Below are 137,594 nucleotides of genomic sequence, written 5' to 3'. Positions count from 1 at the left end.
AAGCTCACTCCTGTAACAGTGACGCAGCTTTACACTTCCTCCAAGGAAGAGAGGAACACTTCACTCAATAAAGGACAGTGAGTTACAGCTGTGCTGAGCTGACACCAAGAACACCTACCTGGAATGGAGTCCCGCACGTGGTGTACAAGCTCTAAATATGCTTCTCTTGTGTATCTGCAATGAAAAACATATGGATTTGCTAATCAGAAAACCATAGCACCAGTGAGGAGAAACCAGCATCCTAAATCAGAGGGCAGGGCACAGGACACCCCGTGGCGGTTGCTCACCCTCGTCGCATGGCCTCCAGGACTCTTGTGCTTCCACTCTGAGCTGGGAGGTGAAGCTGTTTGCAGATGTTGGGTCGCTCCTGGATAAGTTGCAGGACCTGTGATGAGCAATTAGGAGAGCAACATCACAGACAGCTCAACCCTACCAGGATGCCAAATGGAAGAGTCTTCCTCAGGTAAAAGCCAGCTAATTACAAACCTGCCAGATTTAGGACAAACACTCCCCCTCCCAGGAGCTACTGTCCCTATTCTGGGATTCCATGTTCCCTTTGGGAAGGAAGCACAGCTCACACCTAGCAGTTCAGAGCTGCCTGCAAGGAGAGGTCCAGGTGTTGATTTTACACTTGCCTCATCAGGAAAATCCTTGGGGTGTGGAGAGGTGAAACGGATCCTCATTTCTGGATCAATTCTAGAAACCTGGTCTAGAAGATGTGCAAAGCGCAAGCCTCCTGGTTTAGCTTTGTAGATTGTGCTAAAGCCACGACTGAGGACTGGGGCAGCAGCTGACTGAAACTGCACCACAGACATGTCTCGAAAGCTGTTGACGTTCTGACCCAAAAGGGTCACTTCTTTCACTCCCTACAAAAATAAACAGAGAGGAAAAAAAAAAATATAACCCAATCAGGATGGCTAAGCTGCAAGGGCAGCCACAGTTTTACTCTTACTTCAAGGAGTCTCCAAGGGAAGCTCTCCCTTCCCTGTCTGTCTCAGAGTATTACAAGGGGAATCAAAAAGCCACTGTGGTAACCTCATCTCCACAGACAAAGGTGGTGTCATTAGTTAAAGGTATGACTGAAAACACTGTCACTGAGAACAATCGGGCCTCTCATGGTTTGGGACTGGTGGGAAGGAGGCTCTGCCTCACCTGATCTGAGAGCATCCTCACTTCCTGCAGGATGGACGCGATGGGGCGGCTCCTTTCACGGCCACGGGTGAAGGGCACAATGCAATAGCTGCACATGTTGTCACAGCCCCGCATGATAGATCTGCCAACAGGTAAAGCGCAGGTCATGCTGCAATCGCTCCTGAAGAATCATCCATGTTGCACCCTGTCCTGATTTGACCTGGCCCAGCACTGCTGCCTTCAGCCAACCCCCTCGGCCTGCGGCACACACAGCATCAGCTCTGAATGCAGCTCTGCAGCCTCCCTGTATGCACCATGCCAGCCAGAGCTGGCTTCTGCTTGCCCCTAGCTAACTCCTCCTAATTCTTCATGCACGTTTCCAAGAAACTTGGAAAGCAACTAATGAAGCATGGACTTGCACTGCAGTCTGGCAGTGATGAAAGATCCTTCTGCATCCTGTTCCCACAGAAGGTGATACTGTCCTTCTGTACCCTACAGCCACACTGAGCAGACTTCCGATTTCATGTTTGGGAATCTTATTATCAAAGCTAAACAAATGGAAACAAAACCAACAGAAGTTACAACGCATGGGAGCATTAAAAGAATTAAATATGGTAACCTGGGGCAGGACACAGCAGAAGGCAGAGGATGAGAGAGGCAGACTTTAGAAAGGCACAGATGTCAGTGGGACAGAAATCACTTGGTGCAGCATCAGGCTCAGACAATCAAGATTCTCAAAGGAGCGTAAGAGAAGCCCGCAGACAGCCAGAGCATGGGGCAGTCTCTCCAGGGCTCAGTCAGGCAGCAAAGCAGCAGTAAACACACAGTCTGGTAGGCTCATGCCTCTGGGCTGCCAGAAACAAGTGCAACCAGGCATTGCATCTCTTGGGTAGCTACTGTCACTGGCATGTCTGCTCTGCACAGCAGTATTTCCAAACCAGAACCACAGAAACATGCACAGAAAAAAATGGTACTTACACAAATGCTGTCGTGCCACCTGCGCTAGTCTGGACAGGCAGAATATCTGCATAAGTCTCATCTAGCGATAGCAGAACATTAGCAGCTTGCTGGCCAGACTCTGCCACAGCCAGCAGCCGGGGAAGGTCACGATACGCATCAGGGCCTGCCACAATATCGACTAGCTTCTCCCTGTGCAGAATCTCCTCCTTAAGCCTCTCAGCCATGCATCCTGCCGCCAAAGGAGAAGGGTCCTTGTAAAGAAGTGCCCACCCTCATTACACCTCTGCACCCCTTCACTAGCTGCTTTTATCCTGCAGAAAAGGCTTGGTGCTGTCAGAGGGCAAGAGGAAACACAACAGGATGACACGTGGCACAACAGTGTGTGCTAACCCCTGCTGCGCATCCCACCAGGTACCTAGAATCCCGATGCGGAGAGGTAAGCGAGCCCGCTGCCGTTGGGCTTTCAGCGCCTTGAGATGCTGCAGGCGATTCCAGATAGCCTGCTCTGCCTTCTCCCTGGGAAGCCAGGAGAACAGAGATTATTCTGACTGCTGTGCTTTCACAGTCCCCCAACCTGAAGCGGCCCAAGTCCTTTGAGAGAAGAATTCAACTAAAGACACGGAATCGTCCACCTGATGGCACACGGAAGTGATTCACGGGGTGTAGGTTATGTCTTGACTCTATCTTATCTACTATCCTTTTGCTCACTTGGGAGCATCTGCACTGGGGAAACAACTCGGGGACTAAGCTCTTGTGGAGAAAAAGTCTGCCTTAGCCAGCCAATGTGAGGTACTTTGCAAGTGATAATGAGCATTCAGAATCTTCTGCACACAGAAAAAAACAAGTGAAGTTCCCTATATATTTATATCCCAAATTGCCCCTAAACGTATTTCCCAAATCTCTGAAGTACAGACCCTGACCTAGATGGACAGTCACATCAAGAGAAGACAAAAGAATATTTAAAAAAAACAAAACAAAAACAAAAACACGAAAAACCATAACAAAAATCATTCAAGCATAAATCTGTGATCTTTAACTGCCCATGGCTTATACACAGAGCTTACACTACCAAAGAACTTCTTCCTGCTATACAGAAAGGCAATTCACAGCACAATTTGTGTTACACATTGTAGCAGCCATTAGCTCTACTCTCCACTAAACAGGCAGTTTCACATCTGCATGCTCTTTTCCTCATACACTTACTGCCTTGGTTTTCGAAGGGCAATTCCTTAAAAACTGTTCAAGCCCAGCAATGACAAAAGTTTCCTTACCTCACAGAACAGGTGACAAGGAGAATCACATCTGCCTGAATTGAAAACAACAAAAAAGGAGGAATTTGTAAAAGCCAAACAGTAAGTCCTCATGCCCTGCACAGATAACCTGAAAAGGCAGACTATAAAACTCACTTAACTCAGTGAAAAAGATTTGCCCAAGTATGCAGTGGATTTCAACAAACAAAGATGCAAGAAAATAATACAGGACAAGCACAGTCTCCTGCTAAATGGCAGAACTAAACTCAAAGATGAGTCAGGAGCATCCTGCTGTGTCCAATCCCTCTCCCACTGAGAGCGATCCCAGCAGTTTAAAGAAAAAAAGGACAACCCACAGCTTTCTAGCACACTTGTTAAGTAGTTTCCCTTACTCCACAGAACTTAAGACTGCAAAAATCAGTGTCCTGCAGGACTGTGCTCGAGACAAAAGCTGGGACTCACAGGCATGGCAGCAGTGTGATGCCCTCGCAGGCAGCACCAGAGCGCTGCCAAGGTGCCTCACCTCATCCAGCTCCTTTGTCCTCGTGTAGCCATTCTTCTGCAGGATGGCCCAGGCGACCTCCGTGTCATTGACATTCATCTGGCAGCCATACGTCTCCAGGTACACTGCAACAAAGGCGTTTTGACAGGCGGTGTGACGCAGAAGCCTGCTTCGGCTCTCATCTACAACCCGTTTCTATGACCTTTCCCACAGGAAGGAAAACTGTCCGACCACTGGAGAGCACAGGGCCAGCAGCACAGAGACTACCCTCACTCCGGCCCGCACAGAGAGGACACACCAAAAAGGGACCCTGGGAGGCCCGAGCGCCTCGCTGCAACCCTCATCACTGCGACCCATGTCACTGCGACCGCCAGGTCTGGGCTGGGGCTCGCAGGGAAGCAGGGGCTGTGTTATTGCTGAGACGTGGCGGTTACCGCCGTGACCCCCCAGCACCGCAGCCCCAGGCCCTGGCGTAGCCCCAGGCCCTGGCACAGCCCCGGCCCCGGCCCTGCCAAGGGGTGCCCGGGCACCCGGCTCCGGCGCGGGGACAGGCCGCTGAGCCTGTGGCCTCCGGGCTGCCCTTCCCCCAGCCTCAGACCCCCCTCGGGGCCCCCACAGCACCGACCCACCCGCTACCCCCCTGCCCCGGCCCTCGCAGCGGGGCACGGCTGGCCCCCAGCCCCCGGCCGGCCCAGCCCCGCCGAGGGGGGAGGCACCACACACCCACAGACCTTTCCCGGTCCCGGGGAAAGAGCCCGGCTGCGACTCGGGCTGCGGCCCGGGCCCGGGCACCGCCGCGGCGGCCCCTCGCAGGAAGCGCGGCAGGTCCGGCCCGCAGGGCGCTCGGCGGGGGGCGGCCGAGCGGAGCAGCCCGGCCGCCCGCAGCGCTGGCCCCCACGGCAGCATGGCGCGGCCTCGGCGGCGCGGCCGGGCCGGGGGCGGCTCCAACGGGGAGGGGGCGGCTCCGCCGTGCGCCGCCGAAGCGGTCCCGGCCGCCGGCCCGGCCCTGAGAGCAAGGTTCCGCGCTGCCGCCGTTCCGGTAGCGGGCGGAGCTCGGGGCCGGCGGGCGGGCGGCCGGGCCCGGCCCCGCCGCAGGGAGGTGCCATGGCGATAACGCAGCCGGTGCTCGGTGCTGCTACGCCGCCTCCGTAACGAGCCGCACACACGGGCGGTCCCGGACGCCTGCACCTCGCGGGGCGGGGGGGCCCGGCAGCCCCGGCGCAGGCCCCGGGCCGAGGGAAGGAGGCGCAGCCTCGACACAGACAACCCCGACACAGACAGCACCGCCATGGCAGCGACCCCAGCGCCTTTATTGCCGCCAGCTGCCCCGGCACACGGGGGAGGCGGGAGGGGAGGGGGGTAGGGTAGGGTTGGGTTGGGTTGGGTTGGGGGCCCAGGGTGGGGGCCCAGGGACCCCCATCTCTCAGCAGGCCCGGTGGGGGCCATGGGGCTTGGACGAGGCAGGCGGTAAGGGCCGCAGCGGCAGGGCTTCAGCTCCGGGTGTTTGGCTCCAGCGGTGGGGCCGGGGGCAGAAGGAGCAGGAAGGGGCATTTTTGATGCTCGTGGCCCCTCTCTTGCCTTATCACCGTCCCCGGGGCTGGTAGTGGACGTCTGCTCCGAGCAGCAGGAAGTTCTGGGAGAAGGAAAGCTGGCGTGAGGCTGCAGCCGGCCCTGGCGGCACCCGCCGTGCCTCCCCGTCACTGGCCGCGTGCGGTTCCACCGTCCGCCGCCCTAACGCCAGCCCCGGAAGGGCTCTGAGGGCACCTCTGAGGGCACCTCACAGCCGCCCCTCGCAGTAACCCTGCAGCATGGCACGGTGTGGTGGCACCCTCCAGGGCTTCCCAGGGCCTCCCACACTGTGTGGGGCAGCGGTGGCACCGGGCAGGCACTGCCACCCGGGGAGGGCTGGGGCTGGTGCTGCTGCGGAGCTGCATGCGCTTAAAAAAGCGTCGTGGGCAATTCAAGCCCCAGGTGTGAGAACTGGAGAAGGACACAGTGCTGCCCTAGAGGAGCGGAGCCCAGGCCCCAGCACCGCGCAGGCGGGCGAAGCGAGGCTCTGGTTTGCAGCTGTGCTGCGGAGATCCCGGACGAAGGCACCCTCCTGCCTGCTGCCCTCCAGCACGGGCTGGGGAAGGGGCTCTGCACGCCATGCTGGCAGGCGGGGGGCACAGGGGTGGCAGATCGGGCTCCGGCCAGGGCCAGGTGCTCCCCCTCACTCACCTGGTGAAACCTCACGAGGATATTGGAGAGCGTTATTCTGTCCGGCAGTGGCAGAGGGAAACCCTGTTCTAGCCTGGCTGGAAAAGACAACACATGTGGCCACATTGGGTTGGGAACGGGAGCAAAAGAGGGAGCACGGGCCATGCAAAGCAGGTGGCCACCTCCTCCTTCCAGCACTTTCTTTGCCCCTGCTGCTCCCGGGGTAGGTAGAGGGAATTCCTCCTCAGCTCCACAGAAGGGCTGGGGGCTGCGTGTGCTTTGCCACCCCTCCCCCGGTCCCTGGCAGCCACCAGCCCTGCTCTGGCCCAAATTGGTGGGGAGTCACGAGAAGCCCTGAGCAGGGGAGAGACTGGAAAGCATTAGGATATGCGTCGTGCTCATTTTTTCCATTGTGTTCACTGCTGGATGCATGTCACAGCACCAAAAGGCTCCCGCACGCTGCTGCCTGCGGCCTGCCTCCACCAGATGCTTTTACTGCCTTCTCCTGCAGGCTTTACCCACCGATCAAGCTTGGGAACAGGGATTTAATTAGCAAGCTGGGCCTGCTTGGACCGAGCAACCTGGCCAGCAATGGCTCCAGCACCCCCATTCCCCCCAGCAGCTTCTCACCATTAAGACGTGGGAGCAGGATACTGGAAGTGAAGATGTTCATTATGGACTGCAGCATTCGCACCTGGGGAGTGGAGAGAGGGGGAAGGAAAAGGGCTTTAGCCTGCAGGAGAGCAGGTGACTAGGCACTGGAGGACAATTAGAAGAAGCAAAAGAGACAAGGAGTTAGGATAGGCACATGCTTCACCAGAGACCAGCGGCTTTGTCTGGTCACAATGGCAGCCTAGGAAGTGTAGGGCTGAGAGGCAATGGCATCTGGCTCTGCATCCTCTCCTAGTCTTGCAGGCTGAGGCAGGAGGTGTCTATGGGGACCTGAGTACACCCCCAGGTCCCATGTTGGAATGAGCCTTCTCCCTGCCCCCCCAGCAGGCTCTTTCCTTCATGCTCTGATCATGGTCCAGGATCACTCACCTGGAAAGTGCCAACATCTGAATTCTTCACAGAGAGCTTCATCCTGCACAGACAGAAGCGGTGCTGTCAAGGCCGTCCCAATGGAAGGAGCAGTTCCCACCACAGTGCCACCCATCGATGGCCACACAGATCCTGCTCCCTCCAGCCCCAGCTCATCCCCTCCATGCCAGATCCACATCCCTGGGACCCCCCCACCTCACCTCTGCCCCCAGGAGCCCACCCAGCCCCCTCACCCAGCAGCAGCTGCGCCTGGGGCACCGGGCGAGCCAAGCCCTGCGCGGCGCCCTCACCGTACCTGCCCACCTTCAAGCTCCCAACTATGTGGCCAGATTTCACGTCGACCACAGCAGACACGTTGCTTGTCTGGGGAAAGAGTGCAAGAGAGGTGAGTGCTCACCCCACCTCACCCCAAACCAGATGCCCAGGGGAATGGCTTTGATCCTCTGAAATGCAGCAGGACCACTGCCCATGTTTGCACGCAGCATTAAACCCAGCATTTGTCAGCTCAGGTGTTTTTCTGTTGGGGACACCCCCACCGCACCAGGACTGGGCTGGTTTCAGGCAGCATGCAGCAACCTCCCCTGCCAGGAGCTTGGCAGCAGTGGCTCAGCTTTGCTGAATGCAGGAGGAGGATGGTGCACAGCTCATACTCCCATCTTTGCCCAGGTGAGATGCAGGGGAGAGCTCACCGACACACCATGTCAGCTGGAGCTGTGGCTGCACCCAGAGCTGCCCAGCCAGGAGCGCAGACATCGCTGCAGGCTGAGCACAAACTCACCAGGCTGAGGAGGAAGAGAGGAACCAGGCTGGTGTTGGGAAGGATGGCGTAAGCCTGGATATCCACAACAGGCTTGAGCGAGAGCCCCTCTGGTCCAATGTTCAGGAATGGGGCAGAGGGGGTGGACAGCCTGAGCTTCATCGGCATGTCTGGGTACATCTTCTCGAGCTGCAGAGGAGCAGGGTGAGTGTAGGGGCAGTGGCACAGACCCCCATTCCTGGGGGAGACCACCTTGCCCTGAGCAAAGGCTGTGCATGGCAGGAGCCCTGGGGAGGCAGAGCTGGACCACTCACCTGGGGAATAAAGGCTGAGAAGGTGGTGGTGTTCAAGTGGAGGTCAACGCCCTTCGGGATCTGTGGGAGGAGAACAGTCATGCCAGGGCAACGCAGCATGGCTGAGCCCCCGGCGAGATCAGCCCCAGCGCAGTGCCCGGGCTGACAGTGCTTTTCCCATCCCACAGGCCCTGGGCAGCTCGCTGGGGGAGTCCTCTGAGCCCACAGACTGTCACCAGGGCTCCTCTGCAAATGGACCCGCTGCCCAGGGGCACAGGGACAGCCCCTGTCCCACCTGCGCTGCTCACCGTGGAGTCCGTGATTTCGAAGACCAGTGCCCCGGCGGCATGGTAGGTGAAGCTGGCTGTGTTGAAAAAGTAGCTGGAGGCCCCAAAGTAAACCATGCGGTCGTGATCCGGGGGGAAGGCCAGCGGCAGCGGAGGGAAGGGGACAGCAGAGCGGTGGGCCAGGGAGAAGAATTCACCCTGGGAGAAGGGAGAGAGGTGAAGCAGGAGAGCAGAGGGTGGTGGGACTCCGACGCGGGCTGGCAAACAGTTGCAGGAGGTACCTAAACCTGGTTCCCCACCCACCTGTGGCAATGGCATCAGTCAAATCAAGCCTTCCCAGGGCAACCTCTCACCTTCAAGTCCGCATCCAGGGACTGCGCGGTAGCAGTTGGGGGTGCCACCAAGGAGTAATCGATCCCAGCCATGGCATCTATTCTGGCTGTGACTGTAAAACACGAGACAGACAGATGAGCGAGAGGGAGGTGGCACAGGAGAGCCGGGAGTGACTGCCTCTGCCAACAGCCAGGCAGTGCTGTGCCCGGGCTTCCTGGTGCAACAGCTCAGAACCAGCTTCATGTGTGCTTGCTTCTGTCACATTTCCCTCCTGACTGTGTCTCAGCCGTACAGACTAACTCCTGGACCCAAGGAACAGTCTGGATCCCCTGGCTAAGGCAGCCCGTGTCCCTGCCGGCACTGGGGCGCAGCTTGATGGAGGCCATGCAGATGAGTGGTCTCTGTGGCTGGACAGGGTGCACAGTGGCAAGTCTCTGCTGATGCTGTGTTCCCCAGCTCCCAACTTGAGTGCAGAAATACAAGGAAATGGGGAGCGGGTACAAAGTACCCCCCTGTCCTCATGGCTGGGAAATGCTGGGAAGAACTACTCCTAAAATCCCGGGCAATCCTTCTGGTACCTGGCAGGGTCTGGACGTAAGGGTGGAGATTGTTGCGCACAGACGTGGCCACCATCTCACAGACCTGCGGGAAAGAAAGGCAGTGAAGCTGAGCCAGGGCAGCTCTGCCAGGGGCAGCTGGTTCACATCCCCTGGGTCAAAGCCTCAGCCACGCTCTCTGCTTTGCTGCCTGGTGCCGTTTTTATTCCTTGCAAAAGCCTGCTTAAATAAAAGAGCACACGATGTTGGTCTCTATTCATCAGGCAGCACATTCATGAAGTGGCCAAGATACAAGTGCGGTTTATACCTGCAAACATCTGCTTGCAGCAAGCTCCCCATGCACAGTTCAGCTCCATGAGGCCCTTGGAAGGAATCTGTGTGTGCCCTCCGTCTTTTCCTATGACCCATGCTGGAACGAATTGTGCTGAGCTGCCAAAACTTAGTCAAAGCAGAGCAATTAAAAGAGAACCCACAGGGGCAGGAGCACTAACTGGACCCACAAAGCAGAGCCATCCTGAATGCCTACAGCTCTGTGCTGCCAGGACAGAAGAGCAAATCCCTCTGCCACTGTCATCTACTGGTGAAGCCTCAGCATTAGTGGGGGATTTCATTGCAGGCTAAACACTAGCCCAGGAAATTTACTGCAGGATGCAGTCCTGCAGACAACTGAGATAATCTGCACAAGCTCTCTTCCAGTGCTTTCCCCATAATGGCAGGGAAACCATCAGGCAGGATCAGGCCATCACCTGTCTGACCGGGCATCCCGCCTGCAGCAGCTGATGGCAAGGTGCAGAGCTCTGGAGGAACAGCAACCACGCTGACAGCAGTGCAGGCGTGCAGCACCAGGAGGGAAGAGCAGGGACAGAGCCTTGAGCATGGCCTTATCAACACAGGGCTGCTGCTCTTCCCTGTGCCCAGCCGATAGTCCTCTGTCTGTGCTGGAAACACCCCATCGCTGCCTGGGAGGGTGAAGCTGCAGATGTGCAAACATAGCCCCAGTCCCCATGGCTGGAATCTCCCCATGACTGGGATGAGAACTGCTCAAGCATGTGCAGCGAGAGCAGGAGGCAGACACGGGATGCCAGCGCTGGGTTGGGACCAGGCTGTGCCCCAGGTCCCTGGTGCAGTGCACCCCCAGCCCCTGCCCCCTCCTGCCCATCGCCCCTCGCACCATTTCATACATGGAGAAAGTCACTAAGGAAACATGTGTGGGGCAAAGGGGGCTCGAAGGAGGCACAGAGGGCAGCAGAAGTCCCCTCAGAGTCCCAGAGCTGCTCTCCTTCCAGGAGGCAAACCAGCAGAAAAGGCCTTTGAGCCCCAGCTTCACTCCTGCTGCCAGACCATCTGCTGCCACAGCTCCCAGGAAAGCCATTACATGGCATCGGGAATAGCGCCCGGGCAGGATGGGATATGCCACGGGAGTGGGATTTGCCTGTTCTCCAACTGCCTCCTTCCTGAGCAAGGTTCACATCCAGGGAGGTTGTAACTCGTGCCAGTTAGCCTTGTAGTAATTATTGCTAACAGCTTGTTTCCATGTCTTGTTGCAGGTCTCCTGCATGTAGGCTTTTGTACCGGGTGGCCAGGACCAGGGCCTCCCTGATGTGCCCTGCTAGAACAAGGCAGCACGTGTCTGAAATCCAGAAATGTGAATTTCTCCCCCAGTGCTCCCCGAAGTGCACAGGATTGCAGCCATTTAAAGGACAGCTCTGATCAGGTTTCCTCTGTTAGAGTGAGTTTGGCCAAGGAATAAGATCTAATTAACTGGCCACATGGAAAGAAAAGTCTTTGTTAATTAGGAACCAATTACACTGGACTTTGGCAAAGGCTGCAGGTTTCAAATTCAGCCTGAGCCACACGACGCTATGGAGACTGCAAGTTAGCGATGCCCATTCCTCTGGTTTTCACCACATTGGCAACACACCTGTAAGATCTGGATCTAGTTAAATCCCTACATGTGCTCCAATCCTTCCAGCACAACAGCTACAAGTGACAGCTAAAGACCACTGGAAAAACCCGGAGCTCTGCCCTCCTTCACTCACATACCTTGCTCTCCAAGATCTTCCGGAATCTGGACTCAATAGCGCTGTGGAAGAGGTTGTAAAGCCATCTGCAGAGAAAATCGGAGAGGAGGCCTCTTTCTCTTGCTCAGAGGCTGCTGCAGAAGTGTTTGCCCAGGAAAGGGAGATACTAGAGATGCGGGACCCTGAGGAACATCATTCCTATACCAATTTGGCTTTGCCTCAGGATTTACATTTGCAAGCAGACCTGCTTGCAACCATGTGCACGCAAGTCTAGTGACTGCCTTAAATCTCCCTTAAATGTGCAGCCACAGCAGGATAAATTCAGGCCAGATTTAAGTTCATTCAGTTGCATTTCGGGATGAGAGGTACATCACAAGGGTCCAGAGCCAGCTGACCAGTGGTGTGCCAGTGCAGGCAGCCTGTGGGCAGAACGGGCAGCCTCCAAGGGACAGGAGATCTGCCACCAACAACTTGCTCCTTGCACCAGGGCCTGGAAGCCACGTTCCTGTGGCAAGTGGGCTAACACACAGCATTTCTAGGCCTCAGAGTGAAGTTACATACTCAAACTTGCCCGAGAAGTGTACCCGGACTTTGGAGATGCGGGTACTGCAGTCAGAGGTGTCAACGGTGGGTTTCCCAGCAGCGTCGCTACCCAGCTTCAGGCTGATCTTGATATAGACATTCTCCACCTTCAGGTCAAATGAGCCATGGTCCCGGCTGCAGGGAGAGGAGGGCGAGAAAGGGACATTTCTCAGTGCTGAGTCCTGGTGAAGGGATCCCAAATCAGCTTCAGGATGGATCTCTCTTGCTCAGACTCCACCCTGTACTGAGCATCCAGAGGAGACTGGGAAAGTTTTCAAACTCAGGGAAACCAAATTTCTCTGGAACATAAACTAGGAGAGGTAACCTTTAAATAGAGAGGATCAAGAACAAGTAGGGGAGATGGAAGAGGGACGGGAGAGTTCACGCACAGCTCCTCCATCATCCACCTTTTCTTGCCTCCCACCTTGTTCTATCCACGTCAGTGGCTGTACGAGTGGCAGCGACACCTGCCCACCCCCTGTCCTGGCTCAGGTCTGTCCCTGTGGGTTCTCAGGAAGGTGCCCCCCATGCAAGCAGGTAGGAGTGGCTGTCCCTCGCCCCCACGTGCCACAAGAAGGGGTATGGCTTTCATGTTGTCTCCCCAACCACTGGCAAGCAGGATAAACGCTGCCTGGCCAGCTCTGAGGGCTCCTGGCATGGAGGGGGCCTAGCTGGGCTCCCCCAGGGTGCGGGGCTCCCAGGCATGCATCAAAAGACAAATCAGCACATCTGGAGAGAGCAAAGCATCAGCTGCCCAAAACATGAGGGAGAGGGAGAGGAGAAAAAAACAGTTCAGACCCAGAGAGGGAGATGCAGAGCAAAGCGCCTGAGCAGGGAGAGGGGAGCGGGGCACACACATGAAGTATAACTTGATCCGCCAGTTTCCATCCAGCTCAGCGAAGGCGTTGGAGATGGAGACCTGCAGACCCACGTTGGGGACCAGGGAAATGCGTGAGTATGGCAAGTTGAAACTGCGAAGGTCCAGCCTAAAAATAAATAAACAAACAAACGAACAAACAAACAAACAAACAAACAAACAAACAAACAAACAAACAAACAAACAAACAAACAAACAAATAAATAAATAAAAAGAGAAAAGTCACATTCCAGGGGTGCCTCGCCCCTGAGCACATTGCTGGGGAGGAAGGGAGCAGGGCCACCACACCAGCAGCATCCCCAACTCCCATCCTGCCGCGGCAAAGTGATGCCTGGCAGGGATGCACAGAGCAAAGCGGTGCCTTCGGAAGCACAGTCCCTGCAGCCTGTGGGCAGAAGCATCTCTGCCTGCACCGAGGGCAAGGCCAACATCTCAGGGAGCTGTGGACAGGACAGGACAGCCCTTGCTGCTCCGGGGTATCCTCATCCTCCTCCACTCGTGCTCCTCGTGTGGGCTGGGGGTGCAGTGAGCTGTGCTGGGACACTGGCAGGGCTCACCTGGAGATCTCATAGTACACCTTTCCCACGTGCCGGATGCGAAAGTCACCCGAGATGTCCGGCAGCTTCAACTGGGCCAGCTCCTTCTCCAGGACCGTGATCCCATGCTGATGGGCTGCAGGGGCAGAGGGAGAGTATCACTTCCACGTGCTTCCCACAAGAGCTGGGAGCATGCACCAGGCACACAGCCAGAGGATTAAAGGAAACATGCAGGAGATACCCTGGCTGCTTTCCACCTCAAAGGCTATCTTTAAAGCTAATCTAGGTGCACAGAGCCCTGTGAGCACACAGGCAATGCTGCCTGATGCCTGCATGCTTGCAAGCTGCAGGGGAAGGTGGTGGCCAGCCATGGAAAGCAGGGAGAGGTCCCAGTCCTCGCTCTCTGGGCTGGGCATTGTATGAGGTGTGCAGGAGGTCCCCAGCACCACCCCATTCCATGCCCAGCAGCGGTGAGCAAAGCTGGATGGAGCACATATCCCAGGGAACAGCACGGCGTGAGTGGGTGCTGCATCCCTGCATCCATCTGGGAAGGGGAGTCACGTCCTCCTCTCCCACACGGCTGGCAGAGCTGTCGGGTAAATGAGCTGTTTCTCACACAGTGTATTTCAATCCATAACAGCGCTCCGCTGGAGCCGGGGCTCTGCCTGCTTCAATGAAACCAGCGCGGGGCCCATCCATCTCTGTCACTGCCCCCCTGCAGCTCCCCACCTCCTCTCTCCTCCACAGCTCACCCCTCCAGGGCTTACGGCTCAGCTGCCTGGACACGTGCCATAAGAGCAGGACCCTCCTGCCCTGCCAGCCCTGCACAGCCCCCCGAGACCCCACAGACCTTGGCCCACCTGCAGGGGCTCCATGAAGGTGTGGGGGGGTGGGGGTGGGGGCAGACAGGTGCATCAGTGGGAAGCCCCAGGTGATGGTGCATTCGGTACCTGTGGCCAAGGTTACCCCTCATCCTGCCCCAGGACCCTGCGCTCTCTGAGTGGGCAGCTGGCTCCATGCCACAGCCACCAGCACGTCTGCAAGGAGAGAAATCAGAAGCCAAACCCACCATAGTCCAAGCCTGCCTGAGTGATCCTCACCACGAAGCCAGGGTTGGTGGCCCTGGTGAGTGCCAGGCACAAAGCCAGGACCCCGCAAGCCACCAACAGGCTCTGTGCTCCCATCCTGGCTGCTCTGCAGTGCCACGCTGCTGCTGGGTTCTCCCTGCCCACACTGCCTTTATATCCCTGACAAAACAGGAACCGCGGGCCAGGGAGGCGTGCAGAGCCACTGCCGCAGCCCACGCGGGGCGTCCCCGGGAGCCCCAAGGCTTCCTGCTTGGCCACCACCCCACTCCCCTGCAGCAGGGGCACCCGCACCTGTGGCATGGCACGGCACACCTGCACCCAGCAGCACACCAGGCCTCTCCTCGCAGACAAGGAAGGGGGAGCAAAAACTGGAGGCAGTGTCCAGCTGTCCATCGGGTGGGAATGGTCCCTGCCTGCAGCAGCAGCAGGTGCTCGGTGAAGCACACCTGCTGTGGGCACGGGTTTGGCTCTGCCAGCTGTGTCCGATGGGGCTCTGCCTGCTCTGCCTTTGCTGAGCAAAGGCTGGGAACAGCCCGGGCTGCCCCTGAGCCATCTACCAGCCCCGATGCCCCCCACCCCTGTCCCACAGGGCTCTGGGTTGCTCTGTGCTCCTGGGTGTTAGCTGCTGCTGTCACAACACAGACCAGCCAAAGGCACTGGTTGTAACCAGAGCAGCCTTGGGGCACAAGGGCTAAAGAAAGCAAGTTATGGTTTCTCACCCCATGCAAGCAGACCCCAGAGTCCCCCCCAAACCTGCCCCAGGATGGCTGGCGACGGGGCACCTGCCTGAGCTGGGCAGCTGCAGCGGGGCACTGGGGGCAACTAAATCAGCAGGGTGCCCTGTGCCTCCAGCCCAGCTTGCTTGGCACCGGGCTCCATCACAGAGCAGCCGTGTATGGGAGCAGATGTCCAGCACACTGGGATCAAGCTCCAAAAGCAAAATTTCTGGGGCTCTGATGTGTCACAGTTCTTGGGCTCATGATGGCTGGAGCTGGGTGCAGCCAGGCAGGGGCAAGGGGGGAGCACCCCACGGCCCCCCAACAGGGACACCTGAGCCAGCTGGACCCTCTCCGCAAGCTGCAGGATGGAGGTAAGGGAAAAAGAAATTATTTAAGCTACTTTCATTTCCCATTGGGGAAGTGGCAGGACCAGGCACAGGAAACCCACTGGAGCTGATGCAGGCAGATCTCACGCTGCATCCAGGGAAGTCTTGGTTGCCAGAGGCAACATCCCTGAACCAAGCGCTTGTGAAATGCAGTTATTGCTCAAGCACAGCCACCAGGACGGCCATGCCCCGCAGCACTGCAGCCCCAGGAGGCCCTGAGGGACAGGGCGAGCAGAGAGCCTGGAGCCTGGTGCCTGTGCTGGAGGAACCTGGCACATGAAGGATTGGGGCCAGAGAGACCAGGGCTCTCAGTTCCACTTTTCCTTTCTTCCACCAAGTTTCAGACAGAGGCACTTGCAGGCTGCCTGGCAGGTGCACAGCAAACACCCATCAGACTTGCATGCATGGCTATGGCTTTGGAGAGCAGCACTGCAGTCATCATCAGCTCTCGGACCTAGAACAGGAAAACGAGGACACAGCAGCCCAGCAAAATCCCACTTGCAGCCTCTGCAGTGCCATGACCTTGCTGGCCTTTCATCAGTGCTTGCTGAGTCTTGCTTGGTACAGAGGAGAAGGTCCCAAAACCCTCCTATCCATGAAACCGCATCTCAGCAGAGCTGTTTCAAAACAATACTTAAGACACTCAGGACAAGCATTGAGGAACCAGAACCTCTTCCATGGGGAGAAACGAAATTTTATAGGGAGCAGCACAGAGAGGAAGCAAAACCAGAAAGTCATCCTTCTGGGTCTGAGTAAATTTTAAAGTTGAACTGTAAAACCCCTTCAAACAGCACAAACCTTGACCAAACACTCACGTGTTTGGCAAGCAACCGCTGAAACCACATCTAATGCTTGATACGTGGGCTGGTCCTGGTTGTGCTTGATGCAAGGGATGATAGCAGGGAACTGAGCGCGAAATCCTGCCCTGCCCAGCCCAACCCTTCAGATGGGAAAAGGCTTCACCTGATGGGACAGGCTGCTCTGCCAGTCCTGGGAGTGCAGGGGCTGCTGTGCTGGGGAGGAACTGGGCTCCCTGGGGATGTCAGAGCTGGGCTGGGGTTTGCTGGGCTGTATGTGCAGGAAAGGGTCATTGTCAGATGAGAGACAAGAGTCTAGGAGGGCAGGGAGTTGCAGGAGGTCCCTCTCCTGTGCTGCTGGCTGTCCCCTGCCCAGGGCTGCCGCTCCCTGCTGTCCCCAGGCCACCCCCTGCTCCCCAGCTCAGGGCTTCCTCTACCCTCACACACTCCTCAGCACGTGCAGGCAGTTCCCGATACTGCCCACAGCTCTTTCCGCATCTCTTGCGTGATACAATGGCCCAAGCCATGCTGCAATCGCATGCTCAGGCTCCCTGGGGGGACTGCAGGAGCTGGGCTGTGGCTCTGCTCCATCCCCAGCAGCCACCGGCTCGGGTCTACTGGGCTCACCATCACACCCAGACCCTTCCCAGCTGAGCACCTGCAGGGGGCCCAGGACAGCCTTTGGCAGATGCAGGGCAGGCAGGCATTATTGCTCTTTGGGCCATGAGCAAGGACAGCCATATGCATTCATCTTCTGCAAGGAAATCCGGCCACATCGATTTCCCGCAGTGCCACAACCGCCTCGGGAATTCCCCAGGGCCCAGGCAGCGCTTGCTGGTGCCAGAGGCATTGCTGCTGCCACGCGTTAGGCTTTCACTTGCATCTGTGGGGCAGAGCTGTGGGCTGGCAAACACCGCTGGGGAAAAGCAGGGGAAAACCCGGGCACTTGGCATGAAAAGCAAGAGCAGCCTGGCTGGTTTGGGGCAGAACTTGGAAAAAGAGAAGTCCATAGCCAGAAATAAAACCTCCCACTATCCATTTCCAGCCAGGACAAGTTCACTGCCACCAATAGAAGCAGGCTCTGACCAGGACCTGTGGCCACCACAGTTGTCCCCAGACCAACAGGGACTTCACCAGAGCTCTGTGAAATGCTGTCAGCGTCAAAGATGTGAGGGAGCTGTGGCTCCTGCCCTCTCCCGTGTGTGTGGGATTGCTGCCCACCGTCACCTGCAAGTCCCTGACGTTTGATCCAGCAGCATCTAAAAATACAGTTGGGGGACACACAGGGGGCTCCTCCAGTGTTGTTTTCCCAGCTGCAGGATCAACGTGACCCGGCCCCGGCTGTTCCTTGAGCCAGGAGGGCTCTCTGCCAGCACAGGGTCGCTGCTGACGCCAGCCCTGACCGCTGCATCAAACCCAGGCAGCTGGGAACACCCGGGGACCCGAGAGGTAATAAAGCAGGAGCCCTGCGGGGCACGGCGAGCAGCTGCACCCAGTGACAAGGACCCTGAGTGCAGGGGCATGGCCACAAGCAATGAAGCACCCAGCAGGAGCCCAGCCCCAGAGACCATCCCCGATGCTGGGCTCACCACCCTCGCCCTGCCTCCACCCCAACATCCCGGTGACACCCCGGGGGTCCCCCTGGGACCAGTGCTGCAGTCAGTGTGTCTTCTCCGCCCGCCAAGGGCTGCCATCGCCCCCAGACAGGCGGGCTCCTCTCACAGCACGCCAGCTGTGACACAAGGTCTGGGAGCCTGTGGGAGAAAAAAAGAGGATGCAGAGAGCCGAGGGGGATGATTTTGCAGAGAAGTAAAAATAAAAATGCAGGAATGGTGACCTCCGGGCAGAGCCTGGGGGGATCTGAATGGTGGCTCTGTGCCGGCTGAGGGGCAGGGCAGGAGGCCACATGCAGCCTGTCCCAGCAGCTGCTTGGGACAAAGAGAACATGGAGAAATGGAGCAGAAAAGGAGGGTGAGCTCATGAGGTCAGGGGCCGCTGGGCACCCAGCAGGCCCCCAGGAGCTCTGTTTTTTGCTGGGCACGCTTGGCCCCCAGCACCCTCACTCCCACCTCCATGCCTTGCTGTCTCAGGGTGGCAGGAGGGCACAGGCAGCTGCTTTGGGGTGCTGCAGGGATGCAGGGTTGGATCCAGCTATGCTGGGTGCATTTGCAGGGTGGCCCAGTTGAGCACAGCTGATAAGGCATGGCAGGGAGCTGGTGGTGGGGTCCCTCTGGGCTCAGCTTCACATCCGTCCCCTCCTGCTTACCAGTGCCACTGCCACGGAGGGATCCAACCGGCCGGTGCTGGGACCCAGACAGTCACACTGCCTTCCTCCCTGCCCGCAGTCTCCTCACCTGGCGCCAGTGCCTGCCAGAAGGCGCATGAGCCAAAGCAAGTTCTTGGGCTCATTTCAGAGGTAACCACACCATTAAAGAAGGTCAGAGCATGATCTCATACTCCCCTCACACTCAGGGAAACTATAAAAAGGCTGAAGCAGAGTAAGAGAACTGACACAATTAAAGGAGCAACCAACCGCTCGTGGGGAAGGGAGAAGCTGGCCCAGTGGGCCCCAATTTGTGTCAGGGATCCCGGGCAGGCCGCTTGGACTGGGTTTGAGCCGAGGGGAGTCCTGCAGGGAGCTGCGGCAGTGCCTGCGTGTCCAGAGCTGCACGGTGGGCTCCAGCTGGGGGCTCCAGCCCTGCTCCCCCCAGCCAAGCCTCTGCCCACCCGGCACGCCTGCCAGTGCCTGAGCCCTTGCAGCACTTGCGATCTTTACAGGCAGCGACAGGGCTCTCGCTAGCTCCCAAGGAAATGGGAAGCAAACGCAAAGCGCCTGGCGCCGTCCTCGCTCCAAACAAGCCAGCAACCCAGCTGTACCTCCTCCCATCTCAGCTTGTTTTCACAGTGTGTCCTTTGGCCGCTCGCTAATCCCTGGACAATGTTCGTTATCGAGACTGCCCCGGCAGCCAGCGGCCCACGCTGCGGCCATCCTACCCATCCTGGTCCCGGCCCCCACCCCAGCCCCGGTCCCATCCTTGAGCCTGCGCCAGGACCACGGCAGTGGACATGACTGCAGCCCGAGCATGGAGCAAAGGGTCCGAGAGCGCCGGGTGCGGGGGAGGAAGAGCTGTGCCAAGCAGCAGTTTGCATTAGGATAGACCCAATCTGTGGCTTTGGCTTTTATGCTAATTGTTTTTGTATGACTTCTGGTTGCTAAATCACACAATTCTGCCTTCAGTTAGGTACTTTACATCCCTGAAACAGCCCAAAGACCCATCAGAGACACTTTTTTTCTGCTGTGCTTTTAGGCCGATTCAGAAAGAAGAGCCCTGAGCTGCGCAAAGTGCTCTGTTTTCAGTACAGACCCGTGCGGATGGTTTGTATCAACGCTGGCCTGCGTTTATTTAAAAAGGGGGAAGCTGCCACAAATACTGCATGCCTGCATGCATGCACATACATGCAGACTGGATGCCTGCACATGTACATGCACACATACATGTACATGCAGCTCTGTACTTCTCCCGGTGCTGTGAAGGATCCCGCAGCACCGAGCAGTACTGGCCCGGAGCTGCCCGGGGGGGCGGCGGGGGCCGGGGCAGGACCCTCCGGGGGCAGCCACCCCCCGTGGGGCTTTTTTTCTTCCGGGGGTCTCGCACCTCCCCCAGCCCACCCGGAGGGCAGGAGCCGGCACCGCCTCCAGTGCTGCCCGCCCGCCCGCCGCCGCCTGGGGGCATCGGCCGGGGGGGCACAGGGGGGTCCCCGGGAGGAGCCACCACCGCGTGGGGGGCCGGGAGGGGGTCCCCGGGAGGAGCCATCGCCCCGGGGACACCCGGTGGCGCGGCCCTCCGGCCCGGCCGCGTTCCCAGCCCCGGGAGCGGAGCCGGGCGCTCCCCGAGCCGCCCCCGCCAGCCCCCTCCCCCGGCCCGCCCCGCGCGCTCGCTCCTTCTTCGCCTTTTCTTTCTTTTCCCTTCTTTCTTTTTTTTGGGGGGGGATTTTTTGTTTTTGTTTTTTCCCCCAGAAGAGGCGCTGCGGGCGGAGGGAGCCGGGCCGGGGCCGAGGGGGCCGGGGCTGCCCGCCCCCAGCCCGGGGAGGCGGCGGCCGGGAAGAGCCGCCCGCGGAGCCGGAGCCGGAGCGCCGGGCGGTGGGACAGCGCTCGGCCCCGGGGCGAGAGGGAAGGGCGAGCTGTGCCGCGGGCCCCCGGCCCCCCTGCCACTTCCCAGTAAACATGGTAATTCCTTCTGCTTTCCTATCCTTTCTGCTGGCCTGCCCCGCTTGCCACCGGCCCCCGCGACCACCTATGGGCCCCGCACCCCCAGCTCTGCTGAGCACAGGGTGGGCGCTGGGGCGACGGCGAAGGTCGGGGGCGAAGGCGAAGGTCGGGGACGAAGGAGAAGGTCAGGTGCGAAGGCGGCGGCTATGGTCGTTGGCCACTCGGGCAGGCGCGTGTGGGGCTGCAGCCCGCGATGTCTGAAACTTCCCCGTGAAGTTTGGCAAGATGATGGGGCGCAGCAGAACGGGTGCTGCTGTGTGAACCGTGCCTGGCATGCAGGTACGGGACGCTCGGTGGCTCATCCCTGGGCTGGCCGGCTCGTTTGTCGCCAGAGCTGGCATGTGCAATTGCCCCGGGCTCCCGGGCGATGCTGTGCTGAGCCCTGGCCTCCCGCGCCGCCAGGCTGGGGCAGCTTGTCAGTTCGCATCCTGCCCTGCCAAAGTTGCTGACAGTGAGAGCTGCAGGAGAGGGAGAGGAATTGCTATTCAGGGCTGGTCCCGGCACTCAAACCTTGCTCCTTCCTGAGCAGGAGGGAGAAAGGAGATGGAGCTGAGTCATCCTGTGGCTTTGGATACGAGTTAAACAACTTTACAGCACCAAAACACCAAAGCCCAACTCATCTTGTTGGTGTAAACCACTTTAAAAAATATGAGTATTTGGGGAGAAATATCAATCTCTATTTAACAGCACTTTGGCTTATTAAAATGGAAATAGCTTTGCAAATGTAAATCTCCTTATGCTCTCTAATGCCTTTTGTTTCGGGTTCTGCGCTCCCTCGCAGCTGGTGGAGAGACATGGGCTAATTGGTTGCTTTTGGATTTCTAACGGCTCCCTGGCTGCCCTGGCCTCAGCTTCTCCCACGAATGCGGAGCCGTGGCACCTTGGTTACCCTGAAAACCTCCCCTAGTAATGAAGTGCTTTGTGACACTCAGTGAAAACAGTTTTAGTCATTCCAGGCCAAAATACTCCCCAGCACAACCCAGGCTGTGTCTGGTGCCTCCATCAGTCAGTAGTTCACTCCCGATGTTGGCTCACACGGTCCCCAATGCTGGATGAAATCCTGGGCGTTTTTATTCCATTGACAGGAATGCGGCTTTGTTTAATTCAGTTGATCCATCCTCTGGCGCATTCCTTTGCTGTGGGGTTTTGGTGGTGGTTCGGAAGATTTTCCTTTTTCCCCTGCAGTGGGGCTGTCCTCCATCCCAGACAGCCCAAATTTATCCCAGACAATTTACCCCAGCTCCGGGCATTCCAGTTCCTCCCCAGTCACTGAGGCATGGGACCGGGAAGGCTGGGGAGCCTGGCTGCATGTGCTACAGCTGCCCCAGGGTTTGGGGGGACGGTGTCATGAGAGACGGTAGGTGTGGGATGGGGCTGCTGGAAGTGTGTGCCTTCACCCCGTTGGAGCGTGGTCTGCACCCCCTGCCCTGCAGAGCCCTCCCCAGCGGCGCAGCCAAGCTGGGAATGGCTGGGTTTGGGGCTGCCCCTTGCCCCGCGATGCAGCCTGCCCGGAGTCTGCCGGCAGCCCCAGTCTCAGGGGACCCGGCTTCTCTTTCTGTTTTCCTTTGCTTTTTTGTCAGTGCTGCACGAGCTCAGCCAGTTGAGGGCAGTTTGGTTTCCAGCGAGCTGGGTTTGGGATGTGCCAGGGCTGTGCAAGGGGGACTCTGGGCAGCGGGCTCTGGCGAAGGCAGGCGCAGGCAGGTCCGGCAGTGCTGGCTTACCTCTCGAGGCAGCATTAGGAGCTGGACAAATCCCCCTTTGCTGTTGCAGATGGCAGCTCCTCACCTCCGTGCTGGAACAGGGAAGGAGCTGAGCTCGGTGGTGCCAGGCAGGGAAGTGGCGGGCACAAGGTTCCCGCAAGGCAAAGCAGGGAGCTGGGCTTTACTCTGCAGTGGGGCTTTTCCAGAGCAAGGTCTCCAGTCCCTCCTAGGGACTGTGTGAAGACCAAGCATAAGAAGACAGGTGGTTCAACGGCAGAAAGCCTGGCAGGGGAACGCATTTGCAGACAGGGCACTAAGAAGGGACTGGCTCTCCTTGTGTTCTGCCCAGGCCCCACGGCTCTTCTTGCCAGGACAAAAGGCAGGAGATTCCTGTGTGGAGACACAGAGAAAAAGTCAAGAATTAACCAAAGCATGACTGCAAAATGCTTTAGCTAAAGCGCCTTAAAGCTAATTAAGCTGAATTAACCAAGGCCACTTTGTCTGTCTATAGGCTCCCAGACCATGGATTAGCTGTCTGAAACTAATGCTCACCTTCAGCTAATCACACCTTCACATAATCCCACCTTCAGATAAGCCCACTTGACTTCCCAGGTGCCCACACAGGAGCATGGGGACGATGGCGAGCCACAGCTGCCCAAGGCGCAGGACCCGGCTGCTGCCCCGGCTGCTGGGAGGATGCTTATCCCTGTGGCAGCTCCCACTGGCTGCCTGCAGCTCTGGGGTTCCCTTAAATCTGGAGCTCAGCCCCAGCTGACTGGCTTGGCTTTGCTGTGGGCTGCAGCCGGAGGCAGAGCTTGGGGTTCCCTGGTACGCGGCGGCTGGCAGAGGTAGCACACGCCATGCTCTGCGGGAGGAGGAGGAGAGCCACCCCGCTGCAGAGCGGCAGACCCCCAGCTGGCCAGGCTGGGCCTGACCCTGCACCACACTGAAACCTGCATCTCTCCTGCAGCAGCACCATTTCCAGTAGAAAGGGTGCCGTTTGGCCACCTGCCCCCAGACACCAGCCGCAGCCTCATTTATTGCTCGGCAGAGCCTCTGCCACAGAATTACACACACACACACACCCCGCCAAGGAGCTGGAGGTCTCTGTCTTTCCCGCTTGCCGATGGGCTCCTTTTGGCAGCCATGGCTGTAGTCAACCCCACGCTGTCTGTAACGCAGCTGGGACTCAGCGGGAGCCGCCTGAAGGCTTCCCTCCATGTACCTGGTGCACCAGTTGGGTCTGCACAGCTGATGTCTCCGGCAAAGCTGGGAGAACAAACTCAGAACCACCAGTTTACACACGACACAAAACTGGCGTCCTTGCACTGGTCTGGAAGTGATGCAGGGGAGGGGGCTGTAACCCGGCAAAGTGCTTCCCAGAAAATGCTTGGAGTACTAATTTTGAGTTTGGCATATTCAGTGATGGGTCTGAACCAAAACACCCTATCTATCTTAAGATGTTTGTCCTTCCTCCCATCTGCTGCATTCCTAAAGCGAGCTGCTGAGCCCAGCACATCCCCACGCTCCTCGCCTGGCTCAGCTTAACCCCTTGGCTGCTGCAGCCCCTCCGCCTCCGCATGGCCAGCGTTCCCAAGAAGGGCAGCAGGCTGCGCGCAGGGCTTGTCTCGGGCTCCTTAAACTGCAGCCCAATGCTGGGAACCAGACCCAGCTGTGCTCATGCTTCCCAGCTGCACGGAGCTTGGTGTGCTCTACACCCAGTTCCTCTTCAGTTTCCAGCCCAGGAAGGTTTGGAGCCTCCCGAGCTCATCAGCATTGCCAGTGTGGGCATACCAGGGACTCGGTAGAGGCACGGTGCAGCGTGGGATGTTGGGCACAGGCTCCGTGGGGGGTTATGGCATCCCATTGTGGGGCCACTCTCCCCACCAGTGACGCTTTCCTCCCGCAGGACGATGGCTCGCTGGACACGGCTGTGCAGAGTGCCCTCCAGGCCCTCTACCCGCCCTTCGAAGCCACGGCCCCCACGGTCCTGGGCCAGGTGTTTCGGCTGCTGGAGACCAGCTACCGGGGAGACGGGCTCTGCTGTCTGCTCCAGTTCCTCATCCCAGCCAAGCGCCTCTTCGAGCACGTGCGGCAGGCAGCCTGCGTAAGCCCGCATGGCCCCGGTGCCGTGGACCCTTGCACCCCACTCCTGGCCATGGGGCGGTTGCCCTGATGTGGGATGACAGCACAGCCATGCCCTGTGCTGGGCTGCAGGCTCTCTCTCTGCATGTCCCTGTCTCTGTCCCCATGCCCTCCCTGCAGAGGGGACCATGGTGCAGCCAGCTCCCTGGGATGGCTCTGGCACAGAGCCTGACACGTATGGTCCCCGTGAAAAGGACAAGGGGACTCCAGAGTCACCCTGTGTTGCCTCTGGGGAGTCTCCAGTGAGGCTTTCCCCTCTGTTAGCACATGGGGAGCACACAGCACCCCAGGAGCGGCCATGGGCTTGGGGTGGGCTTGCAGGGCCCTTGTGTGGCTTGGTTCAGGGATATCCCATCAGGTCACCGGGTCTTCAGTCCCTATGGTGGGAGGTGCAGAGCAGGGCAGTGAGAGCACATGGGCTGGCTGGGAGGGTACGGAGCTGGCAGGGGCTCTTGCTTACATGCTGTGTTCTTCCTCCCTCCCAGGCTCCCTACTTTAACTGCATCTTTCTCCATGAAGGCTGGCCCTTGTGTCTTCATGAGAAAGTGGTCGTCCACCTTGCACCACTCAACCCCCTTCTGCTGCGCCCTGGGGACTTCTACCTGCAAGCGGAGCCCTGCGAGGAGCACTCAGCACGCATCACCGTCAAGCACCTCTCCCAGGACCTGCACACAGTGGAGGAGACACCGGTGCCTGAGGCTGCCTATGCGCTGCTCTTCACCAACGAGTGGCTGGAGGAGATCAACAGCAACCAGGCCAGAGCCCCCCTGCACACCTGCCTGGTGGCCACTGAGAACGGCATCACCCCGCTGCCATGGAGTAAGATTGCCACGCCGGAATTCATCGACAAGCCAAAGGCTGGGGCTGATGGCACGCCTGCAAGCACCCAGCATGGCCCCACTCCTGAAACTGCAGCCGAGCCGGCAGCACCCAGCGTGCTTGTGCCCCATGGCACAACAGACATCCCGGAGCCCTATGGCAATGTTGTCGGCACCGTTCCGGGCTGCAAGGTCACCTCTTGGAAGTCAGGCCAGGGAAGATACCCGGGACTGATCAAGGTGGACCAGGCTGGGCTGCGGAAGAAGCCAGCCACGCTGGCTGTGCCCAGCCTCTGCGAGATTGTCAGCCAGAACTTGGAAGGGGAGTACGTGGACCTGCTGGAGCTCTCCCAGGAGCAGCTGGACCGCCTGGCCAGGTCCCTGCCACCCGCCTGCCCAGAGGGGCAGATGGGGACCAGGGCCAAGGTGACGCTCCCCTGGGCAAATGGGGGGCTGGGGGCAGATACTTGGCACTGCGGGGAGGTGCTGAGCTCGGAGGAGGGTCCCTGCACCCCGTGCATGGGGACGAAGCTGAACCGGGAGCCGGGGCCACATGGCCCACGGTGCCGTCAGCGCGATTCCTACCTTGCCGCGCTGCAGAACCCAGTGAGCTTTGGCCCCAGGCTGATGGCAGCCATCCTGGAGGAGCCGGATGGCCACAGCCCCCAGCCTCCCCGCCCCACGCCCCGTAAGACCCCTGCACAGCACGGGAGGGGGGCTGGCAGCCCCACACTCCTCACCCGCCGTCCCCGCCGAGAGAGTCCTGGGATGCAGGCGGAGGCACTGGTGCAGCAGGGCAGCTCCCGACTTCCCCCAGGATCCAGCCACAAGTTCTCCTTCTTGAAGGGCCCATGGCTCGGGATGGCCCCCGGGGACGAAAGAGCCACCAACCAGCACGAAGGGGCCTGGAAGAAGATGTCTGCCATCTACTCGCCCAGGATGGGCAGAGCCAAACCAGCTGGGAAAGGTACCATCCGAGCAGGGCTGCAGCACCTGCCTGGGCTCTGCAGGGGCTTTTGCATTTCTCTGCCTCGTTGCGCCTTGCCAGCTCCTCTCTCCTCTGTCCCCATGGGCAGGTACAGATGTGGCAGCCGCTGCCCCCACAGAGGAACGGTCCCTGGAAGGTACCAGCTGCAAGAACAGTCCCTCTGTGTCTGGCGCTGGCACCCCTGGCCGGGAGCCGCCGGCCTGGCAGGACCTGCACGCCGGGCTGCTGTGCTCGGGCATCGTGTGCCTGCCAGGTACCGCTGGTGCTATGAGATCCTCAGGGGGATGTCAGGAGAGGCCTCGGAGGGAAAATGCCATGCTGCTGGAGAGGGTTTTCTGGAGGAAGGTTTCAGGGTTTTGCTGGAGGCCAGAAAGCCCTCAAGCAGAAAATTTCCTCTGAGCTGGGCAAAAATATTAAAAACATAAAAACAAGCAGTCTGCTGTGAGCAGCTGCCCTGTTCCCAGCTGCATCCGAGCCCTCCCACACCATTCCTCACCAATGAAGCCGTTCAGCTTTTAGCTGCCAAACACTAAACATTTGGCTTCTTCCTTTTCCCAAGAGCCGAAAAACAGTGACAAAAACCATCTTTTTTTCAGCAAAAACGTCCCCAGCAGCTCTGCCCTGGCATTTGCAGGGCTGGCGTTTGTGCTGAGAGCCCTCATGGTCTGGCACTGCCCCACCAGAGGGGCCAGGGGAGGCTGCACTGGGGTGGCCGCTGCATCACTACAGCTGCACGGTGTTAACCCAGGCTGAGCCCCCCAGCCAGGGCAGAGCCCACTCCCGCACCCCTCGGCAGTCGTTTGTGCTTGGCGAGCAGCAGAGCGAGGCCCATGGGAGCCCCAGGCCCACAGGTGGTTGCTCAGGGCTGGCGTTTGCGGCTGGTGGGTGGCTGCTGTAGGGGTCACTCACCCCTTTCCCCACAGGGAGCTCGGACAGGCTGGGCAGGGCCCTCCTCCAGGTGACCACCAGCGGCAACGCCTGGGGGGCCACATGGTGCTCAGCTGCCGAGCTGGCAAGGCTCATCCTCTACCTCTGCTCCCTCCCCAGGTAAGGGCCAGGAGGACCTGCCAGGGACCCCCTGGCTGCTGCCCGGCTTGGAGGTCCCGGGCAGCCCCTGGGCAGTGCTGGGATGGATGCCCAGCATCCTGCACATGCTGGTTTGGGCACATCCCACATGTCCCCCCCACCCCGTGTCAGCAGTCTTGCCTGCAGCTACACCTGAGGACCCTGTGCCGTGCCTCTGCCAAAGGCACATGTTTCTGAAGGTCTGGCACTGTCTTTGGCTGGGGCATCCCCCAGGGACGGGGCTGCTGCCTGCAGCTGCCGGTTCCTGCCTGGGAGCACAGGACTGCGGGAGGGGGCTTTGAGTGGGTCCTGCCCATGGGGAGGGATCCCCCACTTCATGTGCCACTTTTAACCAGTGCAGTCTGCCTCCTACTTTATTCCCCTTGCTAGGCAAGAAGCAAAGGATGGCGGGCTCACTGTCGTCGTGGATGCCAGGAAGCAGCCTCCTGCTCCCGTCCTCTTCTCAGCTCTCCGCTCTGTCCAGGTACACTGCAGTCCTTGTGCCTGTGCCATGGATGTGCCAGGAGGGGTCCCTGCCTGGGGGCAAGTGCTGCTGCCCTTTGGGGGTCCTTCAGAGCCTGCCGTGTGCCCACTGTGCCATGTGATCCCCCAGCTGGCAGCAGCTTCTCCGGCAGCCCCTGGTGCTGTTGTGCCTGGGGCCCCAGTTTTTATCTCGCTCATGGATTTTACCCATAAACTTCACGGTGTAGATTTACCAAGGCATCTCTCAGCTGCCTGTGGCTGCACCACAATGCACTGATCTACAAAGCCCACATCTCTCTTGCTGCTTCCTCCCCAGCAGCCAGTTCTGGCCCCCTGTAGGTCTGGCAGCACTTAAACAACTGCCACTCTGTTCCCAAAGTTGCTGATAAATCTAATTTCTGAGCACGTCTGCAGTGGTGCAGACCGTCCCCCATGGCACAAAGACCCTGTTTCCCCAGCCCCGAAATGAGCTCACACCTGGCACTTGCATCTCTCCAGCTCCTCGAGTGCCAGCTGTGAGGTGCTGGCTGTTTGGGACCAAAGGTCCCTTCCCAGCCCCGCAGGATCTGTCCTTGGCCTCAGCCCCACTGTCGCCTGGCACCGCAGTGTGACCCAAACCCCTTCAGCATCCCGCTAGCTGAGCTCACCTGGAAATCAGCTCTGCAGCGACAGTCAATTGTCCTGGCAGGGTTTCTGTGCCAGTGCTGAGGCAGTGCTGTGGGAGTGCTCTGTGCTGTCCTGGGGGCCATGGGGTCTTCCCTGCCACGGCACCCTTTGCCTCCGCATGCCCAGGGCTTCAGGACTTGGTTGCAGTCTGATAAGTCCTGTGCTGGCCCTGATGCTCTCCATGTGGAGAAGCATTACTGGTATGAGGAAAGGGATTTGCTTACAAGGCTCTTTCCGTGAGTTCGTTCTGCCAGGGAGCTGGTGCTTGGGACAGGGTTATGGCCTGAGCAACCCATTTCCATTGCCCATGCCAGCGAGCTTGGGAGCCTTTTTCTTCGTAATGAGCTCACCAGCCTCAGCTGACTTGGGAAACTGCCGCATTACCGTGGGGAACTTGGGGGCTGCACCATGGGGTTTGCCATGGTCACTCTTCCCTGTCTCCCACAGAGCGTCTCACCAGGCTGCATCCACACCATGCTGCTGCTAGCCGAGAAGGAGCTGGTCACCCACCGTGAGAAGCTGCCTGGGGTTCAGGTGAGCCTGTCCCTTCCTTGTGTCCCCGTGTTGTCTCCCGCGGGAAGAGCCCAGCTAGGGTGAAAGGAGCCTCCCGCCTTGGGGGACCCTCTGTCCTGTCACCTGGAGACCCCAGTTCCCCTGCTTGGGGACCCTGGGCAGAGCAGCACATTGCTGGGGCAGGTCACCCCTGCACCGGGTGCAGCGTGAAGCCACACTGGGACAGGCAGTTGCTGCCCTTGGGCTTGCGGGGCTGCACAGGTGGACGAAAGCTGCCCCAGGGCATCCAGCACTTTCCCAATTACTTGCAGTGGCCGGATACAGGCACTGGGATAATAAATCTAAACTTGAAAGAGTTTATTGCTCTTCTAGTGCTGCTCAGTTTAATTAATACAATGTGAAATATTAATGAACTTGATTAGCTGGCTTGGCTGTCATGGCAGATTATTGCAGTGCCAGCAATCTCCCGTGCATTTAAGCACTGCGGAGCCACTGGGTGATGCTCCACGTTGGAGCTGCCACATGGTGTGCTCAGCCCTGCCGGCAGGCAGCACCATTAATGGGGCAGGGTGCTTAGGGCAGGAGGGGGTTATGGCCCCTGCTCCAGGTTGCCCCTGGGGATGTTTCTAGGGAGGGACCTGGCATGGTCTGGCAGCACTCATAAGCCCCATGCCCCACAGGTGGAGACCCTGACATCGTTGAAGGCTCTGGGCCGCTATGTTGACAGCTCCCAGCTGACACAGGAGCTGGACGGTGCCTTCCCCTACTGCCACGGCGAGTGGGTTCAATTCTTCCAGGTGTCTGTTATCACGCCATTAGCCATCACCTCACCTCCCCACAGTGCCCCTCCATCCCCACCACAGCTTCTATGTCTTGCAGACATCCCTGGAAAAGTGACAGGAAAGCCCAGGAGAGGGGAAGGAAAAGGAAAGCTCTGGGCACAGGAGGGCAACCCCCTGCTGCCTGCTGCTGACTGCTCCTACCTGCTTCTGACTGCTCCTGCCTGTAACTGCCCAGCCACCTCCACCTCCCCTTCCTCCTCATCTTTTACCTTGTGCCTCATGGTATTCCCTGCTCAGGCCTGGCACTGCTCCTCCTCCTTTTCCTCCTCCTCCTCACAGGCAGGCTGCCCTCGTGCCCCGCTGCTTGCCCAGCCACCCTGGCCCCACTGACCCTCTGTGTGTCCCACCTGCAGAAACTGCATCCCTTCACAGCCAGCCTCAGGCAGGCATCAGAGCTGCTGCAGAACTGCATCCAGGAGCTGCGAAGCGCCGATGCACTGGCAGGGATGCAGGTAACGGGGGCTGCGGCACCGTAAGTTGTAGACATTTCCAAAGAGCCTGTCCGCTCTTTGTTTAGCACACATTAACATTTCAGCCTGGTTGCCCAAAACTTGGTGCAGCCACTCCCAGACTGACCACTCCTGGCTGCAGGACTGTCCCCTGTCCCTTCACTTGTCCCTTGGGGCGCAGCCCCAGGTGCTTGGCCTGTGCTGGCCTGGGAACCACCCCGTGAGGCCCCAGGTGAGACACATGTCCGACCCTCCCTCCGCAGGATGCAGCTGTGTGCATCGGGAAGCACCAGGAGCTGATGCAGAGGGTGCTGAGCGACCCGCAGCTGGTGCATGTGCAGCGCGAGGGGGGGGGCCGTGCTGGCCAGGCTGCGCAGGGAGGCGGCCCGGCTCGGCACCTCTGCTGATGTCAGGTAGGAGGGGGCAGCTTTGCTGGTAGAGGGGTCCCAGCACTGGGGACTCCTGGCCTGTGCTGGCCAACATGGCCTCCTCCCTGGGGACAGCCCCATCCCCCAGAGCATCAGCATGCCCGGAGCTGGTGCCTTGCTTCCTCCTGACCTGCCAACCCTCCGACCCTGGAGCTGGTGTCACAGACAGCCCTTTGCAGGGTTTCTTGTCACCCCAGCTGGGGAGAGTGCATGGGTCCCTGGGACAGTCCTCTGCCCGACACCAGGCTCCAGGGCTGCTCAGTGCAGCCCGCAGCGAGGCCCCCAGCAAGGCCTGCAGTGAGGCCCCCAGCGTGGCTCGCAGCGAGGCCCCCAGCGAGGCCTGCAGTGAGGCCCCCAGCGTGGCCCGCAGCGAGGCCCCCAGCGAGGCCTGCAGTGAGGCCCCCAGCGAGGCCTGCAGTGAGGCCCCCAGCGAGGCCTGCAGCGAGGCCCCCAGCGTGGCCCGCAGTGAGGCCTGCAGCGCGGCCTGTAGTGAGGCCTGCAGTGAGGCCTCCAGGCTGGTCTCAGGCAAAGCCACTAGATGGGGCCAAGCCCTGGCAATTCCGTGCTCGTCCAGCAATGCCACACTTGTCCGGCAGTGCCGCATGCATCCAGTGATGCCGTGCTTGTCCGGCAATGCTGCGCTTGTCCAGCAGTGCTGTGCTTGTCTGGTGATGCTGTGCTCGTCCAGCAGTCCGTGCATGCAGGTAGCATTAATCCCACTGCTCCCGTCTCTCAGCTGGGCTGCACCGACAGCCAATGCTTTCCCATCCCTTATTTGCCGGCATCCATCTTGCTCCATGGGACGGAGAGATGTAAGGGCACATGCGGGGCTCCCCTGCAGCATGCCTGGCATGCAGGGCCTGGAGCCCACTGCCCAGCACACCCCAGGGAGTGCCCTTGTGGCCCAAGGTGGGCTCTGAGGATGCACAGGGTGGGTGGGGAGGAGGTCTCTTGGTGGGCTCCTGACCTGGCCACCTACTGGGCTCTCGCCAGCCACCCATGCGGGGTCATTGCCCATCCTCTCCCTTGGCTCCTGGCTGCCTGCATGGCCACATGCCAGCACCTGCTTCCATGGAGCTGCCCCATCCAGAGGCTTCTTGCCACTGGAGAGCTGCCTTGGCCAGCATCTTCAGGAGGAGCTTGACCAGCAGCATCTGGCACTGATGGCCCCTCTCTCTCCTCCCCAACCACCACAACCAGCATGGAGTCAGCTGAGGGGCTGTACAGCCAGCTGGAGGAATTGCTTCACGACCTGGTGTCCCAGTCCAACAGCTGCCTGGAGCACCTGGAGTTCCTCCGAAAGGTCCAGGAGCTCAAGACTGAGTTCGGCAAAGTAAGTTGGGTGTCCCTGGGGTGCTGCTCCGGGTGCGGCAAGTTGAAGTTGTCCTCTGCGGTGTTCCCATGGCTGATCACCTTGGGTACATTTCCTTGGGTTTTGATAATGAAGGAAGCCCAGAGAATAACAGGATTGCCTGAGCTTTGAATTTCATTAAGGGGTGACTGTGCATAACCGCAGCTGGGACGGGATGCCCTGGTCAGGGAAGGAAGGGGAGGTGCTGCGGAAGAGCTGCTGCCAGCAGCCAGTCGCACCTGACCCTTGACCCTGCTCTCTTTTGCAGCTGGGGTGCTGGCTGGACGGGGAGGCGGCGGCACAGCTGTGGGAGATGGGCACCGAGGAGTGGAGCTCCGACAGCTTCCAGGGCTCTGACAAGCAGTTTAATGAGTTCCTCGTCCAGGCAACAGTATGTTTGGAGGAGGCTTTTCTGTAACATGCATCCTTAGGGTATGGCTGCCAGCAGTGCTATTAGGTGACTCCGTCCCCTGCCTGGCACTTAGCAGAAACTGAAAATGCCAAATTAGAAACATCTGAACATTGTTAACAAAGTTTGATACAATCAGCCCAAATCCCCCAGGTTTGGAATCAGGCTTCTGGGCAAAACTGTGTCCCCAGGCTGTCTGCATCAAGCTGCAGTTGCCAAGCCCAGGTTTGCAGGTGTCTTTGGGCAGCCTTGTGCCAGCAAGGGAGCAGTTGCACAGCTCCTTGGTGCACTTTGTGCTGGGGCTCCTGCTCCCAGCCTGCCTTGTGCTCTGTCCTTCGCAGCCCTCCTCCCACAGGGCTAGGCTGCAGAGCCTGGATGTCCATCAGACTGTTGTCTGTGGTGACAAGGATGGGTTCCTGCCATACCTCTGCATACAGAGGCCCTTTAGTTACATGCACTGCAGGGAGGATGAAGCAAGATGACTCCACTTGGGACAGGACAATACGTTTGCTGCATTTTTAGCCAAGCCAGGACAGAGCAGAGATATGGAGAATCCCCATTCTCTTTGTTTCTTCTCATTTGCCCAGAAGTAGTCCCTGTATAGCTCTGATAGAGCCTCACCCTGCACACACGTCCCAGTGCAGCAGGTCAGCACCATTCCCTGAGCGTGGAGCTTGTTCCTTCCTGCTGTCCCTGCAGGCTCAGTACCAGCATGGCCTGGCCCTGTGTCAGGAGGCGGCTGAGGTCCAAGATGCAGCTTTCCCCGAGGCAGACCCCTTCCAGGTGGCTGCAGCCCTTTTCCGGACAAAGCTGGTGAGCTTCTACAGGCAGGTGGAGCGGCGGCAGACTGAGCGGGAACTGCTGCAGGAGCTTGACCGGTTCTCCAGCAAGGTGGGTGCATGGGCTCTTCTCCTGCAGGACCTGGTGCCAGCTGGGCAGCCATGGAAACAGCTGCTCTTGCCTTCTCTAGATCACAGGGCTGAAGCTGGACTGCAGGCAGTGCTCAGCCCGGGGGAAGTGTGGGGAGGGCCAGGCGCTGCAGTGCCTGCAGACCTCCTTCCAGAAGCTGTCAGTGGAGTTCGCCCTGGAGAAGCTGCAGGACATGAAGGCTCAGGTGCGCATGATGCAGAGCAGCCGAGGGCTGGCAGCCTGGACGGAGGCTCGGCACAGGTACCAGGAGACCCGGCAGATCCTGGAGGAGATGCTGGCAGAGCTGCAGGAGGCCTGGGGAGCGCAAGCCGACAGGCAGGGAGACTCCTTCATCCCTCCCAGCTCAGGGTCTGCAGCTCCTTTCAAGGAAGCCCCAGTCTGCAAAGCAGCCACCAGCCCCAAGCCAGTGGTGTCAGGGGGCCAGGGGCCAGTGGAGCAGCCAGAGCCCAGTGCCGGGGCGCCAGGGCAGCCCTGGGCCAGCAGCGTTCCTGAGCCTGCACAGCCCCGCTGCCAGCAGGGGCCAGAGGGTGACCGTGCCTTTCACCACCACGAGTCTGCTAACTCCTCCCTCCCAAAACCTGAGAGCAGAGCCTGCTTGGGAGCTGCAGGACACCTTGCCCAGGAGCGCAGCCATCCACTTCAGAGGAATCCCTCAACCCTGCCTCCACGAGTGCGTTTTCCAGGTGCTGACCCATTGTATCCCACCACTGTGCCCCAGGGGACTGTCTCAGCCTCTAGCACACACCATCCACCTGCAGATAAGCAGGCAGAAGCCACCCAGTACTTCCAGGTTTCCAGCCAGAGCAGTTTCTCCTCAGAAGACTCAGACTCACAGAACTCCACTGAAGAAGTCCCAGCAGCACGCCTGGCTTTGCCCCGGGACCTCCAGAGTCCCAGACCACCTTACCCCTCTGAAAAGCCCCCCCCGATTGTTTACCTGGAGAACCACCACACCGAGAGTCCCGCTAAAGCAAATGCCAAGTAAAACCAGTCCTTTCCAGCTGGGGCTGTTTCTGTCCAGTTGTGGAAGTCTAGGTCACTGACTGGATGGAATGTCCCATGCTCGGAGGTGGGACACTGGGACCTGTTGCCTAACCCTCGGTCCCAGAATCCTTCAGTTCCCTGTACTTAGCACTTGCCCTGCTGTGGAATGGCAGTAACCCCATCACCAGCCTCATGAGGTTCATTAATAATCTACTAGGTGTGTAGCAATCCTTGTATAAAGTGCATTTATCCCTACAAGCGCCAGGTTTATCTCAGAACATCAGTGAGGGTTGCCTGCCGTCAGCAGCCATGCTTGGAGTGTCCCAGGGCAGCACAAACCTGTGATGAGGTGTTTCTGCCTGCTGGCCCCACCACGTTCCCTGCTCTGCTGAGTGGTTCTACTGACCAAGCGACAGCGACAGGAATTTTGTTCATGTGCGCTCATTAACATGGGACTAACATTATTAATGTTAATAAACGTGAAGAGAAGCTCCCAGTGTGGTCCTCATGGAGCAGAATGAAAAGCCATGTCCTACCAAGAGCCAGGCACTGGGCTGCTTGCCAGGGCTCCCTGCTGCTGCCCCAGCCCAGCACCAACAGGCAGCCAGCACCACCATGAAAGCCTCCTATGCCCCCTGCACGGGCTGTGGCTGCAGCCTGGCTTTCCTGCCCACTGCCAGCATCTTGTTGCTGGTAGGGTGGTCCTGCTCAAACTGCTGCTGGCTTGTCCCTGCTGTGCCCTGCCCTGCTGCCGGGCTGCAGCCATTTGCAGAATGAGTCCCTCCCCCTTTTGTAAGGGTTAAATGCCTCTGTCTCTGGTTCTCACTCCCATCCGACCTCCTCCCCAGTACATGGGCAATGATGGTGTCATCCTGCCCAGCCTCCCCACTCGCTGGGAACATGCTGTCCCAAAGTCTTGGGGATCTGACTGAGCTGGGCACGACCTTGCTGATCGCCATCCGAAACAGCCTGGGGTCCCCAGAGACCCCATCCCTGCAGGTGCATCCTGCCAAGCTACACCGCCTGTTTGGGCACCTGGGAGCAAGCAAAGCCAGGTGGGGAATGGGCTGTCTGGGCCAGGGCGCTGTGCTGCCCACCACCCCAGGCAGCCACATCATGAGCTAATTAAGAGACATCATAGAAAAAGCAGCATCTCACGTAGAGGTTGTTCCAGAAAAGCACTTTCCTCCTCCCAGCCACAGTGCAGTCATGGCTCGCAGCCCTGTGTGATGCTGTGCCTAGGCAAAGGACACTTGCCCATCCGAGTGTTTGTGAGCATCACTCACACCCCCCTCAGCCTTGTTTTTGCCAAATCCCCAAGCCAAGCCCCACTGAGCTCCTCTTTGGAGCCTGCGGTCCCAGCTACCCTGCGTGGCACTGTGCTCCTCCTGCCCAGGTCATTAATGGAGTGTTAATGAAGACCAATCCCAGCCTGCTCCCCAGGCACTGCCCTGGGGCCTCCTGCCCGTTTCTTCTCCTGGTCCCACCCATTGTCTTTTAAACAGTTCTTTTAAATTCCATCTTCTCCAGCTCAGACGCTAACTTCCCTAGTAGCACTTCTAGCACTGCTTCACTGAAATCCCAGCAGCTGAGTCTACCCCACTCCTTTTGGCTTAAAAGTAATTATCACAGAGAGACAGCGGGGGAGGTCTGCACAATCCACCCTGAGCGAACCCAGCCAGCTTCTCCAATTAACGCCACGTCCTGAATGTCACTGAGGTCACCCCAGTCAGGACACTCTACAATACTTGTGGCCAAGTGTCTGGCCCTGCACCAAGTTAAAGGGCTCCAGAAATCCGCTGGCTGTGGAGCTGATATAGCACATAAATCCAGAGAAAGAGCAGACGGACGTGCCTCCCCCTACCTCAATATCCCTGTGAGCTGCCCAGCACTGGCTCCCCTTGCGCCAGCGGGCTGAGCATGCCCACTCCCCATCCCCACAGCAGCCAGCTGAGCATGCCCACTCCCCATGCCCACACCGGCCAGCCGGGCATGCCTGCCCCCCATTCCCACAGCTGCACATACCCGCTTCCCAGTCCCATGCCGGCCAGCTGAGTGTGCCTGCTGCCTATGCCTACACATGCAGTTGGTGAAAGCTGTGCCCGCCTGGATGGCACCCAGCTCATCATGAGAGCCAAAAATCTTTTCTACTTCCAAAAACATTTCAAGCCTGGCTTGACAGTTCCCTCAGTTGATTTTCTGCTCTACCAACAGCTGATTTGTTGTATCATCCCCTTACACACTCGCCTCTGCAGTGCACTGAAGAAGCATCACACCTTCCAAATTCCTCTTCGGATACCAATTTTTGCCTGCCATTTCACAGAAACCCATGGCTTCAGAAGACCTTGTTATCAGCATGTGGCCACCTGCAGCTGAGCTAAGCCTCCTGTGACCGGCACAGCACACACAGTCCCACCCTGGGCTTGTGCCGGTGCCTTGGCAGGCTGGACACGCCGTCCACATTACTCATCTCCCTTGGGAAAGGCAGACCGCACGCGGGTGATGAGCCCTGCACACCCTGTCGCCATCGCAGGCACGCCAGCTCCTGCGCAGGGAGGCCTCTGCAGGGACCTGTGCTACAGCACGGCAGCTCCCGGCGCGGCGAGGGCTGGCGGGGATGGCTGGGACCAGCTGGCATCTGCCGGGGCCGAGCTGCCCAAAACCTGGGCAGCTGCCTGCATCGGCCCCCCCAGCATTGGCGGGGCAGGGGGGTCCCAGCATCAGTGGGGGCAGAGGGTCCCCTCCCCGCCACTTCTGCTCTCTTACCATGTCCAGGAAAGTAGTAAATAGACAGGAATTAAAAATGAACAGCTGTGTAAATGAACGAGAGCAAGGAAGAGGGATGAGATTATTATTACTGAAATCATATTGTGTGGAAGCGTTTGGGTGATGCCATTGTTGCATATAAACCGCTCGCTGCTCCGCTGTCATGCGGTGTCACTGGATAAGCATCTCCCATCCACAGCTGAGGCTGCTTTTTATTGCTCTGCAATGCTCCCAGAGTCACAGCACTTCCAGGCTGTGAAGAAACAAAAATGCTAATCAATACTTTTGTCATTTTTGGGATTGATTATTCTAATTAATTCTGGGAGCCGTTCAGCCAGGCTGTGAACAGATAGCTGCTGGCACACAGGGTGGCAGGCGGATTGGGATCTCGTTTATCCCATCATATAATTCAGGAGATGAAATCTCTCTAGTGGCAATGAGTAAAACTTCTTATTGATTCTGAAGTGCTTTGCTTGTTTATAGGAATAACACCTCCCATGCTCCACAAGATGTTTTATGCTTTGCTGTTCTCATGCACCATTTCCAGTGGTGACACAAGGTCAGAGGCTGAAATGGCCCAAATCTGCCAAGGATAGAAGTGGCCAGGACCAAACCTTGGCTTGATGGCCCTGTGTTGGGAAGTTGCCTCTTTGCTTAACTGGGGCAAGCAAAGCCTATTTTAGCTTCCAGATTGAAATGAAAGAGGAGCTTACCATTTTTCTTTTATTTTACTTGTGTTTAACTAGCCAGTTTCCTAGGAGCCCTTTCAAAAGGTGCTCAGATCCATGCTGCTGTTCTCTATCACCATCACGCACAGAGCAATGTCAGTTTGAGTCTCAGCATCCCCAAACCTCACCTGGAAAGATTCTGGCACCTGGTCCCAGGCTGTGCAGGAGAGCACCCCCTTACCCCATCCCACAGGCTCTGGGGACTCCGACCCTGCCCTGCCCACGACAGCCAGGTCTCAGCTCCGGGACAGGCTGGGAGGGGATGGGCTGCCCAAAGGTTGTGAGGAGCCAGAGGTAAATCTCAGAAGAACTGGATGTGGCATTTAAGAAAGAAACTCAGGCAAAGCAAACACCCAGAGGCTGGGAAGAAAAGAGACTAGTCAAGACAAGACTGAAAGTCACCAATGCCACAGCAGAATGGACGCCCGGGGCCATACCGAGCCCCTCTTCTGCTGCACACCGAGACAGGGGTCTGATGGCATCGAACTGGAGCAAAACCAGTGAGCTGGGGGCATTTTCTAATTTGCCATTTTTGAGCAGCAGCAGTGTGGCAGCAGTAACAGGGATGTCTGCGGTGTGGTTTTGAGATGCCTCGTATTAACATTCTATTCCTCAATAAAATGCTGGGGAGAATCAGGGAAGAAATAATTACTAACATGAATAATAAATGCTTCACATCTGCAACACCATTCCCTGCCCGCGCTGGGTGCTTGGCCAGAAGCGCTGGTGGATCTCTGGGGCTGGGGCCAGGGGAGTCCCTGGGCTGTCAGGGACCTCTGAACTGGGCCAGTGCTCGCCAGCGTTTGCCTTTACTCAAGCCCACGTGGTGTGGGAGCACCCAAGGTGGTGGGATGCCTGAACCAGCCAGAGTCCCTGGGGTGGAAAGTTGCTGCCATCAGTCTCTCCCCCCTGCCCTGCTGGGAAGAGCCTTTTTCTCCATCCTCCACTGCCTTCCTTGGCTAGGAAAATGTTGGGACTTCTTAAATTTTAGGTTTTAGTTTGGAGGGAATAGCATTTCTCATGGAGAAACAGAATCAGCTTCCAAAACAGACGGAATTGAGACTCTTCTGAATAAAGCAAACAATGGCTTTGCTGTTTTTTTTCTTCTTCCAAAAGAAAGAAAAAAAAAAGAGTATTTTGCAAATCCTGAGATTAACTGATAACAGAAGAGAGAATTTCCGGCCCCTAGCTGGAGGGTGAATCGTTTCCTTGGAGGAGCTGCACTCTCAGCTGCCCTCAGCCCCCACAGCTGGATGGGCACAGCTGGGTGCCTCCTACCAAAAAGTGTTTTGCAACATTCTGCAAAAATTTTCTTATCTCTACTGATCCTTCATTTCATGATTTATGACTCCAACTCTGACCAATTAAGCTATAACCTTTCCAGAAAGGCAAGCACAGGAGTTAATCAATGTCTTTTTTCTACCCATGAAATGGCAAAATCATTTGTCATGGGCTGGCGGGGGGTGTCCGGCAGGGCCGGGCTGGCAGGGGTCTGGCTGTGCTGGGGCGCAGGGCACAGCAGCAGCCCAGCTCGTGGAGGGGAGCTCTCGCAAGGCTCCAGGGAAATACATTTTTTTTTGAAGGAAAAAAAGTAGTAAGTATTAGCCTGGAGATGGAGATGGCCCATGTGTCAGGCAAAGATGCCAGCCCCAGGGGCACTGCCCTCCCTTCCCCACGGCCGCTCTCGGGGGCGGCTGGCCCCCCCGTGGCTTCTTGCCTCCTGCTCCGGTGTGATAGCTGGTACCCAGGTGGGCACTGAGCAGGGAGCTCTGGCCGAGGTTGGCGCTGCACTCTTCCTCCTCCTCACTGCCACGCTCCCGTCAAGCCCTGTCCTGCAGACCATGGGGCAGGAGGGACACTGAGGGACCAACCATAGCAAGATGGAGAGAAGAGGAAGGAAGAAACAAACAGGGCAAGAGGCACCAGGGCTGCAATGCTCCTGGCCAGAGCTGCATCCATGCCCTTGCCCTGGGCCAGGAGGAAATTATGTGCAGCAAGGCAAAGGCACAGGGACAACTGCAAGCGGGGCAACACAGACCCCTGGAGGGACCCCCAGCAGTGCTGGTGCCAGCAGAGCTGCCACGGGCCCATTCCCCTCACAGCAGCTCCCATGCCAGGGCTCAGCCACCAGCAGCTGCGGATGTTTTGAAGCACAGGATGGGGACTTGGCCTGTGCGGCAGCCAAAATGCAGTCGTGCCTGGATTTGTCCTCCTGGGGGGCAACCAAGACACCCGGTCTGGCTTCAGCAGGTAAACACAGAGGGAGCCTTTAATCCAAAAGGAAGCTGATACACAAAAAACCCAATGCAGCACCATCCTTGGCTTCACAAGGGCTTTGAAAGGGGCTGCGAGCAGAGATGTCCCGAAGCAGCTTCATTATCTCCAAGCTCCTGCTCTAACAGAGCAAACTTGTGTCTCGCCTGTCATCAGGCTGAGGTGCCTGCTGCTCCTGGGGCAGAGTGGCCATGAAAAAAAAGACAAACCAAAGAAACAAGTAATACCAAAGGAAAGCAGGAAGGGTGAAAGGTAACGCCAAAGGGTCGAACTCTGACAGCTGAACGTAAACTCCTTTGGTCTGAGCTGGCTGGGGCAGGGCCAGCCCAGATGTTTTACAAAATCCCAGCTGTGCCCTGTCCTGCTGGAAAACACAAGTGTGCCAGTGCTCACCTGGGGGCCTGGTGGACGCCCACCCCTGGGAAGCTGCTGACGGGACTGACAGGCGCAGGTGACCCACTGCATGGGGAAGCACATCACTCGCGTTCGAGTCCTGGGGCAATCATGCACCCTCGGCATTTAAATGTGGACACGTGCACTCACAGAGGAACACAAGGATGCTACACACACCAAAGCTGTGGCCGGAGAGTGCAGACCTCTCTTGGTTTTCTTCCACAAACCCCGTCGGAGCCTGCCTGCAATGAGGGAGGAGGATTACTGGGGAGAGGCGCCTCGGAGGAACAGGCAACCTGGGGGCTGGAGGGCTTGGGGGATTTCCAGCAAACTGCTGGGAAATGACACTGGGAGACTGGAATTCAGCTTACACCAGGTTCAACAAGTTTAGTTTACAAAACACTGTATCTCTGCTGACAGCTCCCCTGGCAGCACACATGAGTCCATCCTGTGCAGCACCACAGCCCACCCTCCTGCGCTGCAGAACTGCGCCGGCAGCGGGACCGGCCTCGTGTCCATCCTGGGGCCACCAGCACGGAACAGAGAGACAGCTGGAGAATCCACCTCCCCTGCACACATCGCTGCTGCCTGCCCGCAGCTGCCATTGCCCTGGGGTAGTGGGACTGGGGTGCCCCATCCCAGGGGAGCCCTTCCCGAGCGAGCGGCGGCACAGCAGGCAGCAGGGAAACCCTGCCCCAGCCCTCCTGCCCCACGATTGAGCTCCGAGACCAAATAAAACAAGAGACATGCCAGAGGTTTGTGTTTCTTCTTTCTTTTAAATAACAACATGGACTCGGCCTAAGAACAAACATGGTGACATAACAAATTCCTCCTCAATCCCCCCTTTAGGAGCCAGTTGGAGTGACTTGCCCCAAGGCTTTCCAGAGAAGCTGGTTATCAGCTGGCCAGCTCGGCACTCCAGGAGATGCTGGTTTGGCGCTCTGCACTTCTTGGTAACAGCCTCTGGCTCGGTGTGTGCTGAGAGCCATGAGCCAAAGCCCAGGACTGCGTCTGATGACGACAGCACATCCCTCCTCCTGTCTTGTGAGCAGAGAACACTCTGACCCTGCGAGGCCATGTCTACTGCACACCCCCTCCGTGGCTGGGGCACCAGAGCATGCCATTTTCCCTGGGCCTGGCTGCAGGGCCAGGTGGAAAAACAATCTGCTTTTCCTTGGAAAAGCCAATTCTCCTCCCAAAGGAAAGGCCACCCGTTTGCTGCGCTGCGCTGCCTGGCCTGGCAGGCAGCTGCCCTCTCCTGCCCCACCGGCACTGCCCGCTGCACACGCCAGGAACAAGAGCCCCTTTGTGCCTGCTCCCGAGGCCACCACGGAGCCCCGGTGCAGTGCCCAGCTTGTCTTGCTCAACCACTCACCCAGCACCACAGCTGCCTGCAGCAACCAAAAGCCCTGAAGCAGGATTGGTGCCTGTACAGAGCCAGCTGCTGGCCCAGCCCTGAACAGTGGCATTTGCCCGTGCTGCAGTCACCGACCCCAGCTTCTCCCATCTGCTGCCCGGTCCTCCCTCTGCCCAGGCTACGGTGCCTTACAGACCCTGTCTGCCAGCACTGCCCAGCCCTCCGCTCGGTTCCTACCGGGCACAGAGCAGCTACAGGTTCCCCTCCCTTTTTGAAGTATTTTTCCATGCTCCTCTGCGGCCCCAGCATACAAGGAGTAACTGCTGTGTCCTACGTGCCAGGATCCCTACAGTCAGCCATGAACACTCCCCGCCGGCTCCGTCATCATAAGCAAAAACCACTTTCTCACCCTTTAACCTTTTCCCAAAGTCACATCCCAGCCCTGCTTCCTCCTTTCCAGACCCACCACCCCAGCACGGCTGGGGCAGGGACTGGATGATGCTGGGCTCCCCGCCGACAGGCTCTGGCTGCTGGGGTCCCTGTGCAAGGCAAGGAGCGGACCAGTCCCCGGCTGCGGCTGCGGGAGGCACCGGCTCATGGCTCTGCCAGGGCTCACGCTTTGGGGAACACCCAGGGCAGGAGGCAAATGGGCAGATCTGTTAAAAGTCAGTTCACAACTTCAGGGCGACTCAGAGGAAGACACTGTCCCTTTTTACGGCTTGTTTATCTGCCTGCACAAGAGACTGAGTCAGGATGTGTGGGTGCAGCTGGGGGCTGCCAGCCTCCCCGGCACACACCCAGCAGAGCAAACAGAGGCTTTGCCTGCGCAGGACCAGGGAAGGTGCTTTGAAGCAGCGCCAGGACTGGGGTGGGTGGGAGGGAAGTCACAGTCCTCTGCTGAACACCTTGAGCAAAGAGGAGTTATTTTGGGCATTCAGCAGCACAAACACCCTCTTAATGCAACCTTGTCTTGCTAAGGAGAGTAAAAATAATGCCATCAGTGTGGTTGGCCTTCCATGTGCAGCATTTTCCAGTGCCTGGGCAGACAGATGCCTCTGCAAGACGTGGTGGTGAGCAAAGTGGGCACTACAGGCAGAAACAAGGGAGGTTTCCTCTTGCTGAGATGGTGGGACCAAGGCTGGGGTTTCCTGGGCAGTCCCATGGGTCTCAGCTCCTGCCACTTCTGACAGAGGTGCCAGCGCAGCAGGGATAGACGCTGTCAGTCATTCCTGCTCTGTGCTTGGCCAGAAAACCAGACAGAAATTAGTCCCTGCAGCCTGACCAGCACCAGGCACCCCAAACACACCAAGAGCCCTCACAGCAACAAACTGCTCCTGCCTCTTGAGCTGAGCAAGTGGAGTCTGTTCTGCTTGCTCTGCGGCTGACAGTGCCATTATGGGCTATCTGTCACATGTTACGAGGAGCAAATTAAACACATCCCGAGCACGGGACCTCAGGCTGCTGGGTGCATCCAGAGTTTGCGTGGGGTACAGGCTTGTACAGGCAGAGTAGGACCCTGCACCCTGCAGCAAGAGCACAAACACTGCACTGTCACTGCCGATGGTGAAGGCTCCTGTGCCCAGGAAGCAGCGCTGGGAGCGGGGCCAGCTCGGGGCAGGTGAAAACAGCTGCCAGTGGGGTTTTGGGTTCCCCCCGCCGCCAGCCTTTCCTCAGCCCTGCCACTGCAGTGGCTTGGCAGAGGAGGGGGATTCCTGCACCCCTAATGCTTGGAGAGCTGGGCAGCCCCCTGGCCCCACACCCACAGTGAGCCTTTCATGCATCCATGAGAATGGCTTGACCCAGCTCTGCCCACGCTGCTGGCACTGAGGGGTCTGGGAGGAGGAAGAGGGTGAGAGCTCTGGGAGGAGGAAGAGGATGACATTTTCAGAGGCTACTCCTGACTCTGAGCAAGGAGAGCGGGACCCCATGGCAGTAATGGCACAGATACAGGCAGTACCTGCACAGTTCATCCCACGATGAGGTGAGCACAGCTCTGGGTTAGCAGCTGCAGGGGTGAGAAGGGCTGTGCCAGCACTGGTGGTCCCCCCCAGCACTGCCACTGCACACCCCCAGCCTGTGCACACACGTGGTGGAGCAGTGCATGGACAGCTTTCACTAAAACCACCTGCCCTGAGATGTCCCTCAGCAAGGATTTGCTGCACTTGCTCCAGCCTTCCTCCCAACCTTCCTGGCAGATGGTAATGAAGGATGGGGCTCCCCCAGCCATGGCTGCAGTGCTGGTACCAGCTCAGCTCCTTCACCGGGACGCTGCCTTTCCAGCCCCTCTGCCTACTACCTTGCTGGGTAACACTGCTGCAAAATCGGCCGTGTGCCCACCACAGCGGGGCCGGGGCCCAGCCACACCAGCAGTCCCCAGCTCGCGGGGCTTCTCCTGGGTCTCTGCTCTTGGCATGCTCAGACCTTACCGTGACACTGTCTGCACCAAAAAGGCCCTTGTGGAGCTGGAGGAATTGCACATCTCACTGCAAACCCTCCCGGCGCAGTGCTCCAGCATGCCCGAGCAGGAAGCATCGCTGGTGGCCGGGGGCCCCTCGCAGGGACCACCCTGAGCGCGGGGGGAGCAGATCCAGCTGCAGGACTGGGACAGGGCACACCAGGACACGGGACAGCCCAGGACAGCAGGCCTTTACCTGGGCACAGCCCCGTGCATGGGCCCTGTGGGACAACCCTGAGCACACCAAGCAATGGACCCCAGCCGCTTTCAGACGTTGCCATCCACAAGAAGGTTCTTGTTACCCGCAGCAGCCCTGGAGTGATGCACCATCCACCAGAGCTCCTGGGCGCTGGGAAGGGAGTGGGTTGAGGGGTCTGGGGGGACAGGGGGGGACCTGCTGCGCTGAGAAGGGTTCCCAGTATGCAGCTACCTCTGGCACAGGGGCTGCAGCGTCCTGCACCCGGCCAAGGGCCACACAAAGAGGGTTGGTATGGGGCTGCACCAGGGACAAACCCGTCCTTGGTCCCAGCCCTGGTCAGCTGAAATCCCATGAAGAAAAAGCAGTAACTGAACAAAGTCTGCTCCAGAGGTGAAACTTCTCAAGACCTTACTCATGACAAGCCAGGCCTTTGCTCAGGTACCGAGGGCACCCCAAGACCCCAAGGCCCCATGGAGGTGTGGGGTCTCTGCCCTCTGCCCCTGCAAGGTGGTCCCAGGTGTGTTGCGTCATGCTTGGGGTGCACAGGGAGGGACAGCCCAGGCCAGGCAGCCCCAGGGGGTACCGCTGGCGGTGCCGCGGGGCCAGAGATCCCAGGCCAGGAGCAGGACAGCCAGTGTGTGGGGTGAGGGCTGCCAGGGAAAGCGGTGGTCCCTGCTCCCCATGGCACCGTGTCCCGGAGAGGTTTCCAGCATGTTCCCTCTGGTCACAACGCCCCCCAGGGCCGCCTTTACGGGAAGGGAGACTGGCAGTGCCGAGCAGCCAGAGATGTCCGGGTATGGAGATAAGGCACGGGGGAAGAAAACTTTATAAGGAGAAAACATTCCCCAAGTTACTGGCACCTCGGTGTGAACTGCACAGCCCCTCTCCTCCCCCTATTTTTTTTTTGTCCCCTCCCCTGAGCTGGCAGCGCTCCCAGCCCCAGCTGGAGGGGGGGGTGGGGGGGCCGAGGGGCTGCGCAGGGCGGGCAGGGGGAGCCGAGCCCCCGGAGGCTTGGGTTTGTTTTTTTGTTGGGGAGGTGGTTTTTTAAATAGGTGGGACCGAAACCACGCCGTTTCTTGGAAACTTGTTTTCCCTTTTTTCCCTCGCCATCCCGGCCGCGGGGGTGTGCACGGCGGCAGCGGGCGCCTATAAACGGGGCGGGCGGCGGGGCAGAGTGGCGGGCGCTGAGGGGCAGCTCCCGGCACCGGGACCCGCACCGGGACCAGCACCGGGACCCCAGCGCAGGGCACCATGGCCGAAGGTAAGACCACAGGGTGATCCCCTCCCGCAGCGCCCGGGGTTTCCGGCCCACGGGAGCCCCCCACCCCCGGGCGCCCTCCCCCCGCCCCCCCCGCCGCCGCCCCGGCACCTGCCCGGCAGCGCAGCGCTCCCGCAGCCGGGGCTCGGCCGCACCGGCAGCCGCTGGCCGCTCGCCCACTGCCCGGCAAAAGAGCCGCTCGCCGCCCTGCCGGCTCTCGCCAAGGGCCATAGGGAACGGGACAGACCGAAACAGCGGACGGCGACGACCAGAAAGGCGCGGTGCTGTGCGGGGTCCACACCTTCCCTCCCGCTGCAGCTACAGGGCTCTGCGGCCGGAGCGGTGCCACTATTTGCAGCACGAAGTTCGGTGCTATTTAAAGCTTTCACTGCTCTTGGAGAAGAGCGTTGACAGCCGGACTAGGGGCATGCACCTACGTTCCACCCTAGTTTAAGGAGGATTTCTGGAGGCTCCGTTATGTAATGCTTCTGGCCTTCAGAAATCACTCCACGCGGGTGGCTTTTCAGAGCTTGTGTGAGGGGGCAAGGACAACCCCCTGCCTCCCACAGAGCCATCTCCAACATCCCAGGGAACGGGACTGTGCCATACCGACGGGCACGCCAGGTGAGACGGCATCACTGCTCCAGTGCTGCAGGCTGTCCTGGCTCCGTGGGCTCCCGGCACCACAGCAGCGGTGCCAGCGTGGGTCCTTCTGGTCAGGTACTGACACAGGCACCACTGGTGCCTGGCACAGAGCTGAGCAGCTACACACCAGGCAGCTCTTGTTCCTGTGTGCTGGTGCCTGGGACGCCACTGCCACCTGCACACCCTGGCAGCACTGGAGCCCCCTCCCCGCCCATCTCTTGGCACCGATCAGTTCGGGAAGAGGCACCTGTGCTTTGAAAAATCTGCTTTTTGCTAAATCCACTGAGGATGATAAGCCTGGGTGACTGGGACAAGGAGGAGCCCCGGTGCTGCTCTGTTAATATGCTTATTTGCAACAAGTTTGGCTCCGTGGCAGTGAGGTTTGCACTCATGCAGTTCACATGCTGTAGCATGGAACCATGTTTCTGCTTACAAAGGGGGATGTGGCAAAGAAAAGGACCTTTCTGTGCTCTGTCCCTGCTCCAGGGACTTTGCTCTTACTTATGGACAGTCCCAGCTCTCAGTAGTGTGGTGGGAACCAGTGATGAGCCAGACGCACGCTGTGGGGTCCCCATGCACAGAGAGCTAGGAGCAGGGTTTCCATTTAGCTCGGGGAACAGTGAGCTCAGGGCCAGCTGTTTCCATCGGGCCTTGGTCTCTGGAGGGCTTGGTGACAACCACGTGCTGGCACCGGGAAGGGGACAGCCAGGGAGAGCTGTGGCACAGGGGCAACGAACAGAGCATAGCCCCTCCAAGCCGTCCTGGTCCCTGGCTGGTGCTGAGCTCGCTGTATGCTCTCCTGCACTCAACGCTTTTGCTTATTCTGGCAACTAACGCATCTGCTGGCGGAGCATTCGGGGGTCACTGGCCTTGAGCGATGATGAACAATATCGCATGCTCCAGCGCAGCGCCTGGGGCGGCGGGGATGCAGCCGTTGTCTGCTCGGGGCTGGGCTGGGAGGCAGAGCAGGGCAGAGCGCCTGAGGCTGGGTAATCAGACACCCTCTTTGTCATGGACTTTACAGTCAGTCACACCAATTTGTCAGCAGTCACAGAACAGTAAAGCTGGTGGAGAGCTGCCCTCAGCCTGGCTGAGGCACAGAGCCATCCCTAACATTCCCTGGGCTCAGCGGCTCTCATTTGGGGTGGGGGCACGCATACAGCAATCCCCAGCCGACGGGCCCCAAGCTTCCCAGAAAGCGGAGGTGGGCACTGGGCTTTGCTCCAGTGCTGGCTGCTGTGAGCCATGTACCTGGTACAGCTCTGGCAGCACATGGTGCTCCTCCTCTGTGGTGATACTGCGGAGAGCAGCACCACAGCACAAGAAATATGGCACAGAGCTTGGTTGCCAGCTGGCTGCAGGACCTCTGTCCCTGCCCTGGCAAGGTCGCAGCATACGATGTGAGCCCAGCCTGCAGAGCCCTCCAGGAGGGATGCTTAGAGCCCAGCATGGCCGTGGTGCCCAGGGCTATGCCGGACGTACCAGGGGCAGACAGGGCAGCTTGGGCAGAGGAGGCTGCTAAACCCTGTCACCAAGGTCCACAAATGCAGGGCTGACAGCAACCCCTTCTGCCCAGGTGCAGGGGCTGCGTGTGCAGGGCACAGCTGAGCCCTGGGGCCAGCAGCATGGCAGAGGGGATGGCTGTACACACTCTGCCTTTGCAGATCTGGTGCTGGAGACATGGGACCTGCAGTGCGAGCGCAACGGCCGGGAGCACCGGACAGCAGAGATGGGCTGCCAGCAGCTGGTGGTGCGGCGGGGACAGCCCTTCATCATCACCCTGCACTTCTCAGGCAGGGGCTACGAGGAGGGGGTGGATAAACTCGCCTTCAACGTCGAGACAGGTGAGTGCCACCATGCCCTACGTCGTGAGTGAGCATCTGCTGCAGGGCAAGCTGCCCTCTGCCCCAGGTTTGCCCTGCGCTCATGTGGGTGCTGTGCCAAGGCCCCCGACCCATCTCACACAGTCCCAGTCCCCTCCCGACAGAAGCTGGTGCCATGCACAGCTTTTATACTGAGAGAGAAAAGGTGGAAACTTGGCTCCTTAACAAGAGCCAAAGGGAAGCAATAAAGAAATAAAACAAAAAACCTGCCACTTCCTCCTCCTCCTCCCACGGCTGAGCCAGACTTGGGGCCATGCCAGAGCTGATGGCTCACTGGGAAGTGCCTTGGCTGAGGCCGGGGAACCCACCCAAGTCTCTTGCCCTTCTGAGAAACACCAGCAAAAGCCAAACTTTTCAGCCAGAGGGTTTCTCAGCACTTCTGCTGATGGTCCTTTTACCCAGCCACCCCGTCACTCAGGCATCCCCAGAGTGGGGTTTGCTCAGGAAACACAAACCCTGGAGGAAAGGAAACATTCCCACTGAGCCTCCCCGAGCAGTACCGGAGATGGTACGTGGGAACAGCATCCAGCAGGTCCCTGGGGTTCCACGCTGGGGGCTTCTTCTGTGGCTGCTGCTGCAGCCCTGGCCAGAGCCTGCTGAGGGTGGCAGGGACACGGCGCAGCCACCGGGCAGGGGCTTGGCCCCTGCCAGCTCGGAGCAAAGGGAGAGGAAACTTTCTTGGGCAAGAATTATTTTGGAGCAACAGTGTTCTGCTGCATCAACCAGGCCAGAATTCAAAGTGAAACTGCATCCGGGTTTCCTTGCAGTGCAAACACTCTACTTCTTTCCCCAAAAAAGCTCCAGTCCTGCCATGGGGTCACAAACATGAACCCAGCACCACCCAGCTTCAACCTAAACCAGCAGCTCCCCTGTTGCTTCCCAGTCCCAAGGCAGCTGTGGCAGGGGTCTGTCCACCCACCGGCTCTTTATGATGCCATGTCGCATCCCGGGCAATCCCCAGCTGGTTTTGCAAGCGAGGAGGAGCCCCCGCGGCGCAGCCTCCTAGGGTGAAGGCAGAGGCTGACGGCAGCTGCCATGGGGCTGGAGTGCAGCCCGGACGCTTGCAGAAAAAGGGCAAAGGTGCTCTGGGTCTTACAAAGGCATGTGGTGACGCTGCATCCCCAGAGGTGGCCCCGGCACGTCCATCACTGCATCGGGACCCGCAGCCCTGGTGGGGCAGGGGCTGCCACACGTGAACCCCACCTCACCCTGGGACAGCAGAGCTGAGGACATGTGCCATGGCAGGAAGGAGGGGAATGGCTCCGTGCACAGTTAGAGCCTGTATTTCTAAAGCAGCCGTGTTTGAAGAGCCCTGCTCAGGTGCCTGCGGGGATGCTGTGGGCTTTGCAGGCAGGGAGGAGGAAGAAGAAGAGGAGGAGGCAGGCTCCTGTGGCTGCTCATCCCCACAGCAGCGCCAGGCTGACCCTTGCCAAAAGGACACGGTTACCTCAATCCGGCCTCCCCGAAAGGACAGAGAGGAGAAACTGTGTCACTCTCATGAGTTCATGAGTATTTTTGGTGACTCGCCTAGTGTCCTGCCCATGCCGTGGGTGAAGGCTGGCAGGGCACCCAGGGCTGCACGCCTGGCACGGGGGAGTGGACAGTGGTGGCACCACCAACCTGGCTGCCGGCCAGCCCTGCACAGGCACTGGCATTGCCACCACACCGTGCTCGGCTGGGCTGGCTGTCACCGGTCCCCAGTGGAGCAGTGCTGGGAGCCAGCCCAATGCAGGTGGCGTGGGTGCAGCTGCTGCTCAGAGGGGCCAGCCAGGATCACGCTGTCCTCGGCTCCAGCGCTGCAGCCACTGATGTAATCGCTAATCATGGGATGTTTGCAGCAACGCCTGAGGCTGCGCACATGTAGTGGGGCTCCTGCCAGGAGCACCCCGGTGGTGATGGGGGCGCTGGGGTTCGCAGCCGGGACTCCCACACGTGGGGCTGCAGCAGGACCGGGCTGCAGTGGGACTTGGCGGCCCCGGTGCAGCCTCGGGAAGGAGGCATGGCTCTGTGGGAAGGGGGGGCACCCCCTCTGCTCTCTTGGCCCTGGGGCACATGTGGGGCGAGTCCCCCTCCCTGCTGCCCCTTCCCAGACAGCAAGGGATGTGCCTGAGCTTCCTGCGGCTGGGCTGCCCTGTGGCCCCAGCACCCAACAAACCAGTGACCATTCCTGTATTGCGAGAGCCAAGGTCTGGGCAGCCACCACAGGGCAGGGGGCACAGGAGCACCACGGGGCAGGTCCCCTTGGCACAAGCACTGGGAGAGCTGTTGTGCTGCTTCTTGGCAGGGCCCTGCCCCATCGAGACGTCGGGAACCAAATCCCACTTTGCTGTGACCGACTTCCCAGAAGAATCGGGCTGGAGCGCCGTGGTCCAGCAGCAGGATGGGGACTCGCTCTCCATCTCACTCTGCTCCCCTGCCAGCGCCTGCATCGGCCGCTACAGCCTGACGCTGGAGACCTCCACCGGCTACCAGGGCACCAGCTGCCACATAGGCCACTTCGTTCTGCTCTTTAATGCCTGGCACCCAGGTGAGGCTCTCACCTTCCTGAGACCTGGGGCTCCCAGGTAAGGAGAGCACAAGCCACCCCCCAGCTCTGCTGGGGCAGCGCATCCCCATGGGTCTCACACCACTGCAGACCCCAAGTGCCCCAAGCCCTGCCCTGAGCTTATGTCTAAGCAGAAATCCCTACTTTGCTTCCACCTCCACATGGTCCCCACAGCAGGTCAGGGCCATGAGCACAGTCCCCTACCCCAGGACACACACAGCCCCTTTGCCAGCCCCCCAAACACCCTACCCGAGCTGCCCCATCGGAGCTCACCACTGCAGTGCTGGTGTGAAGCCCTGAACAGCTCCCAGCTGGGCACTGGGCAGAAGAAAAGCCCCTAATTGCCCCCGATTGCCCCCACCTGGCCCTGCCTGCCTGCCTCACCCCCAGCCCCAGGACCAGCACCCCACTGTGGGCTCGGGGACCAGCCCTGGGTGTTCCTGTCCCGGTGAAACTCAGGCAGCCTGACACAGAAGGGAGGCTCCGTGCTGCAGGGTGGAATGACCCTGTGCAAACAACAGCCGGGATTTTCATCTATCCACGTCCTTCCTCTGCCCCGAGGAGCAGCCCCCTGCCCCGCTCTCGGCTCCCCCGGCAGACCTGGCTGACACGGCGTTTCCTGAATCCCCAATGCTCCGTGTCGGCTCTGCCGAGATAAGGAGCTTTAGGAAGCTTCGCTCACCCAGCACTGTGCCAAGCATTGGTGCTGGGGATGTTATGTGTTGGGTTTTTTTCTGAAAATATTTCCAGTAAATAGTGATTTTTCCAGCAGTAACTGCTGTGCAAGCAAAATGGCTTCAGCAGTGATCTCAGCCAGTGCTCCCAGTTCCCACTGCTTGCTTCTCCCACCAGGGAGGTCTCCCCTCCTGGGAAAAGACCCAACTCCATAAAATAAAAGGGAGGAAGGAGAAATGAGGAAGAATGGAGAAGGAATCACAAGCCTGCTGACAATTTCCCATCAGCTCAAATCAAGCTGCGTTGAAATCCTCCAGCAGCTTTTTCAGACGGGAGCAGTTCCAGCCCTGTTGCCTCATTTCCCACCAGACACATCCCCTGTTACTGCCGGGCATGTCCCCGGGGAGGGGGGAGCCCTGAGGCGGGGGGGGACAGAGCCTGCTCCCCATCTCTTGCTCTCCCCGCAGAGGACACGGTTTTCCTCCGAGACGAGGATGAGCGCTGTGAGTACGTGCTGTCCCAGCAGGGTCTCATCTACCAGGGCACCTGTGACTACATCACCTCTGTCCCCTGGAACTTTGGCCAGGTGAGTGGGGCATGGCCCCCGGGAGCCCCGGGACCCCCGGCCAAGCCCAGCTCCGTGCAGCCCTGGCACTGCAGGGCAGAGGGGCTGGTGCCACATGTGTGCCCCGAACATGGCCAGCACCTTGGGGATGATCTGGCCCCGCCATGCAGCCGTGGGACAAACAAGCCAAGCTCTCATTTCCAAGAAGGGAACGTGCTGACTTCAAAGCGTGGCAGGGTGAGGGGAGCGTTCCTGCATGGCTCCTGGGGGCCCTGGGGCCACACGCTCCTAATCGGGGTGGCCACGCTGCACCGGGAGCCAGCACCCGATAACACGCTCCCTGGTGCCATGCTGGCCATGCCGATAAGGCAGCAGCCGTGCCCCAAGATGCAGCCCCCCCCCCCCCACTGGGCCCCAGCACAGGGGACCCCCAGCCGCCCCCCCAAGCCCGGGGCTCTCCCAGAGGGTCTGCGGGGCTGGCAGGAGCAGGACAAGCACTCGGTTCAGGGCAGGGCTGTGAGTCACCCGGTGATGGGAAATCGGTGGTTTTCCCCAAGGTCAGCTCCGTGCCTGACGCTGGTGCAGGGGTGGCTGCAGGGAGCAGGATCTGGCCCCAGCGCGAGGGCAGGAGCTCGCCCTTGGGCTTCACAGCCTGAGCCCCACCAGCTGCAGCGCCAACCCCTTGTCACGGTGGCACAAATGGGGGATGTCACTTAGCAGGCACTGGCTCGGGGAGAGGACCCTGGAGATGCGTGACCCCTGTGTGCCAGGCAGCTCTGCTTGCAGGGGCATCGTGGTGAGCCAGGGCATGAGGCGGGAGAGCCTCCGTGTGCCAGGGGGGCCTCACACACCTTGTCTCCCCTCTCTGCACCAGTTTGAGGATGACGTCTTGTCCATCTGCCTCAAGCTGCTAGACACAAACCCCAAATTCCTGAGGGACCAGAACCAGGACTGCTCCCACCGCAATGACCCCGTGTACATCGGCAGGGTGATGAGTGCCATGGTGAGTCCTGTAGAGCTCTGGCCACCAGCGCACCCAGAGGGGTGGCCCCATGTCCCCTGGGGCGCAAACCTCCCTCTTGCTGTCCCCCCAGCTACAGCCTGCAACTACAACTGTGACAGAGGTGGCATTTGCCATTCCCCACTCTGGTCACACCATTTTCCCTCCCTGGGGTGTTTCACATCCCCTTTCCAACCTTTCCTGCTATTGCTCTTATATCACATACACGTGTAAGAGCTTTCTAAGAGAAGAGAGATAGCAGAGGTGGGCACACACCACCCCAGGAGCAGCCTTTGCTCCTTGCTGGCTGCTGCAGGTGATAATCACACCCAAACTCCCAGGCAGGAGGACATGCTTCTCAAATCCATCCCCAGTTAGCACATCCCCACTCTCCCACCCTGTGCCTCCCCAGCAACTCGGGATGTAGGCGGAGGCAGTGGCGGTGTAAGACCACGCTGGGATGCACACAGATGCTCTTGCACCACATCGCCTGCATCCCGGTGAGCTCTTGCACAGCTCCAGGTTGGCGAGGTGGTGACGGCATGTGTGAGCTGGGGGAAGGCACTTTCCCTCCCTCACCAGCCTGCTCCTGCCCCATCCATCGCAGCCCCTCTTGTCGTGCCACAGATAAATTGTAATGATGAGGACCTGGGGGTGCTGGCGGGGCGGTGGGACAACCATTACGAAGATGGGACGAGCCCGATGGCCTGGATCGGGAGCGTGGATATTCTCAAGAGGTGGAAGAAGTTTGGGTGCCAGCCCGTCAAATATGGCCAGTGCTGGGTCTTCGCTGCTGTGGCGTGTACTGGTGAGATCAGCCATCTCCTGTCTCCCCTTCCCTGCAGGTTGGGGTCACCCATGTCCCCCCTGTCTCCCTGCCCTCCACCTGCTCCCTGTGCTGCAGCAGGAGGGAACTGCTAGGGCTGATTACAATTAGCCTGCAATGATTGCTTAGCAATTAAGCTCTCTGTTATTCTAAGTTCTCAGGAAACGGAGGGAAAAAAATTATAGAAAAGAGCTCTGGCTTTTCAATTAGCAGAGAGGGAGGAGCTGGATGTACTGCACAGAAGAAAAGCAGCTTTAAGGTCAAGTTTACAATAGTCATGAATCCACTGAAATAAAAATAATTTCACTGCCATCAGGGCAGTCGGGCTGGGGCAAAAGAGAAGAAAAATTCCAGGCTCGCTTCTGTTGTGAAATGCATGCACACACTTGTGCAATTTTGCCCCGAGAAAAGCGCTGTACTTGCAGGGATGCATGAGCGCGTGTGTGCATTTATGTATCACAGATATACGAGATCCTTTTTAGAGGAGAGAAATAGCGAAAAACTAAAGTGGATCTTCTGCAACTCACAGAAGTTTATAGCTTTCCTTTGAAGCATTGTAACTACCTCCTGTTCCCCAGGGAGGTCCGCTCGCAGTAAAAGGCAGCTGTGAGATTAAACAAGAGGTTGCCGTGCGCTGCTGCCCGTGCACTCCCTCAAAAGCGCTCACAGCCGCTTTTTTGCCTTTTTTCTACTGCAATATCAAAACCCAGCAGACTGTCGGTGCCGCGTGCCACCCATCTTGCCCACGGCACACCGAGCCCCATGATGACTGCAGGAACTGGCTCGTCCTGGGGATCAGTCCCCAGGCACCTCTCCAAGGGGGAAAGGGAAGGGCAGGAGCTGCGCAGACCCAGGGCTCCTTGGGGCAGGAGCTGTGCAAACCTGGGGCTCTATGGGATGGGAGCCGTGCAAACCCAGGGCTGCCCAGGACAGGAGCTGTGCAAGCCATGGGCTGTGCAAACGTGGAGCTCCATGGGGTGGGAGCTGTGCAAATCCAAGGCTGTGCAAACCCGGGACCCCACCTCACCCTGCCCTGCCTCCCTGCAGTCATGCGGTGCCTGGGGATCCCCAGCCGGGTGGTGACCAACTACAGCTCAGCCCACGACACCAATGGCAACCTGGTCATTGACCGCTACCTCAACGAGTCAGGGGACTTGCAGCAGTCCAAGGAGAAGATTTGGTGAGTAGCATGGTGGGACCCCAGCTTTCCCACCCCCAGGGCAGTGTTGACTCTTCCCCAGTACTTCCCCAGAGCCCGGCGGGTGCTGGGGGAGGCTGAGGCCCCTTTGTCCTGGCTTCCCTTGCAGGAACTTCCACTGCTGGATAGAGTCCTGGATGGCCCGTCCAGACCTGGCACCCGGCTACGATGGGTGGCAGGTGCTGGACCCAACACCCCAGGAGAAGAGCGAAGGTACGGCACACCCCACGCTGGCACTGCATCCCGCCCCACACCTCTGACATGGCGGGGTCTCCCCCCACCGCAGCCATGTCCCACCACGCTGGTGGCCAAACCCTGGGCGGTCGGTGATGGCGGCTCCGCTCCCTACAGGGGTTTTCTGCTGCGGGCCGGCCCCGGTCCGAGCCATCAAGGAGGGCGACCTGCAGCTGAAGTACGACATTCCCTTCGTCTTCGCGGAGGTGAACGCTGACCTGGTGTACTGGGTGGTGAAGCACGATGGGTCGCAGAAGAAAAGCACCCAGTCCTCGCTCGTGGGGAAGAACATCAGCACCAAGAGTGTAGGCAGGGACAGCAGAGAGGACATCACCCACAACTACAAGTACCCAGAGGGTACGGGGCAGCAGTGGGGGCAGAGACGGGTGGGGGTGGCTGCTGGGACACAGCGGGGAAACAATTAATTAATGCAACTGCACCAGGAGAGCAGAAGCAGCCTGGACCATGCTCCCCCGGACCCCCCTGGGAATGATGTGTTTTCTCATGCACGACAGGGTCTGAAAAGGAAAGAGAAGTGTTTGCGAAGGCAGAGCATGAGAGGAGCTCTCTCGGGGAGGACGACGAGGGGCTGCACGTCAGGATCAAGCTGTCGGAGGGTGCAAACAACGGCTGCGACTTCAATGTCTTCGCTGCCATCAGCAACAACACAGACACAGAGCGAGTCTGCAGGCTCATGCTGTGCGCCCGGACTGCCAGCTACAACGGCACTGTTGGGCCCCAGTGTGGCATGAAGGACCTGCTGAACGTCACCCTTGCGCCCCGGGCAGGTAAGAGATCTGCTGGCAGTGAGGACAGGAGGCTTCGGTGAGGGCTGGGTCAGGTCAGCAATTTTTCCATGTTCAGCTCCCAGGGTCTGCAGTGAAGCTGTGGTTCTGGGGTGGGGGCCGGGGCCGGGTCCCCCCAGCAAAGCAGCGCTGCCACTGGGTTTGGGCTCTGCGCCGACAGCTTTCCAGAGAGGAAACCTGGTCACAGCCGCCCACTCCGTGCACACGACAGCTGAGCGACAATAAGCGCTGGGTACGTCCCGTTGGTGTGGGGAGCCACAAGCAGCAGGACAGGCTTCAGGCTCGCACAGAGTCCCCCAGCCCCGCTCAGGACCTGAGGGCCAGCACCAGCTCCCCAAAAACATGGTGTGAGCCAAGGGCAGGTTTTGCTGGCAGCCTTCTCCATCCTTGTTTCTCCAGCCTGGCATGAGAACTGCCGGTGCCACAGGGGCGATGGTACCCCCTCCCTCTGCCTGTATCCCCTTGTTTGTACCACCACCACCGGTTCGACAGGTCGGCATGCTCTAGGCTGGCACAGGGCAGCGACTGGAAGAGTTTGTTTAATCCCATGGAAAAACAGCAGCATTAAAGCATGGGCAGGGGCTGGGCAGCACGGACAGCCAGCACCCAGAGATGGTGCTGGGGCACTTCTCCATCTGACAGCCCCATGCCATGTCACCCCCATTTGCCAGCGACTGCCTCGGCAGGCAAAGCCCCAGGCTGGTGGGGGCTTGTGCAAGCTGCAGCTCCAGCACAAGGCTGCTCAGTGAACGATGCCTCCTTCGGGGTCTTCCTCCTTATTTATCTACTACTGTGGATTTTTAATCTTTGATGAAAGAATACGGAACATTGCTCAGGCAGGGCGCAGGAAAGGCATTTAGAGCAGGACTAAAGTCACTGCCATTACATCCATCATGCCCAGGGAGCAAGCTGCATGCATCCCAAGGCTGCTGTCCCAGAGAGCTCTGTTGCACTTGTCTGCATCCCTCTCTTGCTCTTCCATACACCTCTGCTTTGCAAGCTGGAGCCGGGCCAGGCTGGTCTCTGAACAGGATTTTCCCACAAGGCAGGGAGAGCGGGACTGACCTCAGGTCAGCTCCAAGAGCACGGTCCCAGGCTGGGGGGAAGCAGAGGGTGCTGGGTTTTGACAGCCACAGCAGCACTGGAGCTCTCGGCATCTCCTCCTTGTGTGGGCGCAACGTTTCAGTCCTGGTGCAGGCCAGCTGAACTTTCCTTTGACTTTGTTACAAATTACCATTACCGCCTGGTAATTAAACCAGAGTTTTGATTTATGTCAAGTTTTCCACAGACCCTTCAGGGTTTAGAAACGTAATACATCTGCTGTCCTGGAACAGCCTAATTTTTAATCTACGCCAAAATCTGCTCTCCTAACCAGGCCCGTAACAAATGTAGCGCTCGGCTCTCTGCTATTTATTGAGATCCATTAAGGGAATAACAAATGTGCCTGCTTTTGCTGCTTCGGAGCAGGATGCTGCCTTTGCTCCTGCTGGCAAAGCCCTCCCCGTGGCGTCGGCGCTGGCAGGTACCAGCACCTGTAGAGCTGCTCCAGAACCTTCTGCTGGGCTGGATGGGGACAGCAGGGGCCACATGGTGCCCAGCCCACCAGAGGGGCCCTGCTGGCCTTTAGAGTCTTTAATGTTCCCATCCACAAGTTAATCTAACATCATTTTCTCCAAAGCTTTAACTATGAGCTCCTGAAGCTTCTTCCCCCAGCATGTGCTTGGGAACGCAGACCCCAGGACTCCCAGACCACAGCCTTTCGGGAGCCCCTCCGCTCCATGCTGGCACGGGGAGCCCAGCTGGAGCGGTGCTGGGCCCGTCCCTCTCCCCGCAGCCTCAGCCCTTTATGTCCTGCCCCGGGAACACCAAGCTTCACTTCCAGTGGTCACGGCCTCCCCAGGGTCCTTCCCCAAGACAGCTCCGCAGCTGGCTGCCATCAGCCTCCCCTGCTCAGCACAAGACCACCCAGTCCCCAAAGGGCTTTGGGATAAACAGGGCTCTGAGCTGAGCAAGGGCAGCTGCCAGGGAGCTGGGCTGTCTCCCACCACCGGCTGTGAGGGCTGGCAAAGCCCCTCCAGGGCCCTGGCGCAGGCGCATCCCTGCGTGGGTGGCAGCAGCACCAGCACCCCAGGGACCCAGCTGCGCACTTGACTGGCTGCAAGTGTCAATGGCTCATTTGGGAAACGTCAGTGATCTGGGGCTTGATGACAGCTAGCTAAATATAACCTATTTTCTTTTGGAAATGATAAGGATTGACATCCCCCAGCACAGGCTTGTTTGTGGGCTCATGGTGCTGTGCTCACCTCATGATGCCCCTTCCCCACATAGGGACCCAAGTGCTGCGGGGACCCCAGATCCCCCATCCTTGCAAGGCACCTGGAGAAGCTCCTGGGGAGCCCAGAGCATCCCAGCAGCAGCTGGGTGCCAGTGCAGGGCCGTGGGTGCTGGGCTGGGAAGGGGGTGAGCCCTGACCCCACTCTGCTTCCCCTTCCAGAGAAGACCGTGCCCCTGTGCATCCTGTACGAGAAGTACAGGGAGAGCCTGACCCAGGACAATCTCATCAAGGTGGTGGCTCTCCTAACAGAGTACCAGACTGGCAACATTGCCGTGGCCATGAGGGATGTCTACATCCAGAATCCAGAGATCAAGATCAGGGTAAGGGCCCCAGACCCTGTCCCAGGTAGGTCTGGGGGGAACACTTCCCCTTGACGGGGGTTGCTGCGATCACCATGGGGGGTTGCTCTCAGTGACCCAAGCCCTAGGGCAACCCCACAGTGGTGGGGCTTCAGCAGCATCCCCGGGGACCTGCCTCAGCCCCACCAGGCTCGGGGTGGCAGGGGGAGCACCATGGCCCCCAGGCATGGCAGTGCTGGGGGTCCAACCCCTCCTGCTTGCAGGTTTTAGGGGAGCCGATGCAGAAGCGGAAGCTGGTGGCAGAGATCAGCCTGGTGAACCCCCTCACAGACCCCCTGAACAACTGCGTGTTCGTGGTGGAGGGTAGCGGCCTCACCGACGGGCAGCGGATCAAGGAGCTGTAAGAGCTTTTCCCGTTGGGAATGGGGTGGAATTTTGTGCCTGGAGCCCTCCAGGGAGGGCAGCCCTGGGGCCTGGCTCCGCTATGGGCACAGTGGGAGCTGGGGCTACGCTGGTTGCTGCAGGGCACAGGGGCTTTGAGCATCTGTGCGTCACTGGGGAGGGGGGCTTGGCCACACCACAGGGGGGTCCCTGCTTCCCAGGGTCCCAGCTCCCTTCGGCAGCATGGTGGGCACAGGGAGGGTGATGGATTGTGGGGAGGGAGAGGGGCCACCCTGCTGACCCCTGCCCTCCTGCAGTGAGGAGCCCGTGCAGCCGCAGGCTGAGGTCAAGTTCAGGCTGGATTTCGTGCCATACCAGGCGGGGCTGCGCAAGCTGATGGTGGACTTCGAGAGTGACAAGCTGATGGGGGTGAAGGGCTACCGCAATGTCATCATTGCGCCCCAGCCCAAGTGAGCGGCCACCTCCGCCCCTGCTGCCCCAGAGACCCTGCCTCTCCTCCTGCTCAGGGGCTCACCAGCTCCCCGCTCGCTTTAGCCCAAGATGGTCCCAGAGACGCATGGAAGGATGACTGCCAAAGCCTAGCGCGACCCCAGCGCAGTGGCTGCGGTGCCATGCTCTTCCCCAGGGCACTGGGTGCTGCAGGGAGAGAAGCAATGGGGCCTTCGGGGGCTCCCTGAGGCAGCTGCTCGATTCATCACCTTTCCCTCACCCTGTGGGGTGGAAATGTCCCTGTCCCACCTGTCCCCCAGCCTGGCTGCAGCAGGGACCCCTGGAGCCCAGCACGGCCAGGCCATGGCCAGCCCCCTCCTCCTCCTGCAGCACTGGCAGCCCCAGGCTGCAGAGCAGATTTCATAACCAAACTGCAGAACAACTTTCTCCAGCACTGACTGCACCTCAGCCATGCCCACGCGTGCCATTGCCATTCGGTAGAGAAAAGATTGTATACTGTGAGCACAAAGCTGTTTATATGCTACCGACATATACAACAAATCTGTTTATAGCTATATAAATATATACTGCATATAAGCCTACTGCACAGGTAGAGCAGGGTATTCGCTTTAACAACCGTTCCTGTTGCTGCAAACAGCATGCAGTGTGGGATGGGACATTACCTTGACATGAGTTAACTAAGCCAGCACTGAATAAAAACTCTATTTTTCACTTTTAAAGCCAGACCCGGCTCTTCCTGAGCATCCTCCCTGAACAGAGGCACCCAGCAGCTCCTCGCCCAATGCCCAAGCGGGTGCACCCCCAGCCCAGCACTGAGGCTTTGGGTTTATTGCTGTGGCCAGCACTTTGCTGCAGTAAAGCCACGCTGTCAGCCCTGGTTTAGCCACCTCCTCTGCCCTGAGCCACAGAGCCAGCACACCCTGGCATTCCTGGGGTGCTCTGCAGCTCGGGGGTTGTACCCGGAAAAAGCCGTGACCCCTGCGACTTGGCAGCACCCACAGCGTGGGGTAAACCCGTGCTCAGCCTCCACGGCAGCATGGCCCCAGAGGCCAAGGCAGATGCCACATGTTTCTGGCGCGTTTCTCCGGTAGCAGAAACAGCACAGTGCTGCGACTGCACAAGGAAGAAGAGAGAAAATTCATACAGGAAATCAGAACAGGTTTTGCACGCCCAGGTTCTCAGGGTTACCTACGGGCCGCTGCCAGCACAGCTGAAGAAAGCGCAGGCCAGCAGCCAAAGGATGAAAACCCATCCTGGGAGCGAGGGAAAAGGGGTGGCTGAGTGCAGGGTTGCAGGAGGAACGGGGGTCAAGCACTTCCCAGAGCACAACCCTCCCACTTTCTCCCCATAAACATCGTGAGAGCCTCCCTGCCTGTTACACAAACGCCATAAAAAAACATTACAGAACTGATGGCCTCCAGCTGCAGCCAGGGGCTCCCGCACCCGCAGCGGCCCCAGGCTGAGGGGACGCACCAGCCCAGGCACTGCCTGCCCGAACCGGGGGACAGTCTGTAGCAGCCGGGGTCCCCGCTCGGTGGGCATGCACCCGGCTGGGGCTGGGCCCCCTGTCCCGGCCACAATCCGGGGTGGATGGGGGCTGGGAGCATTCCCTACCCAGCACAACCTATCCTCCAGCTTCCCCTTCTGTTTAAGATGAGCTAACATCTCCACGTGCAGCTGCTGGCCTCTCCCAGGGCCGGCTGGGTGCCCATGGCCAGACACCCCAGCGCCCGGCTCTGCTCAGCCCGGGGCAGCCCCAGCCTCAGCTTCTGCCCCAGGCAAGTGGCTGGGGTGGGCACTGCCAGGTCAAGGATTTGTGCGTGGCAGCAGGTTATTTGGCTGACAAAATCTTTCAAGATGACCCTCTTCCAGGATGGCCCTGTGGTCCTTCTCCCCCTGCCCTGGGGAGGTTTAACCACCACCGCTCTCCATCCTGCTTTCTCGAACGCAACCAGAGCGCGCAGCTGGGACCACCATGGGCTGCAGTGGGGATGCCTCCCAGGTCTGGCCCACGGGAGGGCTGAGGAGCTGCCACAAGCAGTTCTGAGGGACAGAAACCCAGAGTGCTCAGCCTGTGGCCTGGGAAGGGGACAGGAACTCCAGGAGAGATGAGGATGGGGGTTCTCTCCTGCAGCCGGGAGCAGGAGCGGTGGGGCCGCACCAGCCCCCAGCTCGGGCAGCATCAACCCCTGAGACACAAGTCCCAAGAGCACAGACAGCCCCGAAGGAGCAGCGGGGCCCGAAGGAGTTAATAGCATGAACCCAGCGCTGCCTTCCCTTGTCAGGAACATTCCTCAGAGCCAGCGATGATGCACAGCCTTACTTTAAAGAGCATTTGTTACACACAGCTCTGCTGAGCCAGGCTTCAAGCTGCTCAATGCCTGGTTTAAAAATAACCAGCAGCTCCTCTGGTTCGAAGCTGGGTCCTGATAAAATAAACATTAGCACAGCTATTTCTGAAGGTCACTCCCATCCATCTGAGGCTCAGCAGAGCAAGGCTGCCTTGAGAAATAAACTCGTAAGAGACTCCAAATGCTGCATTTATGGTTTGGCTCTGGGGTTTGGCTCTCTTTAGGGCTCGTTTCTCCCCCATCATCCACAAACCACCACCCCCTTCCAGACTGTTTGCAGAGCTTAATTAATTCCTTAAGGCACCTCTGTCAAGCCCGTAAGTGTTCGCCCCACACACTTTCTTAGTTGCCCTTTAAGGACTGTGGAGAACAGCATGACTGGTCCTGCAGCCTCTGCGGGGCCTTGCCTGGGCAGAACAGGCACCGTTGGCTGCCATGGCTTGGAGACAGCTGCCCTGCACCATCCCTGGATCACCAAACGCTGTACTGTGCTACATCCATAAGACTCTTTGGCACTCTAACCATGCAAGTGGTAAATTATCAATTAAACATTTACGACATCCATTCCATGGGAGATTTTGTAATTCAGCATTAGCCTGAGTGCCAAAGCAATGTAAGACTGTTTATGTGTAGAGGAGATGTTATTAATACATCTCAGCTCACCAGAGATGCTGACTTGTCAGGAAGTAACTGCAAACTCATTTTAGACTTGAGGACCTTTAACTTACCTTCATTGATGGATTGAGACTAGAACAAACTACCATAAATCAGAGTGCATGCAAGTGCAATTCTGTGGGACTTTCAGATCCCACCACCTCTCCAAAGTTCTCCCTCCTCTGCAAACACAGATGTGTTTTTACGCTCGCTGAACCAAGTGGACACACGAGGCACCGGCAAGCCAAGAGAAAAAAAAACCCACAATAAAACCCAGATGGCAAGAGCTCCCACATGAAGCCATCCCCCTTTTTCCAAGGCCATGGGAGGTGCAAGAGACTCCATGGAGTGACACTTCTTTCAGTGTGGCTATCAAGTATAGATAGAACTCAACCCTTCTATCCCTGCCTGAATCCTTCACGCAGCCCCCAGGAGGGGAACAGCCCACCAGCCCAGCCCCGCAGTTTTGGTCCTGGCTCTCCTCTGCTCTGCAGAGGTCCCCGTTCTGCTCCTCACATCATTCCTGCCTGGGCTGGACTTGCATAGACAAACCAGTAAGGAGACTGGTGAAAGCCGGCCAGGCGCTTGCAGCAGACAGGCATACTTTCACTCAGCCGCTTGTCTCTTCCCAGAAAAAGACAAGACCCTAAATCTGCTGATTTATTATTAGTTCTCACACTGATTCATTTCAGCAGCAGCATGACACTGGACCATAGTGAGGCAGCCAGGCTGCAACACCACATCGAATCCCTGAGCAAAGGAAAGCTTTAAGGCATGCATTTGCAACCACTTTCAAGGGTGCAGGTCTGAAGGGGCTGCAAAATGCCTGCCCCTCACGCTGCCACACGCTTGGTGGGTATTTCTGTGCCCAGACTGCTTATTTGCCCTAAACATCTCCTCCTCTTGGGGCTGCACGGCTCGCACCCATGCTGGCTGGTCCCATGGAACCTCCCTGCCCACTCCCCGATAGCTTCCTACCTGCTTGGGGGTGGAAGGGAAGCAGCCCCAGGAGCTTGCTGCCACGGCAGGTGCCACATCTGGGCAGGGGCATCCTCAGCGCTTCACCACCACGTTCCTCTGCAAGCCCCAGAACAGCCGCAGCGACGCAGCCCGAGGGAAGCAGAGAGGAGATTTTGCGTTTTCCTTGCTGCTGCCAGCAGTTTGGCTGATCAAAACAAAATAGAAGAACTACTTGAAGCCATTCAATCTCCCAAGACAAGTATTAAGCTTCCCTCACCCAGAGTGTCAGAAAAACTGTGAAGACACTTAAACAGTTTTAGGTGAAGAAAAAATGTTTCATAGTTAACTCTGTGCCAGAAAACACATGAGGCAGATGCAAGGAGAATGCAACTGAGTGTCCTATATTAATACACATTTTTGCCTCCATTCCCTGGACAGCACACAAAACATCTCAAAACCCGAATTTGACGACTGCAGCAGAGTAAATGATTGTCATCTGCTGTGGCAATTAGAGTGGCAGATGTCCCGTCATCTCACTGGAACGGCTGCTTCATTGATTCGCGTGGCAGAAGCTGGGCAGTTTAGTAACAAGAACGAGGGGATGCCAACCATAGGATTCAGGGCATGCTCCCAGTGCTGCCACTCTCTTTCCAGGTGAAGCCCACCTCCACGCCTCATCTCCCACCCTTCGCATCGCTGTGCTGCCTACTGGTGCTGGGCATTTTACAGCCAGGAGCACTGATCCCCTCCGTAAGGGCCTCGGGTGCTCCCGCATTAAAAGCCTCCCTGCATTCTGGACCAGCACAACCATGAAGTTTCATCTGCTGCAGCATATGTGGAGGCTTGGTAGGGTATTAGCCTTTATTAAACTTCTTGCTAAACGGTGCTGTGTGAAGCCCCTACTGAAAATACAGATAAAGAAACAACTTTCTACCTACTGTTGCCTTCCAGCAGACTTTTCACACCATTCCTGCAAGTGGAAAACAGGAAGGAAAGAGAAGGCAAAGGCTGCATCAGCTCTCTAGAAGACATGAAGGCATTTACGTTGTAATTCGCACCCATTTCTTTTCAATCCTCTTTCCACAAGACCTTACTTTTCACGATATAATCCCTTAAAGAAGCTTATTTGCTTCTTGGGCTTGCCAGAGCAGCCCCGATCTGGGCACACCAAGCCCCCCCCAGGCTCAGCGTGCCGCCTGGCACCAGCCCCCCCTCCCCCACCTCCTCCTGCCACAAGCCTAAAGCTGTGAAATCCAAGCCTGCAGGTATGTGAAACCTCGATCTTTGATTCTTCCTTTCCAAATCAGGTGCTGCTTCACCGAGCCAGCTTCCTCCACCCCCAGCCCTCCCCACTGCCCACCCGCAGCCCAGACCAGCCCTGGCATTCCCTGTACCTCCAGCCTTTCCATCTGACACTTTTTACTTACTATATTGTAACAGGAACATTTTTATCCCTCCTTGACAAACCACTGATTCAAACTTCAGTTTCATTTTACTTGCCTACGGAGACAAGCATTTACTTTCTAAGATGGTACAAAAATAATGCTTTTAGCGCTACAGCAAAACCCTTTATCTTTGTACTACAGCAACGTTGAGCCTCCAAAGCTTCCCTGGTTCTTCTGGTTCATTTTCCTTGCTTATCCAAAAATCTCCCAAAATAACAGCTAACCCTAGGAAAGGTGGTGGGCCCCAACCTTACAAACCACGGCAACGTTCAAAGAGGAAAAAGGCCGCAGATGCCTGCAGCACTTCCCTAAAAGCAAGTGAACTCCCTGGCCAGCACCTGCCCCAGCCCCAGCACGCTCACAGACCTTCTCACCTGCTGCAGACGCACAAGCCGGTGTTCGCTCCTACGCAGCAACCGTGGTGAGCACGCAGAGCGAAGGGAACACCCGCCAGCGCGCTGAAGGAGTGAACCACACAGAAAGCTGCATGGCAGTCAAATATTTTTGGAGGTACTTGATTCACCTCTTAAAAAAACCAACCAAACAAAAAAACCCACAAACCCCCAAAGTCTCAAAGGCAAGGAAGGACGTCCGGTACAGAGTCATGTTTTATGCCTCTGAAAACCCCACTCTTGTTCCTACAAACATGCCACAAAGGTGGCTTTTCACTGGGAGGAATCACGTCAGACTCTCCCCCTCCCAGACAGCTGCATATCAAACTTCTGCAGGCCTTTTAGGAAAGCGGTACTAAACATAGTCTTTTTAATGGAAGATTTGTAAATTGGTATAAAATCGTGAGCATCTTTACAGATACTCCCCAAGGCTTATGAAACAATTACTGCGTTCATCCAAAGAGACCATTGCAGAGCAGTTAATTGAGGAACTCCTACGTCCCCCCAAACCTCTAAGAGAATTAACACCCAACACGATGCGAAGACCCCCTCACCCTAAAGCAGTATTCGATTACGCGGTATTGCAGATCCTGCTGCGACAGCAGCTCTCGACGCCTGCACAGGAAAGCCAGTTTCCCAGCTTCCAGGTTTGGCTTTCGTTCATTCCTTTGTATTTTTTTCAAAAGTAATTATTTACATGTCCTCCATATAACCTAAATTAATTATGAATTAAGAAGCTAGTCTTCTGTATCTGATGCCTCTCGAATCAGAGGTCAGCGCAGGGGAGCATATTTCATTTTTGTTCATTGCAGTAATCGCCCGAGACACCTGCATATTGATTTGGCTCATAAGCTGTCAGAAAGCGTAACTGGGACTTGACGCACTCCAGCGATCCTCCACATCTACAAACTCTGGTGTAAGGACTGTTCAGCAGCGACAGCTTCTGACTTTAGAGGACAAAACCCCCAAAACAAAGCCCATGGTGTGCCAGGGCAACACCTGCACTGGGGGGGGGGGGGAAGGGGGGGGGGGGGGGGAAGTAAAACCACTACTATTCAACGACACCCTCTTTATTCAAAAATAGATATCTATATGACATTTCAGAATATACTGCTGTCACAAATGGCAGCCTATATGTCTAAATTAATTCCTAAATCAATTCATATACAGATTTAAGCTTCTGTTAAAAAAAGACACACCTTGGGGAAATCTGTTTAACCTTGAGAGAACATCACCCAGTTCACCACATGCCCTTTGCCCAAAAAGCAAAACAAAATTAAAAACCACAGGACTTCATTTAAATTAAGCAAAATAAAACACACATACATATATTTGGAAAAAAAAATATCAACATTTCAATTAAAAAAAAAAAGACATACAACTCTCTCACAGAAAATCTGCCCAAAACAACAGCGTGAGATGTCAACACATTTGCCTAAATAATATTTTTTATGACAGCTTTTTTGTCCTATAATGGATATACATTCAGTCAATGGTCAAAATTAGTATTGGTTCAAACAGCCTCAGGGTAACTCCATAAGCTGAGGCAGGATAGCAATGAGTCTTTTGGTTTGGGTTTTCAAGGTTTTGGGGGTATGTGTGTGGGGGTTTGTTTTTCATTTTTGGCAAAAGCAGAGAGAATGTACAGTGCTTTATCTAAATAATGTTTGGACCATAAATGGCTGTACAATCAAACCAATTCATGGAAAGAATAGTTCTGCCACTGGAAAATTTCCTGTAAACTAAAACCATATTTCTTGCCTGGGCAGGAAGGGTACAAGGAGTTTTACAAAAAGGACAAAACGAAGTGTCAGTAAGAAAAGGAAGTGAGCTTCTTAACAGCTTAATGAGCAAAAAATGCTGTATTATTTAACTGAAAAGGCTACCGGATACCCTGTAAAATAAATTAATGAGGACGCAGAACAAGCTTTGCACTTCTGTAGGTTTCCTCTCAGGTCTTTGACAACAGCAGCTTAAGACTATAGGGAGACACAAACACAGCACACCAACTAATTACAGCCTCTGTGTTAGAAAACCTGTATTACCAGATCAAGTCTTTCCAGAAACATAAAACGTTTTATAGTGAGAAGTGCTAAATTTAAACAGAATTGTTATCCAAATTGGAATGGTTTTCAGTGATCAGAGTCAAATTGGTTAGACTGAACACACAAACTGAAGTGTAACTACATCCATGGCAGCTAAAACATTAGCTAGCAACATAATGCAATTAAGAGTATTTTAAATTTGCCTTCCCCACCCCCACCCCTTTTCCCAATTATAAAAATCAACTCACAATAATCTGCGACACAAAATTAAGTACATCTTCCTAATATCTACACGCTTGAACATGGTAGATGTGTATACAGGATATGTGCATATATATATGGGTCTATTTTCTAAATAAATAAATATTTATACCACATTTAACTTCTGCGCATCAAATAACTTCACTAAAGCTATAGAGAGGATTTATAGAATAGTATTTTCAATGTAACCATCCTGAGAGTAAATCAGACTGACTGTCACAGGGATATCAACAGTTGCAATACACCATTCTAACCTCTCAGTTCATTAAACCAAAGCTTCTGTGACCATCTAATTTTGTATAATGAAGAGGAAAAATGTGGTATAAATCTAAGGCAGCTAGAACAAAATTTACTTCCACTCATTTAGGTAATATCCAGTTCTGCATTGCTCAGCAGAGTGTAAATTATGAAGCTATCTCTAATTCACAAAGAAAAGCTCTTATTTTTATTGCCTGTGGTGAGTTTCAATTTTATGTACATGCCAAATAGGAACTATGTTCATGTCAGTCCCACAGCAGCATGAGGAACTGTAGACTTAAGAAAAATATTTCTCTGGACCATTGCTCAGTAGATGCCTTCTACTTACAACGACATGGTACGGTACCTGCACATACACACACATCCCTACAAAGCCCACTAGCCACTACTGCTCTCAGAGATGAGGTTCAGAAACCCAGCTAAAACAGGCAAGACTTATTCAGAAATTATACAATTCTTTTACAGAGGAAAAGTATTATATGGTCAAACTTTCGTTGAAAACTTTCCAGGTAAGTATGTACATGATTCTCATGACTTTTTTTTTTTTTTTTTGGGGGGGGATGGTAACAAGTGCTAAGAGCAAACAGCAACTAAAAAGTACAGAAAATGAGAAAAGTTTGCCTATATGGACTATCCCTGCTCCCTTTAGAGCTCACAAAAACTCACTCTTCTTCCTCCCCTCAACGTGAGCGAGTGTACACAGAGGGTGAGCATGAGCAGTCAAGAGGCTGAAAGCAGGGTCTGCAAGTTCCTTCCTACTGTAGGTCTTGGAAGACTGGATTTCCAGTCAACACCAGAGTCTTCTTACTTCTGCTGGTAATAATGGAAACTGGGGGACACCGTTTGTTCTAGTCTGTTGAAAACAGGTCACCAGCAGACGGCAGAGGTGCCAGACCTCCTGTGACATTGGGCAGCAGTGACAGATCTGGAAGGCTCTGGATGTGGGATTTCAGCTCCTTGCGGACCTGGGTTACCCGAGCAAGCTTCTGTTTATATTCCTGAGGGAAAGAGACAAGAGAATGAAGATTAAGCACAGGTTAATTAACAGTGCTTTTAGCTAAGCCAGGAGTATTTTCCAGGTGAGGATTCTGAAAGAAGGTGACAAGGTACTGTTTTTCTGAGCAACTGCTGGCATTACTGAAGACTCTGTCATCTGCACCCAAATTCACAGCCTGTCCCCAGGCTTCGGCATCCCTAAACCACTACTCCTGCCCTGTGTTACTTTTAACAGAAGCTATGCAAAATACCCCCAAACCTACACCCACTGGGGCCCGTTGGAGTATTTGAGAGAAGTGTCATTATGTAGTTGCTCCATTCCTGTGTTCTTCTCCAGGCTACTGACTTCCACCCGCTGCCAGGGCGTTCCTCACACCTCTACCCAGAGAGGCAGCACAGAGCTATTACTACTACTGTGCTGCCAAGTATTTTTTTTTCTCCACACTGGATTAATTTTGAATATTTAGATAATCCAATTTTCCCTTTCAAGTCATTAAATCAAACCTAAATTTTGGTTGTGAAACCAGAGAGGTTGGTCTCCTCTCTGAGCTGTTAGACAACTGGTGTCAGCAACCACAATAAATGTACCATGAGACTGGCATGTTAGCGAACAATACAGAAATACGTGTACGATCACTAAATGTCAACCAGAGAAAGACATATCCACACTGGGTTGAAACAAGCAAAATACATACACTAAAATTTTCAGAATTTTATTACAAAGGGAAAAAACCAGTACATTCTAAAATACCTGACGAGGAAATTTTCAAGCAGTTTTTCCACAAATGAGGTCTGGACTGAGCATTAGAAGCCAAGTAAGAAATATCTATCCATCTTAAGAAACCTCCACAATCTAAGAGACACCAGATAACAGTGAATAGTATTTCATAAGGAGAAGACAAGAGGAAAAGTTTGCACCCTGAAAATGCAAGAAAGAACCGTACCTTGTCAAATTACATTTAAAGGCCATCTAAGAGTACACCAACACACATCTAAGTTATCCAACACAAAAGATCAATTAAAATTTGATGTTTATGTAATTTTCAAAGCTTTGTGATTCTAAAGATCTAAGCAACAGTCACAGAAGACAGCTATTGAATTAACCAACAACCAGTATCACATAATTTCTTTTGAAATGCACCAGTCTTTACCCAACTATCCAGAGCATATTTTTCGTGGCATCTCTAGCATGCAGGAAAAGAAAACAATGAGCTTAAGAAAAATCATACACAGAATAGGCTTCCATACAGTCAGTTGTAACATTAACTTTTCATTTCTTAATTACCTGGCAAAGAGAACAGTTTACTAGAGAATCTAAGTTCATCTTTGAAGATCAAATAAAACCAGGCACACATTTAATCAAAACATCTTTCTGAAGTTTACAACTTTAATCCAGTCTTTCTAACCTCCTCCGTGATGGAAATTCTCTTTACCTTCTCTAAATATCAAAGCACAGCAGTTCCTGCAGGGTTACAAGCAATGAGTTTACACTCTCTGTGTTTCATTTGTTTGAATTAGAACAGTGAAAGCAGCAGTCAGTTGCAACAGCTCAGAACAGCCCTATGCCTGGAATGGCTACATAAACATATTCCATGAACTTCCTGCCAGCACCAAATAATGTCCTCTAACAGCCCACTTCAAACTTCAATCCTTTTATGAGGCTCAGTGAGTTAACACACCATCATAACCAAACACTTCTGTTAATGTACATAGGATATATACCGAAATAATCAAGTTCAAACAAAGCCCTAGCAGCTTCATAAACTGAAAGGTACTGCTCTGAAGCCTAGAGGAGAACAGCAACAAAAGAAACCCTCAGGGAAGATACACCTATTAATTTAGGATCTTGAGGATTTGTTTTGTTTTAATGGAAGACAAAGAATCAGGATCAAAATAACAATGCACCCCATATCCCTAGTCATACCATTTTGGGAATACAAGGAAATATATAGGGAAAGAAGTCAAAGTCACATTATGAAGAACAAAACCAGGAAGACACCCCAGATTAAGCATGAATCCAGAATAAAAGCAGATAAAGAGGCAAGCCATGGAAGTACTGTATTCCGACATGTGGCGTACTTCTCCAAGAGAAGATGGAAGCCAACGCTGGGGAAAGAGAGTGATGGTAAATGGAGTGCTCTGCTCAAGGCTGGCACGTCACGAGTAACATGAGGCAGGGAGACCGCAGAACACCAGCTCCTGCATACATGGGATAGAGACGACTGCAAAACTATTTATTGTATTATTGCATTCCAAATGCTTACAGACAGAAGGTGAAAGAGACAGAAGGATTCAGAGGCTGCTTTTCGCCACTGCAGAAGACTGTCTTACAAATAAATAATTAATTAATAATTCAGGACATTGTCAGGGAGTGATGAGTATCGAGCCAGGAAAGAAAAATGAAGTGCTTTCTCAAGAATGCCAAACTCTGTCAAGAGTGAGTATCTGCAGGGTTGTTTGGGTTTTTTTTTTTTGCTGTAGAAATTCTTTGTAAACATAGGAAAGAAATCAAGAAGGGCAAGGCACCTGGCAAGTCCAAGTCTGATAAATGGGTAGAAGGTGCAAATTCCAAGCATAAGCCAAAAAAAACCCACTCTTAAATACTGCTTGAATTGCCAAGATCCATGCACAAGAATCCTGTAAAGAACAGGTACAATGCCATGTTTACCTCTACAGGAACACTAACGTCCTGCCACTTGCAGAGCAAAACCGACAAGAGGACCAGGATGTGCTATTGCTAGTGAATCATCAGTGCTAGGACATTATGTTTTTTTAGCTGAAGACAATTTCTGTGACTATTACAATTGTATTAGATGTAAACAGTATTTCTTTCCTGATAGAACTATTTAGGGGAGTGAGAATCTTTCCAATGCCTTGCTTGATAGCCCACTGCTGAGAAATCACACCAACAAATGAGGAACCACTAAGATATATGCAAACCATACTTCTGTTTCGGTTTTTATGCTATGGCAAACATACAGACTTAGAACCAATTCCCCTGCATATTAACAGCAGCAACCTGTTCCCAGATTTACAAGAGCTCTGAATGTTTAGGAAAATACTGTTCTTAACATACGCTCAGTTTTTAGGGATACTCCACACTGAGAGCTACATGGAGTACTGATCTATCAGAAATACCCTCTCCATTTTAACAGCCTTTTGTACATATATGATGACAAAGTAAAAACCAATCAGGTCACTCTGAGAACCACATCTGTTCAATTCTAAGCAAGTTTACCTTACTAATAAGTTAATGCAGGCATTAACTAGTCCACAAAAAAGTTTTTATTAAAGCAGTGAGGCCTAAATCCTGTCTGTTAAATAAAAAAAAAAAAAAAAAAAAAAAAAAAAAAAAGACAGAGAGGAAAGAGAGATACTTACAAGGAAAAGGCAGCAACAGCCACAAAACCATTAAAAACTCTGGCTCAGAAAAACATCACTAAATTCAGGAATGCAAACAACGTTTTAAGGGAGTAATCCAGGAACTGAGACTTCCTAGAAGAGATGAACACTTGCAGACAGATTTGATAGACAACGCAGACTATGTTAGAGAACTGTCTCCTGCATACTTAATGCTTTCCATCTGCTCTGGTACCAAACCGTACTGATTCATGGCACAGCAGTAAAGAATGCGAGGGACCGGATGCCAGAGCTAGGACAGGGAGTGCTGCCTGCACTAAGGCACCTGGCAGGAACACCCACCAAGAACAAGGCAACCATCCGAAGACAGGCGATTGAAGACAGAGCCCGGAGGCAGCTTGTCACTTCTGGGTGGCTGCTCCCAGAGGTGGAGAATTCTGAAGTCCTGCTGCAACATGGAAGAAGCGCCTACCAGGGAGACTTAATCTGTTGTATGAAGTGCAAGGCACATTTATTTGTACTTGCCATTTGCACTATTCGGGAATACACCTCAGCTCTGCTCAGGAATATGCACAAGCACAGAAACGTAATCCCCTCCCAGGCTCAGGGGCTTTTCTTTTTCCACAGAGTTGTGGCCATATCCTGCAACAGAAGACTCCGGATGCAGGTTTTACAGGAAACCATGTTTTTCATGTAGCCCTTCACATGCTTTGAAACTGCATCTTGTAGATTTTTGCATAAGGTCCCTCTGTTCTATAAAACCAAAAAAATACAAAGTGCACTTAAAATAAACCACTGCAGTCTGAGGTCTTAGTTTGTAGTCCATGTGTCTAGCTAATTGCCTGGCTGAATAGTAGGCTTTCATTAAGATTAATAGTATTTGGATGCTATCTGCTTTTTTTAGACAAAATAATGAGATCTTTACTGTAAGCAGGAGTTTTAGGATGACACAGAAAAACCTGGCGCTGTGCCACACAAACGCTTTTGCTAATCAACATTCCCTTTCAGTATGCAGCATTCTACATCCACAGTGGCCAAGTGAGTTAGACACGTAGTCCTTGAAACAAATGCAAAATCAGAATTAACACCACTGAACGAATCTGGCAGCAGTGTTTCATTCAAAAGAAGCCTTGCCTGAACATGATAAAACTGACTGTAATCAATATGACAGGAAATTCATTCTGAGAACTGCTGCATGGCTCAGTTCACCTTGTCAAGTTACACATCACAGACTTCATTTTATTTTAGCTTAGAATTTGTACTGGACACTTCCATTCCTGTGCTGGGTCAAGCATTAACATGCTGTAAGTCATCACAGCAATTGCATCTACTGAAAAACATCCAGTTAAGCATTAAACAGAATGTAGAAAGTGAACAGGAAGAGCAGACGGTCTCAGTTTGGATATGCTGTAGCTTGAGCCAGATGTATGGAAGCAAAAGACAGCAGAAACTGGGGGAAAACATGCACCAGAGGCTTGACTGAAATTTGAAAAGAACATGTACTGAAGTGGCAGGTTTGACAGTAATATGTTTATATGGTCATGTAAAATCTGTTTTAAAATATTAAATACACAACACTACTATAGCAGGTTGATTAGGCATTCCTTAGCTTTTGCTTCTTCCCACTTAACCTATGCAGTCCTCATACAAACATGTTAATAAGAATGCCACAATGACAACATATTTACAAGAAATTACCAATATGAAGGGTGTTGGGAGAAAATTATCAAAAATCAAAAGCTTCCTAAAGCAAGGAGAATCGAGTTCTTGCTCAGCAAATATGTGACCACCACACATAAGCCCTCATCTTATATCCTGACAGAACATTTAGACGTAGCACATCAAAATTAGAACATTAAGAGTTTTTTTGTTTCTTGGTTTTGGGGTATCCTCCCCGCAATGTTGCTCTTTATTATTTAAGCAAGCAAGGATTATTATTATTCAGCATTTCCAGTATATATACACCTAGAGGACCACCCAGCACATTTTTTTTTAAGCATAGATGATTTCTTAGATAACTTATAAAAAAGCCTACCGTTTGATTTCAGTTTTGTGAACAACTCCATAGAAAAGATGCCCAGCTTGCATGCTACATAGATGTTCAACTCTGCCTCCTACCAGGCTATTCTTTCTGGCCTTTTCAAAAGCAGTTCAAAATTCCCCTTCTCTAACATAAAGCCTGCCAAGCGTACCAGCACTTTTCTCCTGCCTTCAAACCCACCTCCTTCCACATTCTCCAAAGTGTCACGTTTGAATAAACCCAGTTTTAAAACTATATTCTATCCTGTATTTCATATCATATAAGCATAAATCAATCTTCCCTGCATGACAGAAGGCGGCACTGGTCAGTGTGCCAGGCAGAATTACTAACAGTTCAATTGGTGAGGGGGGAACAGCTTTCTCCACATCAGTTACAACCACGCAAACCTGATAGAAAGCAAATTTTAAAGAGTCTGTTTGCAAAACAGATGTGAATTTGCTTTGTAAAGAAACCCTGGAGTTGTAGAAATAAAAGTAGTCTTGGTCAGAAGGCAGCTGACAAACATTCACACAAAACTCAAGAACCAGAAACAGAACACGGACTTACTATATAAATAAATATCCACAAACTTGCTTCTTTCCATGCAAATTCAACTGAACACAAGTGAGAAATCAGATACATTTAAGACCTGATCCAGAACCCAAAGTCCTCTGAAATAGTTTGTCTGGAGACTGGCTGGACTAGGACATATGTGCTACTTTGAAGATGACCCGCACGTGCTCTGGGGCAGTTAGGCAGCTGCACCAGGCTGGCAGCCAGGCTGCCCTGCCCTCCTTTGCCAAGCAAACCAGTGCAAGCCCAGCACTGCACAGAAACGGCTTCTTGGCAAGGCAGCCAAAAACCTGCCAAGAAGAGGGTAGAAAAGTCCACAGCTGCACAGTGCATCATCTGTGTCCTGACCTCCTGACTGCAGGAGCGTGTGTTTTAGTGCCAAGGGGACAGAATATTCTCCAGCACCTGGCAGAACTCAAAAGCAGTGGCGCAGTCAGCACAGCAAATTCCTGGAGGGGTTCTTAACAACCACATAATCAATTTGCCCCTGCAAGATATCAGTCAACAGAGATGGAAACACCTTCCATTTTACAAGTTCAGTACAACACAACTCCCCTCAAAAGCAAAGTGAAAACAAATGCTAGCGATGAAGTCAGTTCTCTATTTTGCAGCAGCACTAAACCAACAAACCTGAGGTTTTTATTCAATGCATCTGAAAGATGCAGTCCATAAATCAATGCTTGAATAATACTATTTTCCTACAGAGCTTCAGTTCATTTTCATACCTTAAATTTGTTCACAGTCTTCCTCTTTTAAATTTGACAAGGCTTCTTTTGCAGCATTGCTCATCATGCTTCACCAGAAATGCTGTTTCTGCTTCTGGCACAACTACGTGGTCTGAAACCGTAACTTGCCTCCTTGGTCTTCTCTGCTTAGGACAACTTGAAGTTATCCAATGGAAAAGTTGGCAAGAGGTCTCTACAGAGCATGCCTCCAGCTGCTGGAGATGCCTCCTCCTCATGTACCAGCCTTTGTGACATTGAAAAGCTCTCTCAGAACTGGCCCAGGCTGCCACTGTACAACAGGGATGAAACCTCACTTCGTTTGCAATATATCCTTCCCACACCGGGGGGGTGGGGGATGGAACGCGACACAGTAGCATTTGCTTGATGTTCACAACAAAAATCAACATTTAGGGCACAAGCAAACAGCTCCATATTCACCTCTCCAAGCACCTTAGTGCTTTTGATTGCTATATACTGGTTCACTTCAGTAAAATGCACAAAGACATATATTCAAATTGGATTATTTTTATTTGGGTTTTTTTAGTATGATTTCTCTTGCAATACTACTGTAATTATGAATGCCTGCAAGTACCTACAGAGTGAAAAAATTACACCCTTGCACTGTGCAAAGAAACAGAGCTGTGTCTTGAGCCAGACGCTGCACAACAGAACCAGATTCACTGTAACGTTAGTTTATTGTATTGCTATGGAACAGCCTCCACTCCTGTCCCACACCAGAGGCCAGGACTGGCTCACAGCTGGAAACACTGATGTACAGTTAGTCACTTTTTGCCGTGTTAATCAGTGGTTCAGTTTCACAGACCTGAGCACACTTTGCCTGGGTGTTCCTGTTCAGGATCCTCTTGCCCTGCCCAGGGTGTGGAGCAGGAGATCTCTCTCTGCTGCCTCATCCCCACAGCTGTATCTCCTGGTGCTTCCATGCATGTAAAACATTGACATTTTTGTTTCCTGGCAGAAAACCTAAAACTTCATCTCTTGTTCCCTACTAAACCACTGAAAGGAACATACCATAACCCAAGAATTCTCTTCCGAGAGGAAAGCAGCAGCCAGAAAGGCATACCAACTGTGACATGCAACAAAAAACTAAGCAGTGGAAGCAACACAGCAATAAATTGCAAATTAACCCACTGAACTAAGTGTATTTCAAGAAAATGCGTAGCGCCGGGCAGTCCAGAAAACCTCAAGAGAGACTGTACTTCATCCTTCAGAGACGCATTATAAAAGAGGGTTTGCAAATTTATAAGGGCACAGCTTTAACACCTTATTAAAGGTGACTTGAAGCGATGAATATTAAAAGCCACCAACATCTAAAAACCCCCACAGCTCTCAGCAGGATTCTAAGTCACAATTTTTCAGGTGCAGTCAATAATCAGAAATTCTTCCCTAAACTGAATCTTAAATACAACATGTTCTTTATATATATATACACACACACACACATATTTGTATGTATATATACATATCCCCACATACAGACCCTATATACTTTAGCATGTTCCTCACGTCACCTTTTACAAACGCAGGTACAGAAAACATTTGGAGGTTATGGGGAAGAACTCAGCATCACTGACTGCAAGCCAAAACAGAAATTCTGAATGCACATTCTCCTCTTCCCGCCCTCCCCCACCTTCTCCCCATTTGATTAAAATAACCCTCCCTCCACTTACTCCAAATTTTCTATTGTCAGTAGTTATCTCAGATACCCACACAGCTTCCACACAAGTTGCCATTTTCTAGCTGTACTTTCACTTAGTTCTTCCAGTCCCACCTACTCAGTTGACTTCATTTTACAGTCAGCTGATATACCAAGATGGGAATGTTCTCCCAGTTACCTCCTCTCTAAGTTTTAGTTTTCACATGAACTGATTCCCTGGATTTTTCTACTTGCCTGCCATGTATGCTGGAAGAGTGCACTGACTTCAAAAGACAATCCTTCCCCTTGAAGTTCTGCAGACTCAGGTGCTGAAGGACAAAAACCCTCCCCAGCTGATTGTAATTGTAACAGGGGTAGCAATGGCCAAATGTTAACACAAATCAGAGGATTTTCACTGGAAGTTAAAAACTGTCATATCTCACATGAGCATATCTCATTTTTATAGAAACACCAGTTCTTGTTTCTATGCTGGTCTCAAAACAGATTTTATTTCTTGACACACACTATTATGAAAGTCTAGACCAACCTCTGATCCAGTCCAGGCCATGGAAGATCATACAACGGCAGCAGTATCAAGCCCACAACTTCTGACCGAGATGAAGCACCATTAAAAGTCCAGCATTCAGACACTGAACAGCAGAATCCACCATACCTTTCAGTAAGTTCACCTAAGGAACATTTACCCTTAGAAATGTATGCCTTGCTACATGCTGTTCAGCATCAGCTTTGGTCCAGCTGATTTAGCCCTGCAGCAAACTGCTAGAATTAAAGGAATTCTGCCTTCTCCTTCTAAGTGCTTTTAGACTACAATCAAATTATCACAATCTTCTTCTCACACACAGACACACATCCTGATAAAATAATCCTAATTATTACACTGATTTTTTTCAATTGCTACCCTATAAGCAGAGTTTGTCCATACGTTATGACATCCAGGCTCTGGGCTAGCTTTCTCCCTTCAAGTTACCAGTGCTCTTAGCTCTACGTTGTTCCAGTCCTTACGCCAGCCTGTATCAATGCTGAAGTGTAATTCATTGTCCAAAGCCACCTTCCTCAGCATATTGTCGCTTAATTTAACAGCTTTTCTGCAACTGATGACAAGAGCTCTGTGTCACAGGGTTTTGACATTGCAAAATACTTTGAGCATTAGCCCACTCGACATAAATACACTGAGTTTATTATTATGTTTTGACAATCTGCTGTGTTTCATGGCTGATAGTATTAACAGGATTAGTGAACAACCATAGCTCTTTAGACCGCAAAAGCTGCTTTTCAACAGATGCAGATTAGCTACTTTCACTGCCATCATACTGAAAGACTTTGAGTAAATAAAATACAAAAAATATCCAGAATTATTTCCAAATCAGACATTTCCATTAAAATAAAGCCCTGAGTCATATTACTATCAGAAACCCCTTCCCCAACTAGTAGCCTCGGTTAGCTTAGGATAGTGAAGGAAACGATCCATCTTCTATCTAAAAATGACATCTCATCTGAGAGTCAGGCACCTTACTTCACAAGAGAAAAAGCTTACTTTCATTAGTACCAAAGAGTCTCAAAAGATACCTTGAGACAGCAAAGCATACAACAAGATGACATGTAAAATTAGATTGGTTTAAGTTATTTTCTTATTTTGGTCTTTGCCTGAGTAAATGTTTTGTTTTTTAATACTTTCTTAATTGCTACAAGGATTTCAGATCCTTTTATTAAAATGCTTATTAGCACTACAAAGAAAAATCTAAGTTTATCAATAATGTTACTGTGAGAACATCAAAGGCTCAAACAAACCTGATAAGCAGATATGGCCTGCCATATCTGTAACCAATGTCTTCCACTATTTATTAACCCTCTACAACTCAAGAACAATGGAATGCTTTAATCAGGCAATACCCCTCAGCCAAGATTTCACATTAATATGAATTATGCCTTCATGTTAAGTATTAAAGAGTGGCATTTCCTGCAACTAATTTTAGACTTCTACAGTACTAACACGACCTTGTTTCAGCAGAATGACAAAGATGCTAACCTAAACAGATACTTAATAGGATCCATGTATTTAATAAGGTCATTCTCTAGTTTCCAATATATTAAAGAATGTATTTACACTTGAAAAGTGAGCAAGCAACCTGTCCTGTTGCTATCAGCCGGATTATTCCCATTAAAGTAGCTCAGCCAGTGAACCACTTAATTTTGATTACACTTCTGCCTCTGCCACAGCTACAATTTTCAAGTAACACTCCTTACCAAAAGGATATTTTCCAAAACAAAAACCACCACAATTTTCACATTTCAGCTAGCGCATCAGACATTTAACATTGTCGTTATAAATTTCCTAATTTCACAGTCTCAAACCAGGCTTTTTAAAACACTGCTCTGCAGCATTTTGCTACCTATTTATTGCCTTTTTTAAAAAAGTAAACAGCAATACATCTATCATTTTTATATATATATACACATACAGAGAGAGCGAGAGAGAGACATATGTATTTCTGCTAGACAGGTGCCCTTTTTTCAGCAAGGAAAAAAACCCACCAAAAACCCTGACTCAAGATTTCCACTAGTGTTCAGAAAATAAATCGGGGGCCAAACAAGAATTGGGTTTATGTCATCTTTCATTATCAATGTCTGAAAGTGCCTTTTAATAACACAGTCATAAGACAGACACTATGCTTGAGGAAGTTAAAACGTTAAAGCTAAACAACGTAACAGAATTATTAACTATCCACTCTAACTTGGAATGCAGAATGAGCATTTGTCTCACTGATTTGGAAAAAGGATTGCTCTGGAAAAGCAACATGTTCACAGTCACAAGACACTGAGAAACTCTAATATAAACACACATGACAAAGAAAACACTCAAAGTGAAATCTACCTCAGAACAATGTTGCCTAGCTGTCAAAGAATTAGGTTTGTCATGACAGTAAACAGACCCTGCAATTGCTACAGCACAGTCTCCTTCCAGAAGATTTTGTCCTCTACAGCAACTCATGTCCCACCCAGCAACAGCTGCTCGTAATAACCAGCAGCCGACAGCAGAGGAAGCCCTTAATGTGCCGCCGAGGGGCCGTTTAACAGATGGCAGAGTGACATACAACCACAATCATTAATTAAACTTCCACACGAGTCCCAAGATGCAGTGCTGAAAGAACTTCCACTGAGAAAGAACGCTTCAGATAAACGGCTGGCTGCTGCAGCCTCTGCACACACTCTAGGGCGTGCAGCTGGTGCTTGTGTCCAGGCAGTGCAGCCTCATTTTAGTGTCCTGCCCTTCTTGTTCGAGGGAGCTATGGCAGGAAATGCAAGTCATCGTCTTTCAGTATCAGCCCAGTCTACACCCCACCACAGAAGCCGTAGATAAGAGTGGCTGAAGGATGGATACCAGAAGATCTTGTTTACACTGCATCCCCTCATCAAGCAGGGGCTGGGAAGGCAGACAAGGGGCACCCAACCATAAGGAAAAGAACAACAAAAAAAATCCAACCAATCAAAAAAAATCTCCAGCTAATTATGGCAAAGGGAGGCTGATTTTTTGGAAACTGAGATTTCCTAAAAAAAAAAATAGGGTAAGTCTGAAGAAACTGTTAGGTGAGCCTATTTTTAAGGAGTACGGAGTTCTGGGCCTTCCATGTTCACATGTATTAAAACACACTAGACTGAACATCAGAACAGATTTGCTTTCTCCAAACTGTTTACACTACTTTCTTACCTCTGTTTTACTCCAAATGTAAACACCTAGTATCATCTCTCTTGAGAGAAACACATAGATAAGGAGTCAAGTGGCAGCATTTGGCGAGACAACTGGCTTTCTGGCACTGGTGTAATCAGTACTCACTTCTAGCTTCTTCTCCTTCTCTGTTAATACATCCTTCTGATTCTGGGTGTACTCGATCAGCATGCGTGCCAGCTGGCGACGGTCCTCCAGCTCTGCTGCCAGCCGGCCATTGTACTCTGCTAGTAACAGGCATGCTTCGTCCACAGTCTTCGAAAGACGTTCGGCTGCCTCTTTGTCTACACACAAAAGCGTTGGGTAATTTACAGGACAAAGTTTATAACTTTCTGTCTTTGACAGAAGGGCTACAACTCACCAGCCACATACAGAGTAATATCTCATTCATAAATACACTTCTACCTTGACAGCAAAGTAAGAGTTCTTATCACAGGGATATAAAGGAAAGAGGCAGGACTAACAACCCAGCAACAATGTTTCTTAGGCACTGACAGGACTTCCTGCATTTTATCCTTGCAGAGATGTCAATGATTGGGGGGCAATACAAATCTGTGAAGTTAGCCTCTATGAACAAATGAAACTAACATTAGGCTGTATTTTCAGCTAAATAAATCAGGCAGTTTTCACATTTAAACATTGTGTGCACTTTTAAATTCCTATTTTTGCTGAGTAACTCCTGATGTATCAATACAAGCAAACACGAATTGCACACTAGTCTCCACAGCCAGGATACCGTAAGAGTATTTTATAAAGGACTGACAGGTCATAATGAGCTCCAAATTAAAACTACTTCCAGGAACATGAGGCAAATCAGTTAACCTTTAAATGCTTCTATTAAGATTACTCTTCAAGTACAATTCAAAAGTCCATTTAAGCAAAGACTGACAAACTAATGGGGGGTAGCCAAGTTTCCTTGTCCTGTAGCAATCAAGGGGCATGTACTTAGCACAGTCTGATAAAACCCAAAAACATCAAACAGTCAAGGTGCTCAAAACCAAACACACCCATCTGAGAACTCTGGCCCTCTTTCCTTCACATTCCTGCAAAATGTTGTTAATGCTCTCCAAGTACAAATGCCTTGCTCCAAGCCAAAAAAATGGAAGCTATGCGAGTTTCATCTTCAATTCTCCTTCATAGGATTGATATCTATTAATTACACAAGAGCTACAAAACAAGGACACAAAAGCAGGAATTCACTCCACCATACATTGTGATTAAAGAAAAAGAACACTTCGATTTCTAAGTTATTCTTTCACTCTAATTCATCTTACAGTTTCATACCTGTAATTTTCTCCAGTAATGAAACATCTTGAACTTCCTGAGGCAGGGAGGCAATTTTTTGCCGCACTGTTGCATCTCCTGATGCTGCATTTTCCAGGTCTTGTAGGGCTTTGATCAAATCCTCAGTCTACGAGACAAGTTAGCCAACATTAAAACCAGGGAGCTTTTATGCCATTTCCTGTGGATGTGGCCTCTTCATATGAGGTCACCCACCTTTGAAAGCAACCATTTTTAGAATATTTTCTTCAAGAGATTTTTAAACTGTTACTTCCTAACACAGGGATTATTCACTAAGATTACAATATCCCAGTGTTTAGGAACTTATGCATAATTACAGTAGGATCATCATTTTCAAGACTCTACAGTGGAAGAATTCTCATTCCAATTAAGAGAAGTGACCATTTAAGACAAAGCTGAAAAGTACACAACCACACAAGTCTGAGAAACAGCCATCAGCTCTTTGTGTTGCATCAAGTGGGACTGTATCTTTTAGCTGAGCATCGCTGACACTTAGACAAGCAGAAGTGTACGTGCACCTTTTTGTTCTTTTCCAGAAATGCATTCTGACACAGGAAAAACAAACCCCAAACTAAACTTGTATCAGTCCAAACAAAACTGTGTCAGATTTCCATCTTTGTAAGATTTAGAATTTTGTAACTGGTTACACCTACCATAAACTTTGATGACAGTGAAAGCTGTCCCTGTTAAAGCAAACTTTATATTGTTCTGATCTTGCAAAGCCATTGCTCTCCTCGCTTAGCTCAGCTGGCTCTTTGGAAGCACACTGCAACTAAAATGGACTCCACTGCATCCCCTCAACTTCATCTCTCAGCTGGTTTTAGTACATTGAGGAAAAACGTGTCAGTTTAATTGAATACATTCAAAATGTATCCTAGCTTAAAAAGGATGTGGGTGAGGACAGCCTTAAGAGGACCTCCCCTGACACATGGTATTTCCCCCTGCTAAAAAAAAAAAAAAAAATTTTTAAAAAAAACAAATAAAAAGAGACTCCTTGGTCTCCAGGAAGAAAAAAATGTTGTTTCTTTGTTTTAAAAAACACTGAGGTTTTAATGGGAGGTTTTTGAAACTGGAATACTAGCCCTGGAAAAACCATCACTGATGTTTAAACTACATTCCAATAGTTTGAAAACTAATAAAAACACTGGAAAAGTTTTAAATATTTTTTTAATCTGAAAAATAAAAAAGTCCATTACATAATATTTACTACTATTTTGCAAACTGCTAATGATTTCCAACAGAAACAAAGACAACGCTTATCATCAAGAGAAACCATAAGCTGTAAGGCATCTGGAGGTAAAAACAACAAAAAAAACCCCTCACTAATTTCCCTAACAACTTATTTTTATTTTTCAATGTTTACAGTCTACCAGATGGATGGTGTATTTTTTTATCCATTTTCAATAGACAATGGTTTAACATATGCGCATTCTGTAGCCTCAAAATGGTCAGAATGATCCTCTATTTCATTCCTGCTATTTCCATGCAACTAATGCATCAGCCTCAAAATAAAGTCTTCAGAACTGATTTTCCTAACCAGCTCCAGACAAATCTATCAAAGGTTGAGCTCTTTAATAGCTCACGGAAAGAGATGTCCTACAAAAAATAATTAAGTTTTAACAGTGTTACAACTTTGGGTTTGAGAGATTACACACTGATCTTAAAAAATTTAAAATATGGTCTGTTCTTCTAACAATCCTTTAAGATTCGTTACAGGTAGTACTACTCAGACCTTGGTTTAGACTACCTGAAATCACAGTGGCTCAACACAAAAAAAAAAGAATCTGTTCCATTTCCCATGGACTTCTCCACCCCCAACTGAATTGCTCCATTAAAGCATTTCACTTGTTGGCAGCTCCATCTTGTGGCTGTACCACACAGGAGGGGGCTTCCAGAACTTCTCCCAAAACCTGCCCCACATACCAGCAGCGGCCCAGCACTAGGGTCTTGGGGTGAGTAGCTCCCAGGGTAATCATCATCTTCCTCCTCCTGTATTTGCTGAAAAGTCCTCTTTAAAGACTTCTTCTCCTCTGCAACTAAAGACACATATAAGGAACTCATTTGGATGCTAGATCTGCCCACCTTAACTACCTCTACTTCAAAAAAATTGTACCAGATACTCTGATGATTAAGAGAGGGATCTCTAAAGAGAGGGATGACCACAGCTGGATATCACATTCCAAACACTCAAATGCAAAACAGCAATAAAAGGTTGATTTTGCCCACACATGTATCTCTGTACACACAAGTACAAGGACAGAGTCCTCTTACCAGCAGTGTGCACTGTATACATACCATGTGTCCTGCACTAGAAGTGGGAAAGGCAAGTGAACATCCTATTTGTCAATAAATGGCAGGTCTTCAACCCTGCTCAGGCTCTCTGGTTAATACCATGTATGCAGGTGAGGGTTTCTACCAGTGGAAATGAACCACTGGTGCCAAGATACGCATGGACAGAAGAATTTCAAGTATCTTTCTGCACCACGTATATGCTCACTGTGGTCCCACAATCAGCTGAACTGCTAGGTATTCAATCTTCCACTCTTCCATCAAAATAAAGTTTCACAGAGCTGTCCAGAAGTCTAAAACTCTAAGATGTAACAGCAACAACAGCTATGAGCACAGCATGATCCAATCCACAAGCAGGTAACCTAAAACACTTCAGAAATAAGGACTTCAGAAAGCAAGACAGTGTTGGTTAAATGAACCTTAGCATAGCATACTTTAGCTTGAAAGGAAAGAGACAAGTTTATTTAATGAGTCAGAAGTCTCAATGCAGCCTTTGACCCAGTTACAGAACCTTCAGAAGAAGACAGATCATTCTTCAGACTCTCCACCAAAATTAAGAGCAGCCAGGGAAATTTATAAGAAAGCTTTGGGCAGAGCCTTGAGAACATCTCTTCAAGGGAATCAAGTCTTGCCAAGATAATCATGGAGTTCAAGGGAAAAAGCCTGTATACACATTGATTCACAGGAAAATCCAAGATTACCCTTGATTTTAAATGAAATCAGTCTGCCCAACTCTAATGAGGAAGCAAACGGAAAGGCCTGTCCTTAAATGCTGAAATTTGCCTGCCTTGTCAGAGGGCACATATATCAGAAAAAAATAAAAATTTAATGGAGAGAAAGTGAGAGATGCTGGATATCCTGATTGTGTGGGGAAAAAGCTGAACAACCTTGACAAGGTAGACACAAATGCATCTGTTAGAGAACAGATTTACTCGGGAGAAGACAAAGAAGCACAGAAAGTTACCCTAAACCAAATGAACTTTTGAGGTATGCTAGAGCAAAGCTATCTAGGCTAGAAAAAGGAACAGTCTAAGTATTGTATATATACGACTGATGCAACAAAAGTGCTTGATAATCTGACTGACAAGCCAGTAAGACACGAGATCAACAAAAGAAGTGGCTGCTGTCCACTGAGGTCTGCAAAAGACACAAGCTGAGTTGAACCAGAGATGTGCAGATGACAAAATGGCCAAAGAGAGCATTTAAAGTTACACAGCCCAATACAGTGTGCCATCAATATTTATCACTTGTGTGTACTTGTAATTAACCAAAGCTAAACACAAGATCATCAATAGAAGAATGCATGGCCACAGCGTGCACACAAGGGAAAACAAGAACTGGGATTCAAACTGCTGAAGAGCTACTCCTGCTGTGCTGCCAACTGGTCTACCACAAGACACAGTATTACGCTTGCTTACTGCTCTAATGTAGAGCATTCAGAATTCATTGAATTTTCCATCTGAACAAGACCAACTGAATTTGATTGAAAAAACTCTGAAGATAGGTCCATGAACATCTGCAGTCTTAAGCAAGAGTCACTAGCTGGCCTGCCTGGCAAGAGGCACTCCCTGAGCATAGGAATGGCCACTGATGAGGCAAAGTGGCCAGCATAAAAAGGAGCACAGACAAAAGAGTCAGCTTTGAAGTAGGATTTTGGGCATGAACAGTGTGACAAATGTGGACTGTTACACTTTTCTCCTTGGCACTGGTTAACAGGGTCAGCAAAAAAACTTAGTTGAAGAATCCTAGAAACACCATCTCCATTTCATCAAAACAGAAGAAAAAAAACCATACACATTTTCAAACTCAAGAACATATGGTAGAAAAGGGCCCCTGAAAGGAAGCAAGGCATAACTAACACACCCTGACTGCGTAGCTTTCAAAATCTCCTAGCCAGAAGTAATTTAACCATCGCAACCATTCTGAAAAAGCCCATCAAACCCAACAAGAGATGAGGAACGCAAGCATAAAGAGCATCTAAAACTGATCAGAATTCAACAATGGCACGTAACACACACCTTCTGAAACAATCCAGATATGCTTGAAGAACATGGACAGCTTCCAGGTAAACCAAGAACCCATTCCTGACATGGACATAAAAACGACAGAGAAGCCACTACCAGAGATGAAGTCAGCTTCATCTTCAGCCAGCTCTTCACAGTTCAGAAATTGAACTACGCCCTAAAAGCCTTCAAAGACCAAAGCACTTTTGTTTCTCAAAAATGACAGACAATTGCTGTCCTAACAGCTTTGCAGCAAAACTCCAGGTTGCCGTTATCTTGTTGCAGTGTCCAGAGAGACTTGGAACAAGTATTTCCTCACCACCTTTCCAGTCTTCAACACATTGGTTGTGGTCTGAGGTAGCTTACAGTGCCAAAGGCCTTAGTGATAAAGTATGAGTTTTTCCTGTAAGCTGACAACACAGGCGATCTTCCGTCTAGGGTGTTCACCTTTTTGTTCTCATCTCCAGGCGACTGCTTTTGGAGGTGAACAGGCCTCTCTGATTCAACTCCAGGCTCATAGGCACAGTAAAGAAAAAACAACTGTGGAATCTGCATACATACATTCCAAAGGATAACTAGAAGTTTAAAACTTTGCTCTGTTAAAACCAGTGGGTTTGTGTGGGCTTTTTTCTTTAATCTCAAGGCAATATAAAATTATCTTCTCTCATGAGAATTTGGTTACATTAATCTCCTCATTCAAGAAGCTGCCATGACATGGTAAGGAACTTCCCATGTTTGGGATAAAAAAAAAGGCAGATAATGCCTTTCACTGGAGGGAACTGTTCCGACTTTCCTAAAAATAGTCCTTAATTCACATGAGGATTTATCAGTCTTGGTGCAGCTACGTCATGTGCCTTTCCTGACAATTAAGCATACAGTTGTACAAGTTGCATGAACAGAAACTTCTGTCTATAGGGAAACATGCAAACAAATACCATTTAACAGCTACTGTAATTCTAGAGTAACTGGCAAACCTGTAAAACAGGGGGTTCTATTTCTGAAATTATATAGGTACCTGTTCACTTGAATGGCAGACCAGCTAAATTTAAGTAGGTTTTTTATGTGTTGGCAGGGCTATCATCCTCAATCAGGATAACAAAAAATAAACCTCCCAAAACTGTAACTAAAACTCAACTTTTGTAGGCTGCAGGTTCCAACCACCAGGAATTTAGCAGCTTGTGCAAGATCCAAACAAATTTATATGAAAGACACTTTTGGAAAGTGATTTAGGACAAAATACTGAAAACAACAACAAAATAGACAGTTTTCCCACAGAAAACAGAAGACCATCAGAAAACAGCAGAAGACACAGAAGAACAAAATAAGACAAACTTAATTGCCCAGTGTACTCCCCAACTGTTCTAACCCTTTGTGTCTTTAGGGGTAGATTACCGATGGTTAAGTTCTCATTACAACACACATTTCTTAGTAGCCCCTTCTAGGTCAAGCATAATTGGAGTTGGTCTGCTCCAAAATTATACCTAGTCCTGTCCCCAGGTGCCTTTATTTCACTTATCCTCGGAAGCATCCCTGTCTGCTCTTGTCTCTTGGTTATGTGTATGAGTCTGACAATGTGGCCAGGGCAGAGGAAAAGCCCTCCCAGATGTTTTTCTCCATATTTTAATATGGGTCTGACTTCCTGTGCCAGAATTTGCAATATGAACACACCAGAACAGATCAGTAGCAGTTCAGTTCTGCGTTCTAGTGTGATACTCCTACATCAGAGCACACTCAAGGACTTCCTTCAACTGCTTACTACAAAGATAATGAAAAGAAAACATGTCAGCTACATAGCTTATATTACCTAAAGGATTTTACATCAAACTTCTACAGACCTAAGCTTTCCCAGGTTTTAAGATAAATGGGTCGCTCTTCTCTTCCCTACTGCTTGCAAAAAGAAACATTCTAATAAAAATGAGATTAATGAGAAAGCAAATGCAAGTTTAATGAATACATTTAGAGTTAAACCAATACAAGATACCCATATTCAAAAGCTTATTTCAGGTATATGCATATTTCTTTAAGGAACCCAAGAGTCTGTAACATGGTAGCAAGCTGCACCACTGAGGAAGTCAAAACCAGGGAATATAATGCTTGGAAAGGGCTGGTATGCTTTCCCCTCTGCCTCTCTGAAGGGAAAGCTTCATTATCTGTGCAATCAACTCCGCTCCACAGCAGGAGCTTAGCATGTGCCACCAACTGAATTATTATACATTTACCCAAGGCCTTGCTACAAATGAAACAAGAAATAAGTTGCGCTGTTGAAACATGCACCAATAAGTTTTAAAGATGTCTGTCTTCACTGATACAGGACTACCGTGGTTACAGTGGGTTAGAATTAATTTTCTTCTTAGTAGCCGGTGCAGTGCTGTGTTTTGGATTTGATGTGAGAACAAAGTTGATAGCACACTGGTGTTCTTGGTTGTTGCTGGGTAGTGTTTATACTGCATCAAGGGCTTCCCAATTTCTCAGGCCCTGCCAGCAAGAGGGCTGGGGGCAAAAAATTGGGAGGGGACACAGCCAGGGCAGCTGACCCGAACTAGCTAAAGGGACAGTCCATACCAGGGGTCCTCAAACTTTTTAAACAGGGGGCCGGTGCATGGATTAAGTGGCAGGAACTCATCTGTGGCTGCTTGGTTTCCCCCCCAACCCCTGGGGGGGGTGGGGGGTGGGTCTGTAAATACCAGGGGCCAGATTGAGGACCCTGGGGGGTGTGTGCATCCAGCCCGTGGGCTGTGGTTTGAGGACCCCCTGGTCCATACCATATGACATCATACTGAATGTATATATAAGCTGCGGGAAGAAGAAGGGGGAGGGGGACATCAACACCACCACAGGACATTGGGCATTAATGGCATTTTGTCTTCCCAAGTAACCATTATGAGTGATGGAGCTCTGCTTTCCTGGAGATGGCTGAACACCTGCCTGCTGATGGGAAGCAGTGGATGGATTCTTTGTTTTGCTTTGCTTGCGTGTGTGGCTTTTCCTTTACTCATTAAATTGTTTTTATCTCAACCCACTAGTTTTCTCACTTCTACTCTTCAATCCTCTCTCCCATTCCACTGTGGGGGGAGTAAGCAAGTGGCTATGTGGGGCTTAGTCGCCAGCCAGGGTTAAAACATGACAAGGACTCTGCTTTATTTTGGAAAGTTTCACAACTCTACATGTAAAGCGGTACTCTGCCACACAAGCAAAGCCATCCTTTTCAGAAAGCAGCATCTACCAGCCCAGAAATTTAAGACACTGCAATATGAAAAAGCTATAGAGAACAACCTGCGTAGACTTGTTGCAATTCCTTAGGCTGAAGAAAAGAATACTCATCATCACAGCACCAGACACTCTTAAGGAACTTTAAAATTTTGTTTTAATGGCACATCCTTGCACCAATCTACAGACACTAGTACTACCTGTTTCTCAGCTGGATCTACCTTGGGTGTACACAAACCCAGGAAGTCAGAGTGGTTTTGGAGGAGTGGTGTACTACAGTTTTCCACATTTATGATACACATTATATCTGTAAAACACAATACATTGTCGATCTCGCTTATGTTCACCTGTTTGAAAACAGAATAGAGTAACTACAACAAAACCTTCTGCAATAGTTGCCCACCAGAAACTGGACAAAAAATTTTAGAAATCCATAAAAACCCGATGTGAAACTAGCATTTACCATTAAGAAGCTAACTGGAAAACAAGTCAAGACAAAACAAGGAGAAAAACCTCAGGAGAACTCCGCAGAGTTTTTCAATTGTCTTTTTCTCTTAGTTTAAAAATAGCAAATTTCTTTCTCACAATGAACTGACAAGAAGGCAGCAACATTCACCCTCATAAAAAGGCCTGAACCATTCTCTCAAACAAGACACTACATTAATATCCCCAATTACCCAGACAAAAAGCGAGTTTCTCACCAAGTGAGGACAGACACACATGCCGCAGTTATTAAAACATTTGTATTTCTTCATTCTGTTTCCCACAAAGGCCTGTTACATGGAAGGCTCTGATTTTGTATAAAAGTTTTTAAGTGGAGAAGGTAACAGTAGCAGGACTGATTGACACCACCACCAACCAAAGCAAGGAGGACAGCGAGCAACAGTTGGTTGCCAATTCACCAGGAAATCACAGCTGTGTTTCCCGGACACAGAATCATTTTGTTTAGAATAAAAGTGATACACTTAAATAGGTACCTTAAATAACAGTTTCAAATCCTCAGTTAATCAGCTCAACAGCAATTCAGGCGTATGAATTCTGTCCTTTCATGTCAAATAAGTGTCTTATACATTGCACTCTGACAACAGCAAAACCACAACATGAGCTATTTCATGTAGAGACTGTACACCTTCCACTCTCCCCTCTCCCAGCACTCAGACCAGAGACCCCCTCTGTCCAACACAGAAGAGACAACTCCTTTGGTCAGGGCAGTTGGTCGCCCAGCATTTGGGGAAAAAACCCAGCAATACTTCCTCCATGTCATACTTAAATTACGGTAAGCTGGAAGGCCTCTGTTGTAAGCTGCTAAAGCACCCATTCGGTAATTTTGCCTGAAGAAACATGAAAAATCACAAAGTTACAGCCATAGATGTATGTCTTCATATGCATTCTCATATTAATGTTCATGTCTTTCTATCAATTCTGCATTAATTAAAAAATGGCATAAGAGCACTTTACTAACGACTGAGCCAACTTTCTCACAAAGTATCACACCTCTGCTGGGAACAGAACAAAATTCAGTCAAAGCAGCAATGCTAATTTGAAGACACTGACACTTCCTTTAGCTGCAAAATGGACAAATATTCCCTTGACCAGAACACTCTTGATTTTTAATGACCTTCACCTTTGATAGGTCAGACATCCTACTGCTGACCTCTTTTCATTACAGTACTACCAGTTAAATACTTTCAGGTGTTATAGAAGAGGCAGTACCTGCCAAAGCAGTATAAAAGCACAGTAAACACAAGAAGCTTATACTCAGTTTCTCACATCTCACGCAGTAATAAGGTTATAAACGTGATTTCTAACAATGCTAAATGATGCAAAGTTATTGCTTTCCCCAAATCATGTCAGCTGGCATAGGAAATAAAAAAAAGAGACCAGACAAGCTTCTGGGCATATATTCCAGCCTTCAATTATTAAAAAGTCCTTGCTGAATTATAACAAAATAGAGTAACTACACAAAATAAAACTGTAGGAGAATGAAAGCACAAACAATTCTGAACAAACTATTGTAACAAGCCAGCTGACCACTCTCAGAGACATGGAGTGGGACAATTTTAACTCTCAGGGCAGAAGCAAGAGTACCCTGCACCCTACTTGTCTTCACATCAAAGGCAGCCCTGGAGTATTCTGTCTGCATGAGCAGAAAAGTAGGTTACCTTAAGCTTACTGCTGGCCCCAAGTCACAAGGCAACACACCTGCAAACTGGAACTGTGGGTTTAACGAAAACCAGTTCTCTCAAGACAGCCCTGAACAATCTCCCAGACCAGCTCTGCAGCAACTCAACTACAGCAACTCAACTACAGGAGCCCAGAGCTCAACTCCTCATAGTACTTTCAGTGAAACATGTATCAATTTGAAAAAAAACAAAGCAAAGCACACAACAAAAGCAATATGCATTTACCTTTAGTTTGTGGGCTATTGGAGTCTTCCATAGAAAGTTTCAGTTGCTGTATGAACTCACTGCCATACACACTCCTTTCTTGCCAGATATTAAGCAGTCGTTCCAAGGGCTTTTTACAGCCCTCATCTGCTTCTCTGTTCAAAGATCAGAAAATAATTATAGTTCAGCTGAAAGAAATCCTTACATTTTAAGAAAGCATCTTCCAAACTAGCAGCTGCATCCATTGCAATATATGCATATTTGGAGAGAACTTTTCTCATCTTGTCTGAGACTAACTGTGCAAAACACATTTGTGGCCAATTTTCCTCTTTTACTGGAACCAAAGTTTGCCTGAAAGTGCCCCACATTCCCACCCAAAGTAAGAGCAGGAAAAGTTTTGGAGGGAGAAGCTTTCTATCATTCAGAATCTGCAAGAAGAGTTATAAAATACCCCCAAAGTTGACATGTTTACAATTCAGGGCATTAACTTTAAACAGTTGTTTCAGTCAATAACATACCAATTAAAAAGCAGGTTGTTTGGATCATTAGACACTTAAATGTACTCGTATAGCGCACTGAAAGTTAGACAGCCATCCAGAGCAGCATACCACTAAACACACAAACATTAAAGTTGCTTAGTAGAGATAAAAGGAATTCTTATGCTACTTAGAGAAAATCTTAACTAAATGATAGTCCATTTTTGATAGGATGGTAGCTGCATCACTTCTTCCCTTTTATGAATAAAATTCTTCTTTCCTCTAGCAAGGAGACTAATGAACAGATAAGCATTGAAACGAGCAATACAAAAAGAAGCCATGCTCAAACCAGAAGACCAACGAGAATCCAGTGACCCAAAATATCAGCTCTTTTTAAGTCTTCTGACAATGGGGAAGAGCCGTTCATTATGTGGCTTTAAACACACACATGCAACTACTCAGTTTCACTACCCACGAACAGATCTGCAAGATCTTTTGGTAACAATTAAAATAAAGTACATAGAAGGTGCATGCAGAGAACAAATGTGTAAAGCTGTGAGGGGCCGATTCACATACAAATAAGTTTGCCCAAAGAGAAATACTACTGCTGAAAAGTTTCTAGCTGCAAAGTATTTACAGTCCAATCTCTACTAAAAAGAGGGTACAAGCATCCCTGAGACTTAGGAAAAAAAACCCAACACCAAAAAAACCCACAAAGCAAAAAAACCCCAACAAAATCCAGCTGAATTAAACTTTGTATAATAAGAATGCACATCTCTAGAGAGAAAAGTTGAAGAAACACGTAACACAGCAACATACCTGGCAACATGAGAAAAAGCATCCACAAGAACAGATTCAAATTCCCTAGTAAATTCAGGTCCTTTCCTCTTACTGTTCTGGATGACATCGTTTGCTAAATATAGGAAAGTAAGTTTCCTACTCGATTTTGCTGGGAGAGGGAAAAAAAAAAGGGGGGGGGGGGGGGGGGGGGGGGCAGAGGAAAAGAGAGAGAGAGAGTTTGCATTTATTTCTTATTTCTTTCACCTGGAATCATTAACATGGGTTTCAAAGTTACTTACAGCTTTTCAGTCTAAAAACAAAAAGTTCAAAATACTTCCCTATTCCCAAGGCAAACCTGAAGCCTTCAAGGCAAGTAGTTCTTGACCTCCTTACTTCTGCTCAGGTTTTTTTCTAATTTATAAATGAAACATGAGCTTAATACTTTTTGTGCGCAGTGACACCTCAACTGTGAAGAAAGCTGCATAAGAAATAAATTTTCTTGATTAAAACTGTTCTAAACTACCAGCAAATTAATATAACAATAGACTCATTTTTCATTAACTTCAGAACAAAAAACTTGGTACAGAACCACTTAATTCAGAACAGAGTAAAACTGTAGAAAGCTGTTGTAGAGACTCAAATATTTTCCAGACAACAGTGTGACAAAGCAACATGAAATTTCTTCCATACGTCATAACTTTCCCCATCTTGACGCCATCAGTTTCTATTTTACTACAGCCAGAATCAGTGGGAAACACTGTTCTCCGGAGTGCAACAGCCATAGATATGCACGCACCAGGCAGCAAACAAAAGCACTTACTTCCACAGGAGGCTGAACCTAGATCTTTCAAAAATTCAGGCCTAATATACTATAAATGGCAACAACTAGCAATTACATAAAAAAAAATACTCCAGCTAGGGCTTCGTACAGCATCATCTGCTCCAAGGGGCTAATGCTGCTGGCTGCCCAGGATGCGAAAGGTGACACTGGCTGTTTTCACAGCTGCCCCTGGGGACAAAGCATCACCACTGACACCGGCAGCCTCCCCGACTTCACTAGGAAGCAATCTGAGAAGTTCCAAAAGCTAACTTTTAAAAGTTAATCTGCAAGGAAAAAAAAAAAAGCACAAAATATTTCTGGACGATGCTACCCGTTTTTATAAATAGTGATAGCACAAGTTTTCACAGATTTTACAACCACTTTTGTTCTACTTGCCCCCTAATCCCTTAGTACAATTCCAGAATGGATAAGTAGCATAAATCCCAAACCAAACTTTAAAAGCAAAATCTAAAAGTTAAACAGCCAAAGCAGCACTTCGCAGTTAACTCGAGCACTCCCAGGGGAGACCACCGAGCACATCTCTGCCTACAGCCCGGCTGCCCGGCGCGGCCGAGAACAGCCCCCCGCGCCCCGAGGCGGGTTGAACCAGCCCCGCCACCGGCCGCCCCGCCGACGGCCGCCGCCACCCGCACGCCCCGCACGGCGCACCCCGCGCGGGTATCTCCTACAAAGTTTAATAAAGCAAGAAAACGCCGGCCGGGCCCCGGCTCCGCTGCCGCCTCGCAGGGCTCCGCCGTGCCGACCCGCAGCGACCGCCGTGAGAAAGAACCGGCCCCTCGGGTGGTCACCCGGGGCGGCGAGTAACGGGGCCGCGTCCCGCCGGGATGCCCCAGACCCGCGGCGCCCTCGGGAGCGGAACGGCGGCGGCCGCCGGACCCGCGCCCCGCACCGGGCGCCCCACGTACCTTTGCGAAGCTCCCGGTGCCAGACGGAGACGATGGGCCCTGCGTGTTTGCGGTGGTGGATGAGCCACAGCGAGAGCGTCTGCACGCTCTGCTGGGAGTTGCTCAGCTCCGACAGCTTCTTCTCCAGCGCCGACTCCGAGAAGGAGGACATGGCGCCCGGCCGGCCCGCGCCGGGCCTGCTCCGCCCGCGGGGGAGGGCGCGACGCAGCCTCACCGACGACAAACCGCCGCCACCGCCACAAGATGGCCGCCCGACCTCTCACCCCGCCGCGGCGGGTCGAAGGGCAGCATCGTACGGATCGCCGGAGGGAGCAGGGCAGACCCGCTACCCTGGGCACGGGCGGCGGAGGGGGGCACAGCGCATGCGCGGCCGCCCCAGGGAGCCCGCCAAGGGAGGCGCATGCGCATTGCGGGTGCCCGGGACTTTTCTCACAGCGCTTTCCCCACGGCGCCCCGGCGGGGGCTCTTTGTCGCGCTGACGGTCCCGGTTACCGTACCGTCACTTCCGGCATGTGGCAGCTCCACTACGGGAGCAGGTAGGCGCGCCGGCCCCCCGGGGCCGCCCCGGGCCCGGCCCCGAGCACGGCGGGCCCAGTCCCGGCTACGAGCCTGCGACGCCGCCCCGGGACCCGGGCTGCAGGCCGCTGCCGCCCGGCCCAGCGCTGGAACGGCCCCCGGCGGCCTGCCTGCCCTGCCGCGGCCCTTCAGCCGCTGCTGACCGAGCATGGCCGTCTTCGACACCCCCCAGGAGGCCTTCGGGGCCCTGCGCCCCGTCTGCGTGCAGCTGACGAGGGCCCAGACCATGGAGAACGTGGCGAGCCTGCAGGCCCACCTGGCAACAGTCAGTGCCTCGGCCCTGCAGGAGCTGCAGGAGTACGTCCTCTTCCCCCTGCGCTTTGCCCTGAAGGTGCCGGGGCCCAAGCAGGAGCGCCTGGTGCAGAGTGTCGTGCAGTGCATGTCCTCCATCCTCGCAGCAACGTGTGTGAAGAAGCAGGAGCTCCTGCAGGAGCTTTTTTCTGAGCTCTGTACATGCCTCTCTCCCCCTTCTGGCTCAAGCAAGCCAGCCTCACTGTCAGAGGAGTTAAAGCTGGCTGTAATCCAGGCACTCCACACCCTGATGCATTCAGCTTATGGGGATGTTATCTGGTCTCTCTATCAGCCTTCCACACTTCCTCTCTTAGGATTTGCTGTATCTTTGCTTCTGGGCCTAGCAGAGCAAGAAAAAGCAAAGCAAATTAAGATCTCTGCTTTGAAGTGCTTACAGGTCCTAGTCCTGCAGTGTGACTGCCAGGAGCATCAACACCTAGAGGAGGACGAGGCACAGCAATGTGGGGATTTGTTTGCTTCTTTTCTGCCTGGGATTTCCATTACACTGTCTCGGGTTATTACCGGAGACATCAAACAAGGTCACAAAACCACTGTTTCTGCCATCAGACTCTTTTATCAGATCGTGGGCTTGGTAATGGCTGATGCACAGCTAGCCAGAATCCCAAAGAATAAAGAAGACCTGCCAGTGGAACAAAGCAGAATATCAGAACTAATGGTCCACAGAGGACCTGACTGGAGTAAAAGTACCGCTGAAAAACTTGCTCTCCTCCTGCATAAAATGGTTGAATTTTCTTCAGTTCACCCCCACTGGAAAGTGAGACTGGAGCTGGTGGAACTGGTCTACCACTTACTGAAGAGCTGCAGTCGATCACTGGTGGACTCATTCAGCCATCTTTTAAAGGCCCTGGTTGGGCTGGTTAATGATGAAAATAGTGAAGTCCAGAGCAGGTGTAACGAGGTTCTGCGAGGCATTGCAGAGCAGCAGATTGTAGCACAGAACAGGGTTCTTGCCGATGTCCTCTCTGAGAACCTCCATTCCCTTGCCACAGCTCTTCCTCGCCTGATGAACTCTCAGGATGACATGGGCAAGGTTTCCACTTTGAGCTTGTTGCTCGGCTATCTGAAGCTGCTGGGTCCCAAAATTAACATTGTTCTCAACTCTGTATCCCACCTCCACCGACTGTCCAAAGCACTGATGCAAGTTCTGGAGTTGGACGTGACAGATGTGAAGATAGTGGAAGACAGACGCTGGGGCTGTGAGGGTATGTGTGGACCTCCAGGCTCCTTGCAGCATGGTATGCAGAAAGGCAGATGTCAGAAGAAATACTTCCGCTTCTTCACGGAGGAGAAAGTTTTCCAGCTCCTTCAGCAAGTTTGTCGTGTTCTTGGCTACTACGGGAACCTCTATTTGCTCGTGGATCATTTCATGGGGCTGTACGGTGAATCTGGCATGTACCGAAAACAGGCAGCGATGGTCCTCAATGAGCTGATTGTGGGAGCTGCTGGAGTGGGAGTGGATGTCCTTCAGGAACGGGAAGTTTCGCTGAACGTGGACGATCTCAAAGGGTCCATAATGTCCATTCTGGATGAGTACACAGACCAGGCAAACTGGTATTTGATCACTAGCATTGATACAGAAGAAATTGGCCATGATCACTCGGTGCAACATTTGGGACTTACTGCCCGTCCAGGAGGTGCATGCAGCAGCATCCTCCTTCCATCCCCAGAGCTGCTCATAACGACCTGCACCATGAACAGCAACATCTGGCAGATATGCATCCAGCTGGAAGGTATCGGCTGCTTTGCTGCTGTCCTCGGGAAGGAGTTCCGGTTGCTTCTGCTGTCAGCTCTCTACCCTGTGTTGGAAAAGGCTGGTGACAAGACTCTGCTCATCAGTGAGACGGCACTGGGGACACTGGTAGACATATGCGAGGCCTGCAGTTATGACTCAGTGCAGTGTTTGATTAATGAGAATTCTGATTATCTGGTGAATGGGATTTCCCTGAATTTGCGCCAGCTGGCACATCAGCCACATGCTTCCCAGGTCCTGGACACTATGCTGAGGCATTCAGATGCCAGCTTGCTGCCACTGGTAGAAGATGTTATCCAAGATGTCCTGTCCGCGCTAGATCAGTCTTACAATAACCAGGCTTCCACTTTCCTCGGGGTCCTCCACTCAGTAATGACAGCTTTAGGTATCTAAATGATGTTTAGTTTGCATAATTCAGTCTTACTGTAACTAAGGGTACTTGTCTTTGACTTTTAGAGTTGCCACGGGAGATTATGAGTAGCTGAGGTACTGCAGCATGATGGCATCTTTGCTTGGTGGGCCAGCACTCAAGCAAAGATTGCCAATAGCTTTGCCTCCCCACGACCAGTTTCTGGTTGTCTGGCCTACAGACTTGTGGCCTTTAGTGGCTGAAAAAGGGTGGATTTACTGCTTTCATAAATTTTCTGTAGAAGCACATGGAGCATGTTCCTGTCAGGGAACATGTTTATGTCAGGGTTTTAACACTCTCATACTATCAGGGAGGTCATGGTGATGTGACAGCAGGTGCCTGAATCTGTAGTTCAGCACCACAGGACTTGAAAGTCACGTTTGTCTCTCAAGGAATCTGGTACCTTGCTGACTTGGAGGAGGGGATTGTGATTGCTCGGTGACGTATCAGTTCCTCTTTTGCAGTCCAGTGGTTTGGATCGTCCTGCAGCGAGGAACACCAACAAAAGCAGACCGCTGAATGGCGGAGTGGAACTTTGTCCCAGGGGCAGCAGGTGGTGACAAGGCAAGAAGTGGAACGATTCTTCCTTGACTATGTCAGACAGAAGCAGGTCGCAGAGGGCAATCTTCCTGACACAGGGAATGAGGAGGCAGGTAAGTACATGACTGGAGAAGAGTATGTTCAACTTGGAGAAATATAGTGACCTCTGAGGTTTCCTTTTGTCAGATGGGGGACTTGGAACCAGGCTGGAAGCCTAGCATACTCCTGACAGTCTCAGGAGTGTCTTACTCTTAGCTCTTGTAAGGTGCGGGTGCTGCTGGGTGTTCTTGCTTTGTTCTGTGCAGGGGAGTGAAATGTTTGCAGATCAAGGCTTGTCTAGCTTTAAGACACAAGACTATGTTTTTCCTTACCTCATAACAGGCCATTTGGGTTCAGGACCCAAAGTTTCCTCTCTGCAGGATCCTACTGCATTTTTCTCACCCTCCCTTGGGAATCCCTGTACCATTTTCTCCTGGCTAATGATGCCACTGCTCTCTTCTCACTCGGCTGTGGCAGGCCCTGCAGACATTCATACAGGGAACTTTTTAGTCTTTACTGGGCTATGCTGCAATCCTGACCTTTAAATACTTCATCTTTAAATACCCAGGCTTTTCACTTTTAATAAAAATCAATGAGAAATAAGTCCATGGTGAGGAGAGACTGCAAATGTCAGACCAACTGCATCGTCCAGTAAAGAAAGCAGACCTTCTCTAGTCCCACACTCTTAACTGAATCTCACGCTTGACTCGCAGACTGTGAGCATAGCCTTGACTAGATCTAAATATATTTAAAAATGCCAAAGGCCTCACTTGGGAATTTGCAGAGTAGTTGTGGAGTGGGTATTTATGATTTCCCAGAACTTTCAAGTCATTTTCATGGCTTCAGTAATGCTTTTGTCTTTCAGATGAAGTTCCCCCGCTTACTAAGCCGGAGCCAAACAATTCTGACACAGAAGGAGAAACTCCACTGCCAAGCCATGCTCAGCTGGGCAAAGATGTGATGGAGCGGTGCATCCACTTGCTGTCTGATGGGAACCTCCGAGTGCGGCTGAAGGTTAGTAAACGCCAGCTTTGAGGGGACAGGTGGTGCCCATGAAGGGGGCTGGTAGTTCGTCAGCATGTGCACAGTGTGTGTTAGGCTTCCTGCCACGATGAGGTTAGTGCTTCCGCATGCTTATTCGGGACAGATCCTCCCAAGTCTGGCAAGAGAAAGGGAGACAATTTTCTGGGAGAAGTCTGATTTAGAAATGGCAGCCAGGCTGATCAGAATCTTAAAGGTGGCTTTGTATCAGGCACCTTCCCTTGATGCTCCTGATAGGCAAGCCTTGTGCCTCAGCCTTTGGTGGAGGAAGCAGAAGCATCTTTCTCCCATCTAGGCCTCCCATCCCCCTTCCTTAGACTGTAGTGCGCAGACTGATGAACATTTTTGAAGTTGCTGAGGTGATGATAAGCAGGGCTAGAAGCCTGGGGTTTTTTTAATTATGAAAATCCTTTGAAGGTGGCCTCCTTTTAGACTGCAAAGTGAGACAGAAAATGCATCAGTGAGGCATAACCCAGATTCTTACCACAGAGGCCCCAGTCCTACCAGGTGATCCTGCGGCAGCAGTGGTAGGGTCCTAGTGCAGAATTCAGCTTGCAGGATCTGGCCAGGAATCATGCCCTGTTTCCAGCCCAGCTCTGTAGCCCAGCATGGGTTATGGCACTGTGCTGCTTGTCGCTTTTGGAACAAGCCTGTGCTCTGCACATTGTTCAGTTATCCTAATTCATGCTGGTAAAAACATACCCTTTTGTGTTAAAACCCTTCTTCTGGCTCCCCAGCATGACACTGGGGGTCCACCTGAATTCTTGTACTTCAGCGCTCTGAAAGTCTGTTACCTACCCCTCCTGCCCAGGTCCTGGATGTGCTGGAGCTCTGTATAACTGTGCTGCATCCTCACGGAAACCATCTGCTTCCCATGGCTCATCGTGTCTGGCCAGCTCTCGTCACCCGGCTGATTAGTGATGACCCTCTGGCGGTGCTCAGAGCCTTCAAGGTACAGCAGCGAATCTCTGCCAACAGCCTTCAAGCTGGTGCTTAGAAGGCAAGTGGCTCAGGCATCACTGTGGCGCATGAGAGAAGCACTAAGCTTGTGGAGCGATTTTTCTGTGTGGTTCTGAACACAGGGGTCACCACCCTGCAGTGGGTAGGCTTGTACCACTCCCACTGCAGCTTGTTCGCAGATAAAACCTTGACACTGTTCCTGGGGGAAAAAGCAGTATTAGTGGTTATTGGAGAGAAGAGAAAAATAGTTCTTTTACAGCTTAAGCAGCTGTCAGAGGCACCATATAATGCTACTTGCCCTTGCTGGAGCCATAGTCTCAGCACCCCCCTTTGGAAGTTTTAGACTGAAGAGAAGGGATCATTTCGTGACTGAGGCTTTGGCAGGGGAGCAGAGAGGTTAAGCAAAGACTCAGCCTCATAACATTATTAAAGAGCTCCTGACCACGTCAGTCAACTGACTGCGTTCTCTTCCTGACTCACAAGTTGCGCAATAAAACATGTTCCCAGAGGCTGTCAGCCCCAGGGTTTCACAGAGCTTCCTCTGCTGTGCAGAATGAGATTAATTTTAAAATCCTTTGGTGTGAATAAAAGGAGAGTTTTGATTCCCCAAATTCAAGAAGCCATGCACTAGCATTTCAGAGTAGCCATACCTCACATGTGCCTGCCCTAAAAGAAGGTTAACTCTTGAAAAGTTCAAGGGATCATTACAATTAGCACTGAGCTTGGGGTTTGTTGTAGGAAGATGCTCCTGGGGGGTTTCTTAAATCTCAGGGCAGGAAGCGTAGTATCAGTGTAAGCCAAACACAACATAACCAGTGCCTCAGTCCTGCACACTAAGACCACAAGCTTAGTGAAGTTCCAAGAGAGAACAGTGTTCCTGCCACGTGAGTTGGCCTGTTGGATCCCCCCTTCATTTTTGCATGTATTTAAGGCCATTCTGTAGGCCAGTTTGTGGGTTTTTTTATCCTTGGCACACACCAGTAGTGCTGGGTGCCCTATGCTATAGCCAGTTGGCCTTTCTGTTCACTGATGTGCTTGTAAAGATGGGCTGTTTCCACCACAAAGGGGATTTATATTTTAATGGCATTTTCCATCAGAGGCTCCTCAAGCAATTCTGAATAAGACTTCACAAGCTGCTCTTAACCTTTACTATGCTAATGAGAAAAGGGCAGTCCCAGGAGGTTAGCCATGTGAAACTGAAGAGCAGGGTGCAGGTCACTCGGCCTCTCAGTCCAGCATGCGTCTTCTGCTCATTATGGGAAACCATGGCAAGTGCAGTCACATTGCTCTCAACTGCAAAAAAACTACCAAGGGAGAATGAATGCCTGATCCCCCAAGCTGGTGTGGATCCCTGAGCTCCTCCCCAACCCATATGCACACTTACCCTCCAGTAACTGATGTTTCTCCACTAGGTGCTGTGTACCCTGGCTCAAAAGTGTGGGGACTTTCTGAGGCAGAGATTCTCCAAAGATGTCCTGCCTAAGCTGACCAGTTCCCTTCTCAGCCAAGCCCCAGCAAGTGCCAGAGCTGGGCCTGTGTACAGCCACACGCTTGCCTTCAAGTTGCAGCTGGCTGTGTTGCAGGGACTGGGTTCTCTGTGCAAGAAGTTGGACATGGGTGAGTACCAGGGAAAGTGTAGCTTGTGTGAGATCTCTGCCGGAGTTACCTCTTCTCTTTTCATCTCAGCTGACCAGGCCTGCATTTGCTTCTTAGCCTTCTGCTGCCCCATGAGACTGATTCCTTGACCTTCTCCGGCCTCATCCCATTCAGGTCCTGCTGGGCCTAAATCTGTCCTCTCTGAGTGCTCTGTAAAGGAGGGCTGGTTGCTCTTTACTCCCAAGAGACAAACGGGATTGAAGATTCCCAGCACCTTGCAGAATCTTGACTGCTCATCTCACTTGTGCATGAGAAGTGGGTATGAAGTGGAGTGCCTGGGTTGCTACAGCTAGGCATGTTGGGCCATGCTTTGTTCTTAACTGACTGAAGAACTGGAGCCCAGATTCAACTTCTGGCTAACTTGCCTGGTTTCATTTTGGGGCATCTCTCTGGGTGACCCTTTAAATGCAGCACATCACATTCCTCTACTGTGAACTCTCTGAAATTCTCCTAGGTTAAATTTCTGGAGCTGACTTTGATGAAGGAGAAGGTTTGGTTAGTTGCTCTTTTCCTCTCTCAATGCCCTTGATTGCTTTCCTAGCTTTGCAGCAAGATGCTTAAGAGGTCAGGTCAGAAGAGCTCTGGGTCAGACAGTTCAAAGGCTCGGAAGCCTCTTGCTGCCAATTTAGAGCTGATTCTGTTAGGCAGCAGCCACTGAGTAGGTTACCTCCTACCCTTCTTTTCTGTTCCATTTCTGCAGGCGAGAGTGACCTGAATAAAGTGGCAGATGCCTGCCTGATTTACCTCAGTGTGAAGCAACCCATGAAATTGCAAGAAGCTGCCCAGAGGTAATGTCTCTTAAATGCAGGTGTATCAGGTGTACAAATAATGTGGGACCAAGGGAGCATGGTAACCCCTTTCCTTTTGCACCTTTCCCATTCCTCTGGCATGTTGGAGTTCTGTACAACAGGGTCTCTCAGGGAAGTTAACCCCTTTCCCTGGTGAAGCATATTTACTGCCCAAAATAAGCTGGGGAGGTTAGCTTGCCCACAGGTTACAGTTGACTTTCAGATTACCTTGCAGTGCATTTGGGGACAGAGGGGGATAGATGTGCTGCTTGCTTTTTTCTAACCGCCTCCTATACTAGAATACTTAGAGCTCTTGGCCCAGTGGTGGCATAAAACCGCAGAGGGGAAGACAGCTATGCAAAAGGATGTGCCAGGCATTCCTGTGTAGTTTATCACTTAATACCTTCTGCAGGCTCAGGGATTTACTTCTGTTTTCCTTCCGTTTTCCCTGGGCTCCTGTGATCACGTCAGCCCAGGCTCTGCCAGGTGGACCAGAGTTTGTTTGGGAAGCTGTCAGTCTTGGCAGCAGTCTTGCTCTTGAGAAGGGTGGGAGAGGTTGAAAGTGCACAGATAGGTCAGGTGAACACACATCAGCTCTGTGAAGTGTTGACAGACATACTTTGCTGTTCAGTGTACAAAATCCTACTCAGCATGTTTCCGCTGTCAGGATAAGAAATCACTGTTGTCATATGTTGTCACCTGGAAACAAGGCCAGAGATTTCAGCAGACAAAAGGAGTCCAGTTACGGAACATGGGAAGTAAATAGGAAAGCCATGTACCTGTGTCTCCGCTAAAGGACAGGGTAAAGCCTCCCCTCTTTCTGTGGCCAGCCTTGCCCTCGCCGAAGGGGAGAGGAAGCCAGCGGTGAGCAGGTTCGGCAGGCACTGCGGATTTCAGAGGGCAGGCGGTTGAAAAGGGAAGGGCTGCTGGTTCCCTTTCACCTGAGCACAGGCCTCCCAGGGGCCTTGCAGGGTGTGAAGGGCTTTTGTGTGGCTGGGCAGCAGTTTAGAGGGAGAGCACACTCAGAAGCCGTAGCTGTACCTTTGTTTGTATTCCTGTGCTGGTGAGAGTAGGTTTATTTTTACCTTAGTGGCTTTTATTGCATCGCAGCAGGCTTCAGCAGCATTTGTTCTGCAAAGGGGTTCTTTGCTGTAGGCTTGCATACCCTTAATACAATGAAGTGTTCATCTGTGTAAGCAGTGCTGGAATGGAAAGTAGAACACCAGGATTTATCTAGATACTTGGAATCTTAAGCTTTTAAATCATTAACAAAGCAGTCTGAAAAGCTGTGCAATTTCCCCCCACAGCAGGGGCAGGGGGAAGATACTGAATTAGCCCTATGATGTGATAGGGTCATTAGAAACTATATCGTGAAGCAAGCTCACTGTTGTTGGAGAAAAAAGGCAGCAAAGTTCAGAGCAAATAACGTTTTTCTCCTGTATATTATTTTTATTCTATTTTAAGGGAAAAATTCCACATGTTACAATGTTACAGTGCTCTCCCCCATGCCTTTGATGCACCATACATTACATACTTCATCAAACAAAGCAAGGCCGCCTGTGAACACCTATCTCATGTGTAGCTCTGTTGGCCAGATGCATGTATGCATGGAGGCATGCATCATGTCTGGCCTGCTACTAACCGTGCACATGGCAGTACTTGTTTTCTTTTTTTCTTCTTTTTTTCCTTCTTCAGTCTAGTCCTGCCTGATCCCTGCTCTTGGAGCTATCACAGTCACTTTTAACTATAGGATGCACAATATGAGGTTTCAGCTTGGAAGAGTCAAAATTAGTTTGCACTGTAACAATCAGCTCCAGTGCCAGGATAAGAATCACTTCTCAGCCATGCTTCAATTTCCTTTCTCCAGCTGCTTAACCACCAGATTCCTGTAAGCTCCGGTCCTTTGCCTTGCTCTCCAAGTGCCTGAAAGTAATCCTGCAAGCTGACACAGGTTGTCATATGTAAAAGGCCCTTTCCATCTAGGCAAGGGCAATGTTATCAGCCTGATACATGAAGAATTCTGCATTTTAAATGCTTCTAAAAACAGATAGACCAGAACTAATCTTAGCGGCAGCCTGAGTGCCAACATACGTCACATAATTCAGCTTTATCACGGTAGAAATCATACAAGGTAAAAAGATGTTTGGAATCAGCTTGCCGTATTGATTTATACTAACTGGCCTTTGTTCAGCTTTTTGGATTTTTACTCATCTCATGAGTTGTGACCTGCCAAGAACAAGGTCAGGTTTACAGTCAGTTGTAGCTCCAATAACTTCCTGCGCTAACTAAGTGAGGATTCTGTAGGTATGTGAAGGGCTAAGCAGGAACTTTTGGCCAAGATGCTGGAGTCACACACACAAAAAAAGTGTTTTGGCTGTCATCCAGGGATGTTATCATGCCCCAAGGAGGCTGTTTAATCCCATTTATGGGACCCTGCAGTTTTATTGGGTGAATCAGTGGGAGTAAGTGAATTTTGTAACTGCAGCTTCATGCAATGCTCAACAGGTAAAAATAGACACTGGGGGAAAAAAAAAACAGTTCCAGCATATCTGAGGAAGAGAAAATGGGACAATAGGCTTTATTACAAGATGACTGCTGAGAGTATTCCAGGAAAGGAATATTACCTAAAGCTTTAAAAAAAAAAAAAAAAACACAAACCAAAAAAACAAAAAAAAGAAACTCGCCAATAAAACCCCTAAACTTACTGAAGAAGACTTTGGCAAAACCAGGGAACACTAGATGGGTCTCAGCTGCTCTGGCGTTTCTGGTCACTTTACCTGTGATTGCAATGGCTTATTTTCAGTGAAAGAAAAGCAGGGGGGTTGTGGGGCCCAAGCATAGGGAGCAAGGTGCGGGAAAGGTGTAAGCTGAAAGTCACAACACGTACATCTGAGCTTCTCATCAGTTTATTAAGTTGCATCATCCTTGACAAGCTTTTCACTCCAGGGGAAAAAAAAAACGACAAAAAAACTTCGAATGAAAAGATTAAGACATTGCCATTGGCCTATGTCAACACTTCACAAATAGATCTGATTATTCAGTTTGAACTACCTGTTTTGAAATTTGCACTTAATTCCTAATAAATGTTTACAGCCTGTGAAGTTTACCATTTGACCTTTCAGTCAACAGTCTGGATAGGAATTTTTTTTTTTTTCCAGGATGCAGAAATAATTTCCCCAGTTCCTGCTGAAGTCTGTGGTAAACTATCACTAGCTAAACAATCAGCAGAGATGCAAAAGTGAGAAAGACTTGTCCTCTTGCCAGCCTGTTTGCTGTGCCATGGCTTTGCTTAGAGCTTGGGAAAAGACAAGTCAACAGAATAGCCAAACTCTGGGCTAGCAGAATAAGTTGTTTAGCACAAATGGAACAAATATGAGCTATTTTTGGACCTTTTTAGATACTAAAGTGGATTATGCAGCATACCTGTTTTGGTTTGATTGTGTAGCTTATCAGATACTTATTGACAGCTGTCATTTGCAAGCTGGGCCTGAAGTACATTAAAACAGCCACCTGCACAAGGCAAAATTCAATACAATTATATTTAAGTGAAAAAAAAAAAGCAACAACTGAAAACAAACTTGGATTAACCCCAGGATTCTTTGCCATGGAAACAGGTTGCTTAGAAACTACCCCAGAGTTAGTTTGAAAATGTAAAAGTCAAGTTGTTCTCTAAGCTCCACAGCACTCCAGGTTATCAGGAGATAATCACACGCCTCAGGCCATTACGGGCACTAGAGGCAGTGGAGTTCTCCAGGGAGCAGTTGTTCTCTGGAGGGTTGCTCTCTCCAGAGCAGCTGGTTGGGAAGAAGTGGGAGAGCAGAGTATCTTTGCTGTGAATATAAGAGGTAAAGTTGTGCATCTGCTGGAGAAGCAGGAAGCAGCTGAATAGTATTCCCTGTTCCCATGTTTACTTCACAGTGATTCATCTTGCTTGCCCGGTCCTATCCACCCCAGCCATGAGGACTGAGGGTTGTTTCTATGCAGCAGCCCACCATAAGCTTGGGGAAGCCACTGGGACCTGCTGTTTGCTGGCAGGCAGGCAGCCGCACGCTCACACTGTCATGGCCAAATGAGCACCAGGAGAGCACTGGCAGCTGGCAGGGCTTAGAGGGCTGCTGCAGGGATGTTGGCAGGTGCAAGCGCTAGACCCTGCCCCAGCGAGCCTGCCTGCACTTTACTCTATCTGGCACTCGGGTCAGGACAGTCCCCCCTTTCCCAGTCAGGAGAGCTGCAATATCAAAGCCAGGGGAACAGAGAGCCTCACAAGCTCACCTGCACCTGGCCATCCCCCAGAAAGAAGGCACATTGCCGATGCAGTTATTGCCAAGCACAGCTATCACTTTGGAGCAAGTTCACGCTGGGTTCCTCTGGAGCAGACAGATAGCACTACAGGCACCTTCAGGAGGGGACACTGCCAACAGCTTGCAATGATAACACCTTCCCTCATTGCTGTTCAGAGACCTGCACTGAGAGACAGGCAAGTGGTTGATGGCAAACAAGCAAAAGCAACAACTTTGGCTGCTCATGGAGTAACAAGTCATACAGCCACGAGATAATTGTGAAGGTATGAGGGAGCTTTCTTGTGCCTTCATCTCATTTCTGTGCTTTTTCAGGTTACCCGTGGCACTGTACTTTTTCAGAGGAGAGCTTCTTTAAGGGGTTTCTGCCTGCTTTGCATAGGAAGCAAGTTCACTTTAGCGATAAAAGTCCTTAGGGAGAAGTTTTGACAGCAGTCAGGCCTGGATTTTGTGTGGCTTTTTTAGCAGGTGATTTTGGATTTTGGAGAGGGGTGTTCTGTCCTGGGGGAACAGAGACAAACCTACCCTCAGATTTCTTTTCCCATTATCTTACCCAGCTGATGTTCTTCTCATGACTCCATGATTTCAGTGGCAACTAGAGACCTGAAGATGTGTGTCTGGGTGTTTACTGAGGTCTTGGAAAGCTGACCCATAAGTTTTGGGAGTGCTGAGTACCCTTGGTGTTCACAGTCTCTGTGGGAGGAGGGAGTACTTGGCGCCATGCAGGAAGAGTCCTTGCAGTGCTGGCAGGGCAGCCCGCAAATTCTAGTTTAGATTTATATGTGGCACAGCCAGAGAACTTAATACCAGTTAAACCCGATACACCTTCTGTGCATTAAACCCTGACACAGACCTAGCTAAGCCCAAAGGTTACAGTGAGAACTGGCAGGAGGAAATGAGTAAGTGTATGTCACACAAATTCAGCCATTTGCTCTTTTGCTCCTAGGAACTTCCTGCTTTCTGGCAGGACTGTCTGCAGTCTTTGTTACAGCAGCTCACAGCTGGAATCACAAGTGTGAAGTGCATACTCAAAAGTCAGATCCCTCATCTTACCTGGGGTGTTGAAATTCGAAGTGACAACCATCAACGCAGCAGTAAGGCATTAGAGGAAGTTGTCAGTCCTCTCTTCCTCCACTCTATTGTTAATGAAAGTTGTCGGTGGTGGTGGTTGCTTCTTTGAAGAAAATCCCACTTTGCAAAAGGTGCTGTGCAGAAGATAGAAAATTTTGGGGCAGCTAATAAGGGCTTGGGATGAGGAGAGACCTCACATAAGCAAGAAGCCCTCAATACAGCATTCAACTTCACTGACAACACAGCCTGGAGAGCTCTCCAGAAATCCCCTTTTTGCCACCTCTGAAAAGGGAGAGGCGTCCAGATGGGTTGACCCTCCTCACACCCAAAAACCAGAGAGGGTGGTGAACAACATATACAACTTATTTTAAGAGCTGTGCAGGAGCGATTGTCCAAAACATACTAGATCTAAGCAGCACATGCAGTACTCTGCGGTCACCTCCCCAGCCCTGGGACAGGCTGCTTTAGAAAGGCTTTTGCCAGCAGCAGCCCATGATGCTGAGACCAAAGCCTGGGTCAGTTATTCACCAGCTGCTTGTTTGATGTCAATAACTTACAGTGTAGCATAATAACTTTTTCTCCTAGTTGCCAGTAGATGTGAAGCCACTGAACTGTCATCTTCTAGGCACAGGAGCCATTTTAAAGGCTCTGTCTCTAATGAGCCTCCAAGTCTGTTCAGCTGTCGGAGGTTGCAGACAACATTAAAGCTTTCCATAGCTCTCAATGACCCAGTTGGGTGCCAATCAGAAGGCCTTCTCCTTACTCTTCTTTCCTTTCTTCCCACTGTTTTCCAAAGTGTATTCCTCCACTTGATGCACGTGGACCCTGACAGCACCTGGCTCCTCCTGAATGAGGTCTGCTGCCCTAACCAGTACGAACCCCCCCACATCAGCCTGCAGCCTGTGAAGCTAAGCGGGATGGGGAAGCAGCGGAATGAGTTAACCAACAACGTGCTGCTTCTACTGGAGAAGCTGCAGCAGCAGGAGAGTGTGACTCCATGGGCTAGCACACCAGAGGCATCTCCTCCTTGACAGCAGCTGGAAGGGGAAAGGGGTGCCTCCAGGATAAAGCTTACCTGGGAAAGTGCCATCATTTAGGCCCTGAATCCTTCTGGGAGCAAAGGAAGGATTGCCTGGTCCGGGGCACTGGCTGAGATACCCTCTCCATGGGCAGGAGTTGTTTGTTTGTTTTAAAGTGTTTGAGGATGAGGTGGGTACGTTGCCCTGATTCCTCCTGACTTGTACTTCTCTGCATGTGATGCAGGAGTGAAGTCAAGGGTCATAGCACCTCTATTTCAAATTCTTCAGCACAAAGAGAGAGTGATTTTCCAGAAATTAATTCCCAACATTGGATCCTTGGGTGGTGCCCCTTCAGCACCCCCCACACCCCTCTGACCTCCTCACAGTTGTGCTATTCCCTCCTGTTCCCAGCTGGACAATGATTGCCAACTCAAAACAAAAGCTTTTTCTGGCCACAGCCCTTCCCAGGGAGAGAATCTGGTTTGGGGTGCATTGAAAACCTTTTCTTTTTAGAGCCATTTGATACCAGAAAAAGTTAAAATGCATTTCCAATAAATTCCTCACCAGTATTACTGGCAAGAACAACATGTCCTCTTAGAAACATCAAGGCTGTTCCACTTGCAGTTTGCTAAGACTGGCTGCTGAGACCAGTGGAAAGCATCGTGCTTCCTGATTCTCAGCACCAAGTGCAAGAGATTCTTTAGGAATATGGCTAGCCCTGATTTACAGCTTGCAAGTGATTTAAGACTTGTCCTCGTTCCCAGATTGCCTGCCATTCTTGCAGGCCATTCCCTAGACCTCTCTGATTTCTAACACCCACCCCAAGGAGAATTAGATGAAGTAGCTGCCTGCGCCCTGGTACAGCCTCCCAGGTGGGCACATAGGTACTCAGACGGTGCAGGCGGTGACACTAGGCCCCAGCATGGTGATGCTGCAGTACTGCTACAGTTTGAGCAGCTACAGGGCAACGCAGGGAGGAGGACAACTTGTCTTTGGGGTCTGGTTGCTGCCCCGGCAAAGGGCCTCCCCTCCAGAGCACAGCCTGGGCTCACTGCTTGCCTGGAGGCAGCTGTAGCTTACTCCAGCTCCCAAGTTCCCCAGGGACTGTCAGCAGTCACTGCTTTCCTTGGCTGCTCACAGACCATGCCGGCTCCTGGATTCATCAGCTTCACCCAGAGCTATGTCTGGCAGCAGCCTGCCTCCCCACACTGGCAAAAGTTTTATGCTAGTGAAGCAAAAGGACAGATCTTGACTGTAAATTTGGAAGCAAGCTCAGAAATGCAAAAACCAAAGCAATAAACTGATTGTTACATGGAACAGGCTTTGTGCATCACTGTTGGGGATCCCAGGTGAGCATCTGAAGTGTGTCTCAGCTGCTGGGACCAAGGGGACTGCTGCTGATTCCCACCCCTGCCTCAGCTGAGATTACCTCCCCTTGTCTCCCCAGGTTTGTTCAGCCTTTACTCCTGGTTGCTTCTCCAGGAAAAACACAAGTCAGCAGCTTTTTACTAGGTAGGACAGGGCTGCAGTTCAGCTTTTATCTCTTTTTTAATATATATTCAGTGCTTAACACTGGGTTGGATTTTGTGAGTTGATCTGACAGGGAAAGACGGGAGAGGCAGAAAGGTGAAATATTACCTTTGGTCTCCAAAGTGCCCTTGGGGTTGGTGCAGAATTTTCTGGATTGTTGTAGCACTTGATAAAACTCATCCATCAGGTGCACATGCTGCATCCAACCTGTCTCTGCCTTGCCTTCAGCGCTGGCTGGAGCTCACATGTGACAGATCAGCAGCACCATGATGGCACACGGTGCTCCTGCCCAAACCATCAGTTCGGCTCCCCCCCACCCCACCCCCAGCCTCACCCTGCCCCCTGCAGCCGGCGGTGCTGGGCTGTCACAGGCTCACCACGGGCTGTGGCTCTTGCCAGGGGGGTACAAGCGAAACATTGCCATGGGAAACCTGTGCCATCTTCCTGCGGCTTGGTGTCAGTCCCCAAAGCAGCCTGAGGGGAAGCACCCCTGTTCTTGCTGGGCTTCACCAGCTGGTCACGGGCTGCAGGCAGCAAGGGATTTTTACCTGCGCGTGCTCTGCACTGCTGCATTGGTCACCCCTGGGAAGCTGTAGCAGCCCAGCCTTGCTGGACTCGCCTCTGCTGAGACAAGGCAAGCTCAAAAGAAAACCCAATAACCTTTATTCTAGCTTTTTTTAGAATAAAGTTGTATAAGTTTCAAAGGAAAAGCATAAACCCAAACGGCATCTGCAGTATCCACCACAGCAAAACAGCTGCCCAGCACCAGCCCTGTAGACCAGCGCAGGTGGCAGCAGCAGCCTGTCCCGCCCGGCCGCAGGGTCCCTGCCCACCGCAGCAGTGGGGTCTCTGCGGACACCAGCCTGCCCGCACCCACGTCAGCACACACCACCACGCTGAAGGACAGGCACGGGGCTCAAGAACAGCACTGGCACATGGCAGTCCTTCCCCCCACCCCTGCCGATCACGCACATCCCTGCTGGTCACGTCTGCGCTGGCTCACGCTCCCAGGGCTCCAACAGCGCCGGTGAGGGCTGTGCAGCCACAGCTCCCGCAGGCAGCGTGGCGAGGCTGTCTCCCGTACAGCCCCCGGGGGCTGCAGCCCCTGCTGCCAGGGTGTGCCCCATGGGCAGGGGTCTCACGGTACCACCCCAGAGCCCAAACCAGCCACCTGCCTCCCATGGGCAGGGCGAGGGAGGCAGCTGCTGTTTCTGAGCAGGATGGTACAGACAGCAGGAGGGCTGTGACGACAGGAGAAGAATTAGCAAAGTTCTCTTAATTACCATCTTCCCCGTGTAACAGAGCTGGTGGAAGGGGAGCAAATGAAATCAGCTGCATCCATTGGGAAGGGGGCCTTGGGCTGCCGCTCCAGCATGGGCTTTCTGGTGATGCCATAACACAGCCGTCTGGTTTCAGGGCTGATAGAGCCCCAGCGCTGAGCCAGGCAGCACCGGCTGCGCACAAAGCTGGGCTCCTGGAGAGCTGCTGGTGGGGCTCAGGGGCTGCTGCCACGAGGCATATTGCCTCATGACAAAGCGCATCGCACCGAGACAGCGGGTCACTGCCCCAGCACGGCAAGGACCAGGGTGCTCAGGTGCTTACAACAGCGAGGGCACAGTGCTGCCATGCCCCTTGGGGACAGAGCAAGACCCACCACACTGTCCCTCCTGTGACGCCCCTTCCCAGCACAGATTGCTGCGTCCATGAAAGCAAATGGTTTGGCGATAGGCTTGGCAGTCGTGGGTTAATGGTTCATGATCTCAAAGGTCTTTTCCAACCTAAATAACTATGATTCTGTGAAATGCACCTCGCCACACAGGCCCTTCTCTCGCTGGGTGCCCCTTACTGGGCAGGGCAGAGGGTGCAGGCAGGGAGCTGGTGCCCGCTCCCCCAGGCCACCCTCCTGCCTTGCCCGATGAGCAGGTCAGTGCATCGGTCACGACACCGCTCCATACCCCAGTGCGCAGGAACCCACTGCACCCCCCCAGCCGGGCCTCCAGCACAACCAACTGCACCAAGATGCCCACAGAGCCCCAGCAGACCCCCCCGCGCTGGTTTCTCCCAGCGCAGCCTCCAGGCCTCACCGCCCTCCCCACGGCCACAGTCCCCAGCCAGCGGTTCGGTGCAGGCAGCGGGGAAAGGCTGGCCTGTCTCAGTCAGTCAGCCAGCCTCCTGTCACGGCTCTTCTCAGCTTCGTTATCACCCCTGCTTTATTACAGGCAGAGTAAATTGCTTTTGTCTGAAGCAGGATAATGGCCAGAAGAGTGACTGCGTGGAAATGGCATTTTCATGAGGCTGGTTCCTCCCCAGCAGTGACTTGCATATTAAGCTCAGCCCATTTGCAAGCGAGCCCAGGGGCTTCTCCACTGCCCTGCCTGCAACCTCCTCTCTGGGCAGGCACCTGAGCAGTCCCCCAACCCACCGGGGTCCAGAATGAGCACCCAGGGGTGCAGGAGTTGTGCCCAGCTCCAGCCCATTGACCACCCTCAGCATCACAGAGGAGACCTGGCCCCAGCGGGCAGATGCCCCATGGAGCCCGAGGGGCTGTGTGTGGGGCAGAGCCCTTCCCAGGCAAAGTGAGCGGGGCTGCCAGTGGCTCCCCCTGACCCCAGCCACCCTCCCCAGGGATGGGGAGCTGAGAAACCTGTGCCCAGCTACCTCCTCCATGCACAAACCCAGGCAGGGCTGTGGGGAGACCCCCACTCCCGGGGCTGGACATGGCCCCACACACAGCCCAGGGGCTGGGTGCTGCCCCAGGGTGCCGGGTCCCACACACAGACCCAGTCCTCGCCTCTGACTCCCGCACCCAAGATTTCACATAAGCTCAGCAAAATTAATCTCTTCTAATAAAACCTGTTATTTTTAAAGCTTGCCTCTAGGTTTTGCAAATTACTACACCACACAGCAATTTGTTTACTCTCCATTTGAGGTGATTTGCAGCCTTTTACCCTCCCCAAAGCGGCTCTGGCTCTTCCTTTCCCCCTTCTATAGATTGTTTTTTACTGCACCAGTGCCCAATGTCCCCCCACCCCCTGGCCCAGTGATACAGTTCCCTGAAAGAGAGCATCCGAGTGCCACCCAAACCCCTGCAGCTCTGGCACGGAGAGCTACAGCACGGCGGCTGTTATTGCTTGTGGCAAAACAGAATTTCCAACAACAGCCCCCTTGCCCTGCAGCTGCTTCATATTTTCCTCCTGACAAAGTACCCTGCATCTTCCCAGGCTCCTGTACCGGTTGCTCCCTCAAGACCGTGGCTCTGCAGGTGAAGCCCGCAGCAGCTGGCAAAGCAAAGTGTGGCTCTCGCCGCATCCCGCGGTCACCAGCCACGCTGTGCCCTTTCTTTGCTGCCAGTGCTGGCTGACACCAGGCCAGCGGCTTGTGCTTTGTTACTCTTAACACATGACAAATCGCTTCATATCAGCAAAGTGAGAGGTGAGTGCAATGGAGCTCCAGGGATTAATAAACTGCAAAGCAGCCAGGGGACTCCTGGCAGCTGAGCGCTGCCAATGCTGGGCGCACCTCTCCCACCGGTGGGGCAGCACCCAGCCCAGGGGGCAGCCAGCATCCCCACTTCAGGGGCCCCAACCTCCCACCCGGCTGGTGATGAGGCCTCTGCCCCAGATGCGCCGGCAGGGGTTGAGGCTGGCACCCAGCAGCACAGAGGGGCCTGATCCCTGCAGCCCATGCATCTCCCCACTGCACCCAGCACCCCGTGGCCACAGCACGGAGCAGCCCCCGCTTACCTGGGAGCCAGCCTTATCCTGCACCCACAGGGCATCATCATCACATTCCCAGGCAGAACAGGGAGCTCCCAGCTGCAGCTTTTAAATGCTCTGAGCCCTCATCTGCAGGTGATGATGCCCACCCTCATACCCATCCTCATCCCCATCCCATCCTCGTCGGCCAGCCTGGCAGCACCTGGGGGCAGCCCCAGCTGTGCCCCTTTTTAGCTAAGACAGTGCCAAAGCCACAACCCCTCACCGTGCCAGGGACAGACTGCAGACCCGCAGAGGCTTTGTTTAAAGAGCTTTATTAGCTGCAGCAGGTCTGGTGGCGGTAGGCTGGGCGGCACAGGTGAGTGGCAGCAGGGGAGCAGCACCCAGCACCCAGATGGGGAGACTCAGGACCCCCCTCTCGGTCCCCACGGCTCTATCCCCAGCAGCGGTGTTTACCCAGGGGGCAACAGGGACAGGCTCTGCCATTTGCACTGTGTTGTGGGAGCCCATGTGCTAGACCCTGCCCGGGACGATGCGGTGCCATGGTGCAGGAGGAAGGGATGCTCAGCCGTGAGCAGGGGGCCGAGAGCCACGCCAACATGGGCAGTGGGGGTGGAGCGAGGGCAGACGGGGCTGATGGCCAAGCCCCCTCCTTCCTCCATGAAATGCAAAGGGCCAGGAGGAGCAATGGGTGGAAGCAGGCCAGTTCTGACAGCATGGCTCCCTGGGCACATGTGGACCACGGGCAGCTGCCTGGCTGGGCGATGCCGTGGCACAGCCCACAGTGCGATGGCTGTGCTGGGGAGCGCGTTGGGAGCGTGCCATGCCACCCTTCCAATGCTGAGCTCAGGCCTTGATGTGCTGGGGTGGCACTGGGGCAGGCAAGGGCAGGGAGAGGTGATATACACGGTCTAGAAGATGGACGCTGGAACTTATATATGCACTGCGGGGCTGGAACAAAGCAACTAAAGTAGGCCTCCTACAGGAACAGACGGTCAGTTCTGCAAAGCACAAGGGAGGGAGGGAGGGTCCAGTGGGCAGGGGGGGCCTCCACTGGGCACACAAAGCTGGGGCGCAACATGGCCCGTGGTACCGCGGGTGGCAGCAAGCAGTGGGGCACCCACCCGCACGGGGCCAGTGGGGACGGGGACCACCATGTGTGGGCATATGCCTTGGCCCTGGTCCCAGCAATGCCCCCTGGCACGGACACGGTCCTGCTCCCACACCGAGCCCTGGCACCGCTGCGCCACATGGCTGGGGAAGAAACCCAGCCGGCAGTGGCCGGCAGGAGGAGGAGGTGGTGGGGGTTGGTGGGCAACACGGGGCGGTGGGGCCAGTCTCTGGCAGGGGGCACGGGACCCTCGACAGCTCTGCTGAGTCCGGGGCAGCGGGGGGCTCCGGTGTCCCCCCGACACCACCCGCCTACAGCACACAGGAGACGTCTGCCGAGCGCTTCTTCAGCTCCTTCCCGGCTTTGTGGTGGTGGTGGTGGTGGTGCGCGTGGGCTGAGCCTGGCACAGCAGGGTCTGGCATTGGGACTCCCCGCAGCTGGGTGTCCTGGGGGTGCCCCGTGCCCCCCGCTGCCTCCACCCGCAGGTACGCCTTCACCTTGTGGTGCCGTGCCTTGCCGTCGCTGGAGTCGATCACCCGGCACTCGTACGTCCCCTCATCCTCCAGCTTCACCCGCGACAGCCGCAGCTTGTGGGAGATGTTGCTGCCAACCACCTTCACCACCTGTGGCGAGGCAGACAGGGGGTCAGCTGGCCCCCGGGACCCCCCCAGCTCAGTGCCACCCCTGACCGCGTGCCGCCACGCCGCGTGCTGGGGAGGACATGGCAAAGGTGGGCAGTCAGCATGAGGGGACCCCGGCCCCAGCCCCAGACCACGGGGTGATGGAGTCCCTGGCGTGCGCCTGGCTGCGTGGGGCTTGCAGATCGATGCAGAACCACGCTGGCTAATTAGCTTTTCTACCAAATTGATTCGCTCTCAGTATTTATCACCCAATGAAATTTAAGACTTACTCACTAGCCATAGCCGCGGCTGCTGTTGGGCTGGGTCAATAAATCAGATTTATAACCCACCCCGAGGCCCCTGGCTCTGTTCCCTATAATCACACTGGATGGCAAAGGCCATTTTTCTACTTGCCGCTGCATTTGTTAGCTGAAGATTTTATGGTGTTTAGAAACGGGGCTGGGAGCCGCAACCAAAGGAAGCAAACTCCCAGCCCAAAAGCAAAGGAGGCAGCGCCGAAATGCGAGCAGCAGCACCGGGACCACCACCCCCACCCACCCCCCGCTCCGCGCAGGCAGCCAGCACCTGCACATGCACACACACATGCATGCCCATACCAGCACATGCAAGCACACATGAGCACACGCAAGCAGGTGCGTTCGACTGCCCCGCACACCATGGGCTGCTGAGAGGCAGCCGGTGGCCACAGCCACCCCAAAGGGCGGCTCTGGGGCTGCTCAGAGCCCCCGCTCAGCCGTGAGCATCGATCCTGCAGCACGAGGAGTGGGGGTCTGGGGGGACAGGATGAAGCAGGCTCCCAGCTGCACCCATGATGGGGCAGACAGGGGCTGGGGGGCTGCACATAGGGGCTGTGGGGCAGGAGGGAGATGAGCTGCCAGGCCCTGGTGCGAGCATGCCTGGGTGCTGAGGCTGTCACAGGAAAGGAGCTTCAGAAAAAAAACTCCATTGTGTCAGAAGAGCAAGAAGTCACTTACTGAAATTAATGGCTGGGAAATTTAGAACTAATAAAAGAAAAACCCCAATTTGCTGGTGCCGCCAGTGGCCATGCAGCCGCTGCCCAGCAGGTCACTGAGCCTCAGCCTGCGGCTCGGTTATCAGCGGGAGGGATAATTTTATGACGGGTCATAACGCTCATGGCTTCGCAGGCTGGGGCAGGGCAGTGACGGCCTGCGCTGCCCATGGGAACGGGGCAGACACCCCGGGCCAGGCCGGGACGGCCAGGCGGCCGCGGCGGTGCCCAGCATCAGCTCAGCCCTGCAATACGCTGCAAGGAATTCAAGGGGGGAAAAAATAAACCCAGACCCATGGTGTTTGCTACCGTATGGCAAAGGGCAGCAGCGGTTTCCCTCTTCACATCCCTGCAACGTGCGGTGGCTCCAGGCAGAGCTGGTGCTGGCACTTCCAGCACCAACTGTGTTTTGGTGGATAAAAAAGTGGCCAAGGGGTGCCTGGCACGGTGGTTTCTGCGTATGATTTACATCATTGATGCTGCTGTTTGTTCCCAGTCAATTGCCACTGTGGCTGTAACGCACGTTTTATCAGAACCACTCGTGGTAGTGTCTCACCTGTGTTCATTTACCTTCTCCATCCTGTAAACAATTAATAATCAAGGACATTTAAAATAACAACACCACACCAAAAAAAGGGTTTGAAACTCAAGCCTCTCTCTGCTGGCTTGATCTGGAGGAGGCGGCAGAAGCATCGCACCCTGAGCGCTTCAAAATAAATCCTGGTTACACATGCGCATGCATCGATTTCATTCCAGCGTGCAATTAACTGCCTAATTATGCTGAAAAATGCAATGGCCAAGCTGAGCAGGAGCACTGGCCCCAGGATGGCTCCACAGCCCCGGCCCCTGCCTCAGCCCCTCCGCCACCCTGTGCGGCTGCGCTGGCTGTGCCGCAGAACCTGCCTTACCTTGGCTCTAACATGGCACCAGTCCCTGGCCGTGCGTCCCTGCCCAGCGCAGGATTTGGCCCCCAGCTGCTGGCTGGCATCAGGCACCGGGACCCCAGCATCCTCACAGCAGGGTGCAAAGCGCTGTGCCTGGGAGCAGGGCTGGGGTGGGACGGGGGTGACCAGCAGCCCTCTGAGCCGTGCAGTGTCCTGCAAAGCTTCCCACCGGCTCTGGCTGCCCGCAGTGGGCAGCACCATCCCCCGCACTGGTAGCACCCGGGCTCCAGCCACTGCAGCACCAGCCCCAGCGCTTTGCTGCTCACGGGGCAGCAAGCCACAGCACCCCGCTGAGGGACCGATCCTGAAGGCGCTGGGGGTTGGCCGCAGGTTGTGGGCACATCACAGTGCCCATCACAGGACTGGTGACCAGCAGGGCTGAAACCTCAAGGAGCTGACATGAACAGATAAAAAGCGATATGGTCCCCATGGGGGACTCATAACTGGCAAGAGAATCTACCCACACCGATCCCCACAGATGGGCAGTGAGAGGCGATGTGCTTCATCGTGAAATTTTCTGGTGTTTTACCCCTTGTAGCTGCCTCTGCCATTTCCCAGGGATGAGAGTCAGGCAGAGGGACCGATCCTGGGCACCAGCAGCACCCAGCCCTGAGGAGTCATGGGCCATGGCAAGCCCGTTCCCCCTTGCTCACTCAGCAAAGGGTCAATGGAAGAAGCAGAAGAGGCTGCCAGGACAGTGGGGACAGCGGGAGCGCTTCCCGATATTGCTCCGGTTCTGTGGCACTCCCAAATGCAGAGCCCCCCGAGGTGGGGAGGGCCAGCAGCGGGGAAGGGGGCACACACCTGACAGCGGGGAGCCAAAAGCGTTGATTTTATTTAACTGATTAGTGTCTCCTCATTCTGTTCACGTGAGCCTAAATGGTTTTGGGATGCTAATCCAGTGAGTAAATTAGATTATTTTCTCCTTAGCATAAACACGTCCCTCAGATGCCGACAGGAGAGCCAGACAGGGCTGATGGGCCAGGCTGTGCCACTCAGCCTGGACAGGGGGGAGCTGCCCCCCTGCTCCAGTGTTGCCAGCGCAGCCCCCCACCTCCCAGGATGCCTCGTTGGGGGCACCCAGAGACACAGACCCCCGAGACCCTCCCACCACCCCAGCTCTGTGCAATGCTGAGTGCTGGCGTCGCAGGCATCGACCGGAGCCCCTGCAAGAGCCCTTATCCAAACTCACGCTTATTTTTGTCGCGTCCTTCCCAGGCTCCTCCTGCGGCGATGCTTTCAGCTGTTGGGAAGAGAGGGATGGAGGGGGAGACCAGAGAGGGAAGAGAAATTGTCAGCTGGGCTGGGACGAGGCAGGAGCCCACCAGACCCCTGCCCACCCCCGAGATGGCTGCCCCAAGCAAGGAGGTGGGAGGAGAGGGCTGCTCGGCCCCAGCAAACGGGAGCCAGCCGGGGCAGCAGGAAGGGGAGGGAATGGCAGCACGAGAGTGCCACAGGGGTGCTCCATCAGCGGGTGGTCCCCGTGACCCGGGGCTGGGGACAGAGCCCCGCTCCCTGCAGCAGCATCACTGCAGCAGTGACCCCTGTTCCCAGCCACCCTGGCCCCTTCACAGCCAGCACCTGCCCCGCTTGCCATAGACGTTCCCAAATCAGCTGGCAAACTGGGCAGCAGCCTGTGACCCCTTCAGCAGCCACAGGCAGTACTGGGGCACAGGCGCCCAGGCTCCCTGCTGTGCCATGCAGCCCGCTCCCATGCCCACTCCTCACGCCGGGCATCCCCACCACCCTGCAGCCCCGTAGCCCCCTCGGCCCCTCAACAGTGCTCCCAAGCTGCAGCACTTCTCTAATGCTTCTCTCAATTTATGGTAATGCCGGGAGCAGCTCTGCCAAAGACACAATAATAAAGGCTCATTAAAATACCTAAAGCTGCCTTCCCATTATTTGGCCCTTATCTCTGTGCGAACAGAAAGAGAAATAAAGAGACAGCTGTTTGCTGAGACCGATACACACGGAAATGGGGAAAACAAGAGAGGCCTGGAGGTGCAGATGATGCAGGGGTGGGATGGATGCAAGGGGACGATGATGAGATGGGAGAAGGCACAAACACAAAGACAAAGCCTCTGCCTGGGATCAGTCCCAGGGGAAGGGCCACGTGGCCCCCGTGGCTAGCTGGTAAGGGTGGCCAGGACAGCCCAGCCTCGCCAGCCCCATGACCCAGAGCATCCTCAGTGCAGCTGGACACTGTGCACCCCATGTGTGGTCCTGCACTGCGGGACCCCCAGGTTCCACTCTGCCCATGAGCGTGGAACGGGGTGAGACCCTGCTGTTTGCATGTCGGGTCAGTGCTAGAATGCTGCTGCAGGACCCCCCACCCCTGAGCCCCAGCTGCAAGCGCAGCCCCCCAGGCAAGCGCAGGGGAATGCTCTGCCTCTGGCTGCTGCTGCCAGAGGGGGAGGATGAGGGGTGTTACCTGGTTGGAAGCCCATGTCTGTTTGTCTGTCCAGTCCTTGTGGTTGCGGACGTACCACCACTGTATCTCAAGGGAGTAGGAAGGGGAGCCACTGCCTCGGAAGGAGCACGCCATCTCCACGTCCTCACCTGCCTGGGCCGTCATGTCGTGGGGGGTCTCCGTGAAGAGGGCTGCAGGAGACAGAGCGAGGGCTGCGGGCGCCTGCAGGGACATGCCACCACCCCAGCACAGGACATGCCACCACCCCAGCACGGGACATGCCACCACCCCAGCATGGAACAATGCCACCAGCCACACCAGCAGGGTTCCTGGGAGTACCTGGACCCTTCCCTGGCCATAACCTATATCCAGATGTCCCTCACCCACCCCAGTGCCCCCTCCCCAGTCCGGGAAGAGCTGCCTGGCCCCTCCAGCCCCTGGCCCTTTGCAAAGAGCAGTGGGAGGAAAGGGAGACAGCAGGAGCCTCTGCCCCCCCAAGTGCCACGCCACCCCCCAGGACCTCTGCCTGAGTGAGCACGGGACCCCACGCTCCTCCAAGGTGTAATAAATAAATAAAGCATGATCGCATCTCCACTTAGATCAGAGCATAAATGAAAAGCAAATCCTTGTTTAATGCGGCCCCCAAACAGTCTCCCACATGCCATATGGTTTGCTTTCCTCGCTCAAAACAAATATTGTTCAGAGATGTAATTAGAATTCTTTTCATCTCCTCTGGAGAGATTATTGTTCCTCTGTAAAGACGGCCCCAGCATGCAGGTCACCAGCAAATATTATTGCCACAATCTACGGCGTCTTCTCCCTGGCATAGCATGGCACGGCACGGCATGGCACGGCATGGCACAGAGGCTGAGCCCCCAACACTGGCATGGCCAGGCCCAGGGCTGCCAGCTGCCCTGTGCTCCCCTGGCCACCATTTTGGCCACAGAGATGTCAGGACATGCAGGCAGGGGCTGCAGGGCACGGGGCCACCTGCCCTGTCCCCACTGCCCAAGGAGCATCGCTTCGGGGCCAGCAGCAGCACTGGGATGAACCAGGTCCAGCTGGAATCTGCTCCAGCATGGGGCCAGCCGGCAGCCTGTCCCTGCCCTGCCATGAGCTGTGGCACGTGGTGCCTGGCCCAGGCAGGTCACAGAGGTGGATCAGGGTCCCGCTGTATCTGTGCCGGGTGCCCTGTGCCCCCCCCCCCCCGCCCCACCATCTTCCCCGGCCACCCTGTGCTGCCGGCACTGCCAGCTCACAGCCACCATGCAGGTCCCTCCGGTGCCACCGGAGCCCCCCCAGGACACACACCCTGTCAGGAGCAGCTCACAGCTCCCCGGAGCCTCTCATCAAGCCCTCATCCCCTCTGAAAACGAATTATTATCAGCCCAGATGGAAAAGTTAATACCTTTAATATCTCCCCGTCCCTTTGGACACATGGAAATCCCATATACTTATCACTTTCCTTTAATCCATCTTCGCAGGGGAACTGAGGGAAATACCCAGCATAAGGGTTTAACAAGCCTGGGTCTCCCGGTGGGGTTCCCAGCACAGCTCCTGCACCCCTGTTTGCCCAGGAGCCGGGCACCAGCACTGCTCAGGCTCTGTGCCAGAGAGCAAAGGGAATCCCAGGCTGGGGTGCAGCTCCAGTGGTCCAAGGTTGTGGGAAGAGCAGGAGAGTGGTGCTGCCCAGCATCATCTGCTCTTTGGCACATGGCAAAGGGCTCATCGTGCTCCTGCCGCAGCAGTGCCAGGGCCGTAATGTCCAGCCATTCGCCAACACTTGCCCACCCATTCCAGAGCCGTGGCCCAGGATCAGGCTTTTGCTCCACAGGATTCCTGATGGCAAGAGCGATGGCCAGAGAGGGTCCCAGCAGAGCCGGCACCAGCCCCCCGGGACCCTGCAGTCCTGGCTGGGCACATGGAGCAGAGGCAGGGGTGACGGCCTGAGGGCTCCAGCCATGTCCAAATTACTGTGAACACAATTAAAATCTGCTCTCACAGACGGGAATTTGGCAGATGAGTGGAGAAAAGGCTTGATTGAAGCAAGCGTCGCCTTTCTTTCAGATTTAATTGGGAAGCGTATGTATTAATTAACCCCGGGGCTCGGCCACCTCAAAGTGCATCCAAAGGAGGGCAAGTCCCGCTGACAGGGGCCCAGCGGCAGCCCCCTCCCACAGCATCCCTGGGACCATAGAGCCCACTGCTGTCTCCGACCCCTCCCCACCTCCCTGCACAGCAGTTGTGAGTGACAAGCTGGGAACTCCCAAGAGAGCCCAGAAACCATCCCGGGAAAGGAATGGATGGGCAGAAGGGAAGGTGAGGCCGGTCCCTCCCTCCCTGCACATCCCAGCCCTCCGTCCCCTTCTTCTGCCCCACTGCCTGCCCCCGCCACCCAGCCTCCCACCCATGGCCCCGCTAAGGGGAGGGGGCTCCAGTACCCCCATGCCAAGGAACAGCTGCGCAGCTCACATCCACAGGGTGCTGGGCTGCTCTGCCCCGCCCCCCCCCCTGTCCCAGCCCCAGCAGTCACCCCCGGGACACCCCAGACAAGGGGCAAGCCAGGCCACCACCAGCACAGTCCCCAGCCCCAGAATCACAGCAGGACAGTCCCACGTGGCACCGCAAGAGCAGAATGCAGTTGATGGCGCAGGAGAGGTGCCAGGACAGCAGGCTGAGCCTCGCAGCAGCCAGAAACAGCGGCAGGAACAGGGACAGCACAGCAGAGGGGATGTGAGATGAGAGACAACGGATGGACGGACAGAGGCACTCCGGGTGATGGGTCAGTGACAGGAAAGATGCCACAGGGACAGTTCATCTCTCCTGTCTGTGCCAAAACATGAGGGAGGGGGTGTCTGACAGACGGGACAGCAGTGCCTGGGGGGCAGTGAAGCCCTTTCTTTACAAGAGCCGCCTGGAAGAGCCGAGGCTGGGCCGCTGGGGACAGGGTGCCTTGGTGGGGCGAGAAGGAGGCAGAAGCATCTCAGGGCTCAGAGTCTGCAGGAACAAGTGACCAGCATCATCAGGTCACCCCTTTGCTGGGGATCACATCCCTTGGTCTGTCTGGTCCGTACTCGCGTGTGCAGCCTTTGCATGGGGCGGGTGGTCAGCACTGGGTGGGCCATGGAGCCGGTGGGAATCCAAGAGCTCAGACGTTTGCAGAGCTGCTGAACCCCAGCACGAGCGCTCGATCGTGCTCTGGCAGGGCGTGCTAAAATCCACCCCGGCACTGAGCTGAGGTGCAGCTCCCTGGCCAGCCCAGCCATGGCTCAGCCCTGTGCAGGCTGCAGCCAGAGCCCCGGCACAGCACCCTCCCTCCCGCGCACCGCACCGTGGCTGGGCGCCCGAGCCATGGCCAGATCAAGCCCCCTGCCCCAAGCGGCAGCAGGCACCGAAGCGCAGGGCAGGAGCAGCAACTCCCTGTGGCTCCAGCAGCACCATGTGCCCTCCCCGATGGATGCTGTGAATCCCGGCCACCTGGGCAGAGGCGTGTTGGTGGGGACAGGTGTCACTGCACCCTCCAGCCCCAGCCCTGCAGCTCTGCAGGGAGCCAGGCAGAGGAGATCCAGGGCCTGCGGCAGCCCCCAGCCATGCGCAGCCCCCACAGGGTGCATGGGGGTGGCTGAATTGCCTGTCCCCCGCTCCTACCCACACTGCTGGCAGGGACAGGGGAGAGCCGAGCTGCCGGAGTCGACCAGCACCCAGACCCTGCCTGCCCTGGCCCCCTCCCTCACCCAGCACCGTCTCCTTCCCCACCGCTGACATTGGTGCCGCATCCTCGCAGCGGCAGGGAGGGGGCTGGCGCCAGGCTGCTGCTCTCTGTGCTTTATGGCCTGCTACCTGTCATAAACTGAGAAAATCAGGATCAATAAATCTTCTGGGAAACAAAAATCAGGGGAAATAAAATGAACTCAATGGGGAAACACAGATAAACGGAATTGAAAACGCCTGCTGGGACAGCTTGGTGCTCTCATAAACTGGAGATATACAGGCTGCCACGCTCCCTCCGCACAGCGAGCAGGATTCATTACCGCGGCCCCCGCTTGGCACGGGCAGGAGAGCTGCCGGCAGCGAGTGGGCAGCACGGAAGGGGTGCCCCCCCTGCCAGGGGCAAGGCCAGGTTCTGCATCACCCCCGGCACTGGGAAAGGACCTGGCAGCCCCCGTCCCCGCAGCCGCTGCCCTGTGGAGCACGCGAGGCCATGCAGCCCCGGAGTCTGGCCAGGACCCTGCCTGCTGCCGGAGGCTTTGGTGAAGCCCTGCGAAGAGCTGTGCTGGCTCCTGGCCCTCCCAAAGCACCAGCCGCCGGCTGCTGAGACGGCCACGGCTTAAGCAGCGATGTGGGCATGCACTCAGGTTAACATTTGTGTAAACATGTATCAGAGGGTGATTAAATATGTATTGCACATTTGCAAATGCATGTTAATCACCTAGTTAGCACACTTGCTCTGCGAGTTATTTATCACTGAAACACTACAGCACTGGTCAATCAGATGCCTCTTTCCCTGCCCAGGCTAACAGGAGCCCCACGGCACCCGGGGCAGAGGGGCAGCACGTGCCGGACAGGTGGCAGTGGCCAGGGCTGGCTCCATCGCGGGGCAGGGGGAGGCTGGCAGGCTCTGCCTCCCCTTGTCCCTCCCTCCGGCTGCCGCTGTTATGCTGTGGGCTGTGATCAAGTGTGGTTTATTCTTCCCTTCACAAAGCTCCCAGTCATAATTCATGGTTTATTATGGTTCTGTGAGTCAAGACACTTGGAGGACTAATTGCCAGCTCAGCCTCGTGCTCCTGACACTCGCTCCCTCGGCAGCCCCCTGCCCGCGCCTCCGCAGCAGGAGTGTGCCATGGGACATGGTGGAAGGGAACCAGCTCTGACACGGCCACTGCAGCCCTGAGTCCGCACTTGGGTGAGGGGCACCCTGACCCCGGCCAAGGGCATGCCCCCTGCAGCTCCCATGGAGCCTGGCCCCAAGCAATGTCAGCAGCCACATTCCCCCAGCTGCCTGGACCCCCTGGGCTGCATCCAGGAGAGCTGGTCCCTGCCAGCACCCAGAGCTTCCAGGGGTGCTGGTGGGGTGCCAGGGCTGCCATCACCACCCGCCTGCCCTGGGGGCTGCACCACTGTCACACTGGCTACCTACCGGCAGCAGCTCCTGGCACAGATGCCACCAGGCCCCTGCTGCTGCCATTATGGGGCAAAATAAGAGGCAAGAGAAAGCAGCCAGTGCTGCCAGGAGAGCCAAGCCGCTCCCTCCCCACCAGCTGCACAGCATGTGTGGAGATCCCCCGGGGAGGACCCTGCAGAGCTGCCGAGACAGCTGTCCCCTTCCCTGTCTCCCCCATCCCCATGCTCTCCAGCTCAGCCCTCCCTGGGGACAGCTGCGGAGGGCCTGCTCCTGCCCCAGCCGCTGGGGAGACCGTGCAAACCCTGCCCTGTGTCCCTGGCGCGGGGCTGGCTCCTGACCCGCTGAGTTTGCACTGCACCGCGCGCCTGCACCACCGCAGGAAAAGTAAATGCGTCTGACAGCAACCACAGCCAATGACACCTTCCCCTCCCCAGGTACCTGCGTCCCCTCCAGCTGATGGCAGGGGACAGCCTCAGCTGCAGAGCTGCCCATGTCCTAGTGGCACCAAAGGTACCAGAGGCGCAGCCTGTCATGTGCACTGGGCAGTAACCTGGGGAGGGACAGACCCTCCTCAAGGCCATGGGGTCCCTCCACCCCTCAGCACGGGCTGCCTGTGCAGGAGTCGCCCCAGGAGATCAGAAGGCATGGGAGGCACCCCCCTGGACAGATCCAATAGCAGAAGCATGTGTACCACTCCAGCATGCTGACTGTGCCGGGTCCATGCTGTCCCAGCAGCAGGGACACAAGGGTTGTCAGTGTCTGCTATGCAGGTTGGACTAAAACCTCCCTCCTCTTCCCATCTGCCCATTAACATCTGTGAATGCATCTCCTCCTGACAAGCCTGTGAGCAGGGATGCTGACTCCAGGTCACCAAAAACACATCACGGCTGCAAACCGGTGCATAAACACAGCGGTGCGATGGCCAGTCTCACCAGCGAGAGCAGGGCAGGCAGCTCCGACTCCAGCAGCTGCGCCAAGGGCAAAGGGCTTCGGTGGCGAGAAGCCAGCAGGGATGGGACTAGGGCTGGGGCTGAAGCCCAGGACAGATCCAGCCACAGACCTGCTTGTGGTAGCCCAGTGAGTGTCCGGCCGGTGCCGAGCAGCTCGCAGCCTGGCCCTGGTGCTGCGGGAGCACTGCTCTCCTCTGGCAATCCTGCAATTGCCCCTTCCAAGAGAAGCATCAGGCTGGACCACTGCGAACACCGGCCGGGGACGGGAGGGCTCCCGCCGGCACGCTGGTGATGGGAGCTCCATTTCTCTGCCCCTATTTACTGTCATATTAGCAGCAGAATTAGCTCGATTTTGCAGCATAAATTAAAAACAACAACAACAAAATCCAGATAATTCAGTGATTGTGATCAGGACAGAGCTCACTTTCCCAGGGAGCTGCAATTAACCTTGAAACCCTTGAGTATTTCTAACAGTGAACCGTTACGGCCAGGCTGCCCCCCAGCTCCTGCCCTTCCGGCTGCCCAGGTTCTACCCCCATGGCAAAAGAGATGCCGGCGGTGAGAATCCTCCCCCAGCCTGGCCCCAGCTATGAGGAGCTTTCCCCAGGCAAGGGTACTCATTGCTCCCAGCTGGCTCCCCAGGAGTCATGGTTCTCAGACAACTCCCTCCTGAGGGGAACGAGGAAGAGCAGTTATTTGATAGTATAAGTAGCAAAAACCTAAAATGGCCTGTTACAACAGCTCCCAGTGGGACCCCTGGCAGCACCGTGCAGCCATCCTTTAGCCGCCACTTGCTTTGGTGCTGGTCTCTGCCAGGGGATGATTCCCAGCAGGCAGGGGTTGGTTCCCAACAGGCAGGGCACCTGGCAGCAGGCAGGAATCGGGATGGGGCAGACAGGGGCTCTGCTCCACTGGAGATCGGCACCCCCTGCCCATGCACAGTGCCCTCCTGCCCAGCTCTGCCTGCCCCATGACTGCTGGGCTCATCCCAGTCTACACAATGCAAAGCATCAATGCATCCAGTGTGGCTGAGCCCAGCTGGCAGCCCTGGTGCCCAGCTGTGCACCCACCGCAGCCAGAGCCATGGGGAGGGGGCAGCAAAGGTGGGAGATAAACCCGCAGCCAGGGGAAATGACCACGGAGAGGGGGAGCCCAGACAGAGCCGGAGCTGTCGGTGGCCAGGGCCGGGAAGAGCCATATGCCCCACCGTGAACCAAAACGCCAGAGGAACTGCGAAGGGGAGAGCACCCCCCTAGGTCCCCGCCTGGGCATTCAGCCCAGCCCCGGCCCCCAGTGTGGCACCTGCCAAAGTGGGGAGCGAAGCGAAGCCCCGGGGTCCCCATTCCAGCCCCGCCACGCTGCCCAGGGCTCCCGGCCCATGCGCAGCCGCACCAGCTGTTTGTTTGATTTGCTGCCTCGTTCACATGGAATGTTATGATTAAAATTAGCTGTCACTGTCCTAACGTAATAATTCCCAGTGTCTGGCCCATCGTCTGTCAGCTTCTTCAAGGGAAAAGAAAGCACAGACATTTGATGAGGAGAGGTGTCAGAAGTAATTGCGTTGAATGACTGCACGAACAGCAGCAGGAAAAACACATCGAGTGGAGAATTCCCATCAGGAAGTGTGAAAAAATCCGGCAGAATGCAAAGTGTTTATGAAAGTAATTGATAGAATAATCATCGGGGTGTGCAAGAAAGAAGGGCAGCACCCTGGGGAGCCAGGGCACTGCTCCCTCCAGCCCTCAGCCCTTCAACAGCAGCTTTATTGATGGTGAGACACTAAGGCTTGCAAACGATGCAAGAAAGGAGCCAGGCTTCTCCTCGGGAACGCAAGCTGCTTGCCAACCGGCTCTCCCTGCCCTGCTCCGGGAGCCGGCAGGCTGGAAGGCGGCTGGAGCTTCCCAGCTAGCACCGGTTTGAACGCCGATGGCACCAGCCCAGCCTGCACAGGCTGTCTGCAATGGGGGGCATGAATAATTGAAGGCGCCAGCCTGAGGAGAGGAGAGAGGAGGGGAGAGGCAGTGCTGTGGCTAGGGGAGGGATGCAGGGAGGGATCCTGCGGCTCAGGCGCTCTGCCGGGGTGGTGGGGCAGACGGAGTTGACCCCCGCTCCAACCCTGCTCCATCCCTGCTCCAGGCAGACCCTTTGCTGTGAGGACAGGGAAAGGACTTTCTTTGACTGAGAGTTTTTCCCTCCCCAGGCAGCACTGGCTGCCATGTGAGCAAAGGCAACGCTGCTCACGCCTGCAGGGCAGTGGGCTGGGGGATCTGCCCTCGGCCACCCGCTGATGCCTGCCGAGACCACGCTGCTCCTGCTCAATTCCCTCACTGCATCCTCTGTGGACAAGTCCCAGGCAGCACCGAACGCGCTCCCAGGCTGTGCCAGACCCTCATGGTGCAGCAGAGGCTCCTCCAGGCCGCCTGCACCGGGCAGAGATGGTGGTGAGCTCCGGGTGCTGCCTGCTGTAGGCAGAGTCTGGAAGGACTTGCCCGCCCCCACTGGCCCCAGCCAAATCCACCCCATCGGCCCCGGCCCCTCTCCCACTCCGTGCTCCTGGCCCACGGGGCTCTTGCGATGCGGAGGGAAAGCTGTACCAGCAAGTAATGAAATGATCAATCTCTGATCTGCTAAACAGCAATTTATACAGGTTTTCAGCACACACAGCTTTTATCAAATTGGTATTCACCTACTGAACACAAATGGCTTATTATACATGACCCACTTATTCACTGCTTTTCAGTATCGTTAATAAAGGTTTCTGTTGTGATTAAGTGAGTTGCTGCAGAACTGCTCGTAGTAGCAAGCTGTAATGTGGCTCCGAAGTGCACTCGCCCTCGCAGAATATTTCTTCTCCTTGGCTCCCTGCTCCCTTGCAGCGACCATTTCACTATTTATTTGCCTATTGCTGAATTTCTGAGGGGAGCAGCAGCGGCTAATGGAGGCTCTTCGCCCACGTCTCCTTCCGGCACGCCAGGCTGGCAGGTCCGGAAACCCTCCTGCCTTTGTCCCCCAGCACCACGGCGGATCCTCCCTTCCCCACGCAGGCAGGTGCCCACTGGCCCACATGCTGCAGGACTGCGGGACACCGCACAGCGCCCGGCCCGGGGCTCCCTACGCCTGGAGGCTCCTCGGGGCAGAGCACAGCTCCCCACCACATGCCAGGAGCTCCGGAGCTGTGCGAGGGGGACGGCTGCGATCCCGCCACCCCCACGTGCCCCCTGTGCTCACTGCTCGGGCTCAGACTTACACCTGCCCGTGTCATCCCGCAGAGGGCAAAGAGGGCCTCGGCACCCTTCTCGGGGGGTCTGTCACCCATCCGGCACCCTGCGGCTGGAACTGCCCCCCACGCTTAGACTGACTTGTCCACGGTGGGGGGCTGCAGGGGTGCCCCTTTCCCAGTCCCCCTTGGGCAGCAGCACCGCCTGGCCCAAGCCCGGCGCAGCGGGGCCGCCGGAGGAGCCACGGCAGGCAGGGAACGGGAGCCGGGAGCGCTCCAGCCAGCGGTGCGTGGCGGCACACAGGGATGTGCGGCGGCGTGCACGGGGGTGCACGGGGATGCGCGCGGGGATACACACTTGCACGGGGATGAACACGGGGATTCACACTTGCGCGGGGATGCGCATGGGGATGCACGCGGGGATGCACACTTGCGCGGGGATGCACGCGGGGGTGCACGCGGGGATGCACACTCGCACGGGGACGCACCGTGCAAAGCCCCCCGCGCTCGAGGCTGCCGCCGGGCCCCAGGGACCGGGGCGGCGGATCTCAGCCCCGGCTCGGCCGGGCCGCTCCCCGGCTCCCCGGAGCTGCCGGCGCGACAGACCGCGACGCGCTGCTGCCCGCCGGCACCCCCCCCCGCGTCCCCCGTCCCGCCGCCCGGCCAGGGGCCGCCCCGACCCGCCGCCAGTCCCGCGCGGCCGAGACGGCCGGGAACCGGCTCCGCGAGAGACCAAGCCCCGGGAGCGCCCCGGGCGCAGCCGCCCCCCCCCCTCGCTCCCGCTCCCCGCGGCAGCCGGTGCCCCTGATTCCCCGCCGCCGCCGCCGCCCCGGCCGCCGCCCGCCCCGCTGCCCGCCCCGCTGCCCGCGCTCACCGCTGCCCGCCGCCGGGGCGTCCCACGGGGGGTGCCGGGAGGCGGCGCCGAGCTGCAGGTAGAGCCCCAGGTAGTGGAAAATCCCCAGGGCCAGGGCCAGGGCGCCCATCTTGCCGCGGGCGCGTCTGTCCCGGGGGCGGCGGCGCCGCCGGGCCGAGCCCTGTCCCCGGGGCTGCGCCGCGGTCCCGGCGCCGCCGCGCTGCGGAGCTCTTCCCTCGCGCGGAGGGCGCCGCGCGCCGAGGCGGTGCCGCGGCTCGCCCGGAGCCTCCCCCGCCCGGCGGAGGGATCCCGGCCCCGCGCACACCCCCAAAGTTTTTCGCACGGTTCATTCTTAAACTGCGCGGGGCGGGGCCGGGCCCGCCGCGCCCACGCGAGACCCCCCGCCCGGACCCCCGGCACCGACACGCCCACGCACGACCCCCGCCCCCCGCCCGGACCCCCGGCACCGCCGCGCCCACGGCGCCCGCGCAGGGGAGGGTGTCTCGGCCGGGGTCCCGGCCCGCCTCGGCCCCGGCGGGGGCGGCTTCAGCACCCGGGACAGCGCCCGCCGCCGCGCCCGGCTCCGCCCGGCCCGGCCCGGCCCGGTCCGGCACAGCCTGCACTGTGCGGGCGTGCAGGGAGCGGTGCCGGGGGTGCGGGCCCCCCCGCCCCCCGTTTCAGCCCCCGGAGCGCGGGACGCTCGCCCCTCCCGCCCCGGGCAGTGACGGGTTTCGGGGCCATTCAGGGGACCGGAGGACCGGGGGCAGGGCCGGGGCCCGGCGTGTCGGTGTCTTTACCGCGAAGGGAAGAGCAAGGACACAACTCCCCGCGCGCGCCCCCGCCCGCACCCCAGCGCGGGCAGGATGCGCCTCCGCGCAGCCCCCGGAGCCGGGGCAGCGCCGCTGGGCCACGCCGCGCCACGGGCACCGCGCTCCGGCCTCTGCGCAAGGAGCCTCCGCTGCGGGGGGCGAGGTCCCGGGCTCCCCAAACCTGCGCCTCGCAGGTCGGAACCGCGCACCGTGAGCTGTGCGGTGGGCACGTTCTGAACAGTCCGAAAATGCCCAAAGGAGCCCGAAGGTGGCACAAATCCACCCTAAACACCAGCGTCGGCGCTGGGGGGAAGGCACGGGCACAGGCTTCACTCGCTGTTCTCTGTGCACGTGTAATGATCTGAAGGATATTTGCTCTCTACATACAGTAAAAATCAGATTCTTTCAGGTGTTTTCTGCCATAAGATGACAGACACTTGCTACAAAAAGATTCTTTAAATTGGACTTGAAAATACAAACTGTATTTCTTCACCGTTCCCTCAGCAGGAGGAGCGGGAGCGTTTTTCCCGTTACCCTGGCGAGGTGGGGTCCCTGGGCTCAGCCGGGAAGAGCCCCGCACGCCACTGCAGGAGCTGCGCTGCCTCGTACCTGCCTTACAAATCAATAGTTTAAAAAAAGTTCTACCTGCTGCAGTGTTCTCCACATGGCAGAATAAAGCCCAGATGGGAGCGGAGCAGAAAGCATTGATCTCTGCCCAAGTTCATTACTCCATCTAGAGTTAAAAGCTGGAGGAAGGAGGGAGCAGCGGCACAGGATGAGCTGGGCGCCCACAGCCACGGCTGGTTGGGCTCAGAGGGTCCAGTTCTAGGCCAGCGAGAGAGCAGAGGCAGCGAAGGCCTCTGGGTTTCCTGCGGGAAAGCTCCCAGGAGCCGGCAGCAGCCACGCTGCACTGGCCAGGAGAAGGAAGAAGATGCCGGAGGAGCTCAGGAGGCACCAGCCACCTGGGTGCGGGCAGCTTCTCACTGCACCCGGGGTGAACAGCCCAGGGCTGGTCTCTGTGCTCTGAGAGACCCTTTCCTTGGGTCCTCCAGGCTGCCCTGTCCAGGAGCCTGGAGCATGGCCCCCATGTCCAGGAGCCAGCAAGCAAATATGGCTGCCTCTGGGCTGGATCCTGAGCGAAGCAAGAGCATCAGCTCACCCACAGTCACGTGTGGAGGCAAAACACCCACACACCAAAATACAGGGGTCACGCATGGGGTCACGCGCAACAGGAAAAAGCAGCGAAGGCCAAGCAGGAGTGAGGGGACCTGGGCGAACCCGTGCTGCAACAGCACCTGCAGATGGGGGCGTCAGCTCTGAGGGGGCACCACTTTACTAAGCTCCCACTTGTGGGTGCAGCTGGAGTGGGAGCCGGGGACATCACCCCGCAGGGACTGTCCTGGGCAGGGGTCCCCATGCCAGGTGCAGGTCTGGCACCCCCGGCACCAGGGGCGGCACGGCCCCCCCTGGCAGCTGGGACAGCGGGTGCCGAGGCTGCGTGACTGCACCTCCAGGGCTGAGCCCTGCCAGGATCTTCCAGCGTATCACCAGAGCTATTTAAATCATGCCATCAGGAAGCAAAGAGAGCATAAATTCCTCTCGGTGCTGGGAACACCTCCAGATGCAGAGCCTGAATTAAGTCCCATTTCCAGCTGATTTTCTGCCACCGCAGCAGGATGACAAACGGACACTGGGTCTGTGCAGGGGCCCAGCAGCCAGGGAAGAGCCAAGTGTCCACGTGTCTCGGGCGCACTTGGAAGGTTTCATTTTCCTCCTCAATTTTAATTCATCAGTGAAAAGGCCCAGAGCAGATGCTGTCTGCTGTTGCAGCCACACAGCCCTGATGAACCCCTGTGTGTCTGACAGGGACAGGAAGGGAGGTTGCTTGCAGACAGAAGCGAGAGCAGAGCCAGCAGCTCCCAGACCAGACAGACGCTGGTGCTCACTGCGTAACGATGTCCCTTATCTGCACGCTTGCTATTGCTCTGAAATAGCTGGTGCCTCCCTTGCAAAGCTCCTCTTCCAGCTGAACATGCCCAGGGACTCGCTCTCAAGGATGAAACGTTCCTTACCTCCCTTAGCATCAGGTTTTCTGCCTACCATATGATTTTGCATGTGCCCTTGGTCCTGCTCAGGGTGGGCACCTGCAAGATGGGGGAATCTAGTGGCCATTTCCACATGGTGACACCAGAGACCCTGGTGGCACCACATCCACCACGGTCACAGATCCCGTGCCCATGAGGTTTGCAGGTGAGTCTTCCCTGAGCTGCCCATCTGATGGGTGGCACAGGCAAGCCTGTGGAGCTGGAGGCTGTGGTGAAGCTCTGAAGAGCTGGATGAGAGGTTGGAAGGGTGGGGGAGGTCCCAGCCACATCAGCAGCACCTCCTGGGGATCACCCTGACCAGGGCCCCAGGAGGACTTGGGCCCTGCCGTGCAGGCTGAGGCACAGGGACTGGCCCCTGATGGCACAGCCCCAGCCTGGCACTCCCCAAGGACACCCAGAACCAAACCGAGATGGTTAGCCCTTCCTGCGCAACCAAGTGCTGCTGGTGTTTGTTCTGATGCAATTCAAACCCCGTGTTTTCTTTCAATAGCAGAGCTACCCAGCAACTGCATCTCCAGCTTAAGGCATCCAGGGAAGAAAAAAAACCCAAACCACCCACCCCAAAAACCCCACGGCTACTGCAGTACCGAGGGTTGCCTCATGCATTATTTTGAGATTCACTTATTAAAAGGTTCATGCGGGAGCACCCCGAGGCTCAGCACCCCCTGCTCTGGGGCATGGTGGGATGTTGGCTCTGTGGCCCCCAGCGCCTGCCTGCCCTGTCTGCAGCCACTCTCGCCCGCGACGCTTCCCTGCAGTGGCCGGTCCCACATCCCCATGAGCTGTGGGGCTGGGCACCAAGCTCTCCTGATGTCCATGAGCCAATGCTCAAATCCACAGCTGCCTGAGAGATCGGATTGGGTTGTTCATCTCTCTGACGGGCAGAATAAACACCCTCCACATTGATATCGAGCTCATTGCTGATACTTGTTTAGAGACTTGACAATCCCTGTATAAAAGGATTTCCTTCTACAGCTGAAGTTTGACATTCCTGCATTATTAGATTATTTGCAAAGGTCTGCGTGCACTGCAGGAAAACAACAACGCTACCAACATCCAACATTACAACCTTCTCCTCCACAAATCATCCCAGGCGCAATAAGCCACAGAGACAGCACCTATTTGAAAACCCCTGGCGTAGAGAAGCAGCTGAGGGAGGCGGCAGGGTGGGCACTCAGGTGAGCAAACACAACCCAACCATGCCATTAACAACAAAACATAATAAAAATGAAATAAAATCAAGGAGGGAGGCAGGCCTGGGAGAGGGTTTGGGGTCGAGGGAACCCAGACTCACCAGCTGCTGGGTTCAGGCTCCAGCACCACCATGGGCTCCTCGTGCCGCAACCAGTGCAGCCCTTCCCAGTGGCACAACCTAACTGGGAGAGCACCAGAGCCCTGCGGACTGCCTGAGTATCCATCGGCTATGGAAGCGTGGCAGCTCCATCCCCCTGCCTGACTCAGCCACAGCTCTGTGCCCCCAGCACTGGGAGCCCTTGGGGTCCCAGCACGGTGTGGGGGAAGGCAGCGAGAACCTCCAACCAGCACATGGAGGCTTTGGGAGCCACAGCGCTCTGCCCAGAGCAGCCCTCGCACAGCGAAGGTTATCCAAAACATAAAATTAAGAAGAAAATTACTTGAGAAGAATTATTTCTTCAGAGAACAATTCATGCCCATTTCCAGGCCATTAACTCCTTCCTTCTCTGCAGAACCCACCATCAGGTTCCCAATGGAGAGAAGCGCTGTCACAGGTGTCAACCATTTTGGCAACAGCTCCCTCTTTCCAAACTACTGTTTCAAGGACCAAAAAAAATCAAATGTAAAAAAATTAAAAAAGCCAATCCAAACCCCCAAACCAATGACCCCTTCCCCGTCCAGATTATTTACTGCCATATGAGAAAAGCCTTTCCTGAAACCCAGGTCTTAATAGAAAAGAAAAATAAATTAAAAAACCCAATCGTTTAAGTGACTTATTTGTGCTGCTGAAGGTTTATTTCCCAATTTTGACAGTGTCTCTTTGTATTTAGTGCAGCCTGGGTCTCTCTAGCGGGATGTCAAAAGATACTCCTCAGTCATGATTTGCACTCATTTCTCCCCTTTTAGAGAAGAAGCGGAGCTCAAGATGGATTCAGAGACACGGTGAGGACAGTGCTGGTCCCCGGTGCCCACGGGGAAGTGCCACCAGCTCCTGCCACTCCTGGTGGGAGGAAACCAGCACTTCTGCGGCTGCATCCAACGCCTTCCCTGGTGCCATCAGCCACCTGCACTGGGGCTCCCACCCCATTGCCCACCGCAGGGCTGGTGGAACCGTCCCTCCCTCCCACACCGGCTTCCCCAGGACTTGCACCAGCCAAGCCCTGATCGGCCCCAGCCTGGCGAAGACCCCACCGGGGCTAGCACCTGCATGGAGCACAGGGGAAGCCAACGGCCCCGCAAACCAGGGACAGCATCTCCCCTGCCCCTTGCTGCTCTCCTGCTTTCCAAATCCTGTGCTGGTGCTCAGCAGCCTCGTGTGCCCAGTACCCGACCTGATGCAGAGCCCAGGTGCCCAGGTGATGGGGTCACATCCCCTCCCTGCAGCAGCTGCTGCCTGCAGCTGGCCTCAGCCTGGGGCAGCCCTGGGCTCCGCTGGGGAGCAGAGCCCCCGACACCATGTCCCAGGGTCCCTCTGCAGAGGGGAGGGGAAGCATGGGGTAATGCAGGGGAAAAGGGTGATGCTCTTGCTGCAGAACACTCTCCCCTCTCCTTTCTCTAGGAGTGAAAGTTTCCTACCTCCCCATCACCAGAGTGCCTCATCAATCACGTTCCCTCTAATTAACTTCTAATTTACCTCTTTAGTCAAATCTGTTTACAATCAGAGACAAGAAAACACGACCCAGAGAGATGCAATGAAGACTGGTGTCTCTCCCCACACGCTTGGCTGCCTCTGTGCTGCAGCCCAGCCCGGCACCCAGAGTATGGGCAGCGGCTCCGCCAGTCCCCACAGAGCAGGGAGAGGCAGGTGCATCAGCCCCATGTTCTGCCCGAAACACACAGCGGGGTTCCAGGTTCCCAGTGCTCCGGCCCCAGCTTCTGCTCCCCGGCGCAGTGCTGTGCCCACCATCCCCGCCCTGGGGAAGGTTTTACCGTCTCCCTGTAGGCGAGATGGGCACCCTGCCCCAGGCCCCCGGGGCCGGTGCTGCCTGGGGTCTGCGCTGCTCCCTTGCCCCACTCCCCAGACCCCACATTGAGCGCAAAAGCCAACAGTGATGCTGCTGCCCCTGAACCTTAACCCAGGGTCAAAATAATCAGAAGGGGTTAAACCAGGGAACAAACCCCACTGTCCGCCACCTACAAATGATTCGTTAAGAAAGTCTGTTATTAGCTCAACCCTTTAATCCTCCCCCAATTAGAATAACCACATTCTCCACAGCTGCTAAGACTCATGGCACCCGTCCTTGTA

The 137,594-nt window shown here is 54.2% G+C and overlaps 7 protein-coding genes and 1 long non-coding RNA gene across 12 annotated transcripts in view; 4 read left to right on the top strand and 4 right to left on the bottom strand.

The window, feature by feature from the left end:
- CDK5RAP1 (CDK5 regulatory subunit associated protein 1) overlaps window positions 1-5,148 on the bottom strand; it is a 7,729-nt gene extending 2,581 nt beyond the window's left edge. The window contains exons 1-10 of the mRNA XM_055813984.1: window positions 4,575-5,148; window positions 3,865-3,968; window positions 3,363-3,397; window positions 2,507-2,607; window positions 2,110-2,320; window positions 1,153-1,273; window positions 636-866; window positions 288-385; window positions 119-174; window positions 1-10 (exon numbers count right to left, since the gene is read on the bottom strand). The exon at window positions 1-10 is cut by the window's left edge and continues 121 nt beyond it. Of these exons, the coding sequence (XP_055669959.1) occupies window positions 1-10; window positions 119-174; window positions 288-385; window positions 636-866; window positions 1,153-1,273; window positions 2,110-2,320; window positions 2,507-2,607; window positions 3,363-3,397; window positions 3,865-3,968; window positions 4,575-5,133 (1,526 nt within the window). The 5' untranslated portion in view covers window positions 5,134-5,148. The remainder of the gene's footprint in view (window positions 11-118; window positions 175-287; window positions 386-635; window positions 867-1,152; window positions 1,274-2,109; window positions 2,321-2,506; window positions 2,608-3,362; window positions 3,398-3,864; window positions 3,969-4,574) is intronic.
- Window positions 5,149-5,249: 101 nt separating this feature from the next.
- Window positions 5,250-14,552, bottom strand: LOC101924795 (bactericidal permeability increasing protein). Its single transcript, XM_005239983.3, has 15 exons — window positions 14,396-14,552; window positions 13,348-13,462; window positions 12,771-12,899; window positions 11,893-12,048; window positions 11,354-11,417; window positions 9,332-9,395; window positions 8,774-8,865; window positions 8,442-8,618; window positions 8,155-8,214; window positions 7,862-8,029; window positions 7,379-7,446; window positions 7,084-7,126; window positions 6,673-6,736; window positions 6,064-6,140; window positions 5,250-5,476 (listed from the first exon to the last, which is right to left on the bottom strand). Exons 1-15 carry the CDS (start codon window positions 14,508-14,510, stop codon window positions 5,426-5,428), a joined length of 1,443 nt encoding a protein of 480 aa, XP_005240040.2. The 5' UTR covers window positions 14,511-14,552; the 3' UTR covers window positions 5,250-5,425.
- Window positions 14,553-19,370: 4,818 nt separating this feature from the next.
- On the top strand, window positions 19,371-34,851 carry KIAA1755 (KIAA1755 ortholog). The gene is given in 15 exon segments (XM_055813986.1): window positions 19,371-20,544; window positions 24,196-24,393; window positions 24,917-26,216; window positions 26,326-26,490; window positions 27,161-27,284; window positions 27,693-27,786; window positions 28,899-28,985; window positions 29,645-29,761; window positions 30,160-30,258; window positions 30,519-30,602; window positions 30,604-30,698; window positions 31,884-32,016; window positions 32,303-32,425; window positions 33,143-33,334; window positions 33,414-34,851. Coding segments are annotated over 15 exon segments (4,611 nt in total). The 5' UTR covers window positions 19,371-19,689; the 3' UTR covers window positions 34,359-34,851.
- A 2,097-nt stretch (window positions 34,852-36,948) lies between these two features.
- TGM2 (transglutaminase 2) lies at window positions 36,949-60,369 on the top strand. Of its 3 annotated transcripts, XM_055813983.1 has the most exons (14): window positions 36,949-36,955; window positions 45,745-45,790; window positions 48,097-48,276; window positions 50,600-50,842; window positions 52,003-52,121; window positions 52,975-53,103; window positions 53,728-53,908; window positions 54,974-55,106; window positions 55,234-55,337; window positions 55,476-55,715; window positions 55,874-56,146; window positions 58,659-58,819; window positions 59,062-59,198; window positions 59,497-60,369. In XM_055813983.1, exons 2-14 carry the CDS (start codon window positions 45,781-45,783, stop codon window positions 59,651-59,653), a joined length of 2,067 nt encoding a protein of 688 aa, XP_055669958.1. In that variant the 5' UTR covers window positions 36,949-36,955; window positions 45,745-45,780; the 3' UTR covers window positions 59,654-60,369. The 3 variants fall into 3 exon arrangements, with proteins under 3 accessions (XP_055669958.1, XP_055669957.1, XP_055669956.1); XM_055813982.1 differs by lacking the exon at window positions 36,949-36,955 and having other exon boundaries at window positions 45,520-45,790; XM_055813981.1 differs by lacking the exons at window positions 36,949-36,955; window positions 45,745-45,790 and adding an exon at window positions 45,974-46,507.
- Window positions 60,370-66,506: 6,137 nt separating this feature from the next.
- RPRD1B (regulation of nuclear pre-mRNA domain containing 1B) lies at window positions 66,507-95,628 on the bottom strand. 2 transcript variants are annotated; one of them, XM_055813985.1, is made up of 7 exons: window positions 95,280-95,625; window positions 93,573-93,702; window positions 92,299-92,432; window positions 84,315-84,427; window positions 82,374-82,500; window positions 81,198-81,373; window positions 66,507-69,014 (listed from the first exon to the last, which is right to left on the bottom strand). In XM_055813985.1, the coding sequence occupies exons 1-7, from the start codon at window positions 95,428-95,430 to the stop codon at window positions 68,865-68,867; spliced, it is 981 nt and encodes a 326-aa protein (XP_055669960.1). In that variant the 5' UTR covers window positions 95,431-95,625; the 3' UTR covers window positions 66,507-68,864. The 2 variants fall into 2 exon arrangements, 1 of the variants encoding a protein (XP_055669960.1); XR_008748759.1 differs by having other exon boundaries at window positions 68,883-69,014; window positions 81,072-81,373; window positions 95,280-95,628.
- A 193-nt stretch (window positions 95,629-95,821) lies between these two features.
- TTI1 (TELO2 interacting protein 1) lies at window positions 95,822-111,055 on the top strand. 2 transcript variants are annotated; one of them, XM_013301236.3, is made up of 7 exons: window positions 95,822-97,897; window positions 98,791-98,979; window positions 99,771-99,919; window positions 100,758-100,898; window positions 102,319-102,523; window positions 103,263-103,350; window positions 109,516-111,055. In XM_013301236.3, exons 1-7 carry the CDS (start codon window positions 96,004-96,006, stop codon window positions 109,748-109,750), a joined length of 2,901 nt encoding a protein of 966 aa, XP_013156690.2. In that variant the 5' UTR covers window positions 95,822-96,003; the 3' UTR covers window positions 109,751-111,055. The 2 variants fall into 2 exon arrangements, with proteins under 2 accessions (XP_013156690.2, XP_005240044.2); XM_005239987.4 differs by having other exon boundaries at window positions 95,822-98,302.
- On the top strand, window positions 103,358-108,715 carry LOC129785139 (uncharacterized). Its single transcript, XR_008748760.1, has 2 exons — window positions 103,358-107,914; window positions 108,595-108,715. It is a non-coding gene; the product is annotated as an uncharacterized LOC129785139 (long non-coding RNA).
- A 4,232-nt stretch (window positions 111,056-115,287) lies between the features above and the next one.
- VSTM2L (V-set and transmembrane domain containing 2 like) lies at window positions 115,288-131,545 on the bottom strand. Its single transcript, XM_055814687.1, has 4 exons — window positions 131,263-131,545; window positions 121,121-121,290; window positions 119,882-119,932; window positions 115,288-116,718 (listed from the first exon to the last, which is right to left on the bottom strand). Exons 1-4 carry the CDS (start codon window positions 131,369-131,371, stop codon window positions 116,407-116,409), a joined length of 642 nt encoding a protein of 213 aa, XP_055670662.1. The 5' UTR covers window positions 131,372-131,545; the 3' UTR covers window positions 115,288-116,406.
- Window positions 131,546-137,594: the final 6,049 nt, after the last annotated feature.

Source organism: Falco peregrinus, chromosome 9 (assembly GCF_023634155.1).
Source record: "Falco peregrinus isolate bFalPer1 chromosome 9, bFalPer1.pri, whole genome shotgun sequence".
Lineage (NCBI taxonomy): Eukaryota > Metazoa > Chordata > Aves > Falconiformes > Falconidae > Falco > Falco peregrinus.
Note: the sequence above shows the minus strand (reverse complement) of the source record. Positions and strands in the feature narration are given on the sequence as shown.

What these genes read in the sequence shown, in the direction of transcription:
- TTI1 (XM_005239987.4), top strand. Translation starts at nt 96,004, where the DNA reads ATGGCCGTCTTCGACACCCCCCAGGAGGCCTTCGGGGCCCTGCGCCCC. An exon ending in CTCAGTAATGACAGCTTTAG is followed by an intron (nt 98,303 to 98,790) that starts GTATCTAAATGA and finishes CCTCTTTTGCAG; the next exon opens with TCCAGTGGTTTGGATCGTCC. An exon ending in TTGCAAGAAGCTGCCCAGAG is followed by an intron (nt 103,351 to 109,515) that starts GTAATGTCTCTT and finishes TGTTTTCCAAAG; the next exon opens with TGTATTCCTCCACTTGATGC.
- LOC101924795 (XM_005239983.3), bottom strand. Translation starts at nt 14,510, where the DNA reads ATGGGAGCACAGAGCCTGTTGGTGGCTTGCGGGGTCCTGGCTTTGTGC. An exon ending in GTGTACTATGAGATCTCCAG is followed by an intron (nt 12,900 to 13,347) that starts GTGAGCCCTGCC and finishes ATTTATTTTTAG; the next exon opens with GCTGGACCTTCGCAGTTTCA. An exon ending in CAGATGTTGGCACTTTCCAG is followed by an intron (nt 6,737 to 7,083) that starts GTGAGTGATCCT and finishes TCCACTCCCCAG; the next exon opens with GTGCGAATGCTGCAGTCCAT.
- VSTM2L (XM_055814687.1), bottom strand. Translation starts at nt 131,371, where the DNA reads ATGGGCGCCCTGGCCCTGGCCCTGGGGATTTTCCACTACCTGGGGCTC. An exon ending in CGCCCCGGCGGCGGGCAGCG is followed by an intron (nt 121,291 to 131,262) that starts GTGAGCGCGGGC and finishes TGTCTCCTGCAG; the next exon opens with CCCTCTTCACGGAGACCCCC. An exon ending in AGACATGGGCTTCCAACCAG is followed by an intron (nt 119,933 to 121,120) that starts GTAACACCCCTC and finishes TCTTCCCAACAG; the next exon opens with CTGAAAGCATCGCCGCAGGA.
- TGM2 (XM_055813981.1), top strand. Translation starts at nt 46,270, where the DNA reads ATGCTTCTGGCCTTCAGAAATCACTCCACGCGGGTGGCTTTTCAGAGC. An exon ending in CGCTGCTGTGGCGTGTACTG is followed by an intron (nt 53,909 to 54,973) that starts GTGAGATCAGCC and finishes GCCTCCCTGCAG; the next exon opens with TCATGCGGTGCCTGGGGATC. An exon ending in ACCCCAGGAGAAGAGCGAAG is followed by an intron (nt 55,338 to 55,475) that starts GTACGGCACACC and finishes CGCTCCCTACAG; the next exon opens with GGGTTTTCTGCTGCGGGCCG.
- RPRD1B (XM_055813985.1), bottom strand. Translation starts at nt 95,430, where the DNA reads ATGTCCTCCTTCTCGGAGTCGGCGCTGGAGAAGAAGCTGTCGGAGCTG. An exon ending in GCACCGGGAGCTTCGCAAAG is followed by an intron (nt 93,703 to 95,279) that starts GTACGTGGGGCG and finishes TCCCTCTCCCAG; the next exon opens with CAAAATCGAGTAGGAAACTT. An exon ending in GCTTTTTCTCATGTTGCCAG is followed by an intron (nt 92,433 to 93,572) that starts GTATGTTGCTGT and finishes ATCTTTGAACAG; the next exon opens with AGAAGCAGATGAGGGCTGTA.